The sequence below is a fragment of the Macaca mulatta genome, chromosome 2 (genome assembly GCF_049350105.2).
Source record: "Macaca mulatta isolate MMU2019108-1 chromosome 2, T2T-MMU8v2.0, whole genome shotgun sequence".
NCBI classification, from domain to species: Eukaryota; Metazoa; Chordata; class Mammalia; order Primates; family Cercopithecidae; genus Macaca; species Macaca mulatta.
The window spans coordinates 27,668,089-27,812,267 of record NC_133407.1 but is presented as its reverse complement, the minus strand read 5'-3'; positions in this window follow the sequence as shown (position 1 = coordinate 27,812,267).

Genomic DNA, 144,179 nt, shown 5'->3' with positions numbered 1-144,179 from the left:
CAGAAGACAGCAAGAAAACCTCACTTCGACCCCCTATTAGTCCATTTCCAACCTGACCAATCAGCACTCTCTACTTTGCCAGCCGCCAAATTATCTTTAAAAACTTTGATCCCTGAATGCTCGGGGAGACTGATTTGAGTAATAATAAAACTCCAGTCTCCTACACAGCCGGCTCTGCGTGTATTACTCTTTCTCCATTGCAATTCCCCTGTCTTGATAAATCGACTCTGTCTAGGCAGTGGGCAAAGTGAACCTGTTTGGTGGTTCCAGGGGCCGCGTCTGAAGAGTATGGAGATTGACCAAAATGTGACACAGAGGAACTTTCTGGGTGATGGAAGTGTTCTGTATCTTGTTTTGGGTAGTCTTCAGGTGAATATCTACAACTGTTAAAACTCATTGAACTATACACTTCAGATATGTGCATTTTAGGGGTCTGTAAATTATACTCTTTTTTTTAAAAAAAAAAATACGAGAAAGCGTTATTAACTATGCTAAGTGTTGCTAATAGGTCCAGTTCGAAAAGGACTGGAAATTTGCCTGTGAATATAGCAACGTGGAGGTTATCTTGAGGAAAGCAGTTTGGATGAAGTGTTGGAAACAAAAGCCTGATTTCTTAAGGAGACATTTCCCCCTCTTCTTCTGTACCATTGGCTCATGTGTTGTAAAGATAAGCTTCATGGAAAATCCTCAGCAGACATGAGTGTTCTCGTTCCTAAACATTCTCTTTTTAAACAGAAGAGTTTTGATAGACATGTGAATGGTTTAGATTTTTAAACTCTCAGCTCCTTCCAAGTAATCTCAGCCAGTGTTAGGGGTCTATTCTTCAAATTCCAAGAATTTCTTTCCAGCTTAATAAAAAAAAATAAATACAGAAATGTGAAAATTGGCTGACATTTGTAGCAGCTTTATAGATTTGGATAAGCTGGCTATAATGATAACTCTTTTGTTAATGATACCAAACATATAAAAAGCGTAAGACCTGGGGATTCGCTATCCTTGATAAATGTTGTCTTTATTCAGATAATTCTTCGTTCCTTCATTACACACACACACACCCCTGATTTAAAAGCTCCCAGTTTAATCTAGATGTTAGGATTTTGATACAATCTGTTAAAGTGCCATGAACAAGAAAATGACTTTGAAAAATAAGTCTTAAAAGTAAAGGCATGTAAACCAACGTATGTTTTTAAAAGTTATTTGTCTTAGAGAAAGAAAGGCTGGGCTGATGATAATGTTAATAACATTGTAAGACAGTAAAAGATGTATTAAGGTAGGCTGTCATATTCTGTTGTTGAGAGTGAGAGGCATGGGGAGGGGGAAGGAGGTAGAAAATTAATGTTGTCTTCTCTGGATTATATAATTGTAGTCGTATTTAAAGACTAGAACATGAACTGCAAACATATCCATTGGAGGTCTTTTAAATAATTTTCCCAGTTAAAATATTAAATAATATATACATAGGCTTAAAATTCAGTATTAATAAGAGTAAGCCTTAGTAGAAATATGTATCATCTAATTCAATCCCCCAAATAAAATCGATGCGCAAACTTTTGTCCTATGACTAGCAGATATATGAACAAAACTGCTAAACCAGCAAGCTGGCTCTTTCACAACTACAATTTATTATTTTAGTTTCACTTTTCTATGGCCATTTTCTGCTTTGTCCTTCCTCTGAGATTTGAAAAACTCTGCCTTGCCTAGTATATGGTAGGTAGGAAGACCTATTCCTGTTCTCAAAATGCTACTGATTCAAAATTCATAGCCATAGCAGGGTGTCTGCGAAGTATCCTGCAACTGTGCCAGCCTCCAGAGTGTTACAGAAGGAGCTTATTTTCCATCCATTTTCCATATCTGATATAATCTTGGCCTTGAGAAACCAAGTGTCAGAGTTTTTATAGCTAATAAATTCCATGAATGAGAGCAGACTGTTGTTGTGGTTATAAGTGTTTGGAATACTATGTTTGGACTGTCCCGTAATTTCACTCCTTTCCCTACAGGTTAACAAAAACTATTAAGATGAAAAATAGGGCCATCTGGTGAGTTGTACCTCATAATAATGAGAGGGTCAATACAGGTCAAGAGGGCAGACCTGTTTCTAAAAATTGGAAAACAAAAATAAAGCTGTTTTTACTTTCTTGTTGTAGGTATATGCCTACAGAACAAGAAAAAATGTCAGAATCATATTTTATAACACAGGATGGAAAGAATGTCCTACTGCATGGAAGTTAGTAACACATTTTATTTGGTACTATGGATTTCACTTATATTTATTGAAGGTTGAAATAAACTAGACAATACTGATCTTAATTATTTTCTAATTAGTGATAACCAAAGAAAATGCCATCAAAGAAAATAAAAGAAACATGTATTTGATTGTAAGATAATGAAATTGCAGCCTTTGCCAAATGTTGACTCTGGACCAAGAATATGCCAAATATTTGCAAACATAAAATTATTTAGTCCTCATAAGTTTCTAAGATATTCTCAGTTTAATCCATTAAGAAACTGAGACTTGCAGAGTGGATGCAACTTGGCAAGATGACATAGCTCTAAAAAACCAGAACTAAACTCAAAGCTTTCTTTGTCCAATCTAAAAACCATGTTCCTAACCACAAAATTATGGTGCCCAGCATCACTGCAATAGCTGCATCCATCATATTTACATGGTAAGGGTCTCTAGCATCCATTACTAGCAGTGAGTGCTCATGGATTCTTGTTTTATTCAGTGAGTTTTAATTATTTCTATCATAGTTTAATTTTATATTCTAAAGGTAATTTTAATGGGTTGTAAAGTTTGAGAAACTCTACTAAGTCACTTACATTTACGCATCTATTTTCATGTTCCAAAATTTTCTCATCAATTCTAGTTTACTATTGTCTCTTCTCCTATTCTCTTTTGCTTATTTTGGAGAAATTTCAGAAGATAATGGTAATAGTGCTGTGTTTATCAGCCATGGTTAGAGGGTTTTAATCATTTCAAAAAATAAATTGTATTAGTTATTAAAAAAATTTTGTCTGAAGACAAACACACATATGTATCTACACTAGTAATTTGAAATTAATAAAGGAGATAGGTGCTAATTCTCTTTTGAGATAGGTGCTAATTTGCTTTTACTGTGTTATTTATGAATATATACAATATTTATTTTGCATTACACACACACATGAATATATGTATATATATATTTTTTAAAACTTCCGGATTTTATCAGGTTGCACCATTTCTTATCTAAAGAAGAGGAAGCATTGTGTTGTTTGAACTGTGTAAAGTGCATATAGGAGAGACTCACCTGGGCTTATCTTGCTAATGAAAAAATTAATCCAAATTCCATTTGAGACTCTGTGGCTGGTAGCAATTCAGATCTGCTTTTCAAAAACTGGTAGCAACTCTTTGATGTACCTGAAATTGAACAAGCTCAGCTCTTGGATGATGTCACCTGTTTATTGCCACAATTTAGTATTTGAATAATGTAATGGCAAAAACAATCCCAGAAATAGCACAAAAGGGAAATAAACCAGCCAGATAATTCCAATAATGAGCAGACATAATTACTCAAACTATCTCTCTTTGTACCCTTGTCTGGTTCCCTTTCTTAACATGAAATATTGAGTGACCTTATCTGTACTCTATTACTCAGAATTTGTAAATAATTACAGAATGCTTGCTATGAAAATTTCAAAAGTATGGTTTTATGTTTTGAAGAGAATCTTAATGAGCTGGAATGATTATTCAGACTCAGCCTATGGTATTTTGGTGGTAATGTAGAATCTCTTAACTTGAAAATTAGTTGGCAAAATGCTGAGCCACAGAAAAATTCACATTGACTGTATGATGAATGGTTAAATGTCCCAAAGGTTCAGTAAGCCAAGATACTCCCTACTGAGAGCTTTTTCTGACAGTTCTTAGGCAGGCAAAATTCTTTCTGAAGTAAATGCCCTTTACCAAGAGAAGCCAACTCTTTTCCCTGTTCAGTTCACACTGACAATGTTTCCTTCTTATAATGTGTGGTTCAGATAGCTTTTTGAATACAGTGTCCTCGTGGTTGATGCTTCTGAAATAATTGTTCTGATTTCTATATGGACACTTGAAAAGTCCTGGTTCCAGACCCCACTCCACACCCCTACCCCCTCTGCTTTCCCACTCTAACCATTAGGGAGGTGTTCCCAACGTATTTAAAAGACCATCATATTTATTCATAGAGGACTGTAATCATAGGTGCTTTGGTCTTAAATTTAGGTTTGTATGCTACAAATGAAACAGTAGACGATGAGGGCAACAGCTGGAGTGTGAATACAAAAGAGACTACAAATAAATAATAATGTAGGAGATTACTCCAGGCATAAACTTATGCCTCGGATATGAGTAAGAGATGGGCAAATGAATTGATGCTCTTAGTTTTATTTTCTCTGATTTCCCATAGAGTGAGAAAAATTGAGGCCAAATCATGAGAAACCTGTAGGCAAAACCTTTGGATTTGATGTGTGAATAATTTTAAGGTGTTCTCTACCATTAAAAAAAAAAAAAAAAAAAGCCAGCATACCCGGAAAAAAACCCACATTTTTTAGGTGTCCAGGAAAGTGAGTAGATCTTTGAAGAGAAAACTTACAAAATAAGATCCTTAACAAAAGTAAGCTAACAGAGAGGAACTAATGGTATCTTCATAATTATATACATGAAATCATATTTAGTGCTCTGTACAACAAAAGACAAAGACTGAAGACAGCAGATAGAAGGAGCCAGCAAACTGTAATATTTGAAAATTCATTGGAGTGTTCCAAGCAGAACATTAAGGTAATATTTATGTTCTGGAGATAGTCCTATGGAAAGAAAATTCTCAATGAGTGTATTTTAAGGGTGACTTAAGGTGTTTTTAAAGTGCTGTTGACAATGTACAATTTTTACCCAGTCTGTCAAGTTTAGCATCAAATATTTTAATGAAAATTTCCTTCTCCCCAAGAGAAGTTTCTGCAAATATTTTAATATATAAAGTACTTTGAGTTAATTTCTTCTCAACATTTCTGTGAGGTGAACAGCACAGCCATTACCATCCCAACTTTACCAAAGAAGAATTTTCATGACAATAGACTTGTCCAACTTGATACTCTGTTACAATAGAAATAAGGCAGGACTGATTTTCAAGTCATTCGGCTTAGAATCCAGTGCTGTTTCTTTCATACCATATTAATGCCACAGTTCAGAAGTTTCTCCAGATTTTTCTCACTTAAGTCTTCTTGTAATCAAGAATCCTGTGTACTTGGAATAAGGGAGGCAAAGACATATCATACTGACTTTATTGATAAAAATTTATTCAAACCTCCTCATTATGACTGCGCTCACTATATGGTGGGAAATTACTAGTAGAGAGTAGGTTGTGGCTGATCCTTTAAACAGACCCCAGAAAGGGGGAGTGACAAATGAGATCTGTATTTATTGAGGAAAATTACAGCTCTACAATATAAATCAATAGCAAAATAGCTCTAAAATAGCAAATAGCTCTAAAATAGCAAATAGCTCCTCAGTTTGTCCACTGTTCTCCATTTCTTCTGCCACTGTTTCAGTTCGGGCTCTGTTCAACTTTTATCTGACACATGGTAGGTGCTAGAAAACAAAAATGTATAGAAATAAGGAATAATCAAACTATAGCACATATCTCCTAATCAATTTTACCTTTTTATCTTTTGAAAAAGTCTTGGAAGAAGCAAAGCCAGGACTCAAACTACAGTTAAAGGGATTTGGAGTACAAGCTTTCAACTACTACACTGTTCTCTGATCATTAGTCATTTTTACAGCCCACATAATAGACTTGAGGGACATGGCTTTTGCAGGACCAGCAAGGGGCTCTTAAACACTTTAGATTTATTATTTATAAAATTCAACTTTTCTACAATCTATGCATTCCATTTAACTGCTGAAATTTCCTAAGCAAGAAAATGACCATATTCAATGAGGTGGTTAATAAAATCTTGGCATTCTCTCAATGTTAAGCTTCTTATTTTGTTTATATCATAAGTTCACAAAGAGGGATCTTTAAGGGTTGAAGATTCAGCTCTGTAAGGATGGTGGCAGAGTCCTAGATAGGACATTACTTGCCAATCTGCTCTGTGCCTGGGGCTCTTCCAAAAACTCTTCAATCATTCCTTTGGGAAAGGAAGGCTATTTAATATTCCTTTATATTCTGTAGCCCTCTCTGCAGGAAAGCAACCCTATGGGGATCAGTCAAAAGCAGAGCCAGTCAAGCTGTCTTTTGCTTCCTTTATTCAGTTAGGTCACTTAGAAGCCATGAGTGTGAAGGGATGTTGTATAATTGTAACAGGTCCCTACAGAGCCTCAGTTTTAATATTAATTGAAGATACTATTATTCTGCCAGAAACTTGTAGATACTTTGCTGCCTGCCAGCCATCCCTGTGTCACAACTTTGGTTTCAGAATGGGCTCAAATTCATTTGAGTTGAAAAGCAGCATATTTTGGTTATGTAAAAATAATATATACAGGTTGCTCTAATAAGGAGATGGTATCGTGTGAGGATTTCCAGACTGATTTACCTTAGTCAAGAAAAGAGAGAACTATGTCGGAAAGTGCTCTTCGTTCCCTGGTGTCCATTCTTCTCTGCTCTCCTTTTTTAGTAATGGAAACTTTACTAATGCCCCTAGCTACTCAGCCAGAGACTCCTTGCAGCTTGTTGTGGTCACTCAATTACATTTTGGCCAGTGGATTCTGAATATAAATAATAATACACGAAACTTGCTTATTGCGTCTCCCAAAAAGGAGGCAGATAGCCCTCCATCCTCTCCTTTACAATTCCTGTGAGCTAAAGCTTAATGCATGGTGCTGACGAGCCTGCTATAATTAGGAAGATGAGGGCAACACCCTAAGTTACAGTGGGTGATTAAAGAAACCTGAGTGTCTGGACAACAGGTATAGCAGAACTGCTTGTTGATTGTATACCCACTATTATTTTGAGAGGAAATAAGCTTACACTTTGAGTTTCTGTAGTTTGGGGGCTCTTTGTTGTAGAAGCTTAGTTTTTGCCAAACACAGTCTTTTTTTCTACAGCTCTAAATCTACATGGCAGTACCTTTTATTGACTCAAGTTGGCCTTGGTCTGATAACCTTAAGATATCCTGGGAACTAAAACATGGTTGTAATTGAATAAAAGCTGGTATATCTTGGAAAAGTTAAGGAAAAAAAAACAAAAAAGGAAAGATAATGTGATCAAGTGGCAAAATATATGTTATGGCACTAGATGGATCTACTCCTTATTTATTTTCCTTTTTATCTTAGACCTTTCTGAACCTCAGTTTCTTCATATGTAAAATAATAAAAATAATATATGCCACATAATATTGTGATATTTCAGAGCAATAACATATAAAAATATGGCACAAAAAGTTTCTTATTTATTTATTTTTTATTATTATTATACTTTAAGTTCTAGGGTACATGTGCATAACGTGCAGGTTTGTTACATATGTATACTTGTGCCATGTTGCTGTGCTGCACCCATCAACTCGTCAGCACCCATCAACTCATCATTTACATCAGGTATAACTCCCAATGCAATCCCTCCTCCCTCCCCCCTCCCCATGATAGGCCCCGGTGTGTGATGTTCCCCTTCCTGAGTCCAAGTGATCTCATTGTTCAATTCCCACCTATGAGTGAGAACATGCGGTGTTTGGTTTTCTGTTCTTGCGATAGTTTGCTGAGAATGATGGTTTCCAGCTGCATCCATGTCCCTACAAAGGACACAAACTCATCCTTTTTTATGGCTGCATAGTATTCCATGAGTAATGATAGTTTTTTTTTCTTCCAACAATTCTACTTATTTCAGCTCTGTTTCTTTTGGGGATATTTAGAGTATGGTTTTGCTATAGTTAGGCCATATGTTCTCTCTTCTAGAGAAGAAAGGGTTTTTTTTCTTTTTTTGTAATATAGTATTAATTAATTGGAACTTATCTGTGGTTTTGAGGCTGACGAAGAAATTCTGTGAGCTGAAGTAGTCAGGACCTCTCACTAGTTCTTTCTTTTCCCTTCTTTCATGAATAGCAAACTTCGGAGACATATGTGAAGGAGAAGAGAACTAGCAGTATAAAATGTCACTGGCCTGAGCATTGGCATCAGAGTTATCAAGTGTTTTTATCTTTTTTATTTTTATAGATTTATTTTTTATTGAAACAGAGTCTCACTCTGTCACCCAGACTGGAGAGCAGTGGCATAATCTTGACTCACTGCAGCCTTGACCTTCCGGGTTAAAGCGATCTTCCCACCTCAGCCTCCTAAGTAGCTGGGACTACAGGCAAGCACCACCACGCCTGGCTAATTTTTGTATTTTTTGTAGAGACAGTGTTTTTGCCATGTTGCACAGGCTAGTCTCGAACTCCTGGGCTCAAGTGATCCACTCACCTCAGCCTCCCAGAGTGTCAAGAGTGTTTTTCATAGACGTCCAAAACACCCAAAAGCAAATGAAAAATGACACAGACTCCCGAGTTCTGTCCATGACATAATCTACCTCTTGACAAAATTTACTTTCAGCTTTGACAGGGTCTTCTCTGCTTAAGGATTTGCTGTGTTGACAAGAGTACTCAGTATCGATCAGAGCTAATCTGGTAGTCTACTTGACATCTCTATTCCTTGAACTTTATATATATTTTTTAATTTAATGAAAGCCTTTATAATCTTGTCATTTCCTGTTTTCTCTTTGGTCTAAGAAACCCTGGGGGAAGTCAGCCTTAAGTCAACCTTAGGAAATGTGGTTTGTATAGGATATGTCAGTATCTGAATTCAGAGGAGAAAATGGGCAAACTATGTTGTGGTATGCAATTTTTTTTTTTTTTTAAATAGACAGAGTCTCCCTCTGTCACCCAGGCTGGAGTGCAGTGGCGCGATCTCGGCTCACTGCAAGCGCTGCCTCCCGGGTTCACGCCAATCTCCGGCCCCAGCCTCCCGAGTAGGTGGGACTACAGGCGCTCGCCACCACGCCCCGCTAATTTTTTGTATTTTTAGTAGACACGGTGAAAGTGTTAGCCAGGATGATCTGGATCTCCTGACCTTGTGATCTGCCTGCCTCCGCCTCCCAAAGTGTTGGGATTACAGGCGTCAGTCACCGCACCCGGCGGTGCACAACTTTTAATGAACACTACAATGTGATCCTTCTGTTTGAGGAGGAGCACAGAGTATAGTTAGACAACTCTGGAGCCAAACCAAACCTAGTTCAAATCTTTCTCTCTCTTTGGCTCGTTCTTTCTCTCATTTACCAAGTTTTCGAAATTCTCTGAACCTCACTTTACCAGTCTCTAAAACAGGAGATAACGTGTCTCTACATTGGAGATAATAACTCTTACCTTGACGTATTGTCACATAGATTAAATGACTCAGTGCATACAAGCTTTTAGAACATAGTAGACACTCAAAGGGTGGCTATTTTCTTTCTTTTCAGGCCATTTGTAATCGAGGCACTTCTCACTTACTTTTTGACTAGAGATGCCCTGTAGAAGGTGAATCCTGAATCATTTTGAGCAAGTGAGATTCATTCTATGAATATATAAATTCAAGACACTTTCCAAAGCCAAATATAAGTGAAGAGTTTATATTGCATTCAGTTTTAGAGTATCAATACTCCTGTTTAATTAATCCGAAAGTACATATTTACATTCTCTTATAAGCCATGGGATCATACTACATTCAAGATTCTTTACTTGTAACACTTAGTACTTTAAATTCTAATTTATCCATTTACATATAAATAATATGGAGTATTACAAATATATTTGTGGCAGAAACTATATACTGGCTGACTCAAAATCCATTTTCAATCCCTCCTATCACCCTTTGCTTACTAAGAAAATTACACTGGATTACCAGACTTTTTTGCAGCCCAGGGTATCATGAGACACAGTTAGGATAAATAAAATGAAAGTGGAACTCTATCATAAGGTTTAGGGAAACATATATTATTTAGAATAGAGAAAGAGGGTAGTATATTTTAAAAGTTGGTTAAGCTTTGACTTTATCATGTTTTTCCTTTCTGGAATGTGAATTGATACTTTTAAGTGGAACAGCCAACCTAAAACTCAGTAAGCTAAGAATAGTAGAGCTAAAACAAAAAAGATCATGAGTCCTGATGATTATCAGTGAACATCTAAAATAAAACTTCAGCCATTTATTTCATCATCAAAAATATGTATTGAGAACCTGCATCTTACAAATACACTTATTTTAGAAGCTGGAGATAAGCAGTGACATAAATAGACAAAAATTCTTGCTTTCAGAATGGAATCTTATATTCCAGTGTTGGAAGAGAAACAGAAAACAAATTTGTAGGAGAGTGTGTGTGAGTGTGTGTGTCTGTGTGTGCATGGTCTGTCAGAATGATTTTTAAAATCCTGGGGAGAAAAATAAAGCAAGAAAAAAGAGTGCTAGAAAGTGCTAGGATATGGTTATGTTTTGCTGCCAGAATACCCATATAGAGATTAGAATATCTGTATGGGAAAGTAAAAATGACTCGAATTCTGGGCTTACTGTAATATAATATAAACTGGGATATTTACTGATGTGGAGGCTGTGGAAGGGGTAGTCTTATTCAAAGCCATGCACCTAGATTGTTGCTAGGTTCTCTTCTGACTCCAGTCACAATGTGTTAGAAAAAATGCTCATCAACTTTTGCTTAATATATAAAATAGACCAGAATGTGTTTAAGGTACTGCACATTGGATGCTCTGTTACCTGCAACTAGAAATATTTCTTTTTTTTTTTTTTTTTTTTTTTTTTTTGAGACGGAGCCTCGCTCTGTCGCCCAGGCTGGAGTGCAGTGGCGTGATCTCGGCTCACTGCAAGCTCCGCCTCCCGGGTTCACGCCATTCTCCTGCCTCAGCCTCCCGAGTAGCTGGGACTACAGGCGCCTGCCACCGCGCCCGGCTAATTTTTTGTATTTTTAGTAGAGACGGGGTTTCACCGTGGTCTCGATCTCCTGACCTTGTGATCCGCCCGCCTCGGCCTCCCAAAGTGCTGGGATTACAGGCGTGAGCCACCGCGCCCGGCCAACTAGAAATATTTCTAATTGAAACAGATACACCAGAAAGAGGAAATGTTTCAAACACTAGGCTAAGCCACTTACATGTCACTGCTTTTGATCTTCAATTATAACATTACAGGATGGATACTTTTATTACCATTTTATAGATAAGGAAAATTAAGAACTAACTCCAGTCTTTCAGTTAGTAAGTGGTATCCTAGATTTGAATCTAGATATTTTTGTCTAAAAAAATATCCCTGTTCATTTTCTTACTTATCCATTCAACAAAAATTTAATTAGTGTTTTCTATATGCCAAGCATTCTGCTAGGCACTTCAGTTAAGAATAGAATGATAACTGGGTAATGATAATTTGGATTTGATGCCAAAATCATCAAATTTTGTCAGGCAGCTAACACAAAAAAGGACAAATGGGATTACCTCATATTAAGAAGCTTCTGCACTTCAAAGGTAACAATTGATAAAGTGGAAAAAACCCTATGGAATGGAAGAAAATATTTGCAAGATATACATCTGAAAACAGGTTAATTTCCAAACTATAAAAGAAATTCAAAATAACTCAATAGCAAGAAAACAAAGAATCCGATTAAAAAATGGGCAAAAGACCTGAATATTTTTCAGAAGACATACAAATGGAAAAAATGCTTAATGTCACTAATCATTAGGGAAGTGTCAAAACCACAACAAAATATCACCTGATACCTGTCAGAATGGCTATTATCAAGAAGAAGAAAGACAGTAAGTGCTGGCAAGGATATGTAAAAAAGGGAATCCTCGTGCATTGAGGATGGGAATGTAAATTCATCCAACCGTTATGAAAAACTGTAGAGAGGTTCCTCAAAACACTAAAAATAGAATTACCATATGATCCACCAATCTCACTTCTGAGTATGTATCTAAAGGAAATGAAATTAATATATCAAAAAGGTATCTGTACTCCTATGTTCATTGCAACAGTATTCACAGTATCCAAGTTACAGAATCAATCTAAATGCCTATCGACAGATGAATGGATACAAATGTATATATACACAATGGAATACTATGCAGCCTTAAAAAAAGAAAGAAATTTTGTGAATTGCAAAAACAGGAATGGAATTGGAGAACATTATGCTAAGAGAAATAAGCCAGGCACAGGAAGACAAGTAATGCATGTTCTCACTTATATGTGAAATCTAAAACAATTGAATTAAAGAAGCAGAAAGCAGAATGGTGCTTACTAGAGGCTGGACACTGGGGGAAAAGGGACATGTTGGTTAAAGGGTGCAAAGTTTCAGTTTGAGAGGAACAATAAGTTTTTGAGATATTTTGTACAGCACAGTGACTATTGTAAATAATAATGTTTTTTTTATATATTTCAAAAATACTGAGGGTCAATTTCCAATGTTCTCACCACAAAAAGTGGTATTCGATGTGATGGTTATGTTAATTAACTTGATTTAATCATTCCACATTGTATACATATAACACCATTTTGTGCCCAATAAATATATACAATTATAATTGGTCAATTAACAATAAAATTTAAAAATTGGTAAAGTCAAAAAATTTTAAACAAAAAAATTTTTGAAAAATAATAGAATGATAGATAAAACAGCTGTGATTTTCAAGAAAATCTCAAAGTAGTAGGTAAGTAGGTAAGAAAACCATAGCACAATTTTAAAAATTAAGTTTTGTTAAACACTTATGAAGAACCTGTCATATGCCAGAAACTGCAAAAGGCACTAAACTGATTTACAGAAATGTAACAGAATTTTTGTTCATAAATATCGTATCATCCATTGGGAGAGGTAAGCCTTAAGCTAGAACTTTCAATAGGGCTTGAGGTATCTTTTTAAGAAGTAGCTACAAAGCATGAAGGGACCATAGCAGAGGGACTGGGGTTAGACCATGAATAGGCAGAGAAGGAATTGGTATTATGACAGAGAAAAGTCGTGTGAATAGGTGTTGAAGAGTGAAAGGGCATGGTGCCTTTGGGTTCTGATAAAAATCTAAGTAGAGCTGGGCATTTCAAGGCAAAACATGGAAGCCAACATTTGAGAGATAGCTGGGCCCAATGGTAAAAGATTATATGGGTAAATTTAAATGGTTTGGGGTTTTTCCTATAGGCAAACATTTTGAATCAAATGGATGAAATTATCAGATCTGATCTTAGAAAGTAAACTGCAGCAAGTACAGAATGGGACAGACATCCTAGGTTTTACCTTCCTGTACATTGAATTCTCCCCCACCCCTCCCTTTTTTTTTTTTTTTTTTTTAAAGTCAAGACAGAGTCTCTGTTTCACCAAGAATGGAGTGCATTGGTGTGATCTTGGCTCACTGCAACCTCCGACTCCTGGGTTAAAGCGATTCTCCTGTCTTGGTCTCCCAAGTAGCTGGGAATACAGTCGCCCGCCACGACGTGCAGCTAATTTTTGTATTTTTAGTAGAGATGGGGTTTCACTGTGTTAACCAGGCTGGTCTTGAACTCCTAACCTCGTGATCTGCCTACCTTGGCCTCCCAAAATGCTGGGAGTACAGGCGTGAGCCACCGTGCCCGGCAAAATCTCCTTCTTTAATGTAATTTGGGATATAATCTTTAGATATCCAATCGTTTAAAAAAAAAAAGTTATTATACTGATGAGACTGAAGCTTCTCTTTCATGGGGTAAAATAAATTGTGCCCCCTATTAAACAATGGTAAAATGGCATCACACACAATATTACAAACTCTTACCACCCTGAGACCATTTAAAATGTCATTCCCTTTCTTCCAGGGAAAAGATTCAGTTAGTCTTGACCGAATGAATAAAGAGCAGATTAGAATGTTCCGGGGAAAAAAAACAAGAATTATTCATTCCTTGCGTACAAATACTTCCTGCTTAGTTTGAGCAGATTCCTATATTGTAGTCTAGTTACTTCCCTCCCAAATGCAAGTATACAATGAGTGTGTAATGCCACAGCAATAAAATGCAGTATGTCTGGAATATTACTACCTTCTGTTATAAAAGAAATAAACATAAAATGAAAGCAAACTCATGCATTTGGAAATATCAAGGGTTCTGGTGTCAGTTTTATCCTTACCAGGTAATTCTCCCAAGCCTTGTTCAGCTGAGATTTGCCACCATTCTTTGTCTCATTTTATGTGCATCAGGATTGCTTTATTATTGCAACACTTGGCAAAATACTTCTCTTTTCAAGTAATCTAGATCTGTCAAGCTGTCTAGTTCTACTACATCAGTCACTACTTTGTAGTTTATTTGGTGACAGTGACTGCCAATAAAATAATGCCATAAAATATTCTAGTGTGAGAAGGCTAATTCAGTATAGGTTAATAAAGCTGCTGTGATTCATCTTATCGTGTAGCATGCTTTTTATGCTGGGCATCTCTTAGGTGGATGTGGAAAATCACATTGAGGTTAGCTGGAATTTATGCTGTATGGAGGGGTTTACTTAATTTATATATTTACTTTTTTTGAGACCTACATTTTAAATAAAGTATATAGGTTTTTCTCCAGGATGATAGAGTATATTGAGGATTGAATTCTGAACAGACTTGTGAACTCAGGTAATAAAACAGAGGCAAAGAGGCAAAAATGACAGCCTGGGGCTTGCTTTATTGCAGCTTCTCTCTGAATCCATGCAAGGCGGAAGTTGTACCCAAACCCTTGTAGAGAGTATTTAAACAGCCTTTTTGAGAACCCTGCTCATGAGTATTTTAATAACAGTTCAAGTCAAGAGCAATAAATGTCTCAAAAAGAGGCTGTTAATTGAAAAGATCAGTGATTTCGGAGGGATTAATGCTACTGCCAGACCCAGCTTGCTTGCTTTCCCTTTTAATTTAGCCTTCCGTGTTAATTTAGAAACAGCTATGCAGCTTGGAGTTTTGGAAGGCAGGAGCAGGAGTGGTAAATAGAATATATGTAGGGCACTGTGGACCAGAGTTAAAATGCTAAGGTACAGACCTAGTCTCAGCTCTGCCACTATTTTCTTCATGTATAAACTGGGTATTTTAGTGTTTTTAGAATATCTTATAATGTTTCTGTAAAGATTCTTTAATTGGCAAGAAAATCCTCGTAAAGTATAATAAAAAAAGAAGTAAACAGATAAAAATAAAATAAACATGACATTTTGTAAAGATTTAATTAAAATATTTAGTTTCACCACCTTGAAGCACAACTATGTTTAGATCACTTCTGTTGTTTTCATTAATTACTTGAGCTCCCACAGACTCTATTAACAAACAATCTAATACTTCTTACTTGAAACTCTCCCACCTCTCTGCATCCTCAAGCGATACACAAACTCTAGCTGCTAGTTCAGTCCAATGGGGCAGATGCCAAGCCTAGAGAATTAGACAGTTTAAGCCGACCTGTTCCTGCTGTGGCCTCTCCTGCTGCAATAACAGGGGGTCACTTTTGAAAATGCATCTTACACATTCTAGTGAATGGCTACTGATGTAATAATGCTTTGCTCGAATTTCAGATCCTGTGTGGGTGGCAGTGGTGCCCATACTTGGGTTCCCTGAGTTAGATATCTTTCAGCTGTACACTCATAGACAAAGTCACTATTTATTTGCAGGGACACCATGAAACACAGAACTCTGTCCAAATGGACTTCCACCTGTAGCCCCCATACTGTTTCTAGGTGCTCAGTGCTAAACCTGAGGCCAGACCATATCTCTTATTTAATGCTCACATCCCCTTTGGGTAGGTAAAGACTATCAAAGAGGCTCTACTACTATTGACTAGGTGGATGGTCTTATATCCCTTTCCATCCAAGAAGACTCTTCAGCTTTAGTAAAGATGTGCCACTTCCTTTCCAGAGGTTTACTTGGCTACCAAATAGATAGGAAGAATCAGCCTTTGCCAGGTGCAAATTGTCCTAGTCTTTCTTCCCACAGAGGTAGATGTCTACTATCTTTATATTTGCCTAATCACATACTGCTACTCAAGTATTCTTGGATGAGTCAAAGAGGTTGTGTACCAAGAAGACTTTCTCCATAGGTGAAAAAAAATTCAGACTTATTTCAGTAAAATAACCTGCTAAGTAATGCCTCGTGGAGCCCCTGCTATACAAGTAATTTTCTGTAATTTTTCTACTATTGCAATTTTGAAATTCACTCCCTAAGTAACCCATCTCTGTTTTAAGATTTGGTTCCAAAAATCACCTTTCTCTGACCAAAGATTTCTTTCTTACTTCCCCTACTCCCCATGCTGGGGCTTGATATGTTAATGTACTTACAAAATTGGTGAAAACAGGTTATGTATTGATTAATATGAACCTATACAGTTAAAAATAATATATCAGTTGTGTTTCTTGTGTTAGAAGTATGTAGTCTATATAAAAGGGATTCTTTATCCCTTATTTTCCCACTCCATCATAGGGTTTGAATTCTAGGCCCTGACACATCCTGTTTATATTGCCTTGTTGAGGAAGGAAAATATTTGACTTAGTAGAGTTTCTGTCTTTGTCTATTTTTAATCACTAAATACTGCCATTCTTTTTTCTTTCTTTTTCAACATCTCTTGCATGGATTTTTATAATGCTTAACTAACTGGATTTCTTCTCTCCAGCCTTACTCTTCTCAAATCCATCCTCTTTATTTCAGTGAGCAACTGATTTAGAGTTCTAATATCACTATATTCTATTTCTATTCTCAGTGAGTCCCCATCATATTGAGACAAAGAAAGCCAATTTCTCAACATGGGTGACTTCACTTACCATCCCAGAGCTTTCTCCCAATTTACACTGTTCTTATCAAATTTCCCCCTTGCATTTTTTTTTTTTTTTTTAAGACAGAGTCTTGCACCGTTGCCCAGGCTGGAGTGCAGTGGCACGCTCTTGGCTCACTGCAACCTCCACTTCCCGAGTTCAAGCGATTCTCGTGCCTCAGCCTCCTGAGTAGCTGGGATTACAAGCATGTGCCACTGCGCCCAGCTCATTTTTGTATTCTTAGTAGAGACGGGGTTTCACCATGTTGGCAAGGCTGGTCTCAAACTCTTGACCTGGTGATCCATCTGCCTCAGTCTCCCAAAGTGCTGAGATTACAGACATGAGCCATCAAGCCCAGCCTCCCCCTTGCTTTTCAAAGTTTCCCTCAGATACTATGTCATTCCTTTCTCCATTTCTTTGGCTGATGAAAATTTCTCCCTGGAATTCTTCTCTTCCTTTCCTTAGTTGATTAACTCGTACTCACTGTTTAAGACAACTTTGTTAGTTGCACATTCCCCTGATTCCCATAATATTGTGATCTATTTCTGTTGCCGAACTGCCCTATTATTTTGTCACTATCTGTTTATATTTCTCTCTCAGTAAAGAATGATTGATTTGAGGACACAGATTCTCTTTTCAAACTTTTATCTTCAGGGATTGTTACATAGTAGAAACTCAATAACTGCTGAGGAAATCTTTAGTATAGAAGTATAGTATAGTATAGAAGTCCTAATGTCTAACTCAAAGGTTAATTCTGAAACTTAAATGAGGTAATGTATATTCAAATGGCTGGATTTGACTTTATCACATCACAGTCATTCAGTACATGTTGTATTTTCTTCCACTTACAGTGAGCTGCATAAAGCACATATTAAAGTTTAGGAAAGAAGGTTTGTAATTGAAATTGTGCTGATAATACTACTCATATTTCTTCTAAAACCTTGTGGACATTTTGACTACTAGTCCTGAAATTGACCTATTGGAAGACTTTCATAAACATCATCCATGATGACATTACATGACCATTTTAACGAAAGACAGTACACCCTAAATTGACAGCCATTGGATTTAATTTCTCTCTTGTCACTGATCTTACCGTTATTTCTATGTTCTGCAACTCAGATCAGCAACCATATCCTAACACAGAAAATAGGTCACTTCTCAGGTCTGCTATATGACTCTGAGTTAACTGTGAAGCCCGAGGTAGGATGAGTTCAATGTAGCTCAAACTAGCCAGTGGGGAAGACTAGAATTGGGAAAGTTGAAGGACTTGTTTCTCTCTTTTTTTGTTTCCAGCTTTAATGGGGCATAATTGATAAATAAAAGTTTTACATAGTCAAGGTATACAACAGGATTTTATGTATGTATATATTGTGAAATGATTACCACAATCAAATTAACACATGTTTCTCCACACATAGTTCCCATTGTGTGTGTGTGTGTGTGTAGTGAGGACACTGAAGATCTACTGTCTTCACAAATTTCAAGTAAACAATAAGCACTTATTTATCTGAGTTATGCTCAGCATTTTTTCTCTACTTTCCATTTTCTTTCTCTTCGAAAAAGCAGAAATGAATGGTATCCTTCTGTCTTAATGTGTGAACTCTACCATTTACTAGCTGTATAACTCTGGCAAGGCCTTTAACCTCTATGAAATGAGCTTCAGTTTTCTCATCTATGTAAATGGAATCATTATGCCCATCTTATCTACTCCACAAAGCTATTGTAAAAGTGGATATATAAAAGCCCTTTTTAAGCCTCAAAACACAATGAACAGGTAAGGGGCTACAATTAAGTTTTTCCTTTCAGAAAAATTTCTTCTTCTCATAATATTTCGATGGCTTTTAGAATACGGATTAAGCCATGAATTGTCTTTTATGAGTTTTGTAGGCTGGCATATAGAGCATGATAATAAATTGTAAATAATCACAAAAACCTTGTCTCAGTAGGTAAATTTGGCCTCCCAAAGTGTCTTTTGTGTAGTCAAATGTTGCCTTTTATCCAAATGTCTCACAGCATTTTGAAAGTAGATTATATATGACACATACCAAACTCATTCTGTCCCCATCAGTCTATCACCACCTTTCTAAAGAAACAGTTGTTTAAAACCCCAGGCTACCATCAATCAGAAGCAAATAAAGAATATTTTCACCTACTTGAAAATGACTGCAGCAGGCTGCTAGTAACCAGCTGATACTAGAGCCAGTTCTTTCAGCAAGAACTATGTTCCAGGTGGCATGAAAGCTTACAGATGCCTGTGACTTAGCTTTCTGAAATAATTTAGACATATCTTTATTTCAAGTTAGCAAGTGATGCAGTGATAGCAGGGATTAGGTTGGGGAAAAAGTCAAGAGGAAGGGCTAAGGAAGAGCTGGGACCCGTAGCTGCAAGATGGCTTCAATTTACCTGCCATTATGAGCCAGCAAATCTAATACCAATGTGTGCCCAAGGTCAGAGCTCATAGATGAATAGCACCACAGTTACATAGAGTGTGCTAGCGTCAATAATCAGAGTTGGAAGCCCTCACATATTTCAGAGGTATTTCTGAAGTCCTTCCACGTAAAGAATTCTGTCCTACAAACATGACATGTTCTCACTTATTTGTGAGATCTAAAAATCAAAACAATTAAGCTCATGGACACAGAAGATGGATGATTATTAGAGACTGGGAAGGGTAGTAGAGGCATGGGAGGAGTTACGAATGGTTAATGAATACAAAAAATAGAAAGAATGAATAAGATCTACTTGATAGCACAAAAGGGTAACTATAGTCATTAATAACTTCATTGTACATTTTAAAATAATGTAAAGAATGTAACTGAATTGTTTGTAACTCAAAGCATAAGTGCTTGAGGGAATGAAGACCACAGTCTCCATGATGTGCTTATTTCACGTTGTATGCTTATATCAAAACATCTCATGTACCTCACAAATATATACATCTACTATGTACTCACAGAAATTGAAAATAAAATAAAGAAATAATAAAAAAAATTCTGTCCTGACTTCCTGATGCTTCTACAAGATAAAAGCCTTCCTAGGAAAAACTTTAAAAACATCTTTTAGGGGTAGGGAAAAAGCAGGACATGAGTAAGAGAAAAAGGTAAATTTCTGATCAGCAATTGCTTGGACGTTTCTCTTTCTTTCAAGTCCATGATTTGCGTTTCTAACGTCTCAGTAGAGTACTGCCACTGGTCTCAAGGAAGAGAGAGTTTAGAGCATAGAATCTCAAACTTGAGTGAGTATCAGAATCACCTGGACAGAGCTTGCTAAAGTACAGATGGCTGTGTTGGATGGACCCCACCTCCAAGGTTTCTGATTTATAGGGTCTGGGGTGAGGTCTCAGAATTTGCATTTTTAACAAATTCCCTAGTGATATTGATGTTTCTGGTCCTCATACCACACTTTAAGAAACACTGGTTTAGAGACCACTGGGCAAACCACAGACTTTTGGTTTGGGGGAAAGACCACTATCAACATGTAGTGGTCTGACCATGGCAGGTCTCAGTAATAATTTGAAACATATAGGGAGAATTGTGGAGGGCAGATAATAACTCTTTAGGTAATTGAAATCTGTAGAAAAGTCTTATGAAAAAAGGAAGCAACTGATAGTTCATAGCAGTGAGTAGCGCTCTTCAATTTATGCTTCAAGAAGCTATTTTCTCTGTTTTTATTTATTTTTATCTCAGTGCTGGAAAGTTCTTGGTTTAAGCCTTCAGCCAAGGACTCCAGAGAGCTTTTCAATCTTGAATTTGCTAATACTCAGACCATGTTATGATAGATTTTATTCTTTCCTGTAAACTCAGCAGTGTAATGCTCTCTCTCATGATTACAGACATTGGAAAAGGGAAAGAAACTGAGATTAATTAGATCACAGATGTTCAAACATGTTAAAAGAAAGCCCACATTTAGATAAAATCTTTATCAAGACCTCAATGGCAAAAACAGGTATATGTGGAACTACTCTGATAAAACACATAGCAGACTCCAGGTTATGTCAGACATATCTCCAAATTCATGATGCCAAACAACCACTGCAGTTTGCAGATGACACTTAACCTTTACAGTGACTAAGGTCTTGTCAATGTTCTAAAGCCTAGGGAGGGGGGATCTTAAGGACAAGATCAAGGACTCTTTGAACAATGCCTAGATTTTCCCAAGCTTTATTAGACATGGAAATCAGCAGTCTCTTGCAGCAAGTTTCTAAGTGAGTGCAACATCATTCTTCCACAAAGATGCCTAAAAGGAACTCAGACCCAAGGGAACAAATGCAGGAGCAAGATCAGAAGGGGCTGCTCTTCACCTCCTCTGGTAATGCTCTAGAGAAGGAATTAAAATCATTTTTGTGAAGGGCCAGATAGTAAATATTTTAGGCTTTGAGTGACATACGGACTTTTTTGCATCTGCTCAACTCTGCCAGTTAGAACAAAAACAGCCACAAGCAACAGATAAACTTGCTGTGTCTCAATGAAACTTAATTTACTAAAACAGTACATGGACTTGGTTTTTCCCACAGGACCCAGTTTGTCTATTCTTGCTCCACAGGAAGATTGTTTAATAGAACTTTTTGTGATAAAATAAATGTCCTATATCTGAGCTATCCAATATGGTAACTACTAGTCACTTGTAACTATGAGCACTTGAAATTTTTAATTTCATTTTTAATATTATGCTATTTCAATTAATTTAAATTATATTTTTAATATACACATGTGGTTAGTGGCTACCATACTGGACAGTAAAATTCTAGATCAGATGATTTAGCTAAGTTCAGTGCCTAATGTTATATGCCTATGTTCCTAATTTTTTTTTTTTTATTATACTTTAAGTTCTAGGGTACATGTGCACAACGTGCAGGTTTGTTACATATGTATACTTGTGCCATGTTGGTGTGCTGCACCCATCAACTCATCAGCACCCATCAACTCGTCATTTACATCAGGTATAACTCCCAATGCTATCCCTCCCCCCTCCCCCCTCCTCATAATAGGCCCTGGTGTGTGGTGTTCCCCTTCCAGAGTCTGAATGATCTCATTGTTCAATTCCCACCTATGAGTGAGAACATGCGGAGTTTGGTTTTCTGTTCTTGTGATAGTTTGCTGAGAATGATGGTTTCCAACTGCATCCACGTCCCTACAAAGGACACAAACTCATCCTTTTTTATGGCTGCATAGTATTCCATGGTGTATATGTGCCACATTTTCTTAATCCAGTCTGTCACTGATGGACATTTGGGTTGATTCCAAGTCTTTGCTATTGTGAATAGTGCCGCAATAAACATACGTGTGCATGTGTCTTTATAGCGGCATGATTTATAATCCTTTGGGTATATACCCAGTAATGGGATGGCTGGGTCATATGGTATTTCTAGTTCTAGATCCTTGAGGAATTGCCACACTGTCTTCCACAATGGTTGAACTAGTTTACAGTCCCACCAACAGTGTAAAAGTGTTCCTATTTCTCCACATCCTCTCCAGCACCTGTTGTTTCCTGACTTTTTAATGATCGCCATTCTAACTGGTGTGAGATGGTATCTCATTGTGGTTTTGATTTGCATTTCTCTGATGGCCAGTGATGATGAGCATTTTTTCATGTGTCTGTTGGCTGTATGCATGTCTTCTTTTGAGAAATGTCTGTTCATATCCTTTGCCCACTTTTTGATGGGGTTGTTTGTTTTTTTCCTGTAAATTTGTTTGAGTTCCTTGTAGGTTCTGGATATTAGCCCTTTGTCAGATGGGTAGATTGCAAAAATTTTCTCCCATTCTGTAGGTTGCCTGTTCACTCTGATGGTAGTTTCTTTTGCTGTGCAGAAGCTCTTTAGTTTAATTAGATCCTATTTGTCAATTATGGCTTTTGTTGCTGTTGCTTTTGGTGTTTTAGACATGACGTCCTTATCCATGCCTATGTCCTGAATGGTATTACCTAGGTTTTCTTCTAGGGTTTTTATGGTATTAGGTCTAACATTTAATTCTCTAATCCATCTTGAATTAACTTTTGTATAAGGAGTAAGGAAAGGATCCAGTTTCAGCTTTCTACTTATGGCTAGCCAATTTTCCCAGCACCATTTATTAAATAGGGAATCCTTTCCCCATTTCTTGTTTCTCTCAGGTTTGTCAAAGATCAGATGGCTGTAGATGTGTGGTATTATTTCTGAGGGCTCTGTTCTGTTCCATTGATCTGTATCTCTGTTTTGGTACCAGTACCATGCTGTTTTGGTTACTGTAGCCTTGTAGTGCAGTTTGAAGTCAGGTAGCGTGATGCCTCCAGCTTTGTTCCTACTTTTTTGGTTCCGAAAACTTTATTTCTTAGAATACTGAAAATAATTTTATTTATACTGAAGGTTATTTTGTCTAGTGGAGAGTCTAATAATAGTTCAACTAGGGTTCTATGGATCAGTTGACTGGCAGCTTTCTTCAGTTAGATTAACCCACAATATTTTGGAGCTGAATTAAAAGGTAGAATTTCATTCATTATTCAACCAATATTTTATTTGAGTCTATTATGCACCAAGCTCTCCACTGTGTGCTGAGCTTATAACTATAAATTAGGTGGGCATGAACCCTACTCCTACAAAACTTTTATCTTTCAGAAACATGGCATATTTTATTTATTTTTTGTTTTATATTCATTGATGTTGTTTTATAGTTTTCTTTGTATAGGTTCCTTACATATTTTGTTGAATTTGTTCTAAGATATCTACTTATTTTATTTCATTTTTTGATTGTGTGTAGGCTTCTTTTAAATACCGAGACAGGTGGATCACGAGATCAGGAGATCAAGATCATCTGGCTAACGTGTTAAAGTCTGTCTCTACTAAAAATATGAAAAAAAAAAAAAAAAAAAAAAAAAAGCCTGGCGTGGTGGCAAGGACCTGTAGTCCCAGCTACTCTGGAGGCTGAGGCAGGAGAATCGCTTGAATCCAGAGGGCGGAGGTTGCAGTGAGCCGAGATCGCGCCACTGCACTCCAGACTGGGTGACAGGTGACAAAGCCAGACTCTGTCTCAAAGTAACAACAACAAAAAAACATAAATAAATACTATTTTCTATATATTTATTGCTGAAATATAAGGATACTATTGATTTGTGATTATTTACCGTGCATATAGTTGTCTTTCTGAAATTGTATCCTTTGATGACTAGGAAATTCTAGTTGTCAATTGCCGTAAGAATATTCTTTTACTAGTAATAGATATATGAATAATCTATCCCTATGTAACTTGAAGCTGTGAGTTGAGTTTGGTAAATTTTCAACTAAAGAAAAAGATGAAAGCAAATGAACTATCTGAATTTTCTAAGAAAAAATATTTTTAATAAGAAAAAAATTAAACATAGTGAAGTTGTCTGAATGTTGTCAAGAAACAGGAATAAAGAAAATGGGAAAGGAGACAACTGTGGACTAATGTCAACAAACTTTTGGAAGCTAGAACACAAATGTCATCAGCTTTCCTATCTCTTTTCAAAGTGCTTTTCAAGTGCTGGCAGAGGGGTTGCAAAATATTCTGATCTAAGCTGCTGATAAAACAAACAAAATACTTACTTTACCTCAGAAGTTGAACTAGGGACTGCTGCTGAAAATAAAGGTGGTGTTTTAAAAGTCTGCACAATGTACTGGTATGTTTCCATCCCCCCTTTCCTCTTGTGAATCCTGGACACCACCTGTCCTGGAATAGCACTAGACACTAGAAGCTTATTCTAAAAATATATTGTACTAGAGATGCTCTAAATTCGGCACATCAAACACAACAAGAGTTAAGGGAGCCTGCCATATTGAGAGGAATGAGTGAAGGTCTTTCTCACTGAATGAGGAGACCAACAATCCCTTCTCATACTTACACCTAATAAAGTTAGTTATTGGACTTATTTTTCTACTCTTTCATGCCACACTGAGTATTGAAACTGTTTAATTTCTCCCAAGACAAAGTTTCTAGAGAAACCCTATTGATATGATACTTGGTAGGAGTCCATCCAAAAAGGTTGCTGGATCTTACCGGTATCCAGTGGAACTGTAGGAGTAAAACACAGGGTACCAGGAGAGATGGCTCCAAAAAGACAAAGTATTGGATTTTTAAAAATTGTGCAATCACTTGTTAAAAGTTATTTAATTATTTTTAATTGACAGCGAATAATTTATGGGGTACAATGTGATGTGTATATATATACATATATATCAATCAATGATTAAATCAAGCCAATTGACATAAGAAATACTACTTAGATTCAATTTTTAAAAATTGAGGAAGGCAAGTATGCATTTTCTGTTGGCTGAAGCTCAGCAAACTGATATTCTAAATTGACTGAAAGAGTTTTAATAAATCAATGAAAAAGAAAATATAACTGTATTATTAAAAAGAAAAGATTAAACTTCACACAAGACACAAATTTGAAAATATTAGAAGCAGAAACACTAAAATAAATGTGAACATAAACATGAGTGAAGAAAAAGAAAATTATTTGCCGTATGTGTTAGAGTGTTAAGGATTTATTTGACTTACTAAGTCATCACTGCCACTAGAGATATTTGGATGTCACCACTATGACTTATATTTACTAAGCAAAGTAGGAAGTTGATAGGCTATTTATACTATAGGTTATATTATACCAAATTCTTAAGGGTTTGATATCTCAAGTCTGACTTTTGAATATATGTATACTATTTTAAAGAGATTAGCCTATTTTCAGGATGAGAGATTTTTTATGTTTGTTTTTATTATTGCCATCGACTATTACTTTAATGGAATTTGTTTATGATTTGTAAAATATTTTTGTATCTTTATAAATGTTTTTTCTCTTATCCCATTCTAGATAATATTCTCTTAGCAGCTAGTCATTTTCAAACAGCTTTGGGAAATATGGGTGATCTGCTGATGTTTCTTAACAGTGGCTTCCTTTACATTTGTTTTACCAAAATGATCCTTGTACTCCGCAGGAAAACTTCCAAACTCTTTGACTCAAAAAGTCTTTTGCAGTTAAGTGATTTTCTGTAATCGTGTGTTTTGATTCCTTGCTTTTTATTTTCTGTGTATCTATTTTATGTTTCCGTTTTGTTATCATGTGACTTATGAAAAGCATCTTATACTTATAACAGGTTATTTTATGCCAATTACAACTTAAATTTGATTGCAAAAATTCCCTAAGGTATGCACTTTTACTCCACTGTCCCCCCCTCATTTTGAACTTTTAATGTCACAATTTACATCTTTTTGTATTGCATATCCCTTAAAAATTATTGTAAACTGGTCACAGTGGGATGTACCTGTAATACCAGCTACGCGGGAGGCTATGCAGCAGGATTGCTTTAGCCCAGGAGTTTGAGACCAGCCTGGGCAACATCATGAGACGCCATCTCAGTTTTTAAAAAATGTTGTAGTGATTACAATTTTTAATAGTTTTGTCTTTTAACTTTCATACCATACTTTTAAAATTCATAGGTAATTTTTATATCATCATTATAGTATTATTCTGAATTTGACCATGTACTTAATTTACCAGTGAGTTTTTATGTTACTCATGAGTCACCTTTTCTTTCAGCTTGAAGAACTCCCTCTAGCATTTATTCTAAGGCAGGTCTGGTGATGATGAGCTCCCTCAGCTTTTGTTTGTCGAAAAGTCTTATCTGTCCTTCATTTCTAAAGGACAGCTTTTCTGGGTGTAGTATTTTTAAACAACAAAGGAAGACAATAAGAAGAAGTTGAAGAAGCTATACAAAACAACTAGAAAACAATGAACAAAATGACAGTAGTAAGGCTTTACCTATCAATAATTACCTTCAATGTAAATGGATTACATTTTTTCCAATCAGAATACATAGGGTGGTTGAATGGATAAAAAAAAAAAACAAAACGAAAAAACCAAAAAAACCACAAAACCACAACAAAACTATGTGCTGCCTGCAAGAGACTCACTTCACCTGTAAGGGCACACGCATAGTCTGGAAGTGAAGGGATAAAGAAAGATATTCCATGCAACTGGAAATCAAAAGAGAGCAGAGTAGGTGTACCTAGATAAAATAGACTTTAAATTAAAGGCTGTAAAAAGAGACAAAGAGCATCATATAATGATAAGGGAGTCAGTTCAGCAAAAGGACATTAGTCTCTTATATATGCACCCAACATAGAAGCAACTAAATATAAAAAATCAAATATTAATAGATCTGAAGAGAGAGAGAGAGACTGCAATACAATAATATTAGGGAACTTCAGTGCTCAACTTTCAGCAATGTACAGATTATCCAGACAGAAAACCATCAAGGAAACATCGGATTTAAGCTACACTCTAGACCAAACACACCTAAGAGACGTAAGCAAAACGTTTCATCCATTTGCCATAGAATATACATTCTTCTCAACTGCACATGGATATCTCCTCACTTCTAGTAGAATGGCTATTATAAAAAGGACAAAAGATGACAAGTGTTGGCAAGGATGTGGAGAAAATGAAACCCTTGCACCTGCTGGTGGGAATATAAGTTAGCTCAGCCATTATAAAAAGTAGTATGGAGATTCCTCAACAAATTAAAAATAGAACTACTATATGATCCAGCAATTCTACTACTGAGAATATTTCCTAAATAAATGAAATCAGTACATTGAAAATATATCTATACTCCCATGTCTATTGTAGCACTATTCACAATAGCCAAGAAATGAAATCAACCTAAGCGACCATCAACAAATAATTGGATAAGGAAATGTGGCATATGTACATGATTGAATACTCTTCAGCCACAAAGATAAGAAAATCCTGTAATTTGCAACAACATGGATGAACTTGACAAAATCATGTTAAGTGAAATATTCTAGGCACAGAAAGACATACTGCATGATCTCACTTATATATGGAATCTAAAAAAACTTTATTTCATAGAATTAGAGAGTAGAATAGTGCACTGGAAGGGTGGGGTGGTTGAAGGGAAAAGGGATTTTAGGAGATACTGGTCAAAGGATACTTAATTACAGTTAAATAAAATAAGTTAAAGAAATCTATTGTACAGCATGGTGACTATAGTTAATGACAGTATATTATTCGTGAAAAATGCTAAGAAAGTGGATATTAAGTGTTTTTATTACAAAAATGATACCTATATGAGGTAATGCATTTGTTAATTAGCTAAATTTAACCAGTCCTATAGGAATTATATATAATTATTTACCAATTTTTTCTTCCATTAATCTATGGCACTCTTTGTTCCTATAGGAATAAATTTAGCTAATTAATAAATGCATTGCATTATCACAATGTTATACTATATAACAATAATAATGTATTATATATATTATTCCTATTATAGGAATGGTTATATTTAGCTGTTTACCAAAACATTAAATTATACATGATAAATACCCACAATTATATATGTTAATTAAAACATAATTTGAAAAAAGTCATTTTCTTTGAGAGTAACTATTCTAAAACCAATTTTAGAATAATTTGTGACTTTTTGGATTTGCATAGTTTGTATTATTTACCTGGAACATCTAGACCCTACTTGTTTGCTGGACAAAGATTTGCCCAACTTTCAAAGTTCAGCTAAAACACCACCTTCTCTGTGAAGTTCTTTGTGGAGTTTGTGCTTTCTTTCAGGTATTGCTGTGACACCTGCGCCTTAAATGGGCACTGAAACAAGGATGCCAGGATGCAAATTTCCTGGAAACTTGAAATTGGGTCATAATATCTGTTGGAATCCCTAACTTAGGTTTGACATAAAACTAGTGAAGTGGTGTCTGTACGTGTTCAGGCATAAGTGCATCAGGAAAAGTGAGTAACAGAGAAATAGAGGAATAAAATCAACTTATAGAAACAGAAAATCCCGGCACTTTGGGAGGCCAAGGTGAGTGGATCACCTGAGGTCAGGAGTTCGAGACAGTCTGGCCAACATGGTGAGACCCTGTCTCTACTAAAAATATAAAAATTAACTGGGTGTGGTGGTAGGCATTGGTAATCCCAGTTACTCGGGAGGCTGTGGCAGGAGAATCATTTGAACTGGGGAGGTGGAGATTGCAGTGAGCCGAGATCATGCCACTGCACCACTTCAGGCTAGGAGACAGCGTCAAAGAGTGAGACTCCATCTAAAAAAAAAAAAAAGAAAGAAAGAAACAGGATGGAAGCTCAGTTTGAGCAGGTGAGTGACTGAGAGCGAGCCCACAATATGGATAATTTTGCTGCCTCAATTCTTGGTGACCTTTTTAGAATATGGCAGTATTACTCTGGATTTCATAAAATATGCTTCTATCTATGCAATAAAGTATCTGCTTCATACAAACTAGCTTGAGTAATTTTTGTTTTGAAATCAAATAATCTCCCATTTCCAACCATATATACCACCTAGCAGAGGAAGTACTCTTGCATCCGTGCTATTTTAATAGTCTTTGCTTCTTCCATTTCTATAATATGCTGTAATTATTTGCCGGTTTTTTTCTCTCATTAATCTATGACTCCCTCAAATTAGGACCACAATTCATTCATTCTTACACTGTCAGCATCTAATATATCACTGACCTTTAGTAGATATTCAATCAAGATGTATTGAATGACTGAATAAATGCACTCTTCTTTCTATAACAAATTTCATTTTTGAGTAATAATAATAATAGAGCCTGTAATTAATCATTATAAAGTCTAGTAACTCAGACCGGTGGCAGAAAGCTTTTAGAAGTGCTTGCTCTTCCTCCCCTGAATTTTCTCAGGTTTTGAATGCCTATATAGTTGCTTAATGGAGTTTCTATTGTCTTCTCTGATAGTTTTGTAGTTCCCACAAATTAACTTCAGATTGTCATTGTTATCTGTTGAATCTCTCTGGTAGCAAAGCATTCATCTATGCAATCTGCTTCTTTAAAGCATAAGGCAGAAGTATTTATAGTAAAGAGCACATCACAATAAAGGAGATGACAGATAAGCATGTAAGTATCCTCTGCTTCCCTTTTTAAAAACATTCATTGAAAGTTTTTCTAAAAGATGCAATATTTGTGTGAACTTTCCTCTCTCAGTTGAGTATGGACTAGGAAATTTTCTGAGTCCTATTCTATTGGGTAGGTCATCAGCCAATAAAAATCTCTGGTTTCTACTAGATAAAAGTTTTGATTTTCTCCTTTTTTTTCCCCCTCTGTTCTTCTTCCTATTGTTTCTTCTTTTCTGCTTTTCATTGTAGTGTGATATGCATTCAGAAATTTGGACATAAGTATAGAGTTCAGTGACTTTTTGCAGGCTGAACACGCTTATGCAACCAGCATCCAAGAAGCTCACTTCCTGCTGCATTCTTGTCACGACTACTCCACTTCCAAGGGGAACCAGCATCCTAACTTTTTTTTGAGACAGGATCTCACTCTTTCTTCCAGGCTGGATTGCCATGATGCTATTACAGCTCATAGTAACCTCAAACTCCTGGCCTCAAGCTGTCTTTCCACCTCCATCCCCTAAGCAGCTGGAACTGCAGGTGCATGCCACCACACCTGGCTAATATTGCGTGTGTGTGTGTGTAAAGATGTGTCTCATTATGTTGCCCAGGCTGCTTTTCTGATTAAAAAATTATTGTACATATTTATAGAGTACACATGATATTGGATACATGCATACAATACCTAATCATCAAATCAGGGTATTTAGAATATTCATCACCTTGAACATTTATTATTTCTTTGTGTAGAAAACACTTCAAATCTTCTAGCTATTTTGAAATATATAATATGTTATCAACTATAGTCACTCTAGTATGTTATGGAATAATATAACTTACTTCTTCTATCTAACTGTCTGTTTGTACTATTAGCAAACCTCTCTTCATACATCCTTCCTAGTTTCTGAAAACTATCATTCTACCCTCTACCTCCATAAGGTCCAATTTTTATGCTCCCACATATAAATGAGAGCATGTGATGTTCGTGCTTCTCTGCCTGACTTATTTCACTAACATAAAGACCTCCAGTTCTATCCATCTTGCTGCAGATTTATAATATTTCATTTTTATAGCTAAATAGTATTTTATTTTGTGTGTATCACATTTTTCTTTATTCATTTGTTGATGGACACTGAAGTTGATTCCATATCTTGGCTGTTGTGAAGAGTGCTGCAATAAACATGGAGGTGCAGGTATCCCTTTGATATACTGATTTCCTTTCCATTGGGTAAATACTCAGTGGGGATTGCTGAATTATATGATATTTCTATTTTTAGTTTTTTGATAAACCTCCATATTGTATTCCATATGGTTATACTAATTTACATTCCCACCAACAGCATAGAAGATTTCCCTCTTCTCCAGTCCTCACCAGCATTTGTTATTTTTTTGTCCTTTTGGTAATAGCCATTGTTACTGGGGTAAAATGATGTCTCATCATAGTTTTGATTTGATTTTTTCTGATGATAAGTTATGTTGAACATTTTTTTTCATATACCTGTTGGCCATTTGTATATCTTCTCCTGAAAAATGTTTATTCAGAATCTTTGCCCACTTTATAATGAAATTGTTTAGGGCTTTTTTTTTCCTGTTGAGTTGTTTGAGTTCTCTCTATGTTCTGGATAATAGTCTCCTGTTGAATAAATAGTTTGCAAGTATTTTCTACCATTTACAAGTTGTCTCTTAACTCTTTATTGTTTCCTTTTTTTGTGAAAGAGCTATTTAGTTTAATATAGTCCCATTTGTCTATTTTGGGTTCTGTTGCCTGTGCTTTTGAAGTCTTAGCCATAAACTTGTTGCCTAGGCCAATGTCCTGAATCAATTTTTCTATATTTTCTTTTAGTACTTTTATAGTTTTGGATTTTACATTTAAGTCTTTAATACATTTTAAGTTGATTTCGATATGTGGTGAGACATAGCGCTCTAGTTTCATTCTTTTGCTATAGATACCCAATTTTTCCAGCAGCATTTATTAAACAGTGTAAGTTCTTGGTGCCTTTGTTAAAAATCAGTTGCCTGTAAATATGTGAATATATTTTGTGATTCTCTGTTCTGTTCCACTGAAGTATATGTCTGTTTTTATACCAATACCATGCTATTTTGGTTACTATAGATTTATAGAATATTTTGAAGTAAGGTAGAGTGATACCTCCAGCTTTGTTCTTTTTACTCAGCATTGCTTAGGCTATTTGAGGTTTTTTGCGGTTCCATACAAATTTTGAGGGTTTTTTTTTCTGTTTCTGTGAGGAATGTCATTGGTATTTTGATAGAGATTGCTTTTAGCAATATGATTACATTAACAATATTAATTCTTCTTATCCATGAGCATGGTATATCTTTCCATTTGTGTCCTTTTCAATTACTTGCATCAGTGTTTTATAGTTTTTCTTGCAGAGGTCTGTCACCTCCTTGGTTAAATTTATTTACAGTTATTTTATTTTTTGGTAGCTATTGTGAATGGGATTGCTGTCTTCATTTTACTTTCAGCTTGTTCATCATGTATGGAAACACTAGTGATTTTTGCATGTTGATTTTGTATTCTGTAACTTTACTGAATTTGTTCATTAGTTCTACGAGTCTTTTGTTGATCTTTAGGTTTTTCTGTATATATGATCATGTCATCCAAAAGAACAATTTGACTTACTCTTTTTCAATTCGGGTGCCTCTTATTTAATTCTCTTGCCTGTTTGCTCAGGCTAGAATTCCAATACTATATTGAATAGGAGTAGTTAAAGTGGGCATCCTTGCCTTCTCATTTTTAAAGGAAAGGTTTTCAGCTTTTTCCTATTCAGTATGATGTTAGCTGTAAGTTTAAAATATATGGCCTTTATTATGTTGAATTATTTTCCTTCTATGCCTAATTTATTGAGAGTTATTGGATGTTGAATTTTATCAAATGCTTTTACTGCTTCTATTGAGATAATGAAATGCTTTTAGTCCTTCATGATGTTGATGTGATGTATCAAGTTTATTGATTTGCATATGCTGAACTATTCTTACATTCCTGGGACAATTTCACTTAATCATGGTATGTTGTGTTTTTGATGTGTTGCTGAATTGAGTTTGCTAGTATTTTGAGAAGTTTTTGCGGCTGTATTTATCAGGGATATTGGCTTTGTGTGTGTGTGTGTGTTTGTGTGTTTGTGTGTGTGTGTCTGTGTGTGTGTTATCTGGATTTGGTCATAAGATAATGCTGGCCTTGTGGAGTGAGTTAGGAAGAATGCTCTCTTTTAAAAAAACGTTAAGAATACTTTGAGAAGAATTCATGTTAGTTCTTCTTTATAAGTTTGGTAGAATTCAGAAGTAAAGCCATTTGGTCCTGGGCCATTTTTTTAATTGGGAGACTTTTTATTACTGATTCAGTCTCATTACTCCTTATTGGTGTGCTTATGTTTTCTTTTTCTTTCTGGTTTAATCTCAGTATGATTGTATGTGGGGCTAGGAATTTGTCCATTTCCTCTAGATTTTCTGATTTGTTAGCATAACCACCAGTCTTATTTCTAACAGCATAGCATACTTTGCCTGTTTTTGTACTTTATATAAACAGAATTACACAGTACACAGTCCTTCATGTCTGCTTTTTTTTGCTCAGTGTTTTGTTATGAGGTTCATCCATGGTGTTGTTCAGAATATGATTTGCTGTGCTCGTTGCTATATAGTACTCCTTGTATTAATACACCATAATTCACATATCTATTCTACTATTTACTAGCATCATAGGACTGCTATGCATAATACTGGTATAAAGAGTTTTAATATATGTTTTTCATGCTTGGCTCTCAGAAAATTTATCTGAAGTCCCCCAAATGACCCACACACTTTGAGTCAACATAATAACCACTCTATAAACGACATGCAGTGCTTAGGTTTTTACACACTTCTGAATGAAATGTATTGCTTGAGGAAGCTTCCTGTCCAATATCTTTCTCAGTCAGGGAAAAAAATGTGCTCTGACCCCAGATTTTAATAGGCCACTAGAGGATTCTGCTTCTCAAATATGACCCTTGCAGATGATGCACAAACTGATAAGAGACAAAGAGAATGCTTCTCACAAAGCCAAATTATCCGTGGTTGAAAAAGCAGGCAGAATATGACAGCTTAGAAGGAATAAGGCTTTAGATAAGGGAATGATCTGTGGCTCTGTTCTTTTTGGCCTTACTGCCATGGGAGATGAGATTGAGCTCTCCCCCTCTTCCTGTCACCATCTCTATCCAATTCTAACCATGTGTACATCAAATAGGCATCCCCCAAACCTAAGCAAAAACAATGAAGAATAACTTCTTTTTGTTATATGCTTTGCTAGTCATGAATCACTCACTCAGCCCTTAATTGGATAGGATAAAACTCCCCTCTTTCAAACTCATTTAGAATTAGATTAGGGGAAGAGGGTGAATTTTAAGGAGAAAGCACAAAATATTATCCACAATGACTCTTGTCAATGAGGTATGATGGGAGGTAGTGATAAATTTGAGTTCTTCTAGAATTTCCTGGACAACTTGTTCAAGGTGCGGAATTAGGGCTCCATCTCAGTCTATCAGAGTTACACCCTTAAGACCTCCATGTTCCCAGGGCTTTTATTTGCTTAACCTTGGCTCTCCTACTCCCTTGGCTTGGGACACCCACTTGTGGTATCTTGCCAAGTAAGAAACTACTGGCATCTACAGCAACAGTATCCAGTAGAAACGTAATGTGAGCCATGTACCAAAATGTATCACATTAAATACAATAAAAAGAAAACAGTAAACTTATTTTTGATATTTTATATAACCCAATATATCTAAAATATTGTTATTTCAGTATATAATGTATTTTATGTTTACAGAGTATTCAATTCTCCAGTTACAATTCAGACTAGTTACATTTCAAGTGTTCAATAGCCACAGAGAGCAAGTGGCTACTGTACTAGGCAGCACAGATATAAATAATCTAATAAATAGCCTATATAATCAGATAAAAGTGATCAAGTAAATGAATTACTAAACAAATAAGTAGATAAGTGAAAATAGCTTCCCTCAGATTCTGCGTTTGTTATTTATCCTCTATATGTCTTCATTTTTTATCATTAGGGGTGGGTGTGTGTTGTAAGTTTGTGAGGGAAAGACAGACTTGGACAAAAGGAGAAAATGTAACCAAATTTTAATTATTTCAAAGTCCTCTTATTTGTTATATTTTTTGTTTGCTTTTATTCTTGAATTTTTTCTCTTTTAAAAATTTTTTATTATACTTTTAAGTTCTAGGGTACATGTGTACAACGTGCAGGTTTGTTACATATGTATACATGTGTCATGTTGGTGTGCTGCACCCATTAACTCATCATTTACATTAGGTATATCTCCTAATGCTATCCCACCCCCTCCCCCCACCCCACAACAGGCCCCCAGTGTGTGATGTTCCCCTTCCTGTGTCCAATTGTTCTCATTATTCAATTCCCACCTATGAGTGAAAACATGCAGTGTTCGGTTTTCTGTTTTTGCCATAGTTTGCTGAGAATAGTGGTTTCCAGCTGCATCCATGTCCCTACAAAGGACATGAACTCATCCTTTTTTATGGCTGCATAGTATTCCATGGTATATTATGTGCCACATTTTCTTAATCCAGTTTGTCATTGATGGACATTTGGGTTGGTTCCAAGTCTTTGCTATTGTGAATAGTGCTGCAGTAAACATATATGTGCATGTGTCTGTATAGTAGCATGATTTATAATCCTTTGGGTATATACCCAGTAATGGGATGGCTGGGTCAAATGGTATTTCTTAGTTCTAGATCCTTGAGGAATTGCCACACTGTCTTCCACAATGGTTGAACTAGTTTACAGTTCCACCAACAGTGTAAAAGTGTTCCTATTTCTCCACATCCTCTCCAGCACCTCTTGTTTCCTGACTTTTTAATGATCACCATTCTAACTGGTGTGAGATGGTATCTCATTGTGGTTTTGATTTGCATTTCTCTGATGGTGAGTGATGATGAGCATTTTTTTCATGTGTCTATTGGCTGCATAAATGTCTTACTTTGAGAATTGTCTGCCAATATCCTTTGCCCACTTTTTTGATGGGGTTGTTTGTTTTTTTCTCGTAAATTTGTTTGAGTTGTTTGTAGATTCTGGATATTAGCCCTTTGTCAGATGAATAGAATGAAGAAAGAGAGAAAGAAGGAAAGGAATGAAGAATAAAGGAAGGAAGGAAGAGAAGAACTTGCATTAGAAGTTGAAGGAAGACTTATTTTATTTAATCCAGTTTAATTAGGGCAGTGGCTTTTTAACTAGAGCATGCCTCACACTCCTAGTCATCTGGGGAATATATTTGGAATGCAATATTATGAGCCCCATCCCAGAAAACAAATGGAATATGGCAGAATTGGGATGAGCACTCTAACAAATACTCTGGGCAGTTCTTATGTAGCTTGTGCAGGTAACAGTTTTAGGAACATGGGTTAAAAACAGCCTAGGACTGGCAATAAGATATGTTTGGTAAGTAAATGTTCCTCTTAGAGCAAAAATATTAATTTCATGGTGTGACAGAAGAATCAGCTGTCATTGAAACAGACGTTGTCTCTCATCTTTGAAACTTACTGAGCAACGTTTAAATGTACTTTGGTCCTAGCAGGCTCAATCAGAGATAACCACAGTCAAAAAGTTCTTCACTTAAAAAACCAATGAGAAGCATGGACCTATCGATACCACCACCTTCACACAGCTAGGTGCCTTATCACTACACTGCCCCTGAACCAACTCCAACTCAAGACACACACCCTGTAAGGGAGGCGCCAAGGTAGAGCTATGGAGGTGCAGAGGACAGGAGGAGCCTCAGGAAGGCTTTTTGCAGTAGGCCCCACTGGACGTGTCCTGGAGGGTGGAGAGGATTTCATCGGGTGAAGACGGGAGGGACATTCGAAGCAGAGGTTTGCAATGGAAAAACTTAAGAACATCTAGGAAAAGTTTTCAGAGTGTCAGGGGAACAGAGTAGAAGTTAAGTGTTAACTCATCATGAGGAAAGTGAAATTTTCTCGAGTCCACGTTTAGATTAAAGGTTGTAAAGGTTTTACATATACAGGGGAACCATTTGTTGCAGTTTGTACCAGACAATTCTACTTTGTGCTCCTTGTCACAATAAACTTATTAATAGTGTCCTTTTTATTCTCATAAGGGTCCCATTTTAGATGTAAATTATGTGGTCACTGTATTGTGGTATAATGATATTCTCTCCAGTAATGTCTCAGCAGGCCAGGGAGAGGGAGAAGTTAGAGACTTATCCAGTGAAATCTCAAATACAGTTCAAGCTCATATAAAATGTGTACTGGCCCAAGGTCACTAAGACAAAGGAGCTGACCCTTTTCTAAACACTTTGTGAAGAACAAATTATTTAACCTCTGTAAGTCAATTTTGTCTTCCTTAAAGTTTGAATAACAATAATTTATGAGCCCCTAATCCCTTTTCCAAAAACCTTGGCGCCAGACAAATTTTGAAATTTAGCATTTTTCAGGAAACTCTTTTTTTTTTTTTTTTCAGATTTTAGAAAGGTAATTATATACCTTCCTTCCCATGATATACAGCACCCAGTAATCATCACAGCACTATTTCTGCAGTAAATGTATGAATATTCACACAAAGTGGGATAATAAGTATTTTTAGCTTCACATCAGTTCCAGTCATGTTTTGCCACAAATAGGTTTGTCACAAACTTGGTGGGGAGAATAAGTTATTTTGTTTTGTTTCTAGAGCCCATTGTATATTAAAATTGCTAATAAGGGACTATGGAATTTTATTCACAAAATGATAAATATATTAAATTAGATTTTCCATGTAAAGTGCTTAGCAGAATTTTCAAGGAATGCAAACAACGAACAATGATTATTATTATTTCCTGGAGATCCCAGAGAAAAAGTTGTGCCAGTTGATCTTCAGCTGTTACACGACAGTGAATATTACTCTCTGTCTCTGCTCTGAACCACAGACTTTTCCTCAAGTGGTCCCAGTCTCACAACTTCATCATCCATCAGTCAAGATGAACAGTGACCCTCCATTGCCCCCCTGAGTCCACACTCCCTAATGCGAGAAAGTGAAAATAAATAGGGCCTTATGCAAATTCTATTAAAATCCAGTCAAGGAAAATAAACTGCAGACATCTGCTCTTCCCTGTCAGTGTCATTTGAATGTTTTCTCCTCATCTTAAAATAAAAACGGGAACAAAACAAAAATGAAAAACAAACAAAAAAAGATTGTTTATGTTTCCTGAGTGACTTCCAGGCTAGCATTCAAGCATTTGATCCACTAAATAACTATTTGAACAAGAGCGTGGAAAAGTAAACAGTAAGGTGAAGGGGACACAGGCTATATATTAGCTGGTTCTTTTTTCTCATTCAGAAATGTATTGTTTGGCGAGCTCACTTTTCTTTCAGATAACAGTGAAACAGTGGTTTGCGTTTCTTTGAAAATGGTAGTCTCCAGCTTTGTATCCAAACCTATAAACCATGATTGAAAAGAAAGTCATTTTGAATGTCAAGAAAAAAAAATGAAAACACATCTGACTCTCTGATTGGTTAATATGTGTTGTCTTCCCCAACTAGGAGAGGCTTGTATTCTGTTTCTCCATACATCATACATCAGCTCTGTATGGTTATTGTGTGATTTCTCCAGCCAGTGAACATTCAGGTTTCCCGTGATGTGTGAAAAACACAACAAGCCACAGTCTTTGGGAATCAGAGTGAAAATCATACCCAGCAGGGTTTTGGAGAAATGTCTAATTACCTGGTGATTCATCCTGAGTGGCAACATCCTGACTATCCAGTCCACATTGGTCACTTCTGAGAGGCTGAACACTCTAGACACTATGACCCAGGTATGCTGTTGGCACAGTTGTTTTCTCCATTCTGGACTGAATATCTGCTCAGGCAAACCGAATGCTCAGATCGCACTGAATGGACCCAATATGTGGACTGGTCTGAACTAGTATAAATTTACCTCATTCCAATATTTCAGACCAGTGAGTGATGGCCCAGATACACTTAACACTACAAATCCCAGTTAAGAAAACCAGTACTTTGATTACTCCAGCTACATGCACAACTGAGACACACACCCTATTCCAGACACTCCAATGATGCTGTCCTCATTGACTTTCACATTTGTATCAGCCCGAATAAATTTACATTTAGACACTCATCTCATGGAACCACAGATCAGCTTCTGTCTCTTGCCCAGCACTTTATCTCAAGACTCCAAGACCCTTCTGCTAGTCCAGCCCAAGGTATTTCCCAAAGGAAAGTGGAATGAATTAAGATGGCTAGGAGTCCCCAGTAGCCAACTTTTCTTTTATTTACAACCCAAGACTCATCTGGGATAGTTAAACAAAATCTATCCATTTCCTTCTAAGACTTACATGAGCTTCTTGGTTTGTCACAGGGAGAGGTGCAGACCATTTATATTTTATCTTAAGGGACTGATCATTGAAAACAGTAAGCACTGTATCTAAGAAGAATGGGATTATGATTTGTGCTTATAATAAAATACAAACAAATTAAGAAAACAGTAATGTTTTAATAATAACTGTTAAGAGATTCTTAGATGGCTTATGTTATTCTGGGTAGAGCTGGTTCAATTTAATAACATAATATGGATAAATCAAGAAAATAGAAAGGCAAACAAAAAACACTAGTATTTATTTAATAGTTGGCTTTTCTTCTACCCAAATCATTAAATTACCTGCCCTAGTTCACCAATTTGCTTCTTTGGAGTAAACATATTTTTTGTCAAAGTAAATGATCTGCCAAAATGTGAGTAGTTATAAATCCATTTAGCAAAAATCCTCTGTGAAGGCTTAGTCGGTTTCCAGGTAGACTACAATCAATTTTAATTCTAACTGTATTACTTAATTGACCTCGGAATCATGATACTTAGTCTATCAGATTTAATTTGTTACTCTACAAACGGAGAATGATGATTACAGCTTCTGATTCTGATTCCATAGTTCTGGGGTAACGGCTGAGAATTTGCATTTCTAAGTGATACTTGGTTTCACTGTTGGAAGACTGTGCTTTGAGAACCACTGACTTAGGACATGAGGAATTAATTCTCCCTCATAACCTCGATTGAGAACTCCACAAATTCTAGCTGTTATTTTTTCTTCAATAACTGTTTAGCAATCTCACTATTTATATTTATTGTTTTTATTTTCTGCCTCTTTGATAAAATTTGATGTAATACATTATCCTGTAACATTTTGTTGGTTTGTATATATAAGGTACACTGCTTTGTTTGCATAATGCTACATGGTGCTTAAGCTTTGGAGTATTTCTTTTCTTGTGTTGTTCCTTGGCAATATGGAGCATCTATAGCCATTTTGCCAGGCCACCTGCATCTTGGTCACAGTAATAGCGGCAGGCATAGAATGTCCTCGTTTCTGTTGTTTGATTTGCCTTCAACATACTATGCCCAGAATCCAAAAAGCAGGAAGTACAGAAGGCCCAGTCACACTTCAATGCCATATATGCCTTTAACATCACTCACCATTTTTCTGAGAGGCTGAAACAAATTTTTGTTTTGTTTGCCTTAAGAATCCTGGGCAATAAAAAATAAGACCCATGCCAGAATGTCTTCCACTTAGTAGTCTCTTTAAAAAGGGTGTCTAACTCAAGGTGGTTTTTTTTTGTTGTTGTTCTTTTTTTTTAAAGTGATAGGAAAGATTGTTCCCATCTCCTGCTTGGAATGGTCAGGAGTGTGAAAGAAGGAAGACAAGGCTGAGAGCTGCTGCAAGGACTACTCAACCTCAATTTTAAAAATCCTATAATCCACCCATTCTTTCCAGGTCTAGCTAAACCTCTATAATATCTGTATCAATCAGGATCTAGCCAGAAAAATAAAATCAAGTAATTATAAGAAGGAATGCAGTATGGGGAATTAGTAACAAGATGTTAGAAGAGCTAAAATAGCATGTAGGAAAAGGAAAAGAAACTAGACAATAGCAATTCCTAGAAGTTCTTATCAACTTCGAGTCTGATGGGACAGAGGGAGGGGTGATGTAACCATGGCTTAGAACCACTTGGCAGAAGCTAAAACTAGAATCGACCAACCTAATGGGAGTGGGAACAATGGTGAAGTCACAGGTACTACTGCTCAAGGAATGAGATACTGTTCAGAAAAGAGAGAGGGAGAAATATGCTGGTTTATCTCATTTTTCCATCTTCCTCTCATCATCTACCAGTGAGTACTTCCCATTGTCCCAGCCTAGGCAGAAGAGGAGTCTAGGAAATGTGATTTGCAGGGTCAGACCTCTTTGATTGACTATTAGGGATCTGAATGCAAAGAAGCAAATGGATGTTGTAATGTCTCACCCATCAGTCTTTCATGTACTCAAAAGTTAAAAGTAACATTTATTAAACCAGTTATTTCATTCTGCTTTGACTAATTAGCTGGTAACTTACCTATTGGATTTCATAAAATGTAACAGTTAATAGTAGGGAGTGAATCCTGCCTCACCATTTACTGGTTCTATGACTTTGATCAAAAGACCTCTTTGAATCTTAATTCCACCATCTGTAAAATTCAGATAATACTATTACTATATCACAGGGTTGTTGTGGGGATTAAAAAAGATAATGTTTATATGACAGCACAATGTCTGGCACACAAACAACACTCATTATTAAGGGAACAGATCTTGTCTCATTTGTTTTACGTATTTTATAGCACTATGCACATCACAGACCCCTCAAATAGTTGTTGAAGACACAAGTCAATGATCTGTGACATCTACATATTTGCTTCACTTTCTGACTAATTGTAATTTTTATAAGCTGATTCTTGTTTATTCAAGAAGAGTTGGAGAAAGTATCAAGAGTATTGGGATATCTTGGCACTTCAGAAATGGTTCATACTTAGCCATCTTAGATAAAATTGCATTTTAAATTTGGAATTTTTCATAGTGGCTTGGTCTTTAATGTAGAGACTTTCAACAGTTCAAGTAAAATGTGCCACTTGGATAACCATTATGTTGTCATTGCAGTTATTACTTTAGAAGAATAAGTCAATTTGCGTTTTGTTTGCCCTAAAAGAAAGTGCCGACCAGGTCAAGCTGGTCATCACTTCATGTTATTTTGTATGAAAAATGCACAATGAGCCTGTTTGTGATGCAAAGCAATGAGCATTTCTAATTTCAGCATTTCATTTTCTTAGGGTGTCTGTGCTTGTCTAGGGTCATGTCACTTGCACATTTAAGACTGGTTTACAGCTTCAGAAAGGGCTGAGCAATCTGTCTCATTTGTATAAAGATACATTGAAAGCAAGAAGGATCAAGGCACCACCCATCTTTTGGTTCTGGCAAATCCTTTCATTATTCATTTTGGAGTGAGTTGGGGAAAAAACAACCCATTTTCGTTGTTTTATAGCTGATCATTGGCAATATGATGATAAATGGATTTAAAAAGTCACAAAAATAAAAGAGTAAAAGTTGAATTTTACATTATTGAGTTATAGTTATTAAGACAAATTCTAAAGCTAAAACATACTCTTGTTTATATTACCATATTCATCTAGATAAAAGGCTCATTTTTTATTCTAAATGCAACATTTTTAAGAGATTATATTTGGCAGTTTTAGATAAAGATTATTTTAAGGTGGAGAATACATCGCTAGAATAAGAAAGACATATAAAAGTCCTAAATTCAAGTAAAAATTCTCTTGATATCTAAAATTTAGAATGCAGCATTGCATTTTACATGCCATTTAGAGAGAGCAAGTTCCTGCATTTGAACTTAGAGTCCATAAAACATGTGAAGCATCATTAGAACTTTATGGCTATGTTGCTTTTCTTGATCTTTTTTGTTTTCTTACAATAAAGAGACTGTCAGTCTCCCTGTAGCTTGAGTCCAAGGCTCACAACTTACAATACAGTCATGTACTGCACATTGATGTTTCAGTCAATGACAGACTACATACAAACCATAGTCCTGGAAGATTAAAATGGAGCTGTGGAGTGGCTAAGATGGCCGACTAGAAGCAGCTAGTGTGTGTGCCTCTCATGGAGAGGAACAGAAAGGTCGAGTAAATACAACATCTTCAATTGAAACACTGAGGTACATGCATTGGGATTAATCAAGGAAACAACATGGTCCATAGAGAATGAAGGAAAGCAAGAGAGGACAGTGGCCTACCCAGGAAAAACATACAGCCAGGGGATCCTCCCTTGTCCAGGGAAGTAGTGAGTGAATGAGTGATCCCAGGAAACCATGCTTCCAACAGATTTTTGTAACCCTCAGGGCAGGAGATCTCCTTGTGAAATCACTCCACCAGAGCCAAGTTTCCAGTCTGACAGACACAGCTATGTGGAGTCTCAGCAGAGCAGCTGCTCAGGCATGTGTAGAGACCCTAGAGCCTTAGATACTCTGGCTTTCCAGGAAAAGTAGCTGCAGCTCCTGCAAAGTAGGAGGTTAGACTCCTGTATACAACCCTAGGAATGAGGCCAAAACCAGGTGGTTGAGTAGCAACAGCTCACAGGCCCCACTTCCACGACACCTCACAAGATAACAACTGGTTGGGAATTCCAGCCAGCTACGAATAGTGGTATTGCACCTTCCTAAGAAGGAGCTCCTGGGGAGAGGGGCAGGCCACTATTTTTGCTGTTTAGGCACGTTAGCCATTCTAGCCTTCAGGCTTCAGAGAGTTAGAACCAATCTAGAGTGGAAGGGATTCCTAAGCACAGCACAGCTCCTCTACCAGACTGTTGCTTTAAGTGGGGGCCTGATCTCGTTCTTACTCACTGGGCAAGAACTCACAAAAGGGGTCTCCAGCTACCCCTGACAGATGCCTTTGGGCCAGCAGCGGGTTTATACCTCCCTGAGACAAAGCTCCCAGAGGGAGGGACAGGCTGCCATCTTTGCTGTTTCACAGCCTTCACTGGTGATACCTCCAGATTCTGGAAAATCTGAGGTGACTAGGAACTGGAGCAGCCTCAAGCATACTGCAATAGTGCTGCAGAAAAGTGGCCAGAATGTTACCTGGGCGCCCATTCCCGTATCTCCTCACTGGGCAGGTATTCCAGGCCTGGGCCTCCAGCCACCCACTGCCAGAGCTATTGAACCAGCACCAACTCAGCCACTTTCTGGACAGAGCCTCCAGGGGCAACTTGAAAGCCTCTCTGCCACTGCCACTGCCTCTGCCGTGGAACTGTGCTTGCCACCCTCAGACTAACGAAGAAACAAAGACCCTAAGTGCTTTATCCATACCTTCAACAAGCAGAAGTTGACCCAAGGAGAGGAGGCCAGTCCATTTCCCATGGGTCCCACACACCCCTCACAGCTTGTCATCAGGCAGGGCCACCTGGCTTGGGACCACAGCACAAACCCTCCATCTTGGCTGAGTGATTGCTGATCTATATCTCTCTGGGTGGAGTCCCTAGGAGTCTAGCAAATGACCCTTGGCCACAACCACTACTGAGATCTATTCTGCTGCCTCTAAGCTGGGGAAGAAACATAAACACTGAGATTGCTCCTAGAGCCATAGTAGGCAGCCGAGAAGTGTAAAGTTGTGAACTACGGCCAGCACTCAAGGAGGAGAGGAACCCACACTTCCAGAGAACTGAGAGGAAACATGACTCCAACTGTGAGGAAACCTAGGGGATCCACACAACTGAGCAAGAATCTGCCAACTGACCAGAAATTCTAAGTGTCAGCTGCTGGATCACACCCCAAAGCTTCAACACCAAAAATACCTCACTAACATACCCCACTCTGAAATCAGATACAAGAAGTCAGCTTGAAATAAAGACCCTGCACAAAGCCTCAGCCTGGTGAAAACATCCAAAAAAGAATATTGACTGCTCTCCGTCTACACTGAAGTTAAAAGAACATCCACACACAGAGATGAGAAAGGAAAATGCAAGAACTCCAGTAACTCAAATGGCTACAGTGTCATTTGTCCTCCAAATGACTGCACTAGTTCTTCAACAAGAGTTCTTAACCAGAACTAACTGGCCGTTATGACAAAAATAGAATTTGGAATATTTCTATAGATAGGAGCAAAGATCATAAAGATTCAGGAAGATGGGAAAACCCAATCCAAGTAAAATAAGAAATACAATAAAGTCATACAGGAGCTGAAGGACAAAATAGCTAGTATATAAAAGAAACCAATGTGTCTGACAGAGCTGAATAACACAATACAAGCATTTCACATGCAATCACAAGTATTAACAACAGAGTAAACCAAGCTGAGGGAAGAATCTCAGAACTTGAAGACTGGTTCTCTGAAATAAGAAAGTCAAACAAAACTAAAGAAAGAATAAAAATGAGTCAACAAAACCTCCAAGAAGTATGAAATTATGTAAAGAGGCCAAATCTATGAATCATTGATACTGAAAGGGAGGGGGAGAAAGCAAACAACTTAGAAAATATATTTCAGGATATCATCCATGAAAACATCCCCAATCTTGCTAGAGATATCAACAAATTCAGGAAGTACAGAGAACTCCTCCAAGGTTCTATACAAGATCATCCCCAAGACACATAATTTTCAGATTTTCCAAGGTTGAAAATGAAAGAAAAAATGTTAAAGGCAGTTAGACAGGGCAGGTCACCTAAAAAGGGAACCCCCATCAGGCTAACAGCAGACCTTTTAGCTGAAATCCTGCAGGCCAGAAGAGATTGGGGGCCTACATTCAACATTCTTCAAGAAAAAATAATTTTAAAAAAAATCTTCAACCAAGACATTTATATCCAGCCAAATTAAGCTGCCTATGAGGAGGAGAAATAAGAGTCTTTTCAGATAAGCAAATGTTGAGAGACTTCATTACCGCCAGACCTGCCTTACCAGAGATCTTGAAAGAAGCACTAAATATAAGAGGAAAGACCACTACCATAAACACACTTAAACACACAGACCAGTGTTACTGTAAAGCAACCACACAAACAAGCCAACGTAAAAACCAGTTAACAGTACAATGACCAGATAGAATCCACACATATAAAAACTAACTTTGAACATAAACAGGCTAAACAGGCCACACTTAAAAGACACAGAGAGTGGCATGCTGGATAAAAAAGCAAAACTCAATGGTATGCTGTCTTTAAGAGACTTATCTTACATGTAATGACAGTCATAGGCTCAAATGAAGTGTTAGAGAAAAATCTTCCAAGCAAATGGAAAATAGAAATAAGCAGGAGTTGCAATCATAATTTCAGACAAAACAGATTTCAAAACAACAAAGATCAAAAAGACAGGAAGGGCATTACATCATGGTAAAGGGTTCAGTTCGGTAAGAAGAACTAACTATCCTAAATACACATGCACCCAACACAGGAGCTCTCAGATTCATGTAGAAAGTTCTTAGAGACCTACAAAGAGACACAGACTCCCACACAATAATAGTGTGAGACTTCAACACTCCACTGAAAGTATTAAATAGGTCATCAAGGCAGAAAGTTAACAGAGATATTCAGGACCTAAACTCAGCATTGGACCAAATGGATCTGACAGACATTTACAGAAGCTTCCACCCCAAAACAACAGAGTATACATTATTCCCATCACCACAACCACACTCTTGGACCACAATTCAATAAACACAATGAAATTTGCTCAAAATCATACAATTACAGGGTAATTAACAGGTTGCTGAATGACTTTTTAGAAAACAATGAAATTAAGTCAGAAATTAAGTTCTTTGAAAATAATCAGAACAAATGTACAACATACAAGGATTTCTGGGGCACAGCTAAGACAGTGTTAAGAGGAAGATTCATAGAACTAAATGCCCACATCAAAAAATTAGAAAGAAATTAACATCCTAACTTCACAACTGAAAGAATTCGAGAAGCAAGAACAAATCAACCCCAAAGATAGCAGAAGACAAGAAATAATAAAAATCAGAGCTAAACTGAAGGAAATTGAGATACAAAAAGCCATTTAAAAGATCGAGTCCAAAAGTTGATTTTTTGAAAAAAATAAAATCAACCACTAGCTAGACTAATTAAGAAGAAAATAGAAGAGATCCAAATAAACACAATCAGAAATGACAAAGGCAGTATTCCTACTGACCCCACAGAAATTAAAACAACCATAAGAAACTACTGTGAACACCTCTACACACACAAACTAGAAAACCTAGAGGAGATGGATAAATTCCTGGACGCATACACCCTCCCAAGACTGATCCAGGAAGAAATTGATTCCTTGAACAGACCAATAATGAGCTCCAAAATTGAATCGGTAATAAATAGCCTACCAACCAAGAAAGCCCAGGACATGAGGGATTCACAACCAAATTCTACCAGATGTACAAAGAAGACCTGGTGCCATTCCTGCAGAAACTACTCCAAAAAATGAGGAGGAGGGACTTCTCCCTAACTCCTTCCATGAGACCAGCATCCTCTGTATACCAAAACCTGGCAGAGACACACGCAAAAAAACAAAACTTAAGGCCAATACCCTTGATGATTATTGATGCAAAAATCTTCCACAAAACACAAATCAAATGCAGCAGCACATCAAAAAGCTAATCCGTCACTATCAAGCAGGCTTCATCTCTAGGATGCAATGTTAGTATAATATACTCAAATCAATAAATGTAATTCATCACATAAACAGAACTAAAGACAAAACCACATGATTATCTCAAGAGATACAGAAAAGGCTTTTGATAAAATTCAACATCCCTTCATATTAAAAATATAACATCCATCTATGACAAATCCACAGTCAACATTATACTCACTGGGCAAAAATTGGAAGCATTCTCTTTGAAAACTGGCACAAGACAAGGATGCCCTCTCTCACCACTTCTATTCAACATAGTATTGGAAATCTTAGCCAAAGCACTCAGGCAAGAGAAAGAAATAAAGGACATCCAAAAAGGAAGAGAGAAAGTCAAACTACCTCTGTTTGCAGAGAACATGATTCTATATCTAGAAAACCCCACAGACTTGGCCCAAAAGCTCCTTCAGCTGATAAACAATTTCAGCAAAGTTTCAGGATACAAAATCAATGTACAAAATTTACTAGCACTCTTATACGTGAACCACAACGAAACTGAGAGCTAAATCAGTTTCATTCGCAATTGCCACAAAAAAAAAAAAAAAAAAAAAAAAGAGAAAACTCTAGGAATACAGCTAATCAGGAAAGTGAAAGATCTCTACAATGAGATTACTCAAAGACATCAGAGAAGCCACAAACAAGTGGAAAAATATCCCATGCTTATGGATTGTGGATAGGAAGAATCAATATGATTAAAATGGCTATTATGCCCAAAGCAATGTACAGATTCAATGTTATTCCTATCAAACTACCAATGACATTGTTCACAGAACTAGAAAAAATTACTTTAAAATTTATATGGAATGAAAAAAGAGTCCAAATAGCCAAGACAATCATAAACAAAAAGGACAAAGTTGGAAGAATCGTGTTACCCAACTTCAGAATATACTACAAGGCTACAGTGACCAAAACAGCATAGTACTCGTACAAAAACAGGCACATAGACCAACAGAACAGAATAGAGAGCCTAGAAATAAGGTCAGCCACACATCTGTGACCATCTGATCTTACAAAACTGACAAAAACCAGCAATGGGGAAAAGACTCCCGATTCAAAAAATGGTGTTGGGATAACTGGCTAGCCATATGCAGAAGATTGAAGCTGGACACCTTCCTTACACCATATACAAAAATCAACCCAAGATGGGTTAAAGACTTAAATGTAAAACCCAATAGTATAAAAACCCTGGAAGACTACCTAGGCAATACCACTAGGAATGGGTGTCTTTCATGACAAAGACACCAAATCAATTGTAACAAAAGAAGAAACTTGGCAGATGGGATCTAAGTAAACTAAAGAGCTTCAGCACAGTAAAGGAAACTATCAACAGAGTAAACAGACAACCTATAGAATGGGAGAAAATATTTGCAAACCATGCATCTGACAAAGGTCTAATATCCTTCATCTATAAGAAACTTAAATTTACAAGAGAAAAACAATCCCATTAAAAAGTGGATGAAGGACTGAACAGACACTTCTCAAAAGAAGACATACAGGCAGCCAATAAGTATATGAAAAAAAGCTTAACATCACTGTTCATTAGAGAAAGTACAAGTCAAAACTACCACGAGGCCATCTCAGACCATTCAGAATGACTATTATTAGAAAGTCAGAAAACAACAGATGCTGGTGAGGTTGTGGAGAAAAAGAAATGCTTTTAAACTGTTGGTAGCAGTGTAAATTAGTTCAACTGTTGTGGAAGACAAGACGATGATTCCTTAAAAACCTAGAGGCAGAAATACCATTAGACTCAGCAATCCCATTACTTGGGTATATACCCAAAGAAATATAAATCGTTCTATTAGAAAGATCATACATGCATATGTTTATTGCAGAATTACTCACAATAGCAAAGACATGGAATAAATCTAAATATCCATTAATAACAGATTAGATAAATTTGGTACCTATACTCCATGGAATACTATGCAGCCATAAAAATGAAGGAGATAATGTCCTTTGTGGGAACAAGTATGGAGCTGGAGGTTATTATCCTTAGCAAACTAACGCAGGAACAGAAACCAAATACTGCATGTTTTCACTTATAAGCAGGCACGAAAGGATAATAACTTAATGAATAAAAAGAAGGAAACAACAGACACTGGGGTGTACATGAGCAAGGAGGGTGGGAGGAGGGAGAGGAGCAGAAAAGATAACTATTGGGTACTGGGCTTAATACCTGGGTGCTGTAATAATATGTACAACAAATCCCCATGATATGTATTTATCTACGTATCAAACCTTCACATGGACCCCCAAACCTAAGATAAAAATTACCAAAAAATGGAGCTGAAAAATTTCTATTGCCTAGTGACCTCATAGGTATGATAATGAGTGCAATGAATAACTCATATGTTTGTGGTGATGCTTGTGTAAACAAACCTGTGTTGCCTGGCATTTAAAGTATAGCATATACAATTATGTACATTACATAATACTTGATAATAAATGACTGTGTCCTTGGTTTATGTGTTTATTGTACTATACTTTTATCATTATTTTAGAGTGTACTTCTGCTTATCAAAAAAAAGGTTAACTCAAACAGCTTCAGGGAGGTACTGCAGGAGAAATTCTGGAAGAAGTCACCTTTATCAATGGAGACAACAGCTTCATTTTACATATATATATATATACACACACACACACACACACATATATATATATATATAAAATTGCCCATGAAGACCTTCCAGTAAGGCAAAATGTTGAGGTGAAAGACACTGATATTGAAGATTCTGATCCTGTGTAGGTCTAGGCTAATGTGTGTGTTTATGCCTTAGTTTTTAACAAAAATGCTTAAAAAGTAAAAAATAAAAGAAGAAAATATATGGAATAAGGATATAAAGAGAGAAAATATTTTCCTTTAATTCTATAATTATTTTTGTTTTAAGCCATTATTACAAATAATCAAAAAGTTTAAAAATGTTAAAAGTTTATAAAGTAAAAGTGTTACAGTAAACTAAGATTAATTTATTAAGGAAATTATTTTTAATAAATTTAGTGTTGCTTAAGCGTACAGTATTTCTAATGTCTACAGAAGAGTACATTAATGTCCTAGGTCTTCACATTGACTCACCACTCACTCGCCAACACCCAGAGCTACTTTCAGTCCTGCAAGCTCCATTCATGGTAAATGTCCTATAAAGGTATACTGTTTTTAATCTTTTATACCATATTTTTACGGTATCTTTTCTACATTTAGATACACAAATATTTATTACTGTGTTACAACTGCATACAATATTCAATGCAGTAACATGAACATGCTGTACAAGTTTATAGCCAAGGAGCAATAGGCTATATCATATAGCCTAGCTGTGTAATAGGCCAAACCATCTAGTTTTGTGTGAGTGCATTCTGTGTTATTCACACAAAGGCAAAATTGCCTAACCATGCATTTCTTAGAAAGTATCTGCATCATTAAGAGATACATGACTATATTGAGCATGCCTGAGTTGCTCATGTTGCAGGCTCTGATGCCAGGAGTCCCATTTCCTCTGCTGGACCATGAGAACTCACCTTGGAATTAGACTTGTGAGTCTTTTGGAGGATACTGTATTTTTTTTCTAGGTGGAATTAGATTCGTGGCATAATCTTTATCAAAGTCAGGTCCTCTTATATTCACTCATGAAGATTCTGTGGCAAAATGATTGACTGGTTCACGGAAAAGTCCAGATTAATAGGCTTTATTCAACAGAAAAAGTCAGCATTTTCAATATTTCTAGCTCTTATCTATCTTGGCCTAAACATCTTTGGTTGCCTAGGACCTTGTTTGCTCTCATTTAGCTGCTATCAGATCGTATCCAGAGCTTATGTTACACTAAGCATTAAGGCTTGTACTAGCCCTGAGTCTATTCAGCCATTTAATATCATGCATTTATTTATCCAAATATCCATTTATTTATTCCTGCAGTAATTCATTCAACAAATATTTATTGAACCCAGTTAAATGCCAAGTTATCTGAGTGATGCTGGGGATAGACTGTCAGTATACTTTGCTTTTCAAGCAAAACTAAGCACAGTACCAGCCGTCATGTAGCTTACAATGCAGGTGATATTTTTTTGAGTCACACATATAAGTATAAAACTATAGCTGTGATAAATTCACAAAGAGATCTTCGTAGTGCTATGAAAACCTAGAACAGAGGGATATGAACTACTCAAAATCAGATGTGCTTTAGATGAAAAATAGCAGCAATGAGAAGTAGGGTGTTTTAAGCATAGCACAAGGCCTTGCAGTAGGAAGTAACATATCTGTGTCAAAGAACTAAAAGCATCAGTGGCTGAAGCACCAAGCAGAAGACAGGATGGTAAGTGATTCTGGAAAGACTAAGAGGACTTTACAGGCCATATTGGGGTATTGGGGCTATTACCCTGAAACCAATGATAGGTCATTGTGTGATTTAAGCCAGGATTGTGACAGGATGGGAAGTTTATGTAGGGATAAGGACTTAGAAAGTTAACATGTTTAGATACAAATTTTAAAAAAGATCATCTGAGTACAATGTAGAAAAGGAGTACACCAATATAAATGCTAAAGCAGTGGTAGAAGATAATATAGAGTATGTTCCAAGAGAGAGAAAATAATAGAGAGAAAATATGCTGATATGGTTTGGCTGTGTCCCCACCCAAATCTCAACTTGAATTATATCTCCCAGAATTCCCATGTGTTGTGGGAGCGACCCATGGGGAGGTAATTGAATCATGAGGGGCTGGTCTTTTCTGTGATATTCTGGTGATAGTGAATAAGTCTCAAGATACCTGATGGGTTTATCAGGGGTTTCGGGTTTTGCTTCTTCCTCATTTTCTCTTGCTGTTGCCATGTAAGAAGTGCCTTTCACCTCCTGCCATGATTCTGAGGCCTCCCCAGCCATGTGGAACTGCAAGTCCAATTAAACCTCTTTTTCTTCCCAGTTTCAGGTATGTCTTTATCAGCAGCATGAAAATGGGCTAATACATGTGGTGAATGGAGGAAAAAAGCAAACTGAAGGATATTTCTTGGGGTATGCCTTGTATAACTGAGTGTGTGATGATGCCGTTAACTGAGCAGATAACACTGGAAAAGGACGAGGACTATCTTGCTTGCCCACCTCCCCTTTGCCCACAGAGCATATCCAACACGGCGGCATGCACATCCATTGGCTTTTATTACAGAATATGAAGAAGGCAAATGCAATGACCATTGGTACACCACACAATTGAAACTAACTTGTTCTACTGATATTTATTATAGCCAGTAAGTGTAATGTAGTAGAAAACATAAGCTTTGTAATTATACACACTGGATCTAAATCCAGGCTTACCACTTCTTAATTTCGAAATTGTGGAGGTCTCTCAACCTGAACATGGTTTATATTTTGGGCTGGATAATACTAGTTACAAGGGGCTGCCTATGCATTTTCCGGTAGAAGCATCCCTGGCTTCTACTCACTAGGTGCCAGTGGCCTTGCCCCCTTATTGTGACAACCGAAAAGGTCTTCAAACATGGCCAAATATCTCCCAGGGAGGCAAAAATTTCTCCAGTTGAGAACTTTTTTATTTTCCTTGATTTATAATTATATTATCTTAAAATAGCTATGATCTATTCACTTTCTTGTCATATATACTTAATATATATGGAATTAGAAATACAAAATTCAACATGAAAGTAAACATTTAGAAATGATCTAATCATAACAATTTATAAATTTTTAAATTTACATTAACATAACAAAATCAAAACACTTTGCTTTTGCTAGGGACCCTTTCAGGGCCTTGGAAGAAGGTCCTGTACCAATGAAGTGCCATGAGGCTTTAAAAAAATTTTTTATATATTTATTTATTTATTTTGAGATGGAGTCTCGCTCTGTTGCCAGGCTGGAGTGCAGTGGCTCAATCTTGGCTCACTGCCATCAGCACCATGAGACTTTATGAGCTTCACAGCAGAAAGACCTCAACAGAATTCATCATATCTGAAAAATGAAAATGGGATGAGAACAAATGTCCTGTACTCCACAGTCTGCATGAGTTTTCTCTAGCAGGGTCTACTTTTGACTGTGCTTAGAGGTAAAAATGTGCTTCTGTTCTTGTTCCCACTCATTGTGTACTACAAACATCCACGACAACAATCTTTCCATTATTAAACCAGTTATTGTATGCTAGAAGAGATTAAAACTTCTATTATCTAATGTGTCTCTGAAAAAGAGCCTTTTGTTATTTTAACATACCACTTAATTATCAAGTGACAGCTTGTAGGCCCACCTTAAAAGCCCCTTGATTGGAAGATTGATGGTTCAGTAACTGAAAAAGCAAAAAATCAGGCTGCAAACATTATGGTACTCCTTCTAAAATTTAACACTGATCTTATCACCTTAGAAACAACTTCCTCTATGGTGTTTTTATGGGATTCATTGAAGAAATAATTGCCTGTTCTAAAATCTGTTGGAATTTGCACAAGTGTCTAAAGATCTATTAAGAGATTAAGGTTTCAAGATAAGACAGCTACTGCTTACACAGTATGTTTATGAAACCCTATATGGTCTGACACTTGGTTAGCATAAAAATGACCTCTCTTTCACTATATGTAAAAATAATTGTAGTCTTTTCTCTGTTAGAAGAAGTTCTTTTGGAATAATTAGATTTACAATAGTTGCATTAAATTTTTTTTCTCCAAGTTGGTGAATTAGAGGGTTTCAGTGAGCCTCAGCCATGTGTAAATAGAAAGATAGTGCATAAAGATCAACTGTGTAAGCTTTCATTCAAGAAGGAAAGTGGGAATCTACTGGAATCATGGAAGACAATCCCAGATCCCAGAGAAGACAGTGCTGGCAAACATTTCCTGTGACAGCGTCCAGCTAATAAAAGTGAGTTCAGCCGCAGTGTGTGAGAGAGACAGAGGTTCTCCCTCTGTGACTCACCTTCCCACTGGGGATCCGAGCAACCCAGGCCAAGGGAGAGCACTTTGCTTCCCAGCTCCTGGAGTTAACTTAAGGAGAGGCTTGGAGATGCTGTGTGGGAAAGACACTGGGAATATCTGCAGACATTTTCCCAGACTCAAGACTGAGAGGAGGATGCCATTTTTAATACAGATTCATGCAATGTCAGCCATTCTTTGGTGACCCAGCAGTGTGACTGTGCAGGCATTTTAATCTAAGGCCAGAAATTGGAGCAATTACTCTGAAGTGGGTTAGGGATCCCACAGCCAGAACTGTGAAAAGTGTCTCAGTAGTAGGTGCTGGAATTGTGTTCTCCCTTCTTGTAGGCCTGGCATTTGAGGAGAGCTGCTATAGCTGAAGTTTCTCTTGGGTACTGAGACTTGGAGCCAGGGCCAGCTTGTTGACTTGGAACTGATCTGCATATGCCATTGCTGGGTGCCCTACCCTACTTCCCTGAGAACATGGTGTAGCAGGGCCTTCGCTGCTTCACCCCAAGTAGAAATTCAGGCATTTGGAGTACCTGTTTGCCTGGGTCAGCAGCCTGAGCTGCCCTACCCTTCCCAGACATAGATCTTAGTGCAGGAGGACTCTCTACTCGATGCCCAGGCAGGTTTCCAGGCATTAGGAGCACCCTAATTCAGCAGACAGAGACACCTCATCCTTCCTGGTAGAGATCCTGGTGCAGGGGGACCCTCTCTGCTCCACACTTAGGTAGATCTCCAGTCATTTGGAGCATGGACTTTCCTGGTACAGCAGCCCAAGTTGCCCCATTCATCTTGTGCAGAGATTTTGATGCAAGGGGGCCCTCTCTGCTGGACAACCAGGCATATCTCCAGGCATCTATAGCAGCCACTATCTTGGAATAGGAGCTTAGGCTATGCTGCAATCTCTATGCAGGGAACTTGGAGCAAAGGAGGTTTCCCAGCTCCACACCTAGGCATACCTCTTGGTACCTGGCAGCCACCCAGTAGATTCTCCCTTGGCACTGGTTCTTGTGCTTGCCATTAGAGGACTTGCAGGCAGACCTGCCCAGTCTGGCCCTGATTTCATGGGTCCTGCCTTTCTACCCCAGAGATAAGCAGGGAGCTTAGACCACTGTGCATTCAACCAGTCAACCCATTGCTTGATTAAACAAGGGTTGGGTATATACATAACCATCTTGGCCATAGTCTGCTCATATCTGTAAGTACCATCTATGGGCTTGTAGCACAAACTGCACATCCCAATATAAAACCTGCTGAAAGAAATGCCTAGAGCTATAGAAGAAAAGCCAAAGACCCTACCCAGCATTCTCTACAATCACATTCCCTAGGGAGAGGAGGAAACGAAAAGGTAAAGAAAAAAATTAATAACATCAAAGAGAAAGAAAGAAAAATAAAAAATTCACACTAAAATCATTATAAAAATTAGAAGTGCCAACATTTCTAGATGAGAAGAAACCAGCACAGAATTTGAGCTGCATGAAAAGTCTGAATGTAGTGACGCCGCTAAAAGATGACACTAGCTCTCCAGCAATGGTCTTTAACCAAAATGGAAACTCAGAAATAACAGATAAAGAATTCAACACATGGATTGCAAGGAAGGTCATTGAGATCCAAGATGAGGTTTAAAATCAACACAAAGAGACTTCTAAAACAACCCAGGAAAAAAATGAAGAGAGAAACGTCTTAAAAAAGAAATCATTCAGAGTCTCTGGAATTAAAAAACTTAAAAAATTCTAAAGTACAATTGAAAGCTTTATCAATAAATTGGATGAAGCAGAATTTCAGAACTCGAAGAATGGTCTTTTGAACTAATCCAATCTGATAAAAATAAAGAAAATATAATTTTAAATTTTTTTCAAATACATGGTTTTATGTAATGTGGGTCCAATGCAAGTGTCGTTGAACTCTATCTATTTAGTGTGGTATAGTCACTGGTTAGCTTCTATGAAACCCATATAGTTGCTTACTATTTTGAATCAGAGTTTTTCATGATGAAAGCAACCTAATTTTTGTGAGAGATATGGATTTTGGCAGTGACATATGAGCAAGTATTATTACTGCCTAAACTAAAAATGATTAGATTTTAAGCTGTTCAGGGTAAATTCATTGTGTGCCTGATTTTAAGGACACATAGTCCTAATAATCTGAACTCTCAGTTTCTGAATATTTGATATTACAACTTGCAAAAAATTTTACTTGAAATTTACTCACCACACAAAATAATCTATTGTAACAAATATATATGTATATACTACTGAAAATATTTTAGTTACACTGAGTTCCAGATGATAGGTTGTGGAGTCCATTGGATTAAGATAGCTGTTTTTCCAAGAGGATTTCATGTCTTATTATTGTTTTAATGTAGGGTACTATTATTCTCATGTATTTATTATGGTTTTAATATAGTGTCTATTATTCTCCTGTGTTTATATAATTATCTTCCAAGCAGGTGGAAAGGCTCTTTAAGAAAGTAGGTGAGTCTAAGAGACCTAGAAAATTTTATAGATTAATAAGAAAGTTGGAAATGATAAGAGCTATTGAGAGAAGTGTGAATATAAAAGTGATTGAATCAAAATTAAAAATCATCGATCCTGGCCTGGCACAGTGGCTCACGCCTATAATCCCAGGACTTTGGGAAGCCAAGGCAGGCGGATCTTGAGGTCAAGAGATGGAGACCATCCTGGCTAACATGGTGAAACCCCTTCTCTACTAAAAATACAAAAAGTTAGCTGGGTATGGTGGCGGGCACCTGTAGTCCCAGCTGCTGGGGAGGCTGAGGCAGGAGAATGGCATGAACCCGGGAGGCGGAGCTGGCAGTGAGCCAAGACCGCACCACTGCACTCCAGCCTGGGTGACAGAGCGAGACTACGTCTCAAAAAAAAAAAAAAAAAAAAGAAAAAAGAAAAAAATCATAGATCCTGCTAAAGAGTCTGGATTTATTGAAATGGATGTTGAAAGTATTGAAGAACTCTTAGCATCAAATAGTGACAAAATCACTCTCTGGAGAAACATTCAATTTGATGTTCATCATTGGTCCAAGGAGAAGAAAGATGAAGAGCAAATGATAGCAAAGTTTTAAAATAAAATTTACAACTACATACAATGTGGTTGTTGAAAGTGAGTGATGGTATGCTGAGTAGAAGAATCACATCCAAAAGTTGTAATTATGTATGTATCATGTGTCTTAGTTTGTTTTGTTTTTGTGACAAAATACCAAGGACTGGGTAATTTATAAAGAAAAAAAAATATTTCTGACAGTTCTGAAGGCTGAAGTTCCATATCAAGGTTCTGGCATATAATGAGGTCCTTCTTACTATGTCACTCCCATGGTGGAAGTCATCATATGGGGAGAGAGTGTAAGTGCACAGGAAGGACAGCAAGTTAGGGTTAAACTCACTTTTATAACAAACCCACTCCCATAAAAACTAACGTACTCCTAAGATAACGACATTAATCCATTCATGAGGGCAGAGTGCTCATGACCCAGTCACCTCTTTTTAGGCCCCACCTCTCAACACTGTTGCGTTGGAGATTAAGCTTCCAGCACATAAACTTTGGGGGACATATTCAGACCATAGCACCTTGTGTTGTCAGGAGCAAAGGGAATGCAAATGTGTCTATTATGAAGGTTTGTTAGCTTATTTGGCCCATTGCTTCATACATGACTTTAGTCAAAGATAATGGTCATCCAATTTCAGTCTTGAGGGTCAAGAAGAAAAGATTACCTCTTCTTCCTTAGATTCAGAAACTTGGAAATTTACTATTTTACCTATTCTTTCATCAGCTCACTCACATTCACCCGTACTGCCACCAAACAGCACTACTGCTTACAGCCTCCAAACCTCTCTTCTTGCTAACAAACTAGAGAAACTTCCATTTGCAGGAAACCATTAAAAAAGTGCTTTACCAAGGATGACATTTCAACCATTGGTTATATATAACATATTTGACTATTTGTATTATACTACATTTTCATTGAAGTATAGATGTAAAATATAATTATACCGATACTGTGCAGTATTAAGTTGTTTTAGTGGTAGATGATTAGGAATGATAATTGCTTCTGCATCTCCAGTGTTGAGACATAGTAGGAGCTCAAACTTTTGATGAATCAGTGAATGAATAATAAAAGAAATAGCCATTCCTATGATCATCATCTCTTAGGCTGCCTGGTAACTTCATCATTGTATGAACTTTGCTTTCTATGAAAAAAATGTATTCAGAGTTACAAACGTGTTTTACATACACTTTTTTTTTTTTTTTTTTTTTTTTTTTTTTTTTTTTTTTTTTGAGATAGAGTCTTGCTCTGTCGCCCAGGCTGGAGTGCAAAAGCTCGATCTCGGCTCACTGCAACCTCCACCTTCCAGGTTCAAGTAATTCTCCTACCTCAGCCTCCAGAGTAGCTGGGATTACAAGCACCCACCACCACACTTGGATAATTTTTGTATTTTTAGTAGAGATGGGGTTTCATCATGTTGGCCATGCTGGCCTCGAACTCCTGACTACAAGTGATCCACTCACCTCAGCCTCCCAAAGTGCTGAGTCACTGTGGCTGACCTATGTAAACTTTTGAAACAGAAAATCTCATGTCAGAATTTTCCTGCTCGAGTTTTCTATGATTCCCTTATTGAGACCTATGTTTTCTCTTCCTACTCAATCTGTAATTGCCTAATTTTCATGTTTTATACTTTAGATGCAGACTTACTTTCACTCTCAGGATGAAACTTTTCCTTCTGGAACTATGTCTAATGTGCTACTCTACAAGCCAAAAGATCACGTAGGCATAGTCTAAGAGAAAAGTCATATGTAATTATTTGCTGCACAAATGGCTTTAGATGATGACAGCAGATACTTTATTCTACTTCATAAACTTAGCCATTTATGCTATGGCTCCAGCTCTACTACTCCTTTCTCCAAAGACACAAGAGTTTCCCTCACTGTAATACAGAAATCTTATTAACAAGGCTTCTCTTTTGCCCTGGGTGCTGACATTATGGTGGACTATCACTTCATTTCCATGTGCACTTTCCTCTGGAGAAGTTTTCTGGTGCTGCCTAACTGGAAGGCTGTCTCATCACAAATTTAATTGCTGCATATGGTATTTCTTTCTTTCTGTTAGGGTTGAGGGTGGAAATTGTCACTCAGATTTGCAGCAGAGTAAAGAACATTTTTCAAGGCTTTTTTTTTTTTTGGAAAAGCTAATTCACTGAATTTCTCAGGAAAGCATTTAGAAATTTCTACAGTTTGAATAAGTCCCTCAAAAAGCATGTGTTAAAAACTTAATTCTAATGCAGTGGTGTTGAGAGGTGGAACTTTAAAAGGTGATTAGATAATGATGGCTCTGTCTTCATGAATGGATTAATTTCATTATTATGGAGTAGTTTCCCGAGAAGAAGGATGCGTTTGCCTCCCTTTCTTCCTTGCTTTTTTGCCTCTTCTTTCTTTCACATGCATTCTCTTGTCTTTTCCTCTTGCTATGAGATGATGCAGCACAAAGACCCTCACCAGATGCCAGTGTCATGCTCTTGGACTTTCCAGCCTCTAGAACAGTGAGCCAAATATTTTTTTTCTTTGTATATTATCCAGTCTCAGATATTCTGTTATAGCAGCAGAAAATAAGCTAAGACAGGAATGTTAACTTCTTTCTACTTACGTATTTTTATTTGGTTTCAAGCTATCAAATTAGCATGCTTCCCCTGGCCGTAATAAAATTAAGTAATTTGAATGTGTCTTTCTGCTTTATTTTCTTATCTACCTTTCTTTTCTTTTATGAACTTGGAAATTATTTTTCTTTTTAAACCACATATGCAACATCTTGTGTTTCTGTCTATTTCATTTCTGTCAATATTTTCTATTGACCAAAAATCTTGAGATGTAAATAGAAATTTGTAGCTTTTATATAATAAGAGAGGAAGCTACATTATATTGAACATAAACAGTTTCCTACAATGACACCATATATTCTGAAACTATTAATTCAGAACAAACTTAGAAACTTCTATAGAAAATATGAATCTTGTCAATGATTATCAATGGTCCCTAACATCACAAAAAGAAAAGCAAAAAGACATTATGTGCCTCTAATAAATCATAGTATTATCACCAAAATATTGTTACCACAAAATTAAATCAAAGTTTGATCAAGTCTACATATAACTAGCACTTTTCAGGAAATGCAGGGACAAGGGACATGCTAACATCACAGGAATGCCATCAATAAAATCCAGAACTTACTTATTCAACAAATAAACTGTAAGAAGAAAACAAGTTGGTGAAAAAGTTATAAATCTAGAGCCTCAAAAGATTCATCAACCAACATTTACCCAGATCCTGAGAGAGAAAAAGTTGGAATTGTTGCCCAAATTTTTCATTTGACTGTTAAGAGAATGGAGTCTTAGAAAGACTAAATAACTTGGCCAAGTTCATATAGCTACAAGAACCCTGACTGCCAATACTCCTGTTTTCTGAGGCGATATGGCTTACCAGCAGAATGGAATATCTTACAGCATACATGTAGGACATGATTTCTGACTTCTGAGCTCAAACAAAAAATGAATAATTATATAAAATTCTATTTCATAACATAAATAGCAGCATTAACTTGTTTTATTCAATTTAAATTTTATTATTGGTTATATGTAACATCTGTAATATCCTATCATATTCTACATTGAAAAAGGAATTAAGATAAAATAGAAACAAAAACATCTCACATATTTTTTACTTCAAGGTTTAAATTTATTCTTTTTATGTGCATGGCACTAGCTAAGGAGGATGTACATATAATGCTAGATTTGCCTTTGAGCCAAGTTTATACCAAATTTGGTATACAACAAAAACCAAAATAACTTCATTTGATTACTACTCTTGTTCATGAACTAGAATTAATATAGACCAGAGCTTCCCTAAACATTTTTATAAATATATTTGAAAGTCAATGTTGCAGTTTACTGTGCAAGGAGAACAACTTTCTCTGCATTTAACATAGTTAAATCTCTTACACAAGATCTCATTCTTCATACCTTTCATGAGAGTGAGCAACAGGAGAAAATCAACCTTGGGAAAGTAAACATGCTTAAGGGAAGATATGGTACCAAAAAAATATGCTTTATTTTTAAAAAACTCTGCATTCATATTTACCCCATGTGTGTAAGATGAAAGGATTCAAAGTATGAGAACGTTCAATGAATAGAGAAAAGCTTCTAAATGTTTTACTATTTAGTCAACAAAGACTGCATTTATAATATGTTTAAAAATATGTATAAGGGAAGACTTTTTTGCCACTCCTTTCTCATCATGGCCATATTTTTCTTAACTTTTGAACTTCATAAAAATGTCCATGAATATAATGATACTATCAATGAGGCAGTCCAAACATAAGGCATATTTGTTCATCAGTCACATAAAAAGAGTGACTGGCAATAGATAGCACATAGCTTATTGAGTATAAAAATACAATTCATTTGTTGAGCAATTAAAATAATTTTTCTTGCAATAGTTTTGGGTTTTCACTCAGGAAATAATCACTCTATATTAAACTGATAAATACGAAAATCTGGAGTGATTCTGGAGTGAGTGAACAAATATTTATTGAGTGCCTATTGTGCATAAGGCACACGACTATGCAATTTTGAGAAAGTAAAATGAATAAAACGGCATTTCTGATGATAAACATTTGACATGATAAATATTGAGATGATAAACATTAAAATGTCAAGTATAAGACCGAGAGATGAGGGCCTGTAGACTTAATATTGTGTAGAGGAACCAGTTAGAATTATTTTCTGGTTTGGATGTTATATCTGTAACTGAATCAAAGTGCATATTTTAACTTTTGATGTAGGTTAATAAAGTTTTATGGTAAAATGGATAATCCAAAACAGCAGACAACCATGGATCTTGCTCTAGCAATTAATTCATTTATTCATTCATCTATTCATCAAATATTTGAGTGACTCTTTTATGCAAAGTATTTTATAATTACCTTTTTTATTTAATCGTTTTCCTGTCTTTAGACTTTTAGCATATTCATAAATTTATGCTCAACCAATTTTTTAAAATCTTTGATTTCAGTCTATCCCCGTGTTTCTATTTTTTTTTACAAATTTTTGTTTCAGCTTTTATTTTATGTTTGGGGGTACAAGTGCAGGTTTGTTACAAGGCTAAATTGCGTGTCACTGGGGTTTAGTGTGCAAATGATTAAGTCACCCAGATAATGAGGATGATACCCATTAGGTGATTTTTTTGACCCTCACCCCCCCTTCCACTCTCCACCCTCAAGTAGGCTATGGTGTCTATTGTTCCCCTCTTTGTATCAACATGTACTCAATGTTTAGCTCCCACTTACAAGTGAGAACATACAGTGTTTGGTTTTCTGTTCTTGAATTAATTTGCTTAGGATAATGGTCTCCAGCTGCATCCATGTTGCTGCAAATGACATGATTTTGTTCCTTTTTATGGATGCATAGTATTCTATGGTATATAAATACCATATTTTCTTTATCCAGACCAATATGGATGGGTATTTGGGTTGATTGCATCTATTTGCTATTGTGAGTAGTATTGTGATGAACATACAAGTGCACGTGTCTTTTTGGTAGAACGATTTATATTCCTTTGGTCATATACCCAGTAGTGGGATTGCTGGGACAAATGGTAGTTTTCAGTTCTTTGAGAAATCTCTAAACCTATTTTCACAGTGGCTGAAATAGTTTACATTCCCACCAGCAGTGTAGAAATTTTGTTTTCTCTGCAACCTCACCAGCATCTGTTATTTTTCACTTTTTATAATAGCCATTCTGACTTGTGTGAGATGATATCTCATTGTGGTTTTCATTTGCATTTCTCTAATGATTAGCAATGTTGAGCACTGTTTTATTTGCTTCTTTCTCATGAGTATGTTTTCTTTTCAGAAGCATCTTGTTCTTTGCCCATTTTTTAATGGAATTGTTTTTTGCTTGTTAAAATGTTTAAGTTCCTTATAGATTCTGGATATCAGATCTTTGTAGGATGCATAGTTTGCAAATATTTTCTCAATTCTTTAAGTTGTCTGTCTACTCTGTTGATTGTTTCTTTTGCTGTGCAGAAGCTTTTTAGTTTACTTAGATCCCACTTGTTAATTTTTGTTTCTGTTGCAATTGCTTGTGAAGACTTTGTCATGAAATCTTTACCAAGGCTGATGTCCAGAATGATATTTTCTATGGTTTTACATAGTTTTAGGTTTTACAATTAAGCCTTTAATCCAGCGTTTGAGTTGATTTTTGTATATGTTGAAAGGAATGTGTCCAGTTTTAATCTTCTGCATATATGGCCAGCCATTTATCTCAGCAGCATGTATTGAATAGGAGTCTTTTCCTCATTTCTTGTTATTGTTAACTTTGTCAAATATCAGATGGTTATAGGTATGTGGCTTTATTTCTGGGTTCTTTAATCTGTTCTATGTGTCTGTTTTTGTAATAATACCATGATGTTTTGGTTATTGTAGCCTTATACTATAATTTGATGTTGAGTAATGTGGTGCCTCCAGCTTTGGTCTTTTTGTTCAGTATTGCCTTAGCTATTCAGGGTATTTTGTGGTTCAACACAAATTTTAGACCTTTTCCCATTTCTGTGAAAAATGACATTGGTGTTTTCATAGGGACTGAATGGAATGAATAGATTACTTTGGGTAGTATTATTATTTTAACAATATGAATTATTTGATTTCTTTCTCTTGCCTTATTGTTCTGGCTAGACTTCCAGTACTATGTTGAATAAGAATGATGAGAGTGGGCATCCTTGGCTTGTTCCAGTGCTTTTTCAGTAAGATGTTAACTGTGGGTTTTTCATAAATGGTCTTTATTATATTGAAGTACTTTTCTTCTATACCTAACTTATAAAGAGTTTTATCAAGAAAGGATGGATTGCAATAAGTGAAGACAGTGATCAAAAGAGAAAGTCTTCTTAATGGAAGTAGATTTGGTCTAGATGAAGAAAGCCCAAAGCATAAAGACACATGCTCGTGAATGTTCATTGCAGCACTATTCAAAGATATGGAATCAATCTAAATGCCCATTAATGACAGATTGGATTAAGAAAATGTGGTGCATATACACCACAGAATACTATGTAGCCATAAAAAGAATGTGATTATTTCTTTTGTGGAAACATGGATGAAGCTGGACACCATTGTCCTTAGTAAACTAATGCAGGAACAGAAAACCAAATACTGCATGTTCTTACGTTTAAGTGGGAGCTAAGTGATAACTCACCCTCGTGACCTGAGTTTACCTATGTAAAAAACCTGAACGTGTACCCCTAAATCTAAAATAGAAGTTTCTTAAAAAGAGAAATTAAATTTTATTAAAAATTTTGTTCTGAATCTATTGAGATGGTCATATGTTTTTTCCTTCATTCTATTGATGTAACATGGCATTTATTGACTTGCATGTATTAAACTGTCCTTTTTTCCCTGGGATAAATCCTATTTGATCAGTGTTTATGTTGTTGGACTTTGTTTGCTAGCATTCTGTTGAGGATTTTTGTGTCTATGTTCATGAGGGATATTAGCCTGTTGTTTTCCTTTTTTGTTGTCTCTTTGTCTGGTTTTGCTGTTGAAGAGTTATCTGCACTCCCATATTTATTACAGAACTATTTACAATAGCCGTGGTATGATATTAACCTTGGTGTTCAACAACAGATGAATGGCTAAAGAAAGCTAAAGAAAATGTGCTATATATACACAATGGAATACTTTTTAGTCATATAAAAGAATGTTTGTTTGTTTGTTTGTTTGTTTGTTCGTTTTTTGAGACAGAGTCTCGCTCTGTTACCCAGGCTGGAGTGCGGTGGTGCAATCTCAGCTCACTACAACCTCTGCCCACTGGGTTCAAACAGTTCTCCTGCCTCAGCCTTCATAGTAGCTGGGATTACAGGCATGTGCTACCATGCCTGGCTAATTTTTGTATTTTCAGTAGAGACAGGGTTTTGCCATGTTGGCCAGGCTGGTCTTGAACTCCTGACCTCAAGTGATCCACCCACCTTGGCCTTCCAAAGGGCTGGGATTACAGGTGTGAGCCACTGTGCCCGGCCCTAAAAGAATGAAATTCTGTCATTCACAGCAACATGAATCAAATTGGAGGATATTATATTAAGTGAAATAAATGAGGAAAAAAAAGTTAAACACCGTAAGTTCTCATTTACATGTAAAGCTAAAAAACAAACAAACAAACAAAAAAACAAAAAAACAAAACCTGGATCTCATATAAGTAAAAAGTAGAACAGAGGCTAGAAAGGGTAGTGGGAAGGACTGGATAGGGAGAAATTTATTAAAGAGTACAAAATTAAAACTAGATAGAAGAAATAATTTATAGTGTTCTATACCACTGTAGTAAGACTATAATTTCTAGTGTTCTATACCACCGGAGTATGACTATAAGTAAAAAATAATATAGAGTTTCAGAGAGCTGGAAAGAAGATATTGAATGTTTCCAATGCAAAAAAATAATAAATGTTGAAGATGATAAATATGCTAATAATTATCGTGATCTGATCAGTATACATTTTATGTATCAAAACATCAACTGCAGGAATATGTACAATTATTTGTCAATTAAAAAATAATTTTAAAATGGACAAAGGACCTAAATAGATATTTCTCAAAAGAACATATGCAAATGGCCAACAGGTAAATTTAAAAATGCTCAAAGTCACTGATCATTAGGAAAGTACAAATTAAAACCACATAAAGATATCATCTGATACCTCTCAGAAAGGCTATTATTATTCAAAGGAGGAAAGATATCAAGTTTTGGAAAGGATGTGGAGAAAAGGGAATTATTGTATCCTACTAAAGAGAATGTAAATTCATACAATCAGTTTGAAAAACGACATGGAATCTCCTCCAAAAACTAAAACTAAAAATACCATATGATCAAGCAATCTCACTTTTGGGTTTATATCTAAAGGAAATTAATATATCAAAGAGATATCTGCACCCCTATATTCTTTGTGACAGTATTCACAATAGCCAAAATGTGGAATTAAGTGTCTACCAATAAATAAATGGATAAGGAAAATATAGTATATATACACAATAAAATACTATGCAGTCTTAGAAGAAAAATTTTTTTCCATGCAGCAACATAGATGAACATGAAGGATGTTACAGTGAATGAAATAACCCAGTAACAGAAAGATAAATACCACATGATCTCACTTAAATGTGGAATTTTAAAAATGGAAACTCATAGAAGAAGAGGATAGAACGGTGTCTACCAGGGGCCAGTAGGGGTCTTGGTGGGGGAGATGTTGGTCAAAGAACGTAAAATTTTAGTCAGAATGGGAGGAAAAACTTCTGGAGATCTATTGTACAACATAGTGACTATGGTTAGTAAAAATGTATTGTATTCTTGAAAATTGCTAGGAGTGTAGATTTTAAGTGTTTTCATCACAAAAGATAATCATGAATGGTAATGCATATGTGAATTAGCTCAATTTAGCTATTCCACAATGTACACATATTTTAAAAACATCATGTTGCACATAATAAATATATAAATTTTTATTTGCTAATTTAAAAATAAATTAGAAATTAAATAGTGAATGAATGACTGAAACAAAAATTTTGTTAATGAGCTCTTATGAGATAGCCCTTGTTATCTCCCTACGCTTGTCTTCAAAACTAACCTGCATTCTCGTCAATCATTGTGCTTGCAGTTCCAGAATGGATCAATATATTTGCCATCTGTCATTGCTGTTAACTTTTACAAAATGTCTTTTTACCCTCTCAAAATATAATTTTGTTGTATTCCTTGTACTGTTTATTGCTCTTATGTATTTTATTCTCTGAGTATGATATTTCTCAATATCACAACAGCCTTCCTTTCTTATAATAAATCATGCTTGATCATGATAATTATTTTTAAAGTTGAATTCTATTTATTAAATTTTTGCATCCACATTTATAAGGGACAGGGACATAGAGTTATTTCTTTTATTATTGCTGGGTTTTGGTATTAAAATAATGCCATCCTATTGCAGGAATTGAAAATGTTTCTGTCTTTTAATATGTGCGATATATTTTATATTACATTGGAATTAGCTTTTCCTTTAACATGCAATAAATAAATAACAAAAACCCTCAATATAAAATGGTCTGATACCAAAGGCTTATTTGAAGATAATTATTATTTTGTTTTATTTTTTAGTTTTTACAGATTCAGGGATACACATGCAGATTCGTTACATGGATATGTTGCCTAATGGTGAGGTTTGGGCTTCTGTGCACATTACCCGAATAGCAAACGTTGTACCATGTGGCTACTTTTTCAACCCTAATCCCTCTATCCTCCCTCCTTTTGAATTATCCTTTATCTATTATTTCCCTTTGTACATTAATATGTATCTATGGTTTAGATCCTACTTACCTTCCTGTTTTTGATTTATTTTACTTAGAATAATAACCTCTAGCTCAATCCATGTTGCTGCAAAATATATGATTTCATTATTTTTTTAATGGCTGAATAGCATTTCATAGTGTATATGTACAACATTCTCTTTGTCCAGTCATCCATTGATGAACACTGAGGTGTCTCTCATGACTTTGCTATCATGAATACTACTGTGATAAACATAAGAGTGCAGGTGTCTTTTTTGATATAACAATTTATTTTCCTTTGGGTATATAACCAGTAATGGGATTGCTGGATTGAATGGTAGTTCTAGGTTTAGATCCATCTCCACACTGTTTTCCATAGAAACTGTACTAAATTACATTTCCATCAAGTGTATAAGAATTTCCTTTTCTTTACATCCTTGCCAACATTTGTGGTTTTCTGTCTTTTTAATTACAGCCATTCTGGCTGGTATGAGATAGTATTTCATTGTGATTGTGATTTGCATTTATCTGATGATTAGTAGTGAGCATTTTTTCATATACCTGTTGGCCACCTGTATGACTTTGTTTTTTTTTTGAGAAATGTCTCCTCATGTCCTTCGCCCCCTTTTAAATAATGTTATTTGATTTTTTTTCTTATTGAGTTGTTTGAGTTTCTTGCACATTTTGAATATTGATCCTATGTCAGATGCATATTTTTCAAATGTTTTCCCCCATTCTGTAGATTGTCCGTTTATTGATTATTCCATTTGCTGCGTAGAAGCTTTTTAGTTTAATTAAGTATCATTTGTCTATTTTTGTTTTTGTTGCACTTGCCTTTGAGGACTTATTCATACATTCTTTCCCAAGGTCCATGTTGATTATGGTGTTTCCTAAGCTTTATCCTAGGATTTTTATAGTTTCAAGTCTTACATTTACATCTTTAATTCATTTTGAGTTGTTTTTCATAGATGTTGAAAGATAGAGGTTCAGCTTTATTCTTCTGCATATGAATATCCAATTTTCCCAGCATAATTTATTGAATAGTTTTCTTTGTCATGTATTTTTATTGACTTTGTTGAAGATTATTTGGTTGTAGGTATATGGCTTTATTTTGGAGCTCTCTATTCTGTTCCCTTAATCTATATATTTATTTTTGTACGAGTACCATGCTGTTTTGGTTACTATAGCCTTGCAGTATAGCTTGAAGTCAGGTAATGTGACACCTTGAGCTTTGTTCTTTTGCTTAGGAATTGTTTGGTTGTTTGGACTCTTTATTTTTTAATTCCATATGAATTTTAGTATTGCTTTTTCTCATTCTGTGAAAACTGATGTTGGTAATTGGAAAGGAATTGCATTGAATGGAGATGTGTATTTAATAATGTTTGTTACCTATATTACTAATATTTTTCAGACTATTACTTCTTTTAAAATAATTTTGGAACAATATTTTCCCGAGGAAATTATATGCTTCATGGAGACTTATTTTAGGTTTCTTAAAACATAATTGAGAATATTATTCTCTGCTAATGTTTAATTTCCTCTGTGTCTATTATTACTGACAGTGTTTTATTTCATTTTAATGATTAATTTCATCTTCATGTTTATTATTTGATTTCCTCTGCCTTTCTTAAAATCTTGTTTTCTTTATAAATTTGCAAATTAATTTTCTAAGACAACCACCAAAAACAAAAACAGTTGAAAGAACAAAAGCAGAATAAAAAAAGTAAAAAAAAGTAAATAACTATCTGGAAGAAATACATATATATTATATATACATATAAATACATATAAAGAAACATAAATAAATTATAAATGGAATAAATTCATTAGCCAAAAGACACACGTGGTCAGAATACCTAAAAAATATAAGGAAAGTTACAGGAAAATAGAAAGTAAAAAGATGGGCTAAGATAAATCAGGCAACCAAAAGAAAGTTGGTTCACCTATATCATTATCAGGGAAAATCAACCTTAAATTAGAATAATTATTTAAGATAAAGAAGGTAACTACACAATGATAAGAACTGTATTTCACTGAGGGAAGTTTAGTTACTTAAACTTTGTATGCATGTGATGTGAATTCAGAGGGGTAGACTGTAATAACTATTCTGGTAATTGATAGATCAAGCAGACAATGCATTAGTAAGGATGTAGAACATGTGAAAAACACAATTAACAGTCATGATCTAATGAAGATATATAGATTCCTAAAGGCAACAAATAGAGAATACTCATTTCTTTGAAACACACATGAAATTTATGAAAGTTGACTGCAAATTATATAAAACAAACTTTAACTTAATTTCAAAGAATCAAATTTTCTTTAAACACACCTATTGTCTAAAAGGTATGTGTACTCCATCTCTCAGAATCTGCGTCCAAGGGCTGAGTGAACTAGCCCTTATCACCACTGTAGAGAATCTTTTATCTTTGAACAAAGTGCTGCCAAAGACAGAGACAGTGCACTCCATCATTGGAGTGTTGTGATTTGGACCCACTACTTGTGGTTGAAGTTGGTTGGAACTATCAGTGTAGGTACTCAGAGCTGGAGGTTGGAGTCTTCTTCTTTTTTTTTTTTTTTTATTGAGACGGAGTCTCGCTCTGTCGCCCAAGCTGGAGTGCAGTGGCGGGATCTCAGCTCACTGCAAGCTCCGCCTCCTGGGTTTACGCGATTCTCCTGCCTCAGCCTCCCGAGTAGTTGGGACTACAGGCGCCCGCCAACTCGCCCGGCTAGTGTTTTGCATTTTTTTTTGAGTAGAGACGGGGGTTTCACCATGTTAGCCAGGCTGGTCTCGATCTCCTGACCTCGTGATCCGCCCGTCTCGGCCTCCCAAAGTGCTGGGATTACAGGCTTGAGCCACCGCGCCGGGCCCAGAGTCTTCTGATTTTAGTTCCCAGCCATAGGCCTGTAGCTGAAAGTCACCACTGATTTGGCGGAAGTAAGTTCCAGAAGTCAGAGCAGGAGAGTTTCAAATTGTCACCTTAATTGGAGTCATATTGCAAATCTTCTATCAGAGTGAATATCAGATTCTTACTGGACCAAGATGAACATTATGATAGTCTTCATGTCAATTGGCTTTCATCACATTTGGACTAAATTCTTTGTCTTTTCTCCTTTCTTCATTATACGAGGTTCTTGAACACTGCCCAACCATGCTACTTATGTTACAGAGTAAACTCATATCGTAGCTAAATCATCCAAGATAAGCACTTTTGTTGCAGCCTGACCTTTGGGCTGACATCTGACTTCTCTCTATACCTTAGATCCATCTCAGCAAAGTGACTAGAATCCTGAATCTCTGATTCTGTAGGTCAAGTCTCAGTGAAATTGCAGTTTCTCTGAACTGTTGGAGCCTAAAAATGGCATAGACTGGGGAAACTAAGGTCAAAATAGAAAAAAAAGAAAAAGAAAAATCCAATTAGAATATAAGAAAGCTCCAAAATGCCACTAGATTTACTCCTTTTGTTGCAAAGGTCATTATAACTTCTATGGTATTTCTGCCAAGGATTTTCAAGTATTTCATCTATTATAATTGAAAGAGTGTACAATGGGAACTATGTGGTTCTGTTGCATTGTAAAGCATACCATGGGGGATTTCTGGGTGGTGTGATGTATTCATGATTTCACACCTTCTGTAAAGAAAGTATAGATGATGTTTACATAAATTTAAAAATCACATATCACAGAGAGTGTGTAAGAATAACTAAAATGTAGCAAATCAGTTAAGTGTTTAAAAGTTATTTAAGAAAATAAATCTGAGATCATCTCAATACAATATTAAGCACCTCTTCTGTGCTTTGTTAGGCATTTGCTAGTATGAAAAAGCCAGAGTTTGTCTGCAAGAAGTGTCAAAAAAGGCCTAAAATGAATTATAATAAGTTATCCATTCTACTGAGAACATATATAAAAATTAATTCCTCTTTTGAGGAGAGATGGGAGGTTTATAAAAACATAAAGAGCAAGTGATGTTTGAATTAGATAATAAGATAAAGAAATAGTGACAATGTTTAGCAGGTATGTTCCTGTAAAAAAAGAAAAAAAAAAGGTAAGAAGGGAGTGCAGTATGAAAGGTCCAACAAACATTTGTTCCTTATGTTAATGTTTGGATCATACAGCACATTCACCTTTCAAAAAGTTTGTACATGGACCACCTTATGTTTTTGTTGAAAGCTCCAGACAGGTAGTCATATGATATCATCATTGATATGTTACAGATAAGCACAAGTGTTCTCATGAAGCATTTAGTAGGAAAACAAAAGAACTGGGACAAGAAACTGCTTTTTGCCATCTTGAAGTTCAATGATTTTTTTTTGCCATACTCCAATCATTTTACACAATTATTTTTCCTAAGAACTGTGAGAGGCAATTAATAACAATTGTTACTGATTTCATTCACATGCCACAGAATTAAATGGAAATTTAGCAGTAGCTCTGTAGTCAAAGAGAAGTATATTTTGTTCCTTTTGAAAGAGTTCCTATATTGAAAGGGAAAATAATTTTATGGTCATAAATATAAAGTTGTCACATTTTTTTCTGGAGGTAATATTAAAGAACAATTAGTCCACTTGCTCTTTTTTTCTCTGTTGAGTTAAAACATATATAGAGAAATGTGTACAGATATAAGTGGTCAGATATATGAGCTCTCACTAAGTGAGCACACTTGTGTGATAAGCAGTTGGGTCAAGGAACAGATGATGACCAGCTCCCCAGATGTCATCCTGTATACTGTCTTCCAGTCACCAAGGTTAATCATTATTCTGACTTCTTACATCAGAGATTGGTTTGCCTGTTTTTGAACTTTATGTGAATGGAATCATTCACCGTGTCCTCTCTTTTATCTAGTTTCTTTTGCTCAACATTATATTTCTGAGATTTATTTATATTGTTGCATGTAGTTGTATGCATTCATTCTCATTGCTGTATAATATTCTACTATGTGAATATATTACAGGTTATTTCTCTTTCGACTGTAATAAGCATCTATTTTGGACTATGAATAGTGGCATTATGAATATATTGTACTATCTTTTGTTTTGCCTGATTTTAAAATTATGTAGAAAAGAGCTTCATTAGATAAGTTTAAAAATGTAAGCCAACTTCGTTACAATTTTTCTGAGTAGTTCAGAAGAATAGAAATAGAAATGGTTAAAAAGAAGTGGATGGGAGAGAGAAAATAGTTGAGGAGAAAATGAAAGAGGGTACCACCTTCATTGTTATCTCTAGTATGTAATTACCATGATAATTATGATAATGATGGTGATGGTGATGGTAGCAGTATTGAGTATTTGGCAGGTACCAGATATCCTACTAAATGTTTTATATCTGTTGTCTCCTTTAGTCCTCAAAACACTCTATGGGAATTTTACAATAATTATTCACATTTTATGGAGGAAACTGAGGCTGATACATATCAAATTACTTGCTTAAATCACACGGCTAGAAATGGATGAAAACAGAGTTTGAGTTCTGCCTGTTTTCTCTAAATGCACCCCTCTAAGCTTAACCACTATACTCTTACATTGTTTTTTAAGATGCAGATAATTTTATCCCTATTTTCCAGTTGAGGAAACTGGTTCTGGACGGTAACTTGTTCAAGGTCACATAGATAAAAAGTGGTAGAATCAGAGTATGAAAAAAATTAACCCAAAGTCCAGAGTTTTGAAAGTGCTAGAACAGATAAGAGGGAAAGTAAAGAGGAAAGATACAGAATCAAATAAAAAAGTTATTTAGCACATTCATCAGTAAGTGTTCAAACTGTAAAAGAAAAATAATGAAGTATTTAAAAATGGCAGAGTTTAATGGAGGGAATGAGTTATACGGTGATGAAAGAATTGATAAGCCGAACAGTGGATAGTGTGGCAACTAGGGATAAGCATTCATGGGAAAGGACTAAAACAAGGACAAAATGAGCAAATGGTAACAGATCTTAGAGATCTGGGTCACCCAGTGGAAGCTGGAACCATAGGGACTAATTTGGTGTGAAAGGATGGAGAGTATCAGATGTAAAATTGTACAAATTAGATGGAGAAGACCCAAGAATTAACAAAGATGTTTCTAAGGCTGTGGGAGAAATCTGGACTTGTAGGAATCTCTGGCAAAGGGAAAATTATTAAATAACTTACCTTCTAGTAGAGATAGTACTAAAGGGAAATAGTGAAGGACTATTAAATGTAAAATGAATCCAGAAGATTTTGATTTCTGAAGGATGCACATATTCCAGCCCAGCACCTGTCGAAATCTAGTACATGGAGGTTCGACTGGAGGGATTGTTGAAGCAGATAGAGAGTCCTGGGCTCGACTCTGGAAATTCTGACTCCCTGAGTCTTGGATGGGACCTCACGTTCTGCATTGCTAATGAGATCCATGTGTTGCTCATTAACAGTTGACTCGCAGAAGGTATGTTGAGTCCTTTCAGCATTTAAATTCACCACTTACGTACTAATTGAGTGAGTAAATAAGTGGTAGGTCCTCAGAAGATCTGATCACCTAGAAGAGGATGAATATTATTATACCCAACATATAGAATATCACCTTCTCTTATTATAGTCATCCCCATGATACAAACAAAAAGGTTGGCATTCAGTAGCATTTCATTTGTTCATTCAGCTACAGGTAAACATCTCCGCCAGACAAAACCTTATTTTGATACATTTTTTTTTCCCTTAAAAATGAAAATAAAAGTCAATCAACCATTATTTCAAAGTATTGTTGTGATCATATTAGTTAGAAACAAAAGCTGGTATGGTGGTTCATGCTTGTAATCTGGCATTTTGGGAGGCTGAGGTGGGTGGGTGGTTTGAGTTCAAGAGTTCGAGACCAGCCTGGGCAACATGGCAACATACTATCTGTACAAAAAAATACAGAAATTGTCTGGGCACGGTGGTGGATGCCTGCAGTCCCAGCTACTCGGGAGGCTGAGGTGGGAGGATCACCTGAGCTCCAGGAGGTGGAGGCTGCAGTGAGCCCCAACGGCTCCACTGCTCTCCAGCCTCCAGCCTGGGCAATGGAGTAAGATTCTGGCTGAAAAACAAGACAAGACGAGAAAAGTTAAAAACAGCATCTTCATTTTTCAGATTATGAAATTGCAAACATTATGGCATTTTTATTTTATTAACACTGACCTAATTTCTCAATTTAGGATTTGACACACAGGCTAGTGTAGATTTTCAATGTTAATGTAATGCCTTCTTGAAATATATTAATGTGAAACTCGCTACGCTTATTTTGTAGTAAATATCCATATGGTTATTTTTAGTGCCTCCTTGTTCACAGTCTCCACATTATTTCCTCTCCTATATACAGGCATTAATTCGCTCATATAGATAAATACATGCTGCCCAACTCCAACACCCTCTCAGACATACATATTTTATAACTCGGTAAATCTTAATGTACATAGACACTCTCTTCTTTTCTGAGTTTTCATTTTCTTGATTTCTCCCTCTCACAGGAAGGACTCTAATCCCCTATTCCTTCTAGAATGACTCATTATTCGTAAGCATTGATAGAACTTCTCTGGTCATTTGGTCTAGGCCCTTTAAAAGATTTGAATCTATTTTGCATCTGTAACTCAGGATTCAGATTTCCTTTCCAATTTCGGATGTTATTCAGTTCCTTAATCATGTGTTCCTTTCTAGAACTAGCATCCATTTGTTTCCTGTTCTGTCTTCTGTGAGCCAAATTTCTGGTTTATTTTATGCTTATGCTTCAGAGCACAGGCATTGAAATTTTTTGCAACACATGTGCCATGCTGGAAGTATTATCATTTAACATTGATTTATTCATTTTCAAGTTATTATAGATAATGGGCATTTTCTAAAAAATAGTATATCAGCTGGGCGCGGTGGCTCAGGCTTGTAATCCCAGCACTTTGGGAGTCTGAGACGGGTGGATCACGAGGTCAGGAGATCGAGACCATCCTGGCCAACACGGTGAAACCCCATCTCTACTAAAAATACAAAAAAAAAAAAAAAAAATTAGCCGGGCGTAGTGGTGGGCGCCTGTAGTCCCAGCTACTCGGGAAGCTGAGGCAGGAGAATGGCGTGAACCCAGGAGGCGGAACTTGCAGTGAGCCGAGATTGCACCACTGCACTCCAGCCTGGGTGACTGAGCGAGACTCTGTCTCAAAAAAAAAAAAAAGTATATCACCAAATATAACCATTTGTTATGAAACTGTTAAATGCCAGTTTTGTTTTGTTTTGTTTTGTTTTGTTTTTAAATTTTAGGGAGCCTTGAAAAGCTTAGGAAAGTAGAAGAAAGTGGGAATTGCAGCAAATTTCAGTTATAAAAAGCAATGTACAAAATAGATGATTCAGCAAAAGAGGAGATAAAAAAGGCACTCGTGAAATAATTTTGATCTCCTCCAGGTCACTAAGAGCTACAAGAAGCCACAGTTCCGGCCGGGCGCGGTGGCTCAAGCCTGTAATCCCAGCACTTTGGGAGGCCGAGACGGGCGGATCACGAGGTCAGGAGATCGAGACTATCCTGGCTAACACGGTGAAACCCCGTCTCTACCAAAAAAAATACAAAAACTAGCCGGGCGAGGTGGTGGGCGCCTGTAGTCGCAGCTACTCGGGAGGCTGAGGCAGGAGAAGGGCGTAGACCCGGGAGGCGGAGCTTGCAGTGAGCTGAGATCCGGCCACTGCACTCCAGCCTGGGCGACAGAGCAAGACTCCGTCTCAAAAAAAAAAAAAAAAAAAAAGAAGAAGCCATAGTTCCCACCCAAAGCCATACTTGAATTCTTAGCAAGATGGAACCTTTAGAAATTATTGAATTTTTTCTTGTCTTTAGGCAAGGACATCTCTAAGCCAAATTACAGACATAACCCTCTTCCTAAGTTAAAATTGCCTGGAAGGAAAGACCCTGCAGCCTTCTTTGCAATCTTCAGTTCAATATTTGGGAGCACTCACTCTTTTTTCTTTTTATTGCTTTTGCATTAATTTTCTGTGCATACGCAAGAATTGTACTGACTATGCCTTATGTAATTTGTATGGTTGATGCTGAGAAATGTATTGCCGTTCATCTTCTACAATAAAGCTAAACTTTAAAAAAAAACTAAGAAAGGAGTTTCAAATTTGTTTGTGGAATAAAAATGCTGTAATGCAGAGCAGTTGCATGCAGTAACGTTAAGTACACAATTTTAAAGTAGGTGTTTTTGCAGGCTAGATTTTGTTTTTCAAGAAACCACAGAAACAATGTCCAAGATTCTCAGTGTAAATATTTGCATGTTTCTGAATTTTTCAACTGGCTTAAGAGATTCAGGCATTACACATGAGAATTTGCTATAAAATGGCATAAATAACTTCAGAGTAGGAAATACATGACAAATTTGGCAGCTGTCTTGTGGGCAATCGGCATGCTTGCCTCCTTAACTCGTCATTATTGACTAGGAGAAGCAGTGGACACAATCTCAGAAGTTGAGAGCCATTTGAGAATCAGTTGAGAAGTTTGAGAACCAGACATGTGGGATAAGTTCAAAACCCTGTCTTAACTGCTCAAGCTCTGCTGTGAACCACATCCTTTTTTCCTTTTGTCCTTTCTCCAGTCTGACATGGAGAACTGATTGAATTCTCTTTAGAGTTGGGTTGTGAATTCCATGAATGCAAGAAGTGTATCTGGCCTTATACTTCTGTATGTCTTATCATTGAAGATACTATCTGGCTCAAAGTAGAACTTTGTTTACAAAATGAATTAAGCAAAAGATAGAATTCAAGAGCTAAGGAAGCAGAGAAATGCATTTACTTGACTTTTTAGATCAACTTTCCTGGATGCCAGGGTTTTCTTTTTTCCAAGAATGATTACCACATTTAAAAAATTGAGATGTAATTTATGTACCATAACATTTATCCTTTAAAAGTGCATCATTTAGTGGTTTTAAATAGATTCATAAAATTGTGCAACCATCACCGCTATCTAATTCCAGAACATTTTCATCACTCCAAAAAGAAATGTCATAATGCCATATCCATATCCATACACACACATACTATTACAGCTAATAAATAAATTCAGCAAAGTCACAGGATGCAAAACCAACACCAAAGTCAATTGTATATTTATACACAAGACATGAATGCCCTGAGAATGAAATTAGAAAAACAACTTCATTTATAATGTCATAAAAAAGTGCTCAGGAATAAATTAACTAAGTGTGTGTGTGTGTGTGTGTGTGTGTGTGTGTATGTATGTATTTCTTAAGATTTTCTACATGCAAAATAATGTCATTTGCAAATAGAAATCGTTTTTCTTTTTCCTTCCCAACCTAGATGATTTTTATTTCTTGTTTTTTTGCCTAATTGCCCTTGGTGAACGTTGGGTACTAGGTATAGTAAATGTGGCAAGAGATGACATCCTTGTCCTATTCTTGTTTGAGTACCACTTCTCAAAAACAAAAACTACATAGATTTATAGTTCCCAGATTCTTTGGCTCATTATTTAACTTTCTTCTCAACCAAACTTTTAATTATGACTTCTGACACTGAGCAGTATTCATTTATTAGCGTTGGGGGGAACGCGATAAAGTGCACAGCATCTAACTTGTCTTAAAAACTCAACTCTTACTGGAGAATGAGAATACATTTTTATAGAGGGCAAAGCAATACATGTTATAAGAGAATTACAAGGCTTTCACAAGAAGGAGAGAAGACATTCCATGATAAATCATCAAAGGCACTGAAAAGAAGAAAACACTTCATATGGGTTTACTAGGAAAGGAAGGCTTAAGAAATGTAATAACTGAAGAGTTTGTTTTTCACTAAGGTAAAAAATCATAAAATGTGAAGCAGGAAAGCATGAAGCATGTTTTCGGACCTTTCAGTAATCCGATTTGAGGAAACTTAAATTGGCCTTGGGAAGTAGCCCAATATAAGTGTCAGGAGTTTCTGAGAAACAATTATGCACATAACTGCAGTGATCAGAACCAACCACTTCTGTGAAGCTTACAGAGAAGCCATGTTTTAGTAGCTCCTCTTGGACCTTCCTGCTTTTCACCAGGCCTATGTTGGTGGGAGTGGGTGGGTAGGTGGGATAGGGTATATCAAATCATTCTTGCTACTCTCCATGAAAAGACTAGTGGCTGAACCCAAAGATGCTCATGTCCTTCTAAATTTTTACTGAGCTGTACTGAGGGGATCGTTTCCATTAGACTAGTTGACTTTCTCAATTTCAAAGTTTATAACCACTGCTGATGGGTCTTTTACACATATGGCTCTGCCTGTCTTCAGGCTATTGCAATGTGAAATTAGAAGAGATGGTGATAGCTGTAAACCCCAGAAGAAACCAAGTTTCTGGAACCAACTCCTCTGAAAGCTTCTGTAATGAGTATGCTCTGTTGCATGTAGGTCTTGCTTTAGGCTTGTAGGCTTGTTTATTCAGGGGGAACATTTTTGGAACCCCACAAACAGACTTGAAATCCATTCCTTGTAAGTCAAAGCTACTCTTACTAATTTGGTACATGACATATCTGTGTCAGACAGTCCTCATATGTAAACAGAAAAAGTGTTAGCTATTAGTGTTGAAATATATGAACATTTGCCATAGTTTTGCTCAGGCATTTTAAAATAAGGAAAGGTAGAACTTTTATTTTCCTTTTGGCAGTTTTTCTAAGAAAGGATCCCCCAACATGAGTTCCAAGAGGTCAGAGAGAGAAAAAGATTATGGGACTGGACACATTCTGACTGCCTTTGGGATGCTCACTGTGTACATTAAAAGAGAAGAGGTTCTAGAAAGTCCTGCAGTGAAGGAGCTGCTTAATCTAGGGTTTTTCAAATGTATTTGAGCACAAAAACTTTATCCACATTCCACAGGACTCATTTTCTGTGAACAGATTTAGGAAACTGTTCCTGAACGAAGAATGGAATAGGAGTTTTCTTTAAAAATAACAACAGCACACAAACAAAATGCTTAAAGTTCTTGGGCTATGAAGTATGTGTGCTTAATTTAATTGCTGCAAATGGTTAGGAAAATAGCTGAATAAAAAACAATAGAGCAGAAGAAGTGAGAAACAAAAACCGTGTATAATCTTCTTGCAGCCTCGTCATGCTTTCCTGCATGCCCATGTCGGGCCTCTTTATGAGACCCGGATGACAGCCCTCCCCTCACCCTTATTCATGAGACTGCTTGTGCTGGTTCTGTTCTTGCTCCATGGTAAACCAGACACAAAGTGAAACCCCGCAAGATATCTCCCTAAGGCTTCCGTATGCATAGCAGAACAGCGTTCGAGAGGAATGTGCTTGTTGATTGAAGAATTTGTGGAGCATACAGAGAGGCAGGTATTTAATCACACATCAAACAAACATCTGTTTTTTAAAATTATTCCAAGGCTTTTAGCTTGTGTCCTCAAAGGAGGTTCTTTACCCTTCCCTGCCAGGCTTCCATTTCTTCCACTCCCAGATCCTCCTGGAGAGCTCTAGATGCCTCCCCTCCCTACCTTATTGAAAATTCTGTTCTCTCCTTGCTACTACTCCAGATTCATATACCGCAGTTCATCTATATACATAGAAAAAGATAAAATAACCTCTATCTACCATGATGTTCCATGATGCAAGTAGCAAGTTAGTGGTTGTCTTTTTCTATTTAAGTAAGCTTTTTAGGATCTCAACCCCAATTGGCATATCAATTTTTTTTTCCCAGAGACACAGTGGTACACCCATTTAGCATTCTAGTGAGTGAAGTTTTGTCTGTTGACTTCATCTTAAAAATTAGAAGCTAACCATGATTTTACAAGTTTCTACTATTGCTCTCCTCAGTTGCCTGACAAAAGGAGCTTTTACATTAGCTTTTAATAAGATATAATTGAAAGGTTACTTAAAAATATTGTTGTCTCTAAGCTGTTTCGTAGTAAAAGTTTGATAAACAGAAGAATCCCTAGGGAACGTCTTTTGGGATTTTACTGAGACAGGTCCTTCTAACAAAGTTTGTCGAAAGCAATTCTGAGCCAAGTCTGTAACAAACACTTGAATTTTGACAGCTCCATTTCTTTCTCCCGGTAGGCAGTGGTCAACTGAGCATCACAAAATGCAGAGACCAAGCAAGCTAGAACAATCCTATTAAAAATTAGGAGCCTCATCAAAATGCTCATTAGAATAAATGGCTCATCACTAGTATCTGAGTTCTTTCTATCATTGAAATTACCATGAAAACCACAATAAAATGCTTACATAAAGTAAAAATAATATCACATCCTCTTAGACATATGTCCCAAGTGAATGAGAGTTCTATAATTATATATTTCTCTGTATAGCACCTATTCATTTAAAACACTATCCAGTCTATTGATATTTTCTTACTAAATAATCTTCCACAACCATGTCCAATCAATATTTCTGGCATGGAAACTGGGACATTTGTGGATTCATAATTTTTATTTATCAGAAGTTATATCAACGTTCCTTTAATTAACAGGAATGAGAATAATGACATGATCAAATATTGTTTTTTTCATTTCTTGATTTCTTTTTATTTTCATGAGTATACCTTGTTTATTACTTCATCCTTAAACATGATATCTGCCGCACCCTAGACCAGCTGAATTAGCACCATTTATGAACTTGCAGGAAACCAAACTGCAGTGACAGCAGGTTTAGCAAAGCTGCCTTTAAAAATGGAAAGTGACTTTAAAAATGGCATAAAGAAGGCATGACACAAATGTGAATTGAGACACATCTTCACTAGAGACTTGCATAAGTATTTAGATTTCATATTTCCAGATGTCAAATTGGTAATATATTCTCTTCAAAATTGTATTATAATTACCAAATGTGTCAGTCACTCTTGGCAGCTGGTGAGTAGGTACACTGTGTTTGGATCTAACTTCTGATAAATATATGGTGTGAATAATTTTTCATTACTTGAATACTGAGTGAGTTTTTAAAAAACTCTCCAGTTTTCCTTTTCAGAAAACTTACTGGGGGTGGATAAAGAAGGGGAACTCTTTTGGAGCATATTGATGGACTGGATAATGATTTAATTGTATAGGTGCCATATAAGAGTCATTTATAAATGTATACACCTCATAAAATACATCAGGGCTGTATGTCCAAATGCTAGATGAATATTAGATACATTATCTTTAAAAAAAAAAAAAACTTTCTCTCCTTATATTCCCAGTGACTTTTTAAAAACTACTAATGTCATGATTTTTTGTCCTGAGATTCATTACATGTGCATTTACACTTTCCTATGTACAAAAAAGAAAATACATTTCAGAACACCTCGGGAAAATACATTATAACGTATTTCTCAATGTGAAAATAGAAAAACAAATGTTTTTTCACTGTTTCACTTAGGATGTGGATATCATAGGTACCTGTCAGGACCACAGAGTTCATTTCTCACTGCTGTAAACTGGGTAGGCATGGGATTGAGGATTGAGTAGCTTTAGGTAATGATTTTCCAGGGTTTCCACCTTCCAATGTATGAGATAGCTAAATAAATTCGTTTGTTAGGTTTTTCTTAGAACTAATGAATACCAGAAACAACCTCTACTATTTATTTCCTGAAGTCCAATTTACTTTTTTCTCCTTCCTTATGAAGGAAGGAAGGACAGACTTATAGCCACATGGTTCTTACACAGTAAGAGTTCTTCCCTCGCATCAAGCATGGTCCACCTCTTGAATGTTATCTCACCGTGTATGTATTTTGTTTCCCAGTTTATTTCTAGAAAACTTAAATTCTGACTTCTAGGATTATTTCCTGACCACAGCCTTCTACTTGTCCCCTTAGAGTTAACAATTGACCTTATTCTTTCATCACTGGGCCTCATCCCACCTATCTAGTTATGTATGAAGATCCTATGCTGGGGCTATTTCCTGGGAGGAAGAACACAACAACAATAAGAAATGTGTGCAAACCCAGTTCTCCACAATGCTTGTCAGAAAGTCTTAGCTAAAATGAGTTGGATTGGGTCATGGGTCAAGGGTATGTTGCAATTTTGTAATCAAACTCCCTGAGTTTTAAATTTCTTACCTCCAAGTTATCACAGCTCGTGTCTCCTATTTTTTGCTCCCCTTCAGCCAAAGTAGATTTTCATTGTTATGCAGATAGGATTATATACCTCAGTGATGGTTGGTTAGCTAAAAGTTGCATAATACTGTAGAAAAAGTTCAGATTTAGGGCTAGAAAATCTGACATCTCATCTATAAAATGAAAATAATAGCAACAATAGTAATACCTAACTTACAAGATAGTTGTAAGGAATCAAAAGGAATTGCTACATAATCATGGAAAGAAATTGTTAGTGACAGAATTCTAAACTCATTTTAATTTCTGTTCACTTCACTTCCTTCTTTTAAATGGCAACAACGATGGCATTCCTGTGATCTATACCATTTTAGCACCTCCTCATTCCCTATCACACTGTAAAAATATAAAAATGTTGCCCTTTCTCTTTCTAGACAAGCTGTGTTATTCCCAACATCGGGTGGTGAAGGTAACTTTTCAGGTCTTTATATACAGGATGGTAATGGCAAAATCTAGAATTCACATGAGGTACAGGGAGATAAAAATATTGAAGATCATATCTTGTTATGGAAAGAACATAAGATTTAGAACCAGACAGACCTGGATATGAAGACTGTCTCCACTATGTGCTAGCTTGCTATGTGACCTAATACTTGCTATATAACCTCCCTCAACCTGTTTCCTCACTGGCCACAATGGAAAATAAGTTCCATTTGTAAAGTAGCACATTGGACAATCAGCCCATGGTAGATGCTATTATTCACATTCATGGAGTGTCTCTACAAATGTTTGTCAAAGGCTTTTACTAGCTTTGTCATGTGAGGAGGTATTCCAGCCTGGAGTGTGACAAAGGCAACAGGCAGCTTTTTAGAGCTCTCCTACTTTATACATACATTCCTGAAGAGTCCTACTCATAGATAATTTCCTCAGGACCAATGTGAAGTTGATAGTTCAACTAACACTTCAGAGTGTGATGTTTCATTTTTGGAGGGCATATAAACCTGCATTTTCCTCACCAAAGGAATATAGGTAGCCACATTAGGATTTAGAAATCATGTGTGGAGCAAGAATTTGGCAGCAGAGATGTTTTTCTTGGAACTCTTCAACTACTTTACTTTGCCCAAGAGCAGATAAAAAGGACCTAAATCTATCTAGTTACAGATGACTTACCAGTTACTGAATACCTACTATTAGCAGAATGGATACATTTCTAAAATTTGAAACTGAACAGCTTGGTGTAGCTTTTAAGAAATTTAACATTTTTAAAAATTTATTATTATTATTTTTTAGACAGAGTCTTGCTCTGTCACCCAGACTGGAGTGCAGTGGCGCCATCTTGGCTCACTGCAAGCTCCGCCTCCTGGGTTCACACCATTCACCTGCCTCAGCCTCCCAAGTAGCTGCGACTACAGGCACCCACCAAGAAATTTAACATTATATTCTGATGCATTAATAGGTATGAAATTATTCAGAACAAAAGCACAATTTAGTTTTCTGTTCTTAGAAGAAAACAAAATTTTGTTCACTTGGAGGCATTTCAACTTACGAGGAACTAGGTAAGTTGTTTTGCTTCCATATTAGAGTGGAGAAAATTGATATGAAGTAGAGGTTAGTGAAATAAACTAGATTTTATTAATCTTGTAAAATTAGCCTTCCATTTTAGCCTCCCAGAGTCAAGTATCTATCAAAAGCTGAAGTTTGAGGATTCTGTGTGGGTGAGACTGAATTTAGGGAAGGACTTCAGGCCTTATGTAAGATGAAAGTTCTCTTTGAGTAATCAAAGATAAGCCCAGTCATGGTTCTGAGAAGGTGTGTCAGAGATTGATGGAAGCCTGAACTTCAGAAAGTATCCAGTTAGTGAGGGCTTATACCAGGACCACCTATACTAAGCTCATAGTGCAACTAAGCTCAGATGTTACTTGCTGATTTGGGGTAATGCTCAGAGGATGTTGGCTGTGTTGGGTACAGTTGGACAGGGAAGGACAGGACACTAAGTATGTATATGTTTAACCTCAGGGACTCCCTCTGAGCAGGCAAAGGAGAAGAGCAGCTGTTCAAAATCCTAATGAGGCAATTAGTGGCAAGACACTCTTTTGAGACATTTAAAAAGGAGTTGTATGATCATGAAGTTTGGCTTAAGGAAGTGATTGTCGTATTTAGGAGCATTTGGACAAGATGGGTATTACAACACTGTTCAACTATATTTCATGATTCCATTATCAATATCCATGTTAGCCTGAATCTACTGATGCCTTTTATTTGCTTTTACAGTTTTCCCTTTATCCTGAGGACTTTGCCAATTTTTTGAGACAAATCCTTTCCTAAGCATATAGTGGTAGGAGAATCTCCTTCTCTATTTTTCCCTTTAGAGAAATGCAAAATGACCTACAAGACTTGACAAGCACATGGTTTCCAGCACAAGGTAAATTCAAAGAGATTTTGTGAACAGTAAAATTTAGCCAGCTGGGAATGAAGAACAATATACTTTAAAGAATGCCCAGAAGTCAAATAGAGAAGGAGGTAAAAATGGAATGGTTTGTTGATCTCTTTGGTACACAGGCTGTGCTCAGAATAGATATCATGAGGGCAGTGGGTCTGAGAAGATAAGGCTGCTTTCCTTTTATTGAGCAGTTCTATTGTGAAAGCAAGGTCAAAAACACTAATAAAACAGCAAAAACCTGAGTCCAATAGTATAGATTACAAGAGCCTGTTCCTGGATGCTAATTAATGTTATCACAAGAGATGGCTAAAATGAGAATATTACCTACTAGTAAATTAACAGGATATGCTGAAACATATCACAAGGGAGGAATTGCCTATGCTAATCTCATATAAAAGAGATTGCTGCTGGCAAGTGGTCAGTGGTAAAGAGTTTTCTACATTATGTATAAACTCAAGGAATTATGACTTAAAGTATGCAATGAATCTTTAATTGGGAGAAATCATTTGTACAGGATAAAAGTACCATGGGAAACCCATGTGTCCTTTTTAATTATCTATAACGAATGCTGATTGTGAGCCATTTGAAAAGAATATGCTGCACTAAATCACTATGCCATAATCAAATTAGTTCAGCAACGTATGCACATGCATTTATTGTAGAAGTCAACAGGTTATTTCTATTCTCAGTCATCTTTGACTGTGGTCTGATTGTTAGCTGGAGTTACATGGAAATTAAACTACGTTGATTCTTTCCTGGAAGCCAATAAAATCACTATCTCAATTATTTCACAAGTGAGATCTAACTTATTTTTAATTGTGAATTCAAGTTTTCTTAGATTTTTCTCAATAGTAGAGAGAGAAGAAGGTCTTGATAAGATAGGGAAAGTGAAAAAATGCCCCCCAAATTGTGGAAAAAGAGTGAAATATATATATATATACACACACACACACACACATATATGTATACGTGTGTGTGTGTGTTTGTATATATATAAAGGTTGATACAGCAGTTCCTAGATTGTGTCTCAGACCTGAAGCACTAAAGTATATTGAAGTAGATTTACTAATATCTTTCAATGGTCATAACCTATAGGACCCATGTAATAGTAATTTTAAAAAGAAGGTAATAAGCATGTACCTTTCCATCATCTTCTCATTCTCTCAGATTCCAAATCTGTGAGGCAATATCTTTCCTAGTTTTTTTGCTCTGTTTTGTTTTTGTACCTTATGTGACAAACTGGTCTACCAGATTCTGTATATTCTCTTGTTGTTTAAATGTTCTCTCCTCGTTCCTTCTGTCACTATCCTTGATCGTGTAGTTTTTATCAGTCATTAAGCCTCTTTCTTGACAATTTTGGTCAGCAGCTGCCATTCCTGATCTTAACCAAACTTCTTTATAGCATTCCTATTGATGATTCTCACTGACCCTATGACTTCTATATCTGTAAGCTGCTACTTTCCCCCCAACTCTTGACTTCCTATATAGGAACATCTAGATGTTTTTGCCTACTTTAAAAATACTGGATTTCTTTATGAATCTCTTGTCTCTCCCTCTTCTATAGCTACGCAGTTTTCCTGATTAGAAAGTAAGCTCCAAAAATCCTATGATTTATCTTCAGTTATCTGAAGGAGATTGATATTTCCTAAATCATTATCTCTAGATCAAGTTCGTTTTCTGACGTTAATACTGGCTTACACTTAGGTTAACTTGGTCAGCCCTCAGACATCTCAAACTCCCATTTGTCTGAAAGAAAACACATCATCTTGTCTCTATTTTGCATAATCTGAGTTCCAGAGCTGAGTGGCTCCATGCTCTACACAATTCCCCAAAACCCAAATCTCAAGGTCATGTATAAGCCCTTTCTCCTCTTACCTTGAACATCCAAGTATTTTGCATTCTTTTGATTTTGCACTCCTAAATATGTCTTGAATTCTTCCATTTATCCCCTTCTCCCTAAAATACCACATCTCATCTAGATTCTAATAAGTATAACAGCCTCCTACTTATTATGCTCCAGACTTGCCCGGACTCAAAATATTCATACTGCAGTGATCTTCCTTAAATACAATTTTAGAATATGTCATTGCCCTGCTTAAAATCTTTCAATGGATCCCCAACACCTTTAAGTTCACTAACGTTGATTTCTGTCCCTTCATTTTCTGTCTCTCTTTTTAATTTTCCATAGTCTATTCTTTTGCTTCTTTCTTTCTCTAAAATACAGTCACCCTGAATGTCTTAAAATGTTCCAAACATTTCATATCTGTTCCATTGTGCATACTCCTTCCTGTGCCTAGAACACTCTACCCTCTTTCTCCTGTCCTTTCTCACCACTCTTTGCCTGATTAATTCCCAGTCTTCTGTTCCCAGCTCTTGTGTTAGCCTTCTAATCTCGATGACTTAATACTTCCTCTGTGTGAACCCTTAGATTATTCACTGTATGCTGTATTATAATTTTATGCTTATTGATGTATCTCCTCTAATAGATTTTAAATTTATTGAGACCAGGGAATGTGCCTTTCTGCTTTTTCTTCAGTGTCTAGATTAGTTATCAGCAAATATTTATTAAATGAGTAAATAGAAGCAGAGTCCAAAGTATCTCAGCTTCCAAATTCCATGAATACTACTGTACTAGCATTTCACCTACCGTATCAAGTCATCCACACTTTCAACTGAAATTTAGAGTTTATTTGCAATACGACTCTACCTCCGAAATCCTATTGACTCCCCATTACTTCCTCACTTGACATAAAAAGTATTGAAGTAGCTAATCTGCCATAATAACTAAGAACATGAACTCCGGCCTTTAATTTGTCAGGTTTCTTATTATTTTCTAATGTTGTTATTGGCATAATACCCTCCATTAAAATATTTTATTGTGATACATATAATGTGTAAGATTATGAATAATATATGGGCACATAATAAAGCAAAATCTGATGTATCAACTACTTTGCTCCAAAAATAGAATACTAGCAACATCTTTCAACACATTGCGGGCCTCTCCCGGATTGTAATTCACTTCTTCCCTCCTTAAATATAACCGCTGACCTGAATTTAATATATAGTTTTCTCTTGCTATACTTTAAGTTTTACATATTTAAACATGAATCTTAAGCAATATATTCTTTAGTATTTTATCTTTGGGGCCTTTATAGGAATAAAAACATTAAGTGTATTCCTTTGTTCTTTTTTTCTTCACTGTTATGTTTCTGAAATTCACCCATACAGTAGTTATGTTTCATTTATTTTCATTGCCATATAATTCAATTTAATTATATGTGTATATTAATATACTCTTTATTATTGAATTGAGGATATTTGTTTTTAGGCCCATGAAGGAGATTGTTCTAATTTTCCTTTCTTACAATTTTTTTTTGTTTTGGTGTGGGTTATGATCACCTTATAAAGTGAGTTGGAGAATGTTTCTATTTTCTCCTGCCGTGAAGAAAGAAATTCTCTGTTCCTCAAATGTTTCACTGAGATTGTCTCTAAAACCATGTGGGTCTGGAAGTCTCATTTGGGATAGTTTTCTACTGAAGATTCAATTATTTTATGATTACAGGACTTAATTTAGATTCTTTATCATATCTTGAGTTAGTTTTTGTAATCTCTTACAAGTTTAATATTTAGTATTTTGCTGTGCTTTAGTGCCAATATTTTTATTTATAAAGCTATTTATTCTTTGACATTAGATTTTATTATTTAAAAGTTTTGTTTTTAATTTACAAATGTACAGGCCTTAAGAATCAACTTTGTTTACTTTATTCAGAATGTTATATTTTGCAGTCAGAGAATAAATATAGTCATTATGATATCTTTTGTTTTAATTTAAGATTTACTTTGTGGTAAGGTATATGTATGAAATATGACTTCTTTTAATCAATGATGCATCAATGGTTAAACCTTCTGTTGTGTGTATTATTAATGTCAGCCGTGTTCATTTTGTTATTTAATTTAACTTTTTCTTGTATTTGTGCCAGTTATTTCTTCATATATTTTGATTACGTTATTATGCTCATACACATATAGAATTTTTTTTTACCAAAAAATTAAACCTCTTATTAATGTACATCTTCTGTACCTCTAGTAATTTTTGCTTTCATATTTATTTTCTTTTATGGTATTTGAGCAAAAATAGAACTTATTTTCTTATTAACTCAGCATGTTTCTTTTATTATTTTAATATCAATCTTGGTTCGTAGGGGTTTTAGAACCTTTCTGGGTTCTAAACTATAGATAACTTTTAAAAATCACAGATTGAAAATATTTGTATTTAACTGGAGATATTAGATCATTTTGTTTTTATTTTGATTACAAATATTTTAAAAACCTAAGCTATTGTTTGTGTTTTTCATTTCTTCTGCTTTTTATTCCCTTGTATTTTAAGATTGAATGAGTTTTGTTGTAACAGCAGTCAAAATTATTATTTAATATCTTTTCTATACTGTTTATACATTTTTTAGTGGTCACAGTAGAAATTTTAACATGCAGGTTTTTTTAATCATTACCCTCTTCTCTCCCTCTACCCTTAAGTAGGCCCTGTGTCTGTTGTTCCCTTCTTTGTGTCCATATGTACTCATTGTTTAGGTCCCACTTACAAATGAGAACATGTGATATTTGGTTTTCTGTTCCTGCGTTAGTTTGCTAAGGACAGTGGCTTCCAGCTCCATCCATGTTGCTGCAAAGGATATGATCTGATTTGTTTATGACTGCATAGTATTCCATGGTGTATATGTACCACATTTTCTTTATCCAATCTATCCTTAATGGACATTTAGGATGATTCCATGTCTTTGCTGTTATGAATAGTGCTGTGATAAACATATGCATGCATATGTCTTTTAGTAGAATGATTTATACATTTTTGGATGTATACCCAATAATGGGATTGCTGGATTGAATGGTAATTCTGCTTTGAGTTCTCTGAGAAATCGGCAAACTGCTTTCCACAACAGCTGAACTAATTTACATTCTCACCAGTAGTGTATAAGCGTTCCCTTTTATCTGCAACTTATCAGGTACTGTATTTATTACCTGGGTGATGAAATAATCTGTACACCAAACCCCTGTGACATACAATTTACTTACATAACAAACTTACATGTGTATCCTTAACCTAAAATAAAAGTTAAAAAAAGAAATGTTAACATGCACATTTCACATACAAAAGATGGACCTTCTGAGGTGATTCTCTCTCTGACTGAGGTACATCCTTTATCATTTCTTTAAATAAGGATCTATTTGTGAAAAGCTTACTCAATGATTTTCATCTCTGTTTTAAACTGTCTTCATTTTATCTTTTTTCTCAAAAAATATGTATTGAAGGGTATATAGCTTTAGATTTTACTTTGAGGATATTATTCTGCTGTTTTATTTTTTTAACATCTAGTACATTGTCTGCGGCCAAATTGCTAGTTATTTGTTTACTGTTCTATCTTTTTGCTTGCATTTAAGGTCTTTTATTTCCTTAGGATTCTGTAATTCTCTTGTGGTGTAAATACTTGTAGATTTTTAAACAATTTATACTGTTTGACATTCTCTGTGGTTTCTTAATCTGAATATTTGTGACTTTCATCCATTAAGAAAAATCTCTCTTCATTCATCTCCTCAAATATTTTCCCTCTCTTCTGTCTCTATAAATTTAGACATATGGCATACTTAATCACTCTATCCTCCTTACCTCCCAGCTTCTCTTTTTTCTATCATTTTGCTTTCTGTAATATTCTTTTAACATGTTTATTTCTATCTTTCAGTGCACTAGTAACCTGTTAATTTGTGTTTAATTTACTCTTTATCCAATTTGTTGAATTTTTACACTCTTTCTCTTTTAAGAAACTGGCTTTTTTTTTTTTCCAAATTAAAGGACTGGTGTTTGATTGCTTTTATATCTTTAAATTCCTTTTTATAATGTTTCTTTTTAAAATAATATAATATAAACATATTTACTGTTTTATATCTGCTAATTTTGTGTCTATAGTTTGTGTGGTCTAATTTATTTATTTGGATATTAATTTTTCATTGGAAGATTTTTTCTTCATGTTATCAGTATAATTATTTTGAGGCCTGGTCAAAGTATAGTCCTCCAGAGAAAGTTACCCTTTATTTCTGCCAGGTTCCTAGAGGCACTACCACTGAGAACCGCTCCAATTTAAATTTATTTCCTTCTTTGGGTAACCTGAGGAACCCAAGTTGTATGCATACTGGCCTTTCACCAGCGTGTAGCTAGAAATTTTCGGGAAAACTTTCTTTTTTCTTGGCCAAAAGCTAAAGCAAGCATTCCCACTTCTTTCTGTCTTCAAAACAGTCTGCCAAACCCCGAAGATACTGAGGTTATCACTTTTTGGGAGTCCTGGTTTTATGTATTTATGTGGGTGTATTTGATTTAAACTTCCATTATATTCAGGACCCCCAAATTTGACTTCTGTTCCACTAAAACCCTTTGAATCCTAGTGCATAAGTGACCTTAGATTGGCACATGCCTCCATGGAAAATACCAGATGCAGTAGTAGCTTGCTTCTATGGATATTCTCTTTCTTGAACCTTTTATAAGCCATGCAACTTTGGTTATGCAATCAATTAATTTAAAACCTCTAAGTCTGATGAATCTACCTTTTAATGAAGGAGAGTTACAGTAGATGACCTTCTATTTTATGGCATTGCTCAAATATTTTTTCTCTTACATTATGTATGGTTTTCAACAACCTTCAAACTATATATTTTAGGTGTGGGTTACTTGGCGATCTTAATGGTAGAAAGAGGAAGTCGGCATACCAGACTTTGTGAAGAGTTCTCTGGGGACTTCAATGAAGGGGCTGGCCCCAATGAAGATAGTTCCAGTGCTTCTTCCTGAAATGAAGTTTACTTGCAACTCTGTCATCTCATAAACAAATTCCATATGCTGATGATAGCTAATGTGTTGCTTCTCCCAGAAAACATCTTGCATATTAAAAAAATTACTTTAAGATAATGCCTTCATTCAAAGAAGAGACTTAAAATGTAAAACTGCCAGGCACTCCGGCAAAACTTTTATGCAGAGAAAATTTATTTTATGTTACTCCAATTATGATTACAAGGTAAAGCCAGTTCATAGATATCAGTATTGAGGTAGAGATGCCAATACGCTTTCATCTGTGGCCAATAGACTTTGACCTAGTTTTTCTAGAACACGTGCAGGCAGCTTTATTCATTCAGCTATCTCCAGGAATTAGTGACCATAGTTAATAGGATCATCAAAAATATAGCACGGTATTGGCACATAAAAGAAAACTTAAATAAATTGAACTAAAGAATTACCATTATAATCATTTCATTATTCTTTCTTTATAGACCTTGAGTAAATGAAAATGCTTCTTTTGCTCCATAAAGATAAGCAATTTTACTCCCCAGTCTGAATATTATGACACTGATGAACAGCTGTGAATGAATCAAGTGCAGGGTAAATATACAAGGCAGCAAATGATTTTTAAGCTCAACAGCCCATGAACAGTAACTGTAATTAAACTCAATAAAGAACAAGAAAAGAGAAAAGATGTAGGGTGAAAAAAAAATATCACAAGAACAGCAAAATAGCCTGTAAAGATTGAAGGAAACCAGCAGAGCACCAGACAATTGCTGAAGCCACTTTGCTTTGTGTTCATCATAATTGATCATTTTGTGTCAAATATCCTTTTCTTTCCCCAAGGAATATAAAAGCTAAATTCATGGTCAATATGTCCTTGGATATATTTACTGGATTTTGGAGTGTATAACAAATGACTAGGAGAAATAAAGCACACTTCAAATTTTTTTTTCCTCTCTCCCTCTCTCTCTCTCGCTATCATTTTAACAGGCAATTTTCTGCATTTCATGGAAACACAGGATCTGAAAATGTCTTGACTAGGATGGTTTATAATTTCCTATGTTTGCTCCTAGCTTCTGCGTATTCAACCCATTTGACTCTGACATTATTTATCTATTGTTTTTCTCGCTGGTCTCATTTTCTTGTATTCTTGTCATTCTTTGTGGAATAGGCCTGACAGTTCACTGATGCTCTTATAAAACCTGACCATTGTATTTTCTTGATGCAACATTTAGAGCATATGGAGAAATTACAATAGACACAGCAGCGTGATTTGTTCCATAAGAGGGCAAGAAACTGGAAGGTTATCATGCCAATTTAAGTAATCACGTCTGTCTTATTAATATGAAAGAAAAATAATCTTTTTTTTTTTTTTTTTTTTTTTTGAGATGGTGTCTCACTCTGTCACTCAGACTGGAGTGCATTGGCTCCGTCTTGGCTCACTGCAACCTCTGCCTCCCAGGTTCAAGCTATTCTCCTGCCTCAGCCTCCCAAGTAGCTGGGATTACAGGCACATTCCACCAGCCTCATCTAATTTTTGTATTTTCAGTAGAGACGAGGTTTCACTATGTTGGCCAGGCCAGTCTCAAACTTCTGACCTCAGGTGATCCACCTGCCTCAGCCTCCCAAAGTGCTGGAAAAATCCTTCATGTTTCTGATTTCTCCTTCAAAAAGCATCTTTCCCAGTGTAAGCTTGATCAATTTCAGGGAGGTATAATAATCCAGTTGCAACTAATGGAGTATGTTTGAAAGATGTGAACAAAAATCGAATCAATGCGATGCAAGGGGTGATGACCCTATTTTGTTCATAAGCAATGAGAAATAGAACCTACTTCTCTCTTTTGTGAAGTTAATCGAATAAATTGAATAAAGTCATTTTGAATTAACCAATGATAATCTCTTTCTGATGTAGCCATGACATTAATAGAAATGATACAAAAAAAAAGGATTCAATCCAAATTGAAAACCGTTTGAACCAATGAGTATTTTGTTGTCACTGAATTTTCTGTTTTTCAAGAGGATGGCACTCAACTCTGCAGTATACTAAGTAATCACCGTAGATTTTTTGTCAAGGTTTTGTCATAATATTGGAGACATGATACAACAAAAAGGGTCAGGGTTCTTAGAACCCATGGCTCTAGATTCAAATTCCAATGGAATCTATATAACTCTAGCCATTGTCATTTACAATTGCTGAGATTTCTGTTGCAGAAATAAAGATAATAGTAACTATTTAGGATAATTCTGAAAGAGGGTGCAAGATCAAATATATATGTCATCGTAGATAGAGTATGCAAGATCATATGGAGTTTATATATAGCATATTATACATATAGCACATACCAGGAACTCAGTAAGTGGTAAACCCAGCCTTACTCCCTTTTCCTACTTGCAGCCTAACAATAAAAGCTAATATTAATTAAATACATCTTATGTGCCAAATAATTCACCTTTATTTCACTTATTGCTCAACATAGTTGTTGCAATCATCTTAAATATTATACTACTTTGCTTTGAATTTCTTATTCTGCATTCACTTTTGCTGTAAAGTAGCTTGTCCAAGGATGCACTGCTATTAAGTGCCAGAGGAATTAGAACTCAGATTTGTCTGATTTTAGGACCCACGTTCTTAACCACACTAAAACTTCTCTGCTTCTCTAACATACTGAAAAGAGACAGAAGGTTTGCTTCAGCAAAATCACTCCTTTCATTACTAAACGAAGTGCTTGCCTGATTCCTGGACTCCATGGATGACCTCCTGGCTCTAAGCAATACTGCTCTGTATTAGTTTTTTTTTGTTGTTGTCTAACAACTTACCACAAAACTGCATGCCTTAAAATACATATTTATAATTTCATAGATTCTGTTCTCCAAGAATCTTGACCTGGCTTATTTGTGTCCTCAGCTTTATAATTTTTCAGAATCCCCAAATCAAGGCATTGGCTCAGGGTCTGCAGTCTCATCTGAAGACTCAACTGGGAAATAATCTGTTTCCAAGCTTACTCATCGCTTGTTGGCAGCATTAAGTTCCCAGTTAGCTAAGTGAGGGCCTCAGATCCTCACTGGCTATTGGTGAGAAGCTACTGTTATGAACTGAATTGTGTCCCCTTACATTTATATGTTGAAGGCCTAACCCTCAAGGTAACTGTATTTGAAATAGGGCCTTTAAGGAAGTGATTAAGGTTAAATGAGGTAATAAAGGTAGAAATCTAACCAAATAGGACTGGAGTTCTTATATGGAGGGGAAGACCAGAGATATCTCTCTCTCCATGTGCACACCAATGAAAGGCTATATAAGGGCAAAGGCCATATGCCCAGCTCCAACCCAAGGAGAGAGGCTTCACTAGAAACCAACTCTATGGACATCTTGATCTTGGACTTCTGGTTTCCAGACCTGTAAGAAAATAAATTTCTGGGGGCAGAGCAAGATGGCCGAATAGGAGCAGCTCCAGTCTCCAACTCCCAGCGCCAGCGACACAGAAGACCGGTGATTTCTGCATTTTCAACTGAGGTACTGGGTTCATCTCACTGGGGAGTGCCGGACGATCGGAGCTGGTCAGCTGCTGCAGCCCGACCAGCGAGAGCTGAAGCAGGGCGAGGCATTGCCTCACCTGGGAAGCGCAAGGGGGAAGGGAGTCCCTTTTCCTAGCCAGGGGAACTGAGACACACAACACCTGGAAAATCGGGTAACTCCCACCCCAATACTGCGCTTTAGGAAACAGGCACACCAGGAGATCATATCCCACACCTGGCCGGGAGGGTCCCACACCCACGGAGCCTCCCTCGTTGCTAGCGCAGCAGTCTGTGATCTACCGGCAAGGCAGCAGCGAGGCTTGGGGAGGGGCGCCCGCCATTGCTGAGGCTTAAGTAGGTAAACAAAGCTGCTGGGAAGCTCGAACTGGGTGGAGCTCACAGCAGCTCAAGGAAACCTGCCTGTCTCTGTAGACTCCACCTCTGGGGACAGGGCACAGTAAACTAAGACACACAGACACCTCTGCACAGACGCAAACGACTCTGTCTGACAGCTTTGAAGAGAGCAGTGGATCTCCCAACACGGAGGTTGAGATCTGAGAAGGGACAGACTCCCTGCTCAAGCGGGTCCCTGACCCCTGAGTAGCCTAACTGGGAGACATCCCCCACTAGGGGCAGTCTGACACCCCACACCTCACAGGGAGGAGTACACCCCTGAGAGGAAGCTTCCAAAGCAAGAATCAGACAGGTACACTCGCTGTTCAGAAATATTCTATCTTCTGCAGCCTCTGCTGCTGATACCCAGGCAAACAGGGTCTGGAGTGGACCTCAAGCAATCTCCAACAGACCTACAGCTGAGGGTCCTGACTGTTAGAAGGAAAACTATCAAACAGGAAGGACACCTACACCAAAACCCCATCAGTACATCACCATCATCAAAGACCAGAGGCAGATAAAACCACAAAGATGGGGAAAAAGCAGGGCAGAAAAGCTGGAAATTCAAAAAATAAGAGCGCATCTCCCCCGGCAAAGGAGCGCAGCTCATCGCCAGCAACGGATCAAAGCTGGACGGAGAATGACTTTGACGAGATGAGAGAAGAAGGCTTCAGTCCATCAAATTTCTCAGAGCTAAAGGAGGAGTTATGTACCCAGCGCAAAGAAACTAAAAATCTTGAAAAAAAAGTGGAAGAATTGATGGCTAGAGTAATTAATGCAGAGAAGGTCCTAAACGAAATGAAAGAGATGAAAACCATGACACGAGAAATACGTGACAAATGCACAAGCTTCAGTAACCGACTCGATCAACTGGAAGAAAGAGTATCAGCGATTGAGGATCAAATGAATGAAATGAAGCGAGAAGAGAAACCAAAAGAAAAAAGAAGAAAAAGAAATGAACAAAGCCTGCAAGAAGTATGGGATTATGTAAAAAGACCAAATCTACGTCTGATTGGGGTGCCTGAAAGTGAGGGGGAAAATGGAACCAAGTTGGAAAACACTCTTCAGGATATCATCCAGGAGAACTTCCCCAACCTAGTAGGGCAGGCCAACATTCAAATCCAGGAAATACAGAGAACGCCACAAAGATACTCCTCGAGAAGAGCAACTCCAAGACACATAATTGCCAGATTCACCAAAGTTGAAATGAAGGAAAAAATCTTAAGGGCAGCCAGAGAGAAAGGTCGGGTTACCCACAAAGGGAAGCCCATCAGACTAACAGCAGATCTCTCAGCAGAAACTCTACAAGCCAGAAGAGAGTGGGGGCCAATATTCAACATTCTTAAAGAAAAGAATTTTAAACCCAGAATTTCATATCCAGCCAAACTAAGTTTCATAAGTGAAGGAGAAATAAAATCCTTTACAGATAAGCAAATGCTTAGAGATTTTGTCACCACTAGGCCTGCCTTACAAGAGATCCTGAAGGAAGCACTAAACATGGAAAGGAACAACCGGTACCAGCCATTGCAAAAACATGCCAAAATGTAAAGACCATTGAGGCTAGGAAGAAACTGCATCAACTAATGAGCAAAATAACCAGTTAATATCATAATGGCAGGATCAAGTTCACACATAACAATATTAACCTTAAATGTAAATGGACTAAATGCTCCAATTAAAAGACATAGACTGGCAAACTGGATAAAGAGTCAAGACCCATCAGTCTGCTGTATTCAGGAGACCCATCTCACACGCAGAGACATACATAGGCTCAAAATAAAGGGATGGAGGAAGATTTACCAAGCAAATGGAGAACAAAAAAAAGCAGGGGTTGCAATACTAGTCTCTGATAAAACAGACTTTAAACCATCAAAGATCAAAAGAGACAAAGAAGGTCATTACATAATGGTAAAGGGATCAATTCAACAGGAAGAGCTAACTATCCTAAATATATATGCACCCAATACAGGAGCACCCAGATTCATAAAGCAAGTCCTTAGAGACTTACAAAGAGACTTAGACTCCCATACAATAATAATGGGAGACTTCAACACTCCACTGTCAACATTAGACAGATCAACGAGACAGAAAGTTAACAAGGATATCCAGGAATTGAACTCATCTCTGCAGCAAGCAGACCTAATAGACATCTATAGAACTCTCCACCCCAAATCAACAGAATATACATTCTTCTCAGCACCACATCATACTTACTCCAAAATTGACCACGTAATTGGAAGTAAAGCACTCCTCAGCAAATGTACAAGAACAGAAATTATAACAAACTGTCTCTCAGACCACAGTGCAATCAAACTAGAACTCAGGACTAAGAAACTCAATCAAAACCGCTCAACTACATGGAAACTGAACAACCTGCTCCTGAATGACTACTGGGTACATAACGAAATGAAGGCAGAAATAAAGATGTTCTTTGAAACCAATGAGAACAAAGATACAACATACCAGAATCTCTGGGACACATTTAAAGCAGTGTGTAGAGGGAAATTTATAGCACTAAATGCCCACAAGAGAAAGCAGGAAAGATGTAAAATTGACACTCTAACATCGCAATTAAAAGAACTAGAGAAGCAAGAGCAAACACATTCGAAAGCTAGCAGAAGGCAAGAAATAACTAAGATCAGAGCAGAACTGAAGGAGATAGAAACACAAAAAACCCTCCAAAAAATCAATGAATCCAGGAGTTGGTTTTTTGAAAAGATCAACAAAATTGACAGACCACTAGCCAGACTAATAAAGAAGAAAAGAGAGAAGAATCAAATCGACGCAATTAAAAATGATCAAGGGGATATCACCACCGACCCCACAGAAATACAAACTACCATCAGAGAATACTATAAACACCTCTACGCAAATAAACTGGAAAATCTAGAAGAAATGGATAATTTCCTGGACACTTACACTCTTCCAAGACTAAACCAGGAAGAAGTTGAATCCCTGAATAGACCAATAGCAGGCTCTGAAATTGAGGCAACAATTAATAGCCTACCAACCAAAAAAAGTCCAGGACCAGATGGATTCACAGCTGAATTCTACCAGAGGTACAAGGAGGAGTTGGTACCATTCCTTCTGAAACTATTCCAATCAATAGAAAAAGAGGGAATCCTCCCTAACTCATTTTATGAGGCCAACATCATCCTGATACCAAAGCCTGGCAGAGACACAACAAAAAAAGAGAATTTTAGACCAATATCCCTGATGAACATCGATGCAAAAATCCTCAATAAAATACTGGCAAACCGGATTCAGCAACACATCAAAAAGCTTATCCACCATGATCAAGTGGGCTTCATCCCTGGGATGCAAGGCTGGTTCAACATTCGCAAATCAATAAACATAATCCAGCATATAAACAGAACCAAAGACAAGAACCACATGATTATCTCAATTGATGCAGAAAAGGCTTTTGACAAAATTCAACAGCCCTTCATGCTAAAAACGCTCAATAAATTCGGTATTGATGGAACGTACCTCAAAATAATAAGAGCTATTTATGACAAACCCACAGCCAATATCATACTGAACGGGCAAAAACTGGAAAAATTCCCTTTGAAAACTGGCACAAGACAGGGATGCCCACTCTCACCACTCCTATTCAACATAGTGTTGGAAGTTCTGGCTAGGGCAATCAGGCAAGAGAAAGAAATCAAGGGTATTCAGTTAGGAAAAGAAGAAGTCAAATTGTCCCTCTTTGCAGATGACATGATTGTATATTTAGAAAACCCCATTGTCTCAGCCCAAAATCTCCTTAAGCTGATAAGCAACTTCAGCAAAGTCTCAGGATACAAAATTAATGTGCAAAAATCACAAGCATTCTTATACACCAGTAACAGACAAACAGAGAGCCAAATCAGGAATGAACTTCCATTCACAATTGCTTCAAAGAGAATCAAATACCTAGGAATCCAACTTACAAGGGATGTAAAGGACCTCTTCAAGGAGAACTACAAACCACTGCTCAGTGAAATCAAAGAGGACACAAACAAATGGAAGAACATACCATGCTCATGGATAGGAAGAATCAATATTGTGAAAATGGCCATACTGCCCAAGGTAATTTATAGATTCAATGCCATCCCCATCAAGCTACCAATGAGTTTCTTCACAGAATTGGAAAAAACTGCTTTAAAGTTCATATGGAACCAAAAAAGAGCCCGCATCTCCAAGACAATCCTAAGCCAAAAGAACAAAGCTGGAGGCATCACGCTACCTGACTTCAAACTATACTACAAGGCTACAGTAACCAAAACAGCATGGTACTGGTACCAAAACAGAGATATAGACCAATGGAACAGAACAGAGTCCTCAGAAATAATACCACACATCTACAGCCATTTGATCTTTGACAAACCTGAGAGAAACAAGAAATGGGGAAAGGATTCCCTATTTAATAAATGGTGCTGGGAAAATTGGCTAGCCATAAGTAGAAAGCTGAAACTGGATCCTTTCCTTACTCCTTATACGAAAATTAATTCAAGATGGATTAGAGACTTAAATGTTAGACCTAATACCATAAAAATCCTAGAGGAAAACCTAGGTAGTACCATTCAGGACATAGGCATGGGCAAAGATTTCATGTCTAAAACACCAAAAGCAACAGCAGCAAAAGCCAAAATTGACAAATGGGATCTCATTAAACTAAAGAGCTTCTGCACAGCAAAAGACACTACCATCAGAGTGAACAGGCAACCTACAGAATGGGAGAAAATTTTTGCAATCTACTCATCTGACAAAGGGCTAATATCCAGAACCTACAAAGAACTCAAACAAATTTACAAGAAAAAAACAAACAACCCCATCAAAAAGTGGGCAAAGGACATGAACAGACATTTCTCAAAAGAAGACATTCATACAGCCAACAGACACATGAAAAAATGCTCATCATCACTGGCCATCAGAGAAATGCAAATCAAAACCACCATGAGATACCATCTCACACCAGTTAGAATGGCAATCATTAAAAAGTCAGGAAACAACAGGTGCTGGAGAGGATGTGGAGAAATAGGAACACTTTTACACTGTTGGTGGGATTGTAAACTAGTTCAACCATTATGGAAAACAGTATGGCGATTCCTCAAGGATCTAGAACTAGATGTACCATATGACCCAGCCATCCCATTACTGGGTATATACCCAAAGGATTACAAATTATGCTGCTATAAAGACACATGCACACGTATGTTTATTGCAGCACTATTCACAATAGCAAAGACTTGGAATCAACCCAAATGTCCATCAGTGACAGATTGGATTAAGAAAATGTGGCACATATACACCATGGAATACTATGCAGCCATAAAAAAGGATGAGTTTGAGTCCTTTGTAGGGACTTGGATGCAGCTGGAATCCATCATTCTTAGCAAACTATCACAAGAACAGAAAACCAAACACCGCATGTTCTCACTCATAGGTGGGAACTGAACAATGAGATCACTCGGACTCAGGAAGGGGAACATCACACACCGGGGCCTATCATGGGGAGGGGGGAGGGGGGAGGGATTGCATTGGGAGTTATACCTGATGTAAATGACAAGTTGATGGGTGCAGCACACCAACATGGCACAAGTATACATATGTAACAAACCTGCACGTTATGCACATGTACCCTACAACTTAAAGTATAATAATAATAAATAAATTAAAAAAAAAAAAAAAAAAAAAAGAAAATAAATTTCTGTTATTTAATCTACCCAGTCTGTGGTATTCTGTTATGGTAGCCTGAGAAGACTAATACAGCTTCCCTTAGCTTTCTGCCATGTAGACTTCTCCAACATGGCAGTTTGCTTCATTAAAGCATGCCAGCTGAGAAAGCAATAGAGAATCTGTTAGCAAGACAGAAGTCATAATATTGGAAACCGAATAACAGAAGTGACATCTCCTCCAGGTTATCCCATTCCATTGGTTAAAAGCAAGTTAATCAAGAGGAGATTGCACAAGCCTGCGAATACCAGGAGGTAAAGATCATTTGGACCACCTTAGAAGCTGCCTACCACACTTCCTGACTCTTAAGAGGCATGCATGAACTTGTTTCTCACTTTGAACCTGATGGCTAATGGTAACTCTTGAGCGCTAACTAGGTTTCCTGTCCACCTGATTATGCTATTACTCCACCTTTGATTATTTGGAATTACTTTGTGAGGTTATAGGTATACCCTTCCCAGCAGTCTCTTCCTTGAGTTCAAATGTGAAGCAAAATAGAGTTCTGTCTACCAAGAGGATCCCTTTTCACCCATCTTACACATTTTCCTGCTTGAGGGCTTGAACCTGGAAAGGCAGAGTTTAAACATGTTTTTCATCTCCTCTTTTTCTTAACTTTCCTTTTTTTCTCCACAATCTGTCAGGACTGGAAATAGCTTATCCTCAGTTTTCTTCCTGTTTGGAAAAGAATTCCACTTTGTATAGCTGTACGATCAAGTTGACAAGGGTTACCGCTTTATATTTTAAATAAAAGAAAGATGATAAGAAAATGAACATAAATCATTTTTTTAGACAAACTAGTTTTCACAATTGTCTTTTTGGAGACTTTAAAATTTAGCTGTAGATGGAAAAAAAGAATCTTAACTGTAGTCATGCTGTAATTGCTGTAGTACCCTCCTGGCACTTCCCTAACCCCTGGCCTTGAAGTCATGTCTTGGGGCAATCAAGAAAAAAAATACGTATAAGGAAATATAAAGATTGAAAAGGACATAAATATTTTTAAAATATTATTTGTTGCAAGGAGTTTTTTTTAATAGAGAAGGATGAAAAGATTTATAACCTAAAGAATTTGTCTAATTATTCTTTGTACACAAAACTTTAACAAAATTGGTATGTGTGCAGGGCACAGTTTGGAGCAAAGCCAAACCACTCTAATTCTGGCAATGTAGCAGTACATCTGTTCCCAGGCTAATAAAAAGACTTGTGAAATCATAATTTCATATTTGAATCAATTGCAGTTTCCTAATCAGTGATTAGGAAAAGGAGTGTCAGGATTTTAGTGACACTATTTCAGAAAGTGTCAGAGTACATGGCCTTTCAGGCCACATGGATATAAGCCAGAACCACCAGGCTGCCCATTACCTAAAACATTCACAATCACCTTGGAATCACAGATGCTGGGGCACCTGACCCACTCAAACTGCATTGCCTTTGCGTCTGCTTTCTTATAGAGACAGAGGCAGACTATGTATGCATAGGCCTACAGTCTCAGTGGGGGTTGGAAGATGTTTTTTGCCAAGAAACAGAATCAGAATGAAAATTATATCTTAGAAAGATCTTTGTAGGATTTATATTAAGAACCTGATCTTTTCACTATCAGTAATACTAAGTTTATAACCTCATTACCAGACTCAAAGCATCCAGTGTTTTGTTGAACCTCTGGAGCACAATTAGGAAATGTCCCTTGGGACCTGAGTTGTTAGTGAGTATGACATACAGATCTGTGCAATAAAGATCAGAAATTATGAATCTACTTATACTATAGTATGGGCATGTCACATATATTATTATTCTGTGTTTGCATCCATGAATGCAGAACTCAATAAAATAGAATTGTCTTTCCTAAGATTTCAAGAACATATATGTGTGTTATTTCAGACTGTGCCAACTGTATCATACACACATGCATTTTTTTCAGCCATTCAAGATTCAACAGAAATTTACTGAGTAGTTACTACATTTTAGGAACTATTGAGGGTAACAAAAACTTAGACACTTATGTACTGGATGGTGATTCCAGCATAACAATAATAGAGATTTTCTACTTCCTTCAAAACATGATTTCCTACAAAGTAAGTTCATTAAGCCTTGAGCAAATTATTTGCCAAGAAAGAAAAGACCTCTAATAATGGAGTATTTTCTAGTAGCAGAATTTATAAAATTATATAATATTGGTTAACGAGGCAGATATTTCTACAAAAAGTTATCTGATCTTACAATGTCTTAGAATTGGAAAAGATTTTACAAACCATTTAGTTTATCTCTTTAGAAGGCAGAATTCAGTAGACTATATGAAATTCAATGAGAAGGATTAGGCTTATTTTGTTTAGTTTCAAGGTATTCATTCGGCCCAGAATTGACATAGTTGAAACAAAATCATATTTGATCTACTATTCCAATCCAAAAGTATTTTCCTTTAGGCCCACAAAAAAGATAAGAAGGTAGGAGGGAAAAAAGCAATACAATGGGGCTAAGTAAGACCTCACCTGATATAACAACATACAAAGGAAAGAGGTTTTGGCAAATGTTATCGCAAGATAGCCATCATCAGTCCCTTTCCTTCTTACGTGCACATGTTGCCTTTCACATGAAAGGGCATATTAAAAGTGTATCCCCTTCCCTTAGATGGAGAGTAGGCTTAGTGACTTGCTTGAATAATAGATCTTGGTGAAAATGATGTCTGGGACTTCCCAGGTCAAGTCATGAGATGCTTTGAAACTTCCGCCTTGTTGGCAAACTCTTGGAAGGCTTGCTCATGGATTCTTGCTCAGGCCGGGTGCAGTGGCTCACGCCTGTAATCAGCACTTTGGGAGGCCGAGGTGGGCAGATCACCTGAGATCAGGAGTTTGAGACCAGCCTGGTCACCATGGCAAAACCCCATCTCTACTTAAAAAAAAAAAAAAATTGGTTCTTGCTCTTGAAACTCAGACACCATGCTTACAGAAGCCCAAGTCACATATAGAGAACATGTGTACTTTTCATAATTAAGTGCCTAACTAAACATCCAAAAAGCAGCCAATATCAACTAGGTCAGTTTTCAGGTAATTCCAGTACCAGCACCATTTGACAAACACCACATGAAATACCCCAAGCAAGAAATGCTACATTGAGGCCAGTCAACCCAGAGAACCTCAGAATATAATGACACGTTATTTTAAGCCACTAAATTTTGATGTTGTTATGTAGTCCCAGCTGTGTACATCCTAGGCCTAATCAGTAACTTAGGATTAAATCAGAAGACTTAGTCCTTCTCATGGAATCTCACAGAATCTATTGAACATTGCTCTCTGAGAAGCTAAACTAGGTGATTCTTAAAGTCTCTTTCAACTCTAAGATTCTTTTAATAAATATGATTTTCTGTAGAAATATTATAATATCAGAATAAATGACCACTGGTCTTGAGGTTTAGATTTGTTGCTGAGGTGTCAAATGTTTAAACATGTAATTAATTGTAGTTGAAAACCTCTTCTCAAATTTAACAAAATATTTCTAATAAATATAAATATCCCAACACTCTGCCTAGACCCCAAACACCATAACATGTATCATTTATATACAGCAAGACTATGAAATCATGGTTTTTAGTACAATGAAAGGCAAATTTGGACATTGAGCAAAATTATTGTATGTAATCAACAGTTTTTATTCATTTTCCCTTTCCTATAAAACCCAGAATTCTGAAAGCCAGAAAATCAGTGTTTCATATCTTGATAGCTTTTGAGTCACCGTCTTCTTTTTTCTGACATACTTGCTTCTTGCTGTTTTTAAAGAAAGCAGCATATATAGGATACTTTGTACTCAGAGCTGGATTAAAATCTCAGTTGTAAAACATAGTTGTATGATTTTAAGTAAAATGTTTTTTAAACTTCTTTTGACACCATGGTTTTCATCTAAAGTAGGAATTAAATATTCTGTCTCCAATGCATTTTGTTAATTCTGATTTTTAGTTTGTTATCAATAAAGCTGTTTATCATCATATAAAAAGCAGGCATTATGGTAAGACTGTTGAGTGAATGAGACTGGCAATCTAAATGGAAATAACATGATATTTTTATTGTATCCCTCAAAGACACCATCTCATGATATTATCCTTTGTCACTGCTGTCTTGCTAAATTTTCTTCCCTTTACCTACTTGTCTTTCTCGTCATAGCATTCTGCCCAAATTCTAGAATCAGCTAGCATTACTGGCTGAATTAATAACCATTTTACCTTCTGAGAGTTTTGCCTATGATTATTTTTTTCCACCTCTATATTATCAGGACTTTACATGTTGCCTAGGCCAGAATAGGTGCTCAATGAGTATTTTTAGAATAAGTGAATGAGATGCAGGTAGGTGTGACAAAGACATGACTAAATTACCTATTTGTTCCTCATTGTGAATTAAATGAGATGATTTATTAAATAATTCCAGTTCTAATTTTAGCACATAGTTGAAGATGTCAGAAGGTATTTGTTTCGTTATTTACTCTTTAGTTCCTTTTAAATGAATGCTGTTTTTTCTATTTAAGAAATTATAGCAATAAAGAAAAAGTTTTGGGAAAAGGAGACTTCCTGATACTTCTAAAATATACCATCTGGGGAGTCACCTAATTTCTTATGGGATGAAAAAAAAATTAAAAACTTCTTACAGGGCAACAGTATTTAGTTTTCTGGGCAAAAGGATTCTGTGAATACAGTATTCTGTGATTCCATATCCCTTTTGCCACTTTTGCTTGCATTCACTGGCAATCTTCAGAATAGTGAGTATTGTTCAAATTCTAGAATATTTTTCCTCAGGAAAAGACAACAATTATAGAACAGCATGGCATTCCCAATTTTTGGAATAAAATACTGAAAAATAATTTAAACTGCCTCTTCTTAGGGTTGTTAATTCCATTTTAATTTCTATTATCAGGATACTTGAACTTCACTGTGAGATCAAGCTAGTATTGTGGGTGGTTGTTGGAGGCCGAAAAGAGTGAGGGTCGTGATCAACTCAGTGTACCACTGGAGGCTATATGAATAAACAGCAAACTGTTTGTCATAAATGCAGAATGTTGGCAAACTGACAAACTGCATCTGCCACCCAGAAGGAATGCTGAGGGCAGTCACACCCCAAGCGCAGTGTTTCTTGTGATTGGGCACATCTGAAGCCTGTTAGTAATAATATGAACCTGTTATCAATTAAGCAGCTGACCAATCGTTACCACCTCCTCTCTGCTCTTACTACCCAATAAATAGGAAGGGCTGCAGAAGTTCTGGGGCTGCCTTTGATCACTAGAAGCAGGGAGCTCTCTTCTTCTTCCCTGGTTCCCTTTCCTTTAAAACAGTTTCTTTTGTCTTAAGTTTTCATTTCTCTGTTTGTCCCTTTGTTCCCTTTGTTTAGTGTCATAGTGATGTAGTGAAGGTCTCAAGTAGTAACAATAATAACTGTGGTAATGTCGTCCCAAGTAGTAACAGTAGTAATTGTCATAGTGACAGTCTCAAGTAGTAACTCTTGTAGTGATGATCTCAAGTAACCGTGCAGTGGCCACAGGTGGTGGTGAAGATCTTTTGTTTTTAGGGACAGAGATTTCTGCAAGAGACGGTCTTTTTTTCTTGTTCTCTCTCTCCCTCTCTCTTTTTTCTTTTCAGCCAGAATCTTTGCCTTCTTGTCTCTGGTAGAATCTTTGCCTTCAGAGAAATTGTGTTCCCCCATACCAGAGTTCCTTCTCGAAAAATTTAGATTCAACTATACTTCTGGAATCTTTGCCAAAGACACAAAAAAATTTGTGTTAGCTAGTGTTGTTTGGATTTAGATCATCTCCTTTGATTTTTAAATTTTCTCCTTTGATTCACTGTAGTCCTTGCACAGCTTTGAAAATGATCCAAGGTAGCTTGCAACAGTGCAAAAAATTGATAAACTGAATGATTATATGTAACTTTGCCATTTTTCCTTGCATGGCACCATTAAAGACTCAGATACGGGGAATTCAGTGGGAGTTGGTGGGAAAAATATGCTATTTCCTATGTTTGGCATCTAATACTGGTCATTTTCATTAGCACATATTTAGCGTGATAGCAATTTATAGACAGAAATGGGAAGGGCACACATGCCCTTCCTGTTTTAGTAGATCCACCCTATAAGCCTGCTTATGATACAACACTCAGGACTTTCAGGATTTTTCTCTTAGACTTTGTCTTAATATATTATTGATGAATTTGAGGCAATCATTTCACAAGCTTGTACTAGGTAGAATTCTGTCATCTAGGAAGGGACTCTTTGAAGAAACCGGCCCTAGAATGTTTATTTTACAACACAGGAAACTAAATATTAGCATTATGTTTAATGTTCCTTTGCATCCCCTAATCTCTTGAGCCAGCTTACTCCCATAAACAGCTGTAGGGAAGTCTAGATGAGACTGGTACACAATGAATTTTAGACAAAGAATTGTAAAGACCCCCCCTCCAAATAAAACAAATATTATTCATGTAGAACAGGACTGCTGTTCAATAAAGATTACTGAAGCAGAAAATAAGCAAGGACTCAGCATTTTTTGAAACTAGCTGATATGTGTACTGTATGCTTTCATTATCACAAAGAAAGAGAAGAGGTTATTTCCATTTTTGCAGTGTACTAACCTCTTTACCTCTGGCTCAAATCAAGCTTGGAAAATAGAAAAATCAATTTATAAAAATAAACATAAACCCTTTTATCTTTTCTCTATTGGGCTGAGCCAGCAAGATGGAATGAAGAACATTACATATATGTGTGTGTGTGTGTGTGTATACACACACTACCCTTAAGTTACACAATGTGTACATGATTTTCTAACTTAAAATGCACGTATGTCAGAAATATATATGTAAGACTGATATGTGACTATGTCTATAAAATTCATACTTTGTAATGTATATAAACTGACATCTATCTAGAATATTGTCAGTAAACATCACCATTATTTCTTGGCAACATGTTCCATCTCTGCTTCTGGAACTCTACAGGCATGACAACACTTTCTGAAAAGCAATGAGAAACGCACATGTGAAAGTGCTAGAAACCTGGCAGATCAAATAAAGACAATAAAACGAATGAGAAGGTGCCAGAAAGGTAACCAGGTTTTGAGTCTTCTGTGTTTTCCCTTCAATAAAAGAGTCAGCATACTGTATTCTAAGTTGCTTTGAATTGAAGCACAGCATTTTTCTTTCCTTTCTGGATAAATCCTGATTGCTGTTTTCTTTTTTCTGAATGAAACCTTTCTCAGGCTCATTTGAAAAATTTGTTCTGGCAAGAACTGCCTCCCTTTTCAATAATCGCAGGCAACATTTTTATAGAGCTTTCCACTGCCTCTGCATGAGTAAAATTTTTCATAAAAATATTTTTATGAAAGTATATAACATACACAAAGGTAAGAAACATACGTCTTGATGACAGAGAGAGAAGAGCAAAGGAGAGACTGTGGACTCGTTTTCTTTGCTCACTCTGCAAAGTTAAGTAGGTTCTGTTTGCACACAAATAGCTAAATAAATGAAATATTTTCCCTTACATACTCCCATTATTTTCAGGTTATTACATACAGAAGTAACACTACAAGTAGCTAATATACTGTACAACTCAGGAAACACTGAAATCTCTACATATGTGTAAGTGAATATATGATCCATCTATAACCTATAACTTAAGGCTAAGGAGAATGTTGGCTTTTGTCCACACAAGAAAAGAAATATTAGAGAGCATATGAATTATGGTTCTATCTGTGTGCCTTACCCTTCCCAATATACAGATATTTACTGAACATTTATGTGCCAGGAAGTGTGGTGATTATGTGTCCGGAATTGGTGGGTTCTTGGTCTTGCTGACTTCAAGAGTGAAGCTGTGGACCCACACGGTGAATGTTACAGGTCTTAAAGATGGTGTGTACAGAGATTTTTCCTTCTGGTGGGTTCTGGTCTCGCTGACTTCAGGAATGAAGCTGCAGACCTTCACGGTGTTACAGCTCATAAAGGCGGCACGGACCCAAAGAGCCAGCAGCAGCAAGATTTACTGTGAAGAGGGAAAGAACAAAGCTTCCATAGTGTGGAAGGGGACCCCAGCAGGTTGCCACTGCTGGCTTGGGCAGCCTGCTTTTATTCCCTTATCTGACCCCACTCACATCCTGCTGATTGGTCCATTTTACAGAGAGCTGATTGGTCCATTTTACAGAGAGCTGATTGGTCTGTTTTGATAGGGTAATGATTGGTGTGTTTACAAACCTTGAGCTGGACACAGAGTGCTGATTGGTGCATTTACAGTCTTTTAGACAAAAGTTCTCCAAGTATCCACTAGATTAGCTAGACACAGAGCACTGATTGGTGCATTTACAAACCTTGAGCTAGACACAGGATGCTGATTGGTACATTTACAATCCTCCAGCTAAACATAAAAGTTCTCCAAGTCCCCACCCAACTCAGGAGTCCAGCTGTCTTCCCCTACTGGATTGCGCCCTGGGGCCCTGGATGGAGCTGCCGGCCAGTCCCACACGGCAGGCCCCCACTCCTCAGCCCTTGGGCGCTTGATAGGACTCGGAGCTGCGGAGCAGGGGGCAGTGCCTGTTGGGGAGGCTCAGCCTGCGGGGAGGCCCACGGAGGAGGGGGGTTTGTGGGCATGGTGAGCTGCTGCAGGTCCCAGGGGGCCGCGACAGAGGCCCCCTGAGAATTCCAGCGTGGTGCACCAGCGGTCAGCAGTGGTGGGGGACCTCAAGCACCCTCCGCAGCTGCTGGGCCCTTCACTGTGAGGGCCCCAGTGAGGGACCGCCAAGCCAGCATTCACCCTGACCTCGCGCTGGCCTGGGAGCGCATCCCGGATTCCCGCCCGCGCCTCTCTCTCCACACCTCCCAGCAAGCACAGGGAGCCGGCTCTGGCCTCCACCAGCCTAGAGTGGGGCTCCCACAGTGCAGCGGTGGCTGAAGGGCTCCTCAAGCACAGCCAGAGTGGACACCTAGACTGAGGAGGCACCAAGACCGAGCAAGGGCTGCTAGCATGTTGTCACCTCTCAATTACAATAGTGAGCAGAAGGAATTTGATCTTTGCTTTCAGGAAGCTTACAAACAATGGTAGTATCTTACTTTAAAGGATTATAACCTTGTTAGAAGTCTAACAGGCAACAAAAAGTGGAAATATTTTATTATTTTATTTTATTTTACTTTTTGAGACGGAGTATGGCTCTTGTCGCCCAGGCTGGTGTGCAGTGGCGCGATCTTGGCTCACTGCAAGCTCTGCCTCCCAGGTTCAAGCCATTCTCCCGTCTCTGCCTCAGGAGTAGCTGGGACTAAAGGCGCCTGCCACCATGTCCCACTAATTTTGTTTTCGTATTTTTAGTAGAGAAGGGGTTTCACCATGGTAGCCAGGATGGTCTCATCCCCTGACCTCGTGATCTGCCCGCCCTGGCCTCCCAAAGTGCTGGGATTACAGGCGTGAGCCACCACGCGCACGGCCACATTTTATAATTTTAATGTGCACTCATGTCAACTTACAGCTTGTCAAAGATAAACGAAGCCGAACACTAAGTAGTAAGAACAGATTTTAATCAGTAATAACTATTGTAGTAGGGAAATGAGTCCAGCATGAACTGAACTCAACTTTGGCTTGCATAGAGGTAAATGCATATTTTAAAAGGAAAATTAAGGAGTAGAAAGTGGGGCAAGTAGGGGCTTAGCAGAGTTAGGAAAGTGAAAAATGACACAGAATCAATCAGTGTAAATGCCATTAGACAAGCAATATCTACTAGTGGCAATAATCAACGACAGGATTCATCGTTTCACAAAGAATGGAACACAGAGGCCCCAGTCTGCATCCTCAAGTGTTGGCTGGAACAAACAGTAAAAATTTTTTGGCAGCCTTGAGTTTTCGTAGCAGACAGTTTAAGGGTCATATTAGGGAGGTGGTCTTGAGCTGTTAGAAACTGTGTTAGTGTTTATTCAAGCCTTTGTAGGCCAAAGTTGAGGCTTAGTTGAGAAGAGTGCTCAAAAAAGTCTGGCTGGATTTTGGTCAAGGAGAGAATCTTTGTCAAACTTTGCATGTAAAAGTGGTCACGTTTCTCAGTTTTCAGCTAAACAAAAGTAGATAAATTAGTACCTCTCTGAGTCCCAGTTTTCTCATCTGTACGGAAAGGCTAGTAGTATCTACCTAAGGGATTATTCTGAGGAAAACGTCATCATGTATTTGAAAATTTAGGATTATTTATTGATGGAAAAATACGTGGATGTTCTATGTATTTCCCTGCCTTTCGGCTCTGCCAATGGTAGTCTGTAGGTCATTTTTTCTTTTAAGCATAACCAAAGGCAGAAACAAATACTCAAGAAAACATTTGCCCTAAGGTCTAAATAAAAAGAATTGAAATGAATGTAAGGTTGCAAAGTAAGTTTTTCTATCTCAAAAGCTACATAACAATGAGCCTGGGAGAAGGGGAAGACAAGATGAATGTCTCTGAGTGATCTGACTCCTTCATGAGAGAGAGGTGAAAATAATCTTTTGTCAGAAGGATAAGGGAAAAGCATGGAAGGAAAGCAGGGCTCCTGAGCTATCCTCCAATATGAGATGCTTCCTCCATTTCCTGCAGGCAACACTACCATGCACGGGTCTCAGATGCCTGTGAATTCCCTTTAACTGAGGGTGGTGGAATGAAATGTTTTGTTTTGTTTTGAAAAATGAAGACATGAAAAGAACCCTCATCTCCTAACCAAGATGGAATTTAGAATTTCTATATAAACTGAGGCAGTAAGGCCGTACAACAAATGTTATAACTAAATTACTGAATACATAGTAAAATATAATTAATATGTTAATATTGTTTCAGACTAGTGTGTTTCTCTGCTTCACTCCTAACTCAGTCAATGCTCTGTGTACTTGTTTACCCCAACCCTTCACAAGTCAAGTATGACCAGGAGCACAGTTCGCAAATATGCTGCTTGTTCTTCCCTGTTGAGGACATCTGCCATATTTGCTCTCCACTGTGTCATCAATGTTCTCACATGAATGGGCCACAGCATGGGTGAGCCATTTGGTGCTTCCCTTCTCAGTGATCATGGAGGTACGTGGAACATTCAATTTAGCAGTAGCCATCCCTGCCTCTTACAGAGACTGCTAACATGAACAGATGGACCATTCTGCAACCCAGGTGGCCCGCCCTATACAGTTATAGCTTAAAAGAATTCTTCTTGGAAATGGTTATGCCTTGCTTTCTGTAAAACTTTGTTTCAGGTAGGAAACGGCTTCAATCTAAAAGACAGAACCTTCCAACAGCACTGGTAACTAGTCACATTGATTTCTCTTTTTTCTGAGGACAGAACCACCATCTGTTTTATGTCACAAATATCATATGAGAGAAAGAATATACAAAAGGAAAAAATGTATATCTATATACACACACACAAACACACAGTGTATGTATAGTTTAAATACCCAGAGGTTTCAGTCTTCATCAAAATACAGTTATTTGCCATTCTCTTTGATTCGGCCTCTGTTTTACAAAATGTCTTTTGAAATTTCTGCTCATTTGAAAAGTTTTATTCTTATGAGATCTAAGCTTAAATATCTTGTGTTTCTTCCTTAAAGAGAGACAAGGGTGGGGAAGAAAGCTATAGAGTTCAATCAGGAAATATTTCGTAGACAAAAATATTTCCAAAAAAAATCAGACTTTGGACTCCTCAGCATGGGTTGGTCCGAATAAAGCACAAAGCTTTTGTTGGCTTCTATTTGCCAACTCACATAAGGACTTTGTAATGACATTCTTTCAAACCCATCTGGTGATTTAACCAGGACTGTTGAAAAGCTTCAGTTAAAATCCTGAAGAAGAGATATAAACTGTGCTGTCATAGGACACTGTCAGCTAGTTCATTTTTTTTTTTTCTGCACACTTTTGGGCAGAACTTATATAATAAAACTTGGTAGAAATCAGTTCTTTAAAAAGTAGCTTTATAATTGCTTAAACTGGATAATCTCACTTCCTGTCTTTTGCTTCCAGGTCTTATTCCAGCCCTAAAACAGACTTGTAGAGATTAGATTAGTCCTTTCAGAGGTAAAATTAAATGTCGGGCAGGGCTGGAATTGTATATACAAATAATGTTACGGGATTCTGTAATTGAGCTTCCTCTGAGTTTCATCAGGAAACAGAAGAAAGAACATAATAGTCCAATAAAGCAAATGATAAAGAATGAGCTACAATGCTTTTCTCCCCAAATTTCCAGGTTGGAGAACCAATAGTGCTAGTATAGTTTTTAATCTGGCCCTGTTCCACACCAGCTTTGGGACTTCGGAAATATCAGTTATTCTTCATAGTCTTTATTGTTAAATTATGTGATTCATAAAGTTCATAAATATGAGGAAAGAATTTAAGTAATGCAATACTTAGAGGGAAAAATTCAGTTGAGCCTGAAATCTGAAGATCTTAGCTCTTCAAGTCATACGTTTAGGATTGACACCAATATAGAGAAGGATATCTCAGGTTAACAAATTTAAATGGATATTAAAATTTTAATTTTTACTTAAAGAATTTTTTTTAGTACAAAACTTTCATTATCCAATACTCTCCATACTTTTAGATAATTTTTACTTTAAGAGTAACTATTGGATGTCTATAATTTATTTCTTTTCAACTAGGCTGATAATTCTTTGAGATCAGAAGGCAAAGCACATTTATCTTTATATTCTCAGCAAGTAGTACAGTACAGCAGGGCCTCTGTATCTGTGGGTTCTGCATCTGTGGATTCACTCAAACATAGATTGAAAATATTTGGAAACAAAAGGATGACTGTGTCTGAATGGAACATATACAGGCTTATTTTCTTCTTTTTATTATTCCTTAAGCCATAGAACAATTACTGACGTAGCACTTTTATTGTATTAGGCATTATAAGTAATCTAGAGATAATTTAAAGTATACTGGAGGATGTGCATAGGCTATATGCAAATACTATACAACTTTATATCAGGGACTTGAGCATCTGCAAATTTTGTTATCTCCAGGGGGTCCTGAAACCAATCCTCCATGGCTACACGGAGACAATTGTATCTGGTAGGTAGTAAGGACACAATATTTATTTAATTCAACCATCCACAGATGCTTGTGGAAACAATTTGTTCACAAGACATACTGGGAATAAAAGCCAATGCAAGACAAAGGCCCTTCCTTAAAATAACTTACAGAATAAAACACAGCAAGATTTTATTAAAATGCCATGAAACAATTATCTGAACCTGTTTATGGTTTTAGTATTTTTATTATTCTTCTGACTCTGTCCTTATTTAGATCATCTTTTAATATTTAATAATGCTACATGTGCTGTTCGTGAGGTAGCCTTTTGTTGTTCCCTTTTTTCTATTATTTACTGTTATCTCTACTCTTTCATGCACCAGTTTCTTCATACCACTTCTTTTTTGCCATCTTGACTTGTCCCTGACTCGCCATACCTTATTAACTCCCTTCTTTATGCTTTTTCATTTATCCACTTATCTATTCTTCTCTCCTTATCTCTATTTCTCTCCACATCCGTCCTCACACCAAATACTGCATTTTGAAAACGATTTCTGAAATTATTTTTTTCTGTTAGAAAAGCTGCAATTAAACCAAATACTAGACGTTAAGGAAAATGCATTAATCATAGTAACCTCTTTGTTAGATTGAAGGCTTCAGGAATAGCTGTTCTACCTGAGTAATTTAGTGAGGTAATTGGAAGTCTCTGGGATTAAGATTTCAGATTGCCACTTCATTTTCCAATTCTCGATACCCTTTGTTCATCTCTGCTATTCTGCTGCTTCTGGCCACCTGCTCCAGTTTTATAAAACCTATATCTTCTACTCCTTTCAGGTGCACACATTTCTGATTTCTAAACAAGTAACTTTTTTTTCTTATTTTCATAATCATAACTTTTTCAGAGTTATGTCCTTGGAATGGACTGAATTGTGTCCATTCCACAAATTCATATATTGAAGCCTTAACCCACAATGTGACTTAGTGTTTGGAGACAGGGCCTTTAGGAAATAATTTTGATGAGATGAGGTCACCAGGGTGGGGTCCTAATCCACATAAAAAGAAGAAGGGACATCAGAACACTCTTTCTCTGCCATATGGGGACACAAGAAGGCGGCTGTCTGCAATCCAGAAGAAGACCCCTCACCAGAAACTGACCCTTGGACTTTCCAGACCAAGAAACTATGAGAAAATACATTTCTGTTGTTTAAGTTATCCAGTCAATGGTATTTTGCTATTGCAGCCTGAGCTGACCAGTGCAGTTATTTTTTCTGGATTTTCTGACTAACTACTTTGTAATTTTTATATCTTGGAATAATGTTGTTGTGGCACTTTCCCCTCATTTTAAAAATATTTGAAAATTAATCCTCATCTGGAGATTAGTTGCCCTTGAGTAAGTTTATTGCCCTTTCTCTGATGCAGAGGTTGGAGGCTATATTAATATGCAGAGTCACTTACAGTATGTCATCACTTGTGCTACTCAATTTAATTTCATCTGAAATGAAATTGGTGAATATCCTTCCAAACTCTTGTGAAACAATTTTAGTGGAGATGAATTAAGTTGAATAACACACACACAACAGACTTACTGAGATAGGACACAGAAAGGACAACAGTCTGGCCTTCCCACAGAGACACTAATTGACTTTCCAAGTAGATTCCTGTATTTCTCTTTTCCTAAGTTCCTCCTGACTATTTTAATGGATAATTTGTTGCAAATGATAATAGTAGTGAGTCTTAGTCTATTTGTGTTCCTATAGAAGAATATCACAGGCTGGGTAATTTGTAAAGAAAAAAGATTGATTTGGCTCAGGGTTCTGCAGATTGTACAAGAAGCATGGCACCAGCATCTAACTCTGTTAAGGGGTTCAGGCTGCTTCCACTTATGGCGGAAGGTGAAGGGAATCTGGCCTGTGTAGAGATCACATAAGAGAGAGAGGGAGGAGGTGCCAGGCTCGTTTTAACAACCAGCTGTTATGGGAACGAAAAGAATGAAAACTCCATCATTACCACGAGGACTGCATCAAGTCACTCATGAGAGATCCACCTCCATGACCCAAACGTTTCCCATTAGGCCTCACCTGCTACATTGGGGATCAAATTTCAACATAAAGTTTGCAACAAGTTAATATTCATTGGCGCTTATTATTTGACAAGCACTGTTGAATGCTTTAAAAGCAGTACAATATACAATTCATATAATAATTCGATGTGAGCCACATTGATGATATTATTACTAGTCCCATTTTATAAATGAGAAAGCTGAGGCATACAAAGGTTTCATAATTTTATCTAACTCACACAATTAACAAATGACAGAGCTGGAATTTGAACCTCATGAGTCTGACTCTAGAATCTATCATGTTAATCAATGTCTTAAATAGCGAACAATTTTCACTTAATGCCAGCTTACACAAAATATTTCAATCAGGTATAATGCTACTATAGACCCTTTCTCCCTGTTTCATGGTAAAATACAAAATATAACAAGGGGCTGTTTTGACATAAACAATAAATACATCTTCAGTTGATGCCGTTAAGGTTAGAAGTGTACAAGAAGAAACTAAAGCTGCAAAGTTAGGACTAGCTAAGCTGCCACAGATTTCTTTCAAAGGAACAAGCCAGTTTGTCCACAGTGCTAGTTTTTCTGGCATAATCATTGACTGCTAGATGCCAGCATTAAAGCAGGTTGAGGAGAATGGTGTTAGTTTTTACTGACATCATTCTTCTCCACTCTGTGAAGGGCAATCTCTTTTCCTCTGAAAGACAATGCAAAGCTTCCACTCATGTTTATGTCCTGTTTCCAATTTACTTTCCACATCTCTGTTGGTTGAAAAAGTAAACATAATCTTTGAAGTTTAATAAGTGTAATTTTGTTTCTTTCACTGTGAAGTGTTTCCTAATGAAAACAGAAAGAATATAAGTTTTGCATCTTTCAGAAAATGCAACTTTCCAAACTTGGAACAACTTTCTTACAAAGCCACATACTTCCTTCCAGATGACTTTCCCTTCTATTATTTCTTTATAGAAAAGAAAAAAAGTGTTTTCACATAAATTTCTGTTTGATTATAATTTGCTGATCACCTTGTATGTGCCAAATGCAGTGCTAAGTGGATGAGGCACTGGTTTTCGGTGAATCACAGCCAGTTTGAACTTTACTTTCGTTGCTTCCTAGTTGAGAGCTCCTGGATATGTTACTTAATCTCTCTCTGAACCTCTAATTTATCATTTCTAAAACGTTGACTGAGAGACCTTCTTTTAAGTTTGCTGCCAAATAAAACAAGATATGGGTAAAGATCTGGACACATAGCAGGAATTCAGTAAATGTCATTTATTTTTCTCCTCCCTCCCATGCCCTATGCTATTGGGATATTTTATAGTAAAAAATACAAAATTGTCTAATGTTAACATGTGAAAAATAAATGATGATTCTCATTTAGTCAGACCGGAAAGATATATATTCAAAACAAATGAGTTTTCTACAGAATTGCAATTAGGAAATATTCATTCTCTCTGCAAATTTGACCAAAAAAGTAGCCATTCCCATTATATACATAAAATGTAAAAATATACATGTTAGTATAAGAATTGCAAAATTGGCTTTTAAAAAGCTGAGCTAAAGCAATTTTTTTCACTGACTATATAAAGACACATTTCATCCAGAAGAGTTACATAAGGCAAGCACCATTTTTTGGTTGTATACCCAAAGCAATTTCTCTTCTTTTTCTTCTTAAGAAAATTTTTCTGTTTTCCCTGCTGCTGTAGCCTAGCTGTAATGTTTTAATAGTCCATTCAGTTCTTACAGGATTTCATCATATTCCAGTTGACACCAGCTGTTCTGAGGAGTCCCAGGGGCTCACTTTGATTCCCATTACATAACCTGAGTTTGGCAAGTCTAGTTTAACATTGTCCACATCAATCTAAGAATTAAAAGGAATCTGAGGGTGTCACATCAAAAATAGTTTCACTTAGGCAGGAGATGAAGATGAAATGGAGGCTAACTGGTTGTATGCTTTTCCAGAAGATGCAGTGAATCCCACAACAGAGCACTTGTGTCACATAAAATCCTCATCGAGCAAGTTATCTACCCAAGGGAAAAAGCGCTACAAGTTTCCATTAGGAAGATTCATTTGCTATTTGTTAAGTTGCTGGAATTTTCAGCCTTCTCAGTGAAACTTTTAGCTGGTTAAATACATGGCATACTGGAAAAAGCTGAAAAAAAGTAAGGGTCAAAATTTCTAGTTAAGTTTTTTAACCTCTCCTCTCATTCATAACATTATTTTGACTCAGTTTTCTCATCTGTAAACTGGCCAAACTAAAATCAGTCCTTCCTACTATAGCCCTGTGGGTATCAAAGGAGATAATAAATGAGATAAAGAATGTGAATGAATTAAAACAGTTGTAACATATTCTACAAATATGGGTTGTACAATGGTTTTCATATGATAACGTAAGTTTTGCATTCAGATAAATGTGGAGGACAAAAATATCTTTGCCTGAGGAATAACTGCGTGAGAAAAATAATATCATAAGGCATGTTAAAAGTGTGATGAATAGAAGAGTGTATGTCAACATATACATGGAAGAGATGAAGTTAATCAGTAATGTTAATACTGGACTTTGAGGTGTCTGAATGCTAGATAAGATAACAGGATTCTATCCTGTAGATGACGGGGTACCATGCTATGCTTTTGAGCAAAGAATAGGAAGACTAAAACTTGGTAATGAAACTGTGGAAGCTTAGAAGGTTGATGAGAAGGAGTAAGCCTGGTTCCAGAGTTCAGGTGGTAAATAATAGGGATAGATAAATGATGACTTATATTATGATTTCGGTAGTAAGGATGAAAAGAGATAGGTGAGATATATTCTAAAAAAACCATCCCGTGTTTTGGTCAACTTTGACCTAGGAGCCTATACGTCCTGTTCACCACTGTATTTCAATGCCTCAATCAATACCCAGCACATCTGTACTCAATGACTAATAATGAATGGTTGTCTAATAATGAATTAGAATGAAAGTGAGCACATGAAGAGAACAAAAGGAGATCCTGAGATGCTTATCTTGAGTGATCCAGAAAAGTACTGGTATAACTGATAATCTGTACAGTTAGTCAGTAATTTTGAAAGAGAAATTAGCTTTTGGAGAAGGACAGTTCAATATTATGTACATTACAGTTTGCATATCAGTAAGACATCAAGATAGAGCTGTTAAAGTGGTTGAAGGTGCCAAATAGAAGAAGCTTGAGAGAGAAGTTTGAGATTTGAGATGTAAAGGACACTTGGTGAGATGATAGATGGAGTCCACAAAAATCTTTTCCAGATGCTTAGAATTCACACACACGTACTCAACCGAAGGTTGGCAGAGACTTTTAAGTAACCTGAATAAAACTAGTTCCTGCTCCTGCCCCAGACCTACCTGGATCTTGTGAAAATGCCTCCAAAAGAAATGCAGTACTGACCTCAAACTTTCTTGAGGAGATGATTAAAGGGGATTACATTTGTCTACAGATAATAGAACTTCCTCAAAAACTTGTTTTCATTCATCTCTTTCCCAAGCCCCGCATAGCCCAATCATAGTTTCAGTTTCTTTCCCCTTTCTCATATACTCTTCTCCTGACAACATTTTCAGTTCTGAGGCCCTTTCTCTCCTTCTCCTTCCCTACTGCCACCTCCCAAACTCTATGACTCTTCTTTAGTTTTTCAGTATTACAAAGAATAGCACCAAGTTTGGTGCCACAAACAAAGGATCCTTTATCTTTATAGAAATGAAAGAGTGAGAGGGTCGTAAATATTTACAGTTCAATACTGTTTTTCTTGTCATGATTTAAAATTCTACAATGGCACTTTCATCCTGCTCTATGCTGTGGTAAAAACAAAAAGAAAGCAATGCGAAGACCATTCAAAGTTCAGAGCTTTGTCAAGAAAATGGCTTTGTTTTGAAGCCAAAGCATCATGCATGATGTTCTTTAGTAAAACACAGTAATATGACTGCTTTATCTTCAAGAACTCCTTCATAATCTCACCTCTAGTTTCTGAAATTCTGGAATTAACATCTAATGTTGTAATGGCTACAGTTAATGGTGTTCTTTGCTGCCTCGATTCAAACGCATACCCAACAGCTCCAATTCTTCATGATAGCTAATGATTATGACAAGTGAATAAATATCAATAAATCAATAAAATATAAGTAATACATAAACTATTAGGGATTTTTTGAGGGGCTAACTTTTCATTGTTTGGAGCTACCAGGGTCTGGTGCTAAGAAGTTTGTCACCCCAGAGTCAGTGCTTTGACCTTTGATTCAGGAGTTCTTCCCTCACTCCCTCCCTCCCTTCTTTTCTTCCTTCCTTCCTTCCTTCCTTCCTTCCTTCCTTCCTTCCTTCCTTCCACTTTCTTTCTCTTTCTCTCATTCATTCTTCCTTCAATGTTATCATTGTCATTTGTGGTCTGAAATTTCCTTTTAAAAATAATAGTAAGTGCATATAATAAAACGTATAGTATTATAAATCAATTATATTTAATACAGTTATAACAATATTTTAAAAGTTTGTCATATACTAACATATACACTTCTTTATTAGCATGTTAAATAAGATTTAGCAGTGGGTATGAAAATATAATTTTGAAGTAGTCAGTGTAATATTTTGAGATATCTACAATGATTGTAAAGTGATGGGAAACATTTGTGACTTTAATTGATGACAAAGACAAAGATACTCTTGTACTCCAATGTTATTAATATTATTTTTGCCAATATTTACGATTACAGGACATGCTATATATTGAATATAGGTTAGTAAAATGTGGATACATTTTTCTCCCATTTAAGTTGATGAATTAGATGCAAAGATTCATACAGACACCAGGATAAGAATCCTACTAAGTTTTATTTCTTGGCTACTTTCTCAAAGCTGGGGACTACAGCATTGACAACTATAGTATTATCAAGAATGATGGGATGCTTGTTGAGTGAGACCTTGATGGAATCTATCATAAGCTAGGACCTATGTCTGCTTATCATTTAAATTATTTCTATGATAACAAATGACAGATAGAGAGATCAATACTTTTACTTTGATCATACTGATTTTTAAAAGTTGGTTTGTGTAATCTGGAAAGGAGACACTAAGATGCTTAAGACTGGGACCATTTCTTTAGCAACTTTAGATTGACATATGTTTATTTCATCTTATCCAGCAAAACCGTAATCATTTTATTTTGAAATAAATTGTGAGGCACAAGAATTGCTGAGTACTTATTTCAGTATAAGAATATTCTGTATTTGAACTTCCTCTTTTGTGCTGAGTGATTTTGGTGCAACGTGGCAAACTGAGGCAACTGGATATTGTGAATTGCACATAAGTGGGCTTGAATCATGGCTTTCTGTATCCTTTGGAAAATTACTTTACACCTCTCAATGTATCATAGTTTTTAATTTCTGAACGAGAGACAATATTCACTTGCTAAGGTTGACAAATATCTAAAATTCTCCCTAGAGTTTGTAGCATAGTGCTTAGTACTCAAAAGGCACTGATGTATTATTATTGTTCAAGTTTATACAACTAGTTACCTAACAAACACTTACGAGTTCTCACTGTGTGTCAATCACTATGCCAAACATCAAATTACTTCATTGTCTCAACAAACTTATGAAATAAATCTATAATTATCATTCAATTACATATGAGTAGTTTGAGATTTCTAGATGTAAAATAATTTGCTTAAATTTAAGCTGCATACATTTAAGAGTCGTAGAAACTAGAAGCCCTCTTCCCCAAGGCGAGTCATAGAACCAGATTTCCTTTTCCCTAAAGCCAGTCATAAAATCTTAAAATATTATTCTTTTTCTCTGCCCTATTTGTATAAAAACTGTCTATAAAGAAAATATCTGACCTACTTTGTTTGACTGTAGGTCATACAACCCTCATTCCAGAGAGGGTGCTGCTCCACAGCCAGAAGGAAGGAATGCCACAAAGAGAGTCCAGGAAGAATCTAGACAGATAAGCCTTGCTGGGTTCTCCTATTCAGTCCATTAGTATTATATCATACCCTTTTTGTCCAATCATATTCTAAAAGGCTTTCCATACTTCATTGAACCTAAGCATGAAAATGGAGAGTGTCTCCTATACGTCTGGATCTTCATTCTGAAGGCTGCCATATATACATGTTACATAGTTTGTATGCCTTTTCTCCAATTAATCTGCCTTTCACAACTTTGTCAGTAAACCTTCAGAGGGCCAAACATAAGCTCTCTGTTGACCCCTACAGAACCCATGTTCTTAGATTCCAACTCCCATTCCCTACTCCCACACAGACACATGAAATTTCTTTTACCAGCTACATTTGTGGCAGGTCATTTGTGTTACAAGGTGACAGAATTTGAAATTCTTCTCTTAATGCACCATAGTTTAAGTCTTTTTAAGTTCCAGCACTATACTCCAAAAGTACTTATTTCAATATAAGAATATTCTGTATTTCAACTTCCTCTTTTGTGCTTATGTTAATGGCAATCTTTTTTTTTTTTTTTTTTTGTAATTTAGTTCTGAAGCTCATCCCACAAATGAATTCCGTAGAACAGGCTGTTCTTTTGGCTATTGACATTCCATTTTGGATTTCACAAAAGGCTTTAAACACAATCACTTTTACAAGTCTGTGTTGCAAAGCAAGTGACTGCCTAATGTTATTAAGCAGCCGAAGGGCAGGTAAATTGGCTCTGTTTTCTAAAAATGACTTTCATTTCTATCTAGAACATGATTGCACGTTGTAATATAGCACAACGAATAGTCAAACACTGAAAAGATAAGCTTCAAAACAGAATGTAAATTCTTAAACCACAAAGGCCATGGTTTTGTAAAAAATAAAAATAAAAAAATGCCTGTCCGAAGCATCTTTCTACCACAGCACTGAAAAGAACTTTGCATGTCTCTGAGGTGTTTTCCACTTTTTAAAGCTAGGTTAATTGCAGCGTTACTTTTATTTAACAATTTCCTTTGAGTAGATTTTTGAGCTTAAAAAAAAGTGACTGCTCTGGGAAAGGAAAAACTATGACAAAGAAAGCTCGGCTAGAGCTAGAGGTCATAAATGTTGTTCAATAGAATCTTTCATATTTTACACAACCTATAATTGATGAGTGATAAAAATCAAGAAAGGTTCTTACAATGGTACAAAGTCACTATTTTAAAAAATAGCTAAAACCTATTGCTATTTTTAAAAATCCTGGTTCTTTATATTCTATGAGAAAACTACTATAATTCCACAGCTTCAGAAAGAAAACCTATTCATTAATCACAAAGCCAACTGTTTTAGAGGAATGTAGAAAAAATTGTAGTTTTTAACAAAGACTTTAAAAATTACAATTATTTCCCTTTACTGTTATTTATCGAACCAAAATGTCAATGCAATTTAACAGATTTTACAATTACTTTAAAAGCTAAAATGGACATATTCATGATTCAAATGGTTACATTACTTGTGGCTAACCAAATATAAAATTTGATTTATTGATCATTTTGTCAGTTCAATGAGTACAACCAGTACATTTATTAATGACAATCCTAAGAAAGGGTCACTGGGCCTGGGAAAAGCTTCTGTTCATTTTTGCATTTGTTTGTTCAATCTCTGTTTTGCCATTTGATAGAGTCCTAGAGAAAACTAGATTACTTCCAGTCTCCTCTAAGTTGGGGAAAATCTGTGTGATGTGCCTTGTCTACCACATCTTAGTCTGCTAGTTGCGCTAATGGTTGTCAAAAAACAGTTTGAGGTATCTGTGTCTCAGTCCTGGCAGGACCAGGGGTAATCTTACCATGAGCTGAGAAAATAACTCGTTCATTCATTTATTGATTCATTCATTCAAAAAATAATTGTGGGGCAACTTCTGTGTGTGAAGCACCTAGTGTTTGCTTTTCTGGAACTTCGTGGTATGGGAGAATGGCAAACAGTATTAATCAAAAAGTAAAGTGTAAAGCAAAAATTTCAACAAGTACTATAAAGATAGATGCATGATGCTATTAAAGTATGGAGGATTGACTTGGAGGACAGCCTCAATTCACTCTCGGCTCCTGTATCCATGCACTTTGGGATTTATCCTTGCAGCTCTTCCTAATAAGAAGTGAATTTATTTCTATACTCTGAATCCGTGCAGACCTTGTGACTTTCTTTGGCCAACAGAAAGTGACAGAAGTGACATCGCAACACTTCTGAACCTAGACCTCAAGAGACCTGTGAGTCTCCTCTTTCTGTTCCTCTGCCATCATCATGAGAACATGCCTAGGACATCTCTGCTGGATAAAAGAGATATGTAGAACAAGGTGGAGTCAGCCCAGTTGTCTCAACAAAGGCTCTGACACGTGAAAGAACTCAGAGAAGATCACCAAAACTGCTTAGGTAACTCACAGCTGACCACAGATACATAAATGTGTCCAGCCAAGTTCCTCTCTGGTCAGTAGAATGTGCCACTGAGGTTCCATTGTTGTTTCTTATGCAGCTCTAGTATGCAAATACATAAGAGACTTTGGAATATTTATTGAGTTCAGGCAAAGCTTTCCTGGGGAAGTTATTCTTCATTCTTACGTAAAGAATATTTTTAGAAAGACTGAAGATTAACAAAGAAAATGAAAGGAGAAAAGAACATTGAAGGTAGATAAAAACAGAGGTAAAAAAAACTATTGGCAATATTTATAAGGAGGCTGGGGTGGTAGGCAGAAAAGCTGGAGGTGAAGGTTGCAGTTGTAAGACTTTGTAAACCATTTTAAATTATTTTGTCTTTAATCTGAAAATAATGAAAAGAATTTGAAGGGTTTTAAGCAGAGACAGAACCTGAGTAAGATGCATTCAGCTACAAGGGCAGAACATTGGTAAAAGGATAGCTTCCCAGGAGAAAACAAGAAGAAAGAGGTGGGTTATTTTTAGTTTAGAACAGTGAATCAAGTCATCAGCCCAAACCTGAATCATCATAGTAAGTTTATGATGGGTCTTCATATCTTTGTCCTAAATTACCTTCAGTCCACCTTGTGAGGCAGCATGATGTAGTTAAAAAAACAACAACATAGGTTGTGGAATTGAACATAACTGAGTTTTACTTCTGCCACCTCCCAGTTATGAGCTTTACTTCTTTAAGCTCTATCCAGTTCCCCCTTTCCAGCATACCTCTACATGGATCCTCCAAGACACTAATTTATTTATTCATTCATGATCACTCTCTGTCTCCTATCTGTGCTCCTTTTGCCTCCCAGATAATGTAATACTTTGTTCTTTTGTAAACTATAAAGCACTACAAAGGCATTAGTTTAAATTACCTTGGCTTGAGCCATACCTCCTCTATAGAGCCATTCCTGATTATTCCCAGTGACTTTTCTCTAGTACACTATAGCTGGTTCCTACCATGTAATTAGCGCTATAAAGTGATAGGTCAGCAAGAATGCTTGTGGCTGCAAATATCAAATAACTTTATTAAAGTTACTTAAATAATGCAGTCTTTTTAATATCACTTAAGGACAACATGGAAGTAGATAGATTCAGGTTGGATCAATGCCTTCAAAGCTTTCAGTTAATATCTCTGTTATCTTCATGACCTTGTCTTTTGGGTTGCAAAATGTCTGAAACTTCCTCTTATGTTCTATTGGCCAAAATTGGGTCATATGCAAAACCCACAGATCAATATTTGGCAAAGGAAAATGGAATTTCCCAGACTGGCTTAGTTCCTCCATTACTCAACTTCTCAGCTAGACATTGAAGAGATGTTGGAAGTAAATGACTATTGGGTACGCAGCCAACAGTGACTGCTGCTCATGGCTTAATGACTCATCTACATGTGTGCTCCTCTAGATATTTAACATCCAGCTGTGGCAATTTCCTACAGCTCTCTGGACATACACTGATTTATTTCCCTGTACCTTAGCACAGGCCATTTTTTCATATGGAATGCCAGCCTTTTTCTTATTTCTATCTGCCTAAAAGAAGATTTGACTTTTTAAGCTCCATACAATCATCACTTCTATAAAGCCTTCACTGAATCCCATACCTAGGTACATATTTAATCACTTCCTTTGTATTAGTTGTGTTTTTGTATATACCTGCATTATTGTAAATATTGCACTGCATTAGGATTTACTTCCTTGTCTGTCCATGCCTCAGCATCCTCATCTGTGGGTATAACCCATTGCCTTTGTTGAAATTCTCTCTTATTTATCCTGAAGTCTAGCGCAATTCAAAGCATTTGGGGTGGTGTTAGGCAATTCAAAACTTGTCAGGACATACTTATCCATTGACAGATATTTAAGTAGCAAACAGGGTGTATTCATTTTCATGCTGCTAATAAAGACATACCTGAGACTGGGGAATTTACAAAAGAAAGAGGTTTAATGGACTTATAGTTCAACATGGCTTCAGAGGTCTCACAATCATGGTGGAAGACAAAGAGGAGCAAGTCACATCTTACATGGATGGATGACGGCAGGGAAAAAGAGAGCAAGAACTTGTGTAGGGAAATTCCCATTTTTGAAACCATCGGATTTCATGAGATTTATTCATTATCATGAGAACAGCATGGGAAATACCCACCCCCATGATTCAATTACCTCACACTGGGTTCCTCCCATGACATGTAGAAATAGTAGGAGTTATAATTCACAATGAGATTTGCGTGGAGACAGAGCCAAACTGTATCATTCCACCCGGCCCCTCCAAATCTCATGTCTTCACATTTCAAAACCAGTCATACCTTCCTAACAGTCACCCAAAGTCTTAACTCATTTCAGTATTAACTCAAAAGTCCACAGTTGAAAGTCTCATATGAAACAAGGCAAGTCCCTTCCGCCTATAAGCCTGTAAACTTAAAGCAAGTTAGTTACTTCCTAGATATGATGTGGGTACAGGCATTGGGTAAATGCAGCCATTCCAAATAGGAGAAATTGGCCAAAACAAAGGGGCTACAGGCCCCATGTAAGTCCAAAATCTAGCGAGGCTGTCAAATCTTAAAGTTCCAAAATGATCTCCTTTGACTCCATGTCTCACACTCAGGTCACAGTGATGCAAGAGGGGGGCTCCTATGGCCTTGGGCAGCTCCACCCCTGTGACTTTGCAGGGTATAGACCCCCTCCTCGCTGCTTTCACTGGCTGGTGTTGAGTGTCTGCGGCTTTTCCAGGTGCACAGTACAAGCTGTTGGTGGATCTACCATTCTGGGATCTGGAGGATGGTGGCCCTCTTCTCACAGCTCTACTAGGCAGTGTCCCATTAGGGACTCTGTGTGAGGATCCAACCCCACATTTTCCTTCTGCATTGCCCTAGTGGAGGTCCTCCATGAAAGCCCCACCTCTGCAGCAAATTTCTTCCTGAACATCCAGGCATTTCCATACATCCTCTGAAATATAGGCAGAGGTTCCCAAACCCCAGTTCTTGACTTCTTGCACTAGTAGGTTCAATACCACTTGGAGGCTGTCAAGGCTTGGGGCTTGAACCCTTTGAAGCCACAGCCTGAGCTCTACATTAGCCCCTTTCAGCCACAGCTGGAGTGGCTGGGACACTGGCACCAAGTTCCTAGACTGCACAGAGCAGGGAGACCCTTGGCCCAGCCTACAAATCCATTTTTTGTCTACTAAGCCTCCCTGCCTGTGATGGGAGGGTTTGCCACAAAGGTCTCTGAGATGCTCTGGAGACATTTTCCCCATTGTCTTGGTGATTAATATTTGGCTCCTCATTACTTATGCAGATTTCTTCAGCCAGCTTGAATTTCTCCGAAGAAAATGGGATTTTCTTTTCTATCACATTATCAGGCTGCAAATTGTCCAAACTCTTATGCTCTGTTTCCCTTTTAAAACTGAATGCCTTTAACAGCACCCAAGTAACCTCTTGAATGCTTTGTTACTTAGAAATTTCTTCCAGAGATATCCTAAATTATCTCTCTCAAATTCAAAGTTCCACAAATCTCTAGGGCAGAGGCAAAATGCCACCAGTCTCTTTGCTGAAATATAACAAGAGTCACCTTTGTTCCAGTTCCCAACAAATTCCTCATCTCCATTTTAGAGATTCCTCAGCCTGGATTTCATTGTCCATATCATTAACAACGTTTTGGTCAAAGCCATTCAGCCAGTGTCTAGGGAGTTCCAAACTTTCCCACATTTTTCTGTCTTCTTCTAAGCCCTCCAAACTGTTCCAACCTCTGCCTGTTACCCCGTTTCAAAGTCTCTTCCACATTTTCAGGTATCTTTCCAGCAGTGCCCCACTCTGCTGGTACCAACTTACTATATTAGTTTGTTTTCACACTGCTAATAAAGACATACCTGATACTGGGCAGTTTACAAAAGAAAGAGATTTAATAGACTTCCACTTTCACAGGGCTGGGGAGACCTCACAATCAGGGTTGAAGGCAGGAAGGAGCAAGTCACATCTTACGTGGGTGGAGGCAGACAAAATGAGAGAGAGAGCTTGTGTAGGAAAATTCCACTTTTTAAAACTGTCAAATCTCACAAGACTTATTCATTATCATGAGAACAGCATGGGAAAGACCTGCCCCCATGATTCAATTACCTACCACTGGGTTCGTCCCACAACATGTGGGAGTTGTGGAAGTTACAACTCGAGATTTGGGTGGGGAAACAGCCAAATCATATCATCGGGAAAGAAAGCCAACTACATAAAATAACAAAATGGATGATGTGCTTCCACATCATAGGGGAGGGAGGCATGTATGAAAAACACCTGGATACATTATGATGACCTATGACATACACTTCTGGCTAGGAAACATGGGGCCTTCTGGGCATAGCTGGATGGTTGAGAAAGAACTTTATTGTTCCACAAGAGTAATAGCAATTTGGATATTTGAGTTGGCCTCTGTATTATTGAGGAGATAGGTCTTCAGGGGGAAAAAGAAGCCTTAGAGGAAGGCAATAAGACAGGACCAAAGGTGGGGCAAGCCCTGTGCATTCCCTTTGAGAAGAGTATCCAATTATATTATTTAAAAATATGATTAATGTAAGTTGTTTTCTGTCTCATTCATCCGGAACCTAAACTTTCAATAAAAACCCACTTTATACAACAGCTGTGACAGTAGGAGTAAATCAAGAGTGGCATAATGTGGGAAGCCTTATGTGAAGTGAAGTTGGAAGGAAAGAATCAAGAAATCACAGCCACCATTATATACTTTGTAGATGGCCCTCCTCACTGAGCAGCAGTATTTTAAACAGAATTTCTTAAATTTATCTAATAACTAATATAATAGTTAAGTTAGTACAGAATGTGCTATAGTTAAGTATAGAATGTGCTATATCTTTCCATATTTTGTTCTGGGTTGTGGTTGGGAGGTTGTTGGACAGAGAAAAAGAAGAGAAATACAAAAGTAGAGCCACTTAATGTAAAGCTAAGGGAAAAACAAAATAGAATTTAGATGCTCAGATTCCATTTCCCTCACTTATCCTCAGGATTACTCTAAACCACCACCACCAATGCCACCACCACTCCCAACAACAACAACAACAACAATAAAACCTCGTTTCCCCTTTAGCCTGATGATGTTTTTGTCTTTTACCAAAAATTATTAATATTTTACAGATTTACAAAACATACCAATGCCAATAATGAAATACTCTAAACTTATAAAATACCAACATATCAGTTATTTAAAAACTCACCTTCTGTCACCAAACACTTAAAGCCTAGTGAATAATAATTTTCTTAGAGGGAATTTCATGTAGAAGCCAAAGAGATGTGGTGTGTATAACCACAATTTGTTGGCTAAGTAGTAACTTTCCAGCCTTGAAAGCCTGTGGCTGAGGATGCTATAAGATAGGTAAATGATAAATGTCAGGCTTGGTGGGCACTTTACAGTCTTTGGAATCAAATTTTCTTATTTGAAAAACAAAACTAACAATATGAGTGAATTCTGAGTCTTACTGTGAATGGGACAACTTATGTTTTCAAAATGAATATTAGGCTATTTGGCAAAAAAGGCTCTGGAAAAGAGAACACACTGCATACACTGTCTTAAAGGCAGAGGGACATGCAGGGATATGGCACAGTGCTGCTCAAACTGGTCTGCAGAGCAGGGCCAGTCTGTGATCTGTTTGCTAATGGTCTGTAGCATGGTAAGCACAGACCTTGGGAGTAATCCTTTAGAAACTTTTATAGCAATTTGTTAATGTTGAGTCTAAGAATGAAATAAAAATAGGTTTGCAGTTTTATGATCTTATTCTTTATTTCATCTAGTAATTCACTTTTATTGTGTTTTATAAAAGTTCATGACAGATTGAAAAGATAGATAGAAGGATAGACAGATGGAAAGAGAGATAGAACTAGTTCTTCACCACAGCTTGAGAAGCACCACTCTGGCAGACATGCGTCACCATTTTCCTTGGGTAATATGAAGCCATGTCACTCCTCAGTTCCAATTTATTTATTTTTATACTAAACTTACTAAAAACCACAAAACATTAAAAGAACCTTAAGTCCCATGATTCCTCCTTGGCTGGTTCAACTGAACAAATGAATGAAGACGAGGGATAGGGATCACTTTGAGGAGGAAGGATGTTCTGTAGGGAGAAACTAGCAAGAGAATAAAAGAATAGACTCATCAGTGGAAGAAAATGAGGGAAAAAAAACAACAACACAAGGACTATGCCTTATTCACACGTACAACCTCAACAGCTAGCATAGAACTGGCACATAGTTGGCACATGGTAAATAATTATTGAATTAAAGTAGTTCTAAGTGTCATTGTTGAAAAATGATGAAAAATGAAGCAAAATTCAATATATCAGAATCTATATTTCACAAGGAAATTCTTTAAATGTAAAAGCCCTAGCAAAACTAAAAAGAATTTATTTTAAATAAGCTAAGGCCTGTTAGGGTTCTGACATTTATGTTACTGGATGTTGATATCATTTTCTACATTGCTGTGGTTGTACAATCTTGGAGGAAGAGTCAGTATAATTAGAAGAGCTCTTATTCCTAAACTTCCTAATTTTCCTCCTGTAAATGAGAGAAATATAACAGGATATCAGCAATCTGACATGGTTGCAAGCAATTGTTTAATGTTGGTGCCAGCTTCAGAAACCCTTTATGATGAATGCATCACCAGCACTTCAAAGTCATTTTTGATTTATGTATAATTTTAAAGTCACAAATATGGTCCTGTTGAGAAAGTTTAAAATACATAATAATTTAAAGAATGAAACAGAAATTACCTCTAATTTCAAGCATAACACTAATGCTTTTAATATTTTGATATATTTTTTATCAGTCTTTTTTTCATAAATATGAAAGGCAAACGTTAAGTCCCATAGAAAATTTGTTCTTATATAAAATTATCTCATTAATTCCTGAGATAGTGGGTCCTAGCAAATGGGCAAGTTTATAAACTATTCTGCCACTACTTCCTGATTTATAAAATGGGGATGATAATAAGGACCTAAAACAAGGGTTATCATAAAGATTATTGAGTTAATATCTGTGTAACACTTAAAAGAACTAGTTACACATACTGAGTGCTATATATTTTGTATTTTTTTTTTTAATGGGGAATATTTTGATGCTATCTCTTGCATTCCTAAAAACAATATGAAGTGATGGGAGAGTGGTGTCTGGTGTGAACCTGATGATGTAAAATTTCTTTGCATAAGAAAAGAGGTGAGAAATTGAGACATTGACAAGGAAAATCTAGCCTATTACTGTCCATGTGAAAAATAATTCAAGCCACATATAAACTTTTAAATTTTCTAGTAGCCATAATAAAAAGTAAAACAGATAACATTAATTTTAGTAACATAATTTATTTAAACCAATATATCAGCAATATTATAATTGCAATAAAAATAATAGGATATTTTATATTGTTTAATTTATACTAAATATCCAAAATCTAATAAAATGAAACCAGTTCACTTCTTAGTCCCAATTTTATTCTAAACCCTAAATTTTGGTTTTGTTTGTTTTTGCCTTTACAGTTTCTTGCAGTTAATTTTTTTTTTTTTTTTTTTTTTTTTTGAGATGGCGTCTCTCTCTGTCGCCCAGGCTAGAGTGCAGTGGTGCGATCTCGGCTCACTGCAGCCTCCGCCTCCCAGGTTCACACCATTTTCCTGCCTCAAGCCCCTGAGTAGCTGGGACCACAGGCACCCGCCACCAAGCCCTGCTAATTTTTTGTATTTTTAGTAGAGATGGGGTTTCACCGTGTTAGCCAGGATGGTCTCGATCTCCTGACCTTGTGATCTGCCCACCTTGGCCTCCCAAAGTGCTGGGATTACAGGCGTGAGCCACTGTGCCTGGCTCATGCAGTTAATTTGATAACAGTATTTATGTGAGCTATGATTTATTGAGGTGGTTCTTCATGTTGAACATGGAGCATATTTGTTTTATTCAACAGCCTCATTTCAAGTGCATGGTAGCCACAAGTGGCTGAGTGAGAGTTATCATACCTCACATTGTAGGACTTGTAGGACAAGAGCCAGGACAGACTCAGTGCCTGTAATGGTGCAAGGGAACAAGGTAGACAAAAGGTTCTTTGATGATCAGAAGGTATATCAGGGTGAACAATGGAGAATTTCAGGGGACAATTATGTTTTCTGTGTGTACCCATTACCCCGCTAGCAACACACGCACATTTTAATGCATCTTTAGTTAAATATCCATGTATCAATAAATTTCTGGTGAATTAAAGTTTTGTTTTTGTTTTTGTTTTTGGAAAAGCAGGAAAATGTTAAATCTCATCCCAAGACTTTTTAGCCACAAGTATGTTTGTGAGATGTAAACATGTAAATACCTACTGCATATAATGCTCATAAGTTTTGATTTTGGTTTAGGTGTTGTCTTTATAGTTTCCTATCGTTAATCTGATAAAACTACTTATGTGAGCGATCATTATGTATGCAATTCTTCATGTTGAGCATGTGGCATATTTATATTTTTATTGTTATAATGACATTAAACAAACACCCTCATGAATAAGTCTGTGTGCTCATCTCTGATTATTTCCTTAGGCTAGATTCTGGGAAGTGAACTTATGGAATCAAAGGTTATGCAAACGTGTAAGTCTCTTGCCATATGTCTTAAAATTTATTCTCATAAGATACACAGTGTATGCCAGGATTCAGTTGACACTATATTCCCTTAAATAATGACATTTTTGATGGAAGAAGATGGCATATTATTGCTGTCATTATTGTTTTAAGTTTCAAGTGTGAATATTTATGTTGAACATTTCTCCTTGGTCTTGTTGGTCCAATGTTTTCTTCTGAATTTCTTGTTTATATCTTGTGCCTGCAGGCCATGTCATTACTTTTTCATCAGACTCCTACGATTCCCTGTTCAGTCTAGCCAAGTGGGTATGCAGAGAGGTAATGTGATGAGGAGACCTTGCTGCTTGGCCTTAGAGATCTCACTACTGGATGGTGGTCATGATAAAACATACTGCAGCTACAATCAGTTAAATCTGTGTAAGCAACTAAGCTAACCTTTGGAATAAATCCATATACCTCCAAGGTCTGTCTACTACAATAGCACTACTAAAAAGCAGACAAATACTTTGAGTTTTGTAATTTAAGCTTTGACATCCCCTTAGAAGAGGATTGACTTTATGAAATATATCTGTCTGCAAACAGCCTTGGGGCCTGTGTGCTCTTTTTGCATTTAACTAGCTATTAAAAATCCCTCAGAAGCTGTGACCGGTACAGGTTCAATCTGCTTTGGCTAGTAAATCAGTTAAGGCTGGAAGTTCCCTACAATTTTTTAAAAAGATGTTGGAGATACTAAAAATAATTCTTCTGTCTTTGTAGAGGTGATGAAGATAATTCAACGGTGGTTCAAACATAGTCAGAATGTGTCCATCATGACTAATCGCTCTTCCCTGCCAAAATACACTTATTCATTTATACAATAAATGTTTGCATGGCTGCTCTGTTCCATGTACTATATTAAAAAATGGAGCCAGCCATAAATTAGACATTTCTTACCCTGAAGAAACTAAGTTTGATGAAATAAAGAAAAAAATCGTAAATAAATGCAATATTAGGTGATAGATGCTACAGCAGAGTTGTGGTCAGGAACTATACAATCAAAGAGGAAAAGAATAACCACATGGATTGGGAAAAAAAAAAAAAAAAACCTTAAAAGAAAGTTAATATTTGAGCTGAATTTTGGGATATGAGTTGAAGTACCCACAGCAAAAAGGAGGAAAGAGAAGGGTAGATGTTATAGAAAAGAAACAAGGAATCCCCTCCCTACCCACCACCAGTGAAGGGTGTTTTAGAGAATTGTAAATAGGAGAGTGATGGTAATCAGAACACATGAGACTTTTTCTATGTCTCTTCTGGGTTTCTATCACTACCCAACTGTGACTGTTAATACTGAGTATCAACTTGATTGGATTGGAGGATGCAAATTGTTGATCCTGGGTGTGTCTGTGAGGGTGTTGCTAAAGGAGATTAACATTTGAGTCAGTGGACTGAGGAAGGCAGAAACACCCTTAATCTGCTGGGCGCCATCTAATGAACTGCCAGTGAGTATAAAGCAGGCAGAGAAACGTGAAAAAGCAAGACTGACCTAGCCTCCCAGCTTACATCTTTCTCCCATGCTGGATGCTTCCTGCCCTAGAACATCGGATCCCAAGTTCTTCAGTTTTGAGAGTCAGACTGACTCTCCTTGCTGCTCAAGCTTGCAGACAGCCTATTGTGGGGCCCTGTGATCCTCTAAGTTAACAAACTCATATATATATATCCTATTATTCTGTACCTCTAGAGAACCCTGACTAATACAGATTTTGGTACCAGGAGTGGTTATAGAGAAACAGAGTATTAACGATGGAGTTATTTCATTGGTTTTGGGGTTTCTGGAGTTGGCTGCTTAATACGATTAGACCCAAAACTGCTAAGGATTCTGTTTCTAATAGTATGAAGAACACTAACAGTGCTTGGCACGAACTGTTTAGAGAGTTATGCAAAATAAATGCATTTGACATTCCTGATTCACCACTCGTGAGAGGGAAGGAGTTTAGTGACTCTATACATAATACCTTTGACCATATGTGGAGAACTGAGGAACGCAATGAAGCTGGTTGGTTGCTCCTAAGTTCAGTGGACAAAGTGATTAAAGAAAATGATAAACTCAGGGATTCTGTCTCCCGGCTTCAGAAGTAGATACTGACCCTCAAATCTGCTAAGATTTCCCTGAGTGAGTCTTGTCTCCTGTAGAGAAAGAGCTGAAATTGTGGGAAAACAGACAAAAACTCTTTATCATATGAGTGGCTGACCTGCAATGAAAAGTGTATGCACAGTGTCACCAGGTGTCTACTGTTAAAGTAAAGGCATTGATTGGAAAAGATTAATGACACCCTGCAACTTGAAATGGGGATGTGTAGGAGGACCCTGATGAAGCTGGGGACACTAAGTTTGTAAACTCTGATGAACCTTTTTGTCCAGAAGGAAAAGCTTCCCCAACCCCAATAGTGGTAACATCCCCTCTCCAACCTATGCTGCTATCAGCCTTTCCACCTTTGTCTGAGGAGATAAACCCTGCCCTGCCTGAGGCAACAGTGATGGCCTCCCCTGAGGCAGTTGCCAGGCAAAATGATGTTGATTCTCCTCAGGAGCCATCCCCAGTACCCCTGTTGCTTTTAGACCTATAACTAGAGTACAGTCTAGGAGGAAATACTAATGACAGGTACAGTTCCCGTTTCTGCAGTTGGTCATGTGGTTGTAGCTGGTATTGATAACTACCTTCTTCTACTACCTATTCTGTATTCCCTTTGCCTTCAGCAAACACCTCAGCAGGTCATGAATTTTTTTCCTGGTGGAGTAACCCAAACCTTCATTCCTGAGGGATCTGGACCATTTGTAGCCCTGCCTGGATTGGGCTGTTGTAGTTTCCCATTGACCTTAATCACAGGGCGTGGTTATTACCATGATGCCCCAATGGATCTCTTGTATTCCATGCACACTCTTCCTTACTTCTGTTACGGAGTAGTAGACTGATTTTATATTGATAGTCCAGGTCACCCCAGCCAACACTGTAACTCCCTTCTTAGCATGTTGATTTAAAAGTAGGAGCTCAAAGTCCAGGTGGCAATCTTAACTTCCAGTTTAATGGAATCATTAACGTGTCTCTTGTTGGCAGCATTCCTACCTCTGGAACTAAGACCTCTAGGCCAGCAGAATGTAATGTTGTGGGAACAGGAAGCAAAAATTTTATTAATGGATCACTAGGGGTAATGGTGAGTGGTGCCACTTCCACTTCCACCCCTTGATTCCTAAACCTGTGAATCCTGGCTATGGGAGAAAGAGTACCATATATTGAACGCTTGATACAGAGAATACATGGCCTTCTGGATAACTTTGCCCCAACCCTGCAAAGTATCATCACCTAGTTGGCATTTTGATTGTGACTTCAAAAGACCACTCCACCATTCCATCAATCCAGCTGCTTTGGGATGATGGGGAACATGGTAAGACCAGTGAATTCCATGAGCATGAGCCCACTGCTGTACTTCTTTAGCCATAAAATGTGTGCCTTTGTCAGAGGCAATGCTGTGTGTAGTACCATGACTGTGGATAAGGCATTCTGTGAGTCCGGTGGTGGTAGTCTTGGCAGAAGCATTGTGTGCAGGATAGGCAAACCCATATACAAAGTAAGCGTCTATTCCATTGAGAACAAACCTTTACCCTTTCCATGATGGAAGAGGTCCAATATAATCAACCTGTCACCAGGTAGCTGGTTGATTACCCCAAGGAATGGTGCCATATTGAGGGCTCAGTGTTGGTCTCTGCTGCTGGCAAATTGGGCACTCAGCAGTGGCTGTAGCCAGGCCATCCTTGGTGTATGGAAGTGCATGTTGCTGAGTCCATGCATAACCTCCATCCCTGCCACAATGGCCACTTTGTTCATGGACCTACTGGGCTATGACAAGGGTGGCTGTGGAAAGAGGCTGAATGGTGTCCACGAAACAAGTCATTCTATCCACTTGATTATTAAAATTCTCGTCTGCTCAGGTCACCTATTGGTGAGTACTCACCTGGGATACAAATATCTTCTCAGGTTTTGACTACTCAGAGAGGCCCATCCACATACCTCTTCTCCAAATTTCCTTGTCACCAATTGTCCAAACATGCCTCTTACAAGTCCCTGATCATCCAGCCAAACCATTGGCTACAGCCCATGCATCAGTATATTATCGCACATCTGGCCATTTCTCCTTCCATGAAAAGTGCACAACCAGGTGCACTGCTTGAAGTTCTGCCCACTGGGAAGATTTCCCTTCACGACTGTCCTTCAGGGAAGTCCTAGAAAAAGGTTGTAGTGCTTCAACTGTCCACTTTGGTGTGGTATCTGCATATGATGCAGAATCATCTGTGAAACATGCCCCAGTCTTCTCTTCCTCTGTCAACTGATCATAGGGAACTCCCCATGAGGCCATCAGTGCAGGCTGGGGGATAGGAGGCAGGGTTGCAGGAGACCATGGGCATTTGAGCCACTTCCTCATGTAACTTACTTGTGCCTGCAGGACCTGTTTGAGTCCAAAACGCATATCTACCACTTTCATTTGATGATGGAATGCTGCTGTCCATGACCCATTTTATGGCTGGATGGGTCAGAAAGCATCCAGTTCATGATAGGCAGTTCAGGTCGCATGGTTACTTGATGGACCCTAGTCAAACGTTTAGTTTCCACCAAAGCCCAATAATAGGCCAAGTGCTACCTCTCAAAAGGAGAGTAGTTATCTGCACAAGACAGCAGGGCCTTGCTCCAAAATCCTACAGATCTCTGCTGTGATTCACCTGTGGGAGCCTTCCAAAGGCTCCAAACTGCATCCCTATCTGCCACTGACACCTCAAGCACCATTGGATCTACTGGGTCATATGACCCAAGTGGCAGAGCAGTTTGCACAGCAGCCTTGACCTCTTACAGAGCCTTCACCTGTTCTGGACCCCACTCAAAACTGGCAGCCTTTCAGATCACTTGATAAATGGGCCAGAATAACACACCTAAATGAGGAATGTGTTGCCTCCAGAATCCAAATAGGCCCACTAGTCATTGTGCTTCTTTATTGGTTATAGGAGGCGCCAAATGCAGCAACTTATCCTTCACCTTAGAAAGAATATCTTGACAGGTCCCACACCACTGGACCCCTAGAAATTTTACTGAGGTAGAAGGTCCCTTAACTTTAGTAAGATTTATTTCTGATCCTCTGGCATGCAAATGCCTCACCAGTAAGTCCAGTGTCTTTGCTATTTCTCACTCACTGGATTCAATCAGCATAATGCCATTAACATAATGGACCAGTGTGATATTTGCAGAAGCAAAAAGCAATCAAGTTCTCTTCAAATGACACAAAGCCAGAGAGTTGATATACCCATGAAGTAGGACCTTAAAGGTATATTGCTGGCCTTGCCAGCTGAAGGTAAATTGCTTATGGTGGGCTTTATGGGCAAGAATGGAGAAAAAGACAATACCAGCTATGACCACGTGACCAGCTGCAGAAATGGAAACTGTACCTGTCATGAGTATTTCCTCCTTTTTTGTTAAGAACATATTTGTGCATGTATGCACTTGCACTAAGAACATATCTTCGTTTTATTTCCTTTCCCTTTATCATGTGACACAAAATTTATTGACTTCATATCAGCATTTAAGTATTGTTCACTTTATGTAAGAGTATTTGTGTTGGGGATTGGTGCATTTCTGATTGTACAAAGGATAGTTGTATTATGTTAGGTGTAATTTTGACCTTATTATTGTCTTTATTTGAAGATTAGGCCTGATCTCAGAAGATGTGTATGGGTTCAAGTTGACAAGAGGTAGACTTGTGATGGTTAATACTGAGTGTCAACTTGATTGAATTGAAGGATGCAAAGTATTGATCCTGGGTGTGTCTGTGAAGGTGTTGCCAAAGGAGATTAACATTTGAGTCAGTGGGCTGGGGAAGGCAGACCCACCCTTAATCTGCTGGGCACCATCTAATCAACTGCTAGCGAATATAAAACAGGCAGAAAAACATGAAAAAGTGAGACTGGCCTAGCCTTCCAGCCTACATCTTTCTCCTGTGCTGGATACTTCCTGACCTCAAACATCAGACTCCAAGTTCTTCAGTTTTGAAACTCGGACTGGCTCTCTTTTCTCCTCAAGCTTGCAGACAGCCTATTGTGGGACCTTGTGATTGTGTTAGTTAATACTTAATAAACTCCCCTCTCTATACAAATACATCCTCTTAGTTGTGTGCCTCTAGAGAACCCTGACTAATACACCAACTACGTTATGCTTCAAACAGACTTGAAACACTTGTACGTCAACTCATAGTGTGCATAGCCCACTGCAAATACTAGTGCAAATTAAGAAGAAGAGAAAAAAGAAGGTCCCTGAACTCCCAATGACATCTAGGACTGCTGCTATCTCATAGCACATACTCCTCCCACAAGGACTATAAATGACAAGGGAAAATTTGTATAATTAGAATTGTGGACATTTCTCAAATGCTCATTGACTCAAATACTTTCTGCTATATTTGAAATTTTCAAACCAAAACACGACAGCAACCAGACAAGAAAAATGTAATTGACCAGAAATGTCCTACAATATTTACAATATACTCATTTTTCTGCATGTTTAATTTTAAAAGTTGGGTATTCTGTACTGGAATCTAATGGGATTTGACTAATAATCCTCATGAAAATGATGCCAGGATGTTCTTTAGCTTTTGATAGACTTTAAAATACACTGGCAGCATAATCTTAAGCAAGAAAAGAGCTGGCTTTCTGTACCAGGAGAAATAAAGCATAGTGTAGCACTTTGACAACCTTGAAGGTGACTTTTCCAAGTCATCGATTAACAGGTCCATGCCCTGAAATTCAAGTCATGGAGATTTGTTACAGTTCTTTCAGTCACTAGAGTATTAAAAACCAAAATGCATCATTAACTCAGAAGCGGTCTATGCCATTTGGCAATAAGGGATCGTTTTCACTTTGGGTGACAAAGCCATCTGTGCAGATTCTTTGGACTTTAATACTAAAGGATTGTTTTTTGGGTTAGAGATAAAAGCAATCATTTTCCCACTCTTTTATCTGTTTAGTCAAAATGTATAGATTGCTGGGAAGAACACTGGTGTAGATCAGCTCTAATGAATAAAAACAGTATTGGACAGTGTACATGAAAAGAAATTCAGCAGATTTCCATGGCAATAGTCTACCAAGATGTTTACCTTTCTTCTTAGAGAGATTTAAGGAATTGAGGATGTGGGGAAGTGGAGTGACCAGCAGGAGGTACAGAGAACAATTTCTGTTTCCTTCTCTCCCTATTGTCTGAAAAACCAAAACTTTAGTTAAAAGCTCTTTTCTCTCTGACTTTGTCCAGCACTGGAAATTACACAGAAGTTAAGTAGCATTTTAGTAAAGCTGGTTTTTGAAAAGTATATAATGCTGGTCCAGAAAATCCTTATTTCCAAAGTAATTAAAAACCAACCTTTATTCATTGTGATCTTTTACTTCTCATGGATACTTTCATGTGGTGTGGCAAGGAGATAATCTGGGCACTCAGTCAGCAATTTAAGTCAAATCCCAGCATCTAAGTAAGTTAGACTATCTCAGGAAAGCCTAGTTCTTGTTCCAACTTTGATGAGGCTCAGTTTCTTTACCTGCAAAAAGGGGAGATTATAGCACTTCTTTTCCTTTCTATGCAATGCGTGATTCCAAGTATCAAACTAGATAATGAAAACATGTGGGTGCCATAACCTCCTAAGCTATATAAAGTCTGCATATTCATATTCATCCTGTCAAATAGGCATTTTCAAGTCCATTATCTTATTTAATCTCCATAACAACACTGTGAGGTCAGTGGCAAAGCTCAGAGAAGTTTTAACTTAATAAAGAGGTGTTATGCTTCATTTTAGATTTTTGTGATATAAAGGTGATTACAATGCAACCCTTTACTTCAAGAAATAAACAGTCTGTGGGGATATAGACGCAAGTAAGTTGCAATATAGTGAGATAAATAAAACAATGAGATGAAAAGGATAGACATGAGACTGTGTTTGGACATAGGAGTATGAACCCCTCTGCTTGCCTAGAATAGAGGGTAATGGAAGAGGAGGATGGAGGTTGTGAGCACACATAAGTGTGTCTCTGGGTGTGTGTATGTCTATGTGTATGTGTATGTATGTGTGTTAGTATATAAGAAAATGTTTCCTAGTGGAGAACATTGAAGTGCATTTTAGAAGGTTGATAAGTTCACCCAGCAAACTGGAGGACATTTCAGGTTGGAAAAATAAGAGGATTCAAGTAGGATGATAAACAGGCTTTATACAAATGTTAACATGAAGTTAACTTGTATTAGCACAGGTGCTTAATAATAAAAGAATGAAGCAAATTATGTAAACAAACAGGAAAAGTTAGAATTTATCCTCCATTTATGACCAACAATTAGATATTGCTTGAAGACTTAACAACATAATGTTCAAACATATGAATAGTTTTTACTCTTCTCTTTCTTCCATTGAAGTAGCATTTATTTCAAAATTATTCAGCATTACTTAGAGATAAAGACACCCCCGTATCTTTCTTTTCCATGGCTTTTATGGCTTTTAATTAAAATTTATGACTCTTTCGCCTCCCCTCATTTGATGTAAAAAGTCAGGCAACTTCGACATTTCAAAACCAAGGCAGCCAGCTTGGTGCCATAAAGTCTGAGATGGTCAAAAATGTCTCAAGATGTGATAGAGCTGTGTCTAATGGGCGGCACGATATGGATCCGTGAAAAATGAGCATCATAACAGTGGTGTATTGGATCATTTCTTCCAGTTATCCACTCCTTTGGCATGTCTTTGCATTGCTTCTGCTTCTAGACTGGGTGTACTTTCTCATCCCATCAGTGCTGACCTTGAGCCAGGTGATCTGGTCAAAACATGACTTGAGCAAAGTATGTACAATATATTTGTGTGATTTGGTTTGCCTTATGTGCTCCCTGATTCATGTAAAGCCCATTTCTCAGATCATGGTTCCCCCTTGAGCCTGAGACACAGTAGAGCAGACCCAAGCCCTGCTGAACTTGTGGAAATCACCCAAATCTCAGCCAATCTAAGGGTCTGTATTTAAACAAAATTTATATTTATTTCTATGTAAGTTGGTGATATTTAGTGTTGGTTTTCACACAGCAAAACTCAATTAATACTATTCTTTTGCTTTTGTACAGTTCGTGACTCAGTAATTTTTTTTTTCATGATACCTCAAGTGTAAAAAAAAATCTAATGGTTTCATTTATGAAATATGCAAAAACAACTAATAGGTATTTATATTACAACTTAGTAGCTGTATATTAAAGTAATTCTCATAAATTTAAAAAACATTTTTATTCCATTCTTAACCACAGCTACTTATAAGTTGAGTGCCGTACAATTTTTTGAAACTTGTAATCAGATTGATAGGTTTCCTCTTCCACATTTCCTCTTCCATATTGAGTTTCATGCAGTGCTGGCTTTCCAACACAGCAACTACCAAAAACTAAGTTTCTTAAATATATGGCATAATTGAAAGAAATGTAGCATGATCTAATGTTCAAACTTTGAGCTACCTCAAGCTAGTAGTTCATGCAGTGCCTGACATGTGACATTCTGTTTTCTTAATAAATTTAAAATATTCCTCAGTGCCACTTTGGTAACCTCCGTGGGGAGCGTGAAAGAATACAAGAAGCCACTCTACCACACTCAGTATTTTGGGAGAGGAAAGTCTTTGAGATCTCTACAAACATAGGTTATATATACTCTTTTGAAATGAACTTGAGGCACCACATTATTTTTTTCCTCATGATCTGCGTTCATTTAAAAAGTATAATACAATCTCCAAAATCTCCCAGTGTAGGACCTCAGAAAAGAGTGTTGGGGCCCAAAACCTTAAAAGCAAGTCCAAGGATTCTTCTCAAGGAAAGTACCAAGAATGAACACAGGGAAGAGGAAAGATGTTCACAGCCTGGGTGTATTGTATGTGCTTGATTCTAAGTTACGGTAATGATTTATTTTGTGCACGTATGGTTCCAAACATTTGGGAAAAGATAAATTGGTCATAATGTGGTGTAAAATGATCATTTACACTCAGATGCAAAATGAGTAACACCTGGAATCTGTCTTCAAAGAGGATGAATTCAACCCTTTTGTTAGCATTACATCAAAATTTTTTTTAACAAAGCATTTAAGCAAGGTTTGGATATGCATATCTTCTTGGTCATATCAATTAAGAAATAAAAGGCATGGAGAATTTCTATGTTCAAATAGCATATGAGGAGTGTGTCACAGAGGCAATGAAAAAGATCATATGAGTAGCCAGAAATGGATTAATTCAGTTAATTTGTCTATACAGAATTTCAGTGATCTTGTAGTAGCTATGTTCAGGGATTTTCTATAGGTTGCTTCAACTTTTAGACATCAGTTCCTCATCTTTAAGTAAAATGATAGCTTTGATTAAAACTATGTATTACTCTATTCTCATGCTGCTAATAAAGACATACCTGAGACTAGGTAATTTTTAAAGAAAGGAAGCGTAATTGACTCACAGTTCAGCATGCCTGGGAGGCCTCAGGAAATTCACAATCATGATGGAAGGCAAAGGGGAAGCAAGCACCTTCTTCACAAGGCAGCAGGAAGGAGAAGTGCCAGCAGGGGAAATGCCAGATGCTTTTGAAACCATCAGATCTCCTGAGAACTCATTCACCATTATGAGAACAGCATGGGGGAACCGCCCCCATGTTCCAATCACCCCTCACCAGGCCCCTCCCACGACATGTGGGGATTATGGGAAGTACAATTCAAGATGAGATTTGGGTGGGGCCATAGCCAAACTATATCAGACTGTCTTTATGTCCTCGTCCAACTCTCACTTCACATAATTTATAAAGAGCTATATTATGAGACTGACTATTTAAATAACTTCCAAAAATATTCATGTGGACAATTCAAAAATTCCAAATTTATGTGAGCAAAAAATGATTCTTTTATAGCAATGTGTGTTATATTT